The sequence below is a fragment of the Haliotis rubra genome, unplaced genomic scaffold (assembly GCF_003918875.1).
Source record: "Haliotis rubra isolate DU_JTF1 unplaced genomic scaffold, ASM391887v1 Scf40, whole genome shotgun sequence".
In the NCBI taxonomy this organism is placed as follows: domain Eukaryota; kingdom Metazoa; phylum Mollusca; class Gastropoda; order Lepetellida; family Haliotidae; genus Haliotis; species Haliotis rubra.
Genome location: NW_025767080.1, coordinates 143,917 through 288,095, shown reverse-complemented (window position 1 = coordinate 288,095; position 144,179 = coordinate 143,917). Strand labels below are relative to the sequence as shown.

General features: G+C 38.6%; 3 protein-coding genes and 1 long non-coding RNA gene across 4 annotated transcripts; 1 reads left to right on the top strand and 3 right to left on the bottom strand.

Annotated features, from left to right (window-relative positions):
- The first annotated feature begins 8,398 nt into the window (after window positions 1–8,398).
- LOC124287403 (visual system homeobox 2-like) lies at window positions 8,399–37,153 on the top strand. The gene is made up of 5 exons (XM_046723937.1): window positions 8,399–9,218; window positions 9,412–9,511; window positions 24,381–24,504; window positions 33,880–34,060; window positions 35,254–37,153. The coding sequence occupies exons 1-5, from the start codon at window positions 8,810–8,812 to the stop codon at window positions 35,532–35,534; spliced, it is 1,095 nt and encodes a 364-aa protein (XP_046579893.1). The 5' UTR covers window positions 8,399–8,809; the 3' UTR covers window positions 35,535–37,153.
- A 37,579-nt stretch (window positions 37,154–74,732) lies between these two features.
- LOC124287327 (visual system homeobox 2-like) lies at window positions 74,733–97,874 on the bottom strand. The gene is made up of 5 exons (XM_046723825.1): window positions 97,445–97,874; window positions 88,418–88,502; window positions 84,984–85,107; window positions 77,995–78,175; window positions 74,733–76,503 (listed from the first exon to the last, which is right to left on the bottom strand). Exons 1-5 carry the CDS (start codon window positions 97,872–97,874, stop codon window positions 76,220–76,222), a joined length of 1,104 nt encoding a protein of 367 aa, XP_046579781.1. The 3' UTR covers window positions 74,733–76,219.
- A 6,556-nt stretch (window positions 97,875–104,430) lies between these two features.
- LOC124287407 lies at window positions 104,431–115,573 on the bottom strand. Its single transcript, XR_006901261.1, has 3 exons — window positions 115,558–115,573; window positions 111,460–111,464; window positions 104,431–104,564 (listed from the first exon to the last, which is right to left on the bottom strand). It is a non-coding gene; the product is annotated as an uncharacterized LOC124287407 (long non-coding RNA).
- A 2,222-nt stretch (window positions 115,574–117,795) lies between these two features.
- On the bottom strand, window positions 117,796–132,485 carry LOC124287383 (visual system homeobox 2-like). Its single transcript, XM_046723908.1, has 5 exons — window positions 131,982–132,485; window positions 130,067–130,157; window positions 129,114–129,237; window positions 119,960–120,140; window positions 117,796–119,549 (listed from the first exon to the last, which is right to left on the bottom strand). The coding sequence occupies exons 1-5, from the start codon at window positions 132,313–132,315 to the stop codon at window positions 119,299–119,301; spliced, it is 981 nt and encodes a 326-aa protein (XP_046579864.1). The 5' UTR covers window positions 132,316–132,485; the 3' UTR covers window positions 117,796–119,298.
- Between the last annotated feature and the right edge of the window lie 11,694 nt (window positions 132,486–144,179).

Here is a 144,179-nt window from a genome sequence, read left to right as displayed (position 1 = left end):
AAGACGATGACAAAAATACAATGAGGAGGGGATACGTTTTCTTCTTCTTCGCGAACAGCACTGTTTGGGTGGGGGATCAGTATCGTCATATAGTCAGCTTCAGCCCAAAGCTGTGGCGATCAAGGGGATGAAACTGTAAGACCTTTATGGCAGTCATATATGTACATATGTACAAAATCAATGCATACATGCATGAAAACACTTACTGTTTCAGTGATGACACCAGGTGTTAGGTAAGACATGTCCTACCGGCAGCATCCACCGCGAGTAGATGTTCATGTTGCACTAGCTATCCGCGGGAAGGGCAGTCGAACACTATGATGATGCCATGGATCAACAAATATACTTTTTAAAACTTTCTTAGTCCACAGTAAAAAAATACTTTCATCTAAACAAGAGTTCGTCATTATCGCACCATTGATTCGATCATGTGAATAGAAAAATAGAAAGAAATATCATTGCCAGTGGAATACAGATATTCACTTTTTATGTCACATCATCTCAGAGTTTGTCGCCTCATATGATCGCCTCTTACGATAAGCATGTGTTACTGAAGATGGGTTCTAACCCGGATCTTCACGGGTCGAAGTTCATGTCGCATGCAGGGTTTGAAGCCGCATGTCCTGATTTGAAAACTTGGCTCCGGGTGGTATCACAGAGCGGGGTGATGTAGTAAATATGTTTAAGTATATGTATAATCCTTTAAGAGTACTACCCTGTATTGTAGATACTACCCTGTAAAATGAATACTATTCTGCATTATAGATACAGCCCTGTAATATGAACACAACCCTGTAATGTGAATACTACCCTATAATATAAATACAGCGCTATAATATAAATACTACCCTATAATATAAATACAGCCCTATAATATAAATACAGCCCTATAGTATAAATACAGCCCTATAATATAAATACTACCCTATAATATAAATACTACCCTATGATATGAATACAGAACTATAATATAAATACAACCCTATAATATAAATACAGCCACATAACATAATACAGTACTACCCTATAATATAAATACAGCCCTATAATATAAATACTACCCTATAATATAAATACAGCCCTATAATATAAATACAGCCCTATAGTATAAATACAGCCCTATAATATAAATACTACCCTATAATATAAATACTACCCTATGATATGAATACAGAACTATAATATAAATACAGCCCTATAATATAAATACAGCCCTCTAATATAAATACTACCCTATGATATGAATACATAACTATAATATAAATACAACCCTATAATATAAATACAGCCCTCTAATATAAATACTACCCTATTATATAAATACAGCCCTATAACATAAATACTACCCTATAATATAAACACAGCCCTATAATATGAATACTACCCTATAATATAAATACTACCCTATACTATAAATACAGCCCTCTAATATCAATACTACCCTATAATATAAATACTACCCTATGATATGAATACAGCCCTATAATATAAATACAGCCCTATAATATAAATACAGTCCTATAATATGAATACAGCCCTATAATATAAATACAGCCCTATACTATGAATACTACCCTATAATATGAATACCGTCCTGTAATATGTGTACTACATTGTATCCTGTAAAATAATTACTACTCTGCATTATAGATACAACTCTGTAATATGAATACTACCCAGTAATATGAATACTACCCTGTGATATGAATACTACCATTTAATATGAATACTACCATGTAATATGAATATCACCTTATATAATGAATATCACCTTATAAAATGAATACAACCCTGTAATATGAAACTATTCTGTAATATGAATATTGCTGCAATATCAATACAGCCCAATAATATGAATAGCACCCTATAATATGAATACTACCTTGTAATATGAATACTACCCTGTCATATGAATACTACCACGTACTATGAATACTACCATGTAATATGAATACTACCCTCTAATATGAATACTACCCTGTGATATGAATACTACCCTGTAATGCGAATACTACCCTGTAATATGAATACTACCCTGTCATATGAATACTACCCTGTCATATGAATACTACTCTGCAATATGAATACTACACTGTAATATGAATACTACCCTGTGATATGAATACTACCATGTAATATGAATACTACTCTGTAATATTAATACTACCCTGTAATATGAATACTACCCTGTGATATGAATACTATTCTGTAATATGAATATTGCTGTATATGAATACAGCCCTATAATATGAATACTACCCTGTAATATGAATACTACCCTGTGATATGAATACTACCATGTAATATGAAGACTACCATGTAATATGAATACTGTCCCGTAATATCTGTACTATCCTGTAAAATGAATACTACCAAGTAATATGAATATCACCCCTTTATGTGAATACTATCCTATAATATGAATACTACCATGTAATATGAATACTATCATGTAATATGAATACTACCATGTAATATGAATACTACTACTACCCTGTAATATGAATACTGTCCTGTAATATATGTACTATCCTGTAAAATGAATACTACCAAGTAATATGAATATCACCCTGTTATGTGAATACTCTCCTGTAATATGAATACTACCATGTAATATGAATACTGTCCTGTAATATCTGTACTATCCTGTAAAATGAATACTACTCTGCATTATAGATACAACCCTGTAATATGAATACTAACCTGTAATATCAATACTACCCTGTTATGTGAATACTATCCTGTAATATGAATACTACCAAGTAATATGAATACTACCCTTTTATGTGAATACTGTCATCTAATATAAATACTACCATGTAATATGAATGCTCCCCTGTAATATGAATACTATCCTGTAATATGAATACTACCATGTAATATGAATACTAGAAACTACCCTGTAATATGAATACTAGTACTACCCTGTAATATTAATACTGTCCTGTAACATATGTACTATCCTGTAATTTGAATACTTTCCTGTAATATGAATACTACCCTGTAATATGAATACTGTCCTGAAATATCTGTACTATCCTGTAATATGAATACTACCATGTAATATGAATACTACCCTGTAATATGAGTACTACCATGTAATATGAATACTACTATGTAATATGAATACTACCCTGTAATATGAATACTAGTACTACCCTGTAATATGAATACTGCCCTGTAATACCTGTACTATCCTGTAATATGAATACTACACTGTAATATGAATACTACCATGTACTATGAATACTACCATGTAATATGAATACTACCCTGTAATATGAATACTGCCCTGTAATACTTGTACTATCCTGTAATATGAATACTACACTGTAATATGAATACTACCATGTACTATGAATACTACCAAGTAATATGAATACTACCCTGTTATTTGAATACTATCCTGTAATTTGAATACTACCATGCAATATGAATACTACCCTGTTATGTGAATAGTATCATGCAATATGAATACTACCAAGTAATATGAATATCACCTTATAAAATGAATAAAACCCTACATTATGAATACTGCCCTGTAATATGAATATCACCTTATAATAGCAATATTACCCTGTAATATGAATACTACCAAGTAATATGAATATCACCTTATAAAATGAATAGAACCCTATAATATGAATACTACTCTGTAATATGAATACTACCAAGTAATATGAATACTACCCTGTAATATGAATATTACCCTGTAATATGAATACTACCAAGTAATATGAATACAACCCTATAATATGAATACTACTCTGTAATATGAATACTACCTTGTAATAATAATACTGTCCTGTAATAGCAATACTGTCCAGTAATACGAATACCACCTTGGTACATGAATACCATTCTGTAATAAGAATACCACCCTGTAATATGAATATAAACCTTATACAATGCGATACTATGTCGAGGTCTGGTGACATGTAACTGGTTAAAAATCTTGACTGACAAAGAACTTTACAGCCATGTTTGATGACAGCTAAACAATGAAACAAACAGGACATTGGCACTAGAGTTTTGTTGTGGATATTAGGTTTGTATTTTAAGTTTAGCCTGTTTCACCCTTATGGGTGTTTGATAACGGCTGGGGTCAAACAGTTTGTTCAAGTATAGATCTGTATTGTCCTACTGTCCAGGAAATGGCAACAAGAATGTGACCAAGCCACAGTTTCTGCTGTCTCATTGTCACATAGTTTACCATAATTTGTCCACACATTTATCGTTTTAGGATTCAGCCTGGTCCAGGACTCGTCTCGGGTGTCACAGAATGTCTCATGACAAGTCCCATGACAATACCATGACTGCATTTCAGTCACCCACCATCACCCACGTGGGCGATTGATTCGGCTTTTCTCCTCTCGCCGTGGACCTCTCAGACCAATTAATTCACTCTGGTGACCAAGATCCTCTTGTTCTACAAGGTGATTTCAGCCCGGATGTCGTATTTTGAAACCTTGTCATGTATATATTACTCAAAAGAAGCTAGAGAACACCGACTCTGTCCTATTACTCCAGGACTGTCATGCCACCACAGAATAATTATAGTAATATCTAAGATGGTGTTTGCCTATTTATTGTGTATAGTTATTTTCTCTCAAATTATTATTCTGCCAACTGTGTTAAACTAGACCAATATTTAACAATTTAACAGCCATGTATCACTTGCTATTTTATGGTGGACATGTGGAAGATATTTCGATATCAGACTCATCACTGACACAAAGAATGTAAAATGCAAATCCCTATTTCTTTGTACAGATATATTCTTGTATAATAAAGTCGGAATCAGATTTTGACACTTACATTTGCAGAATATCTTGGGTATCCTCAGTAGTTGAATATTACCTTGCAACCATCACAATAAAATTATTAGCTGAATAACGTCTTTGTGAATAAAAGTCACTAAACTATGAGAAATCATGGCACGGTTCCGACTATGTTATAAACATGTGTCAATGAATCACAATAAGATATTCACGATACCAGGTGAACACATCTTGCACAACCGGTGGCACCGATCACAAACACACGCAAAGACAAGTCTTGCTTTCGCCTCAAAAATATATTGTACACGTCACAACTGGGGAAGGAACATTTCAATTACCACCACATACGATACAACGTACATAGATATAACCCCCATTCAAACACATGTATATACAGAACTATGTAGAAGATAAGAGGCAGACTCCTGTGCAAAACACAATAATCATAACAGAATCATCACTACGGTAATCGGGTAAAACAACTATATCGATAACAGTCCTTCTGCAAATCACAGCTGACGCCCTGTCAAAATTCAACATAAATTGCTTTTTAAATAAAACTAACCAATGAGGAGAAACCAAAGCTGAAGGGGTTGCGTTTTGTGGACGTTGGATCTAATTCCATGAAGTTGATGCCAGAAGAACCGAAGGCTTACTGAAATAGTAAAATTAAACGATCAATATACCCACGGCTTACAGCCATTTCAGCATGCGTGAGTATTTTTATGGAATCACCTCTGTGTCAAAATAGCAACATAAATGATATTAAGTTTCGCCTTCTCAACTCAATCACAAGAAAATCAGTCAATTGGTTATGCACCCAAGTTTGGACAGAGGGCTGATGGCAAATCTGTATCTAACGTGCTTGGCTTGTGTTGTAGCTTAATAAGCCACTCGTCATAGAGCGTTAATTATATCATCTCGCAGACTATAGTCACACAAAGCGCTTTGATAAGCTTCACAATCGCAGGGTCAACAATCCCAGCCTTTGACAAGAGTTCAGCAATCTTGATTAAAAAGTCGCCGCACATGAGAACGAATCCTTTTAAGTCTTCTACTCGGGCTGAAAGTTTCTCTGCCGAGTCCACGGGACATTGAAATCAATTACATTGGCCAGCAATTGAAGGAAAAAAATGTTCCGAATCAATTGCCAAGGAATCCGAAAAAGTATATCTCCGTGATTGGGTAAACAATGGCGACCATCTCGTAGCGCCGAAACTACATTAGACCCATTGGACTTGCACGCGAGGGCCTTTCGTGTTGCTCGAAGGTAATGTTCCTTCGTTATTATAGGGTCTTCCTGGAAAATGAAATTCGATTTTAATATCTGCGAAATCGTGTAAAATGAAGTGAATGGGATTTAGATTAGGATTTCCTTGTTTACAATTCGTCAAATTGCCACCGCTTATTTAATTATAGGTAATTCTGGCGCCTTCGTTTGCGCATTAAGGCTTCAGGAGCTGGGTTAACCGGCTACTTCAGTCGGCTGCATTCTCTAGTGATGACTTGGCAGCAACTTAACCCTCGGGGTCAATGGAGGCAGGAATTATGGCGGTGGAGGTCACCTACCAACTTGTGCCCTGGTTCATGAACTTCTCTGAACTTTTTGTCATTAAAAGAAACTTGAAATCATATGACAAGAGGTCTGTTTGTTTGAGCCTTACTTTGAAAGAAAAGTGTTAAAGAAGGTGACATACCTCCTCTGTCATTAAAGAATTGCTCCAGCCATCGGATGCACAAAGCGTTCTTAGCGGTATGAACAAGTACCGTACTTGTGCAATTGATTGTGTTATGTGTAGGAGAAAGTATGACTTTGAATGTTCAACCGATGCTGACGTTATAGAACCTAGTTGAAACCTTGGTTTAACAATTGTGACGCCATTATGCAATCTGGATATGAAACGCATGTGGGGATTGAGCAACGATCTGTCAATAGAAGCCCTGGCTGTGGGGTTTTTTCACATTGTACAAAGCATGGCTGTGTCGAACCAGAAATGTGACTTCTGACATACATACAAACATATATGCTGCATATCCCACGTCAGTCAAAGCTGCAAACTTACTCACAGTAGGTCCAGGTTTGTTTGTTGATAAAACGCCGCGCTATTTGACAAACCAGTGATTGTCATCACAAGCAACGACCTACACAACTGGGATACGATGACACGCATAAACCGAATCAGCGAGCCTAACCATCCGATACACTTAGTTGCCTCTTACGAAACCTAAAGGCATAGGATACTGAAGATTGAAGACGGGATTGATCTATCCAGTATAGTGTGTATTTATTTAAATCGGTTTTGCGACACCCGGTGTCATTGTTGTTTTTGTTTTTGTTTATATGACATTTAACGACTTACTCAGCAATAGTCTCACCATGACGACAGCCTGTAAACAGGCATTAATAGCTGTTATGAACAACTGCGGGATACGATGATATGCAATCAATAATGTGACCGAGCTTGACCACCCGGTACATTCAGTCACCCCTAGTGACAAGCATATGTTACTGGGGGCAAACTCGAACCGGAATCATAAGTTTACGCGGTATTGGAATGCCTTTATGAATTTATCTTTGTTCTATACGATGTCTCTCCTATGTCACAGGTACATTGTGGATATACAATTCCTACTTTAATTTGCATAAACATTCTCTTAAGACCCTGAATATGTTTGTTTCAGGGCCACAATGACGCGCTTTGTGCTGGAGTGTGTCCAGGATCCCCCCCTCCCTCCCTAAACCCAACTCACTCCACCCCACCCTGATCCAGTATTATGGTTGGGTGGGCCAGGTGTATCAGTACATGGAGGTTCGGGGTTAGGGTAACATTAATACACTGATTTGGGCTGACTTGACGTTATCAGAGAGACTGTTTGTGTTCATTCCGCAAAAACATTAAAGTAATGTATTCCATTTTCAGCAAAAGCCCATAAATTGCTATTAAGCTTTCTAAACAGGCTATTATTGTAGTGAAGTTCGTTATAAATCAACGTACATATTCATTAACAAAAGATTGAGACGTCCATGATTGCAAACAACCACAATTAAACATTGTTTTTATATCAATGTGAATACTGTCAAATACACTAGTAAGGTCGTCAACAGTCTCAGTCACTACAAAACCGCTGTGAAATTGGAGTGAAATGAATCCGTCATAATTCAAATCCAATATACGTTAATATTTCTGCACTTCAAACAGTGTGTCAGTACCATATTCCAAACTCTCTTCAAAGTATGATAGTCATTTGGAAGTATCCACGACTCTCTAACTCCTTTACTCTCAAGACATTTCTGTACATCGCCATCTGCGGTTAGTTTTGACATTCTGAAATAATTATAACATTTCACAAGATTACCCGATATATTCTTCGTTAATTGATGCGTTGTGTTCAGCACACAAAGCTACGATTTAATAGCTCTCATCTTTAATATCTTCTTTGCTGACGGCGTATAACTTGCATTCTGTTAGACTGGTTGTCTCTCTCAAACGGCATCACAGCGGCTCCTGGCTAGTTAGTTCATACCATTACATCCTGATTGGGCAGAAACACTTCATCAATATCCTACAATTACGGCCACGCCGTCTAAGCCAGTTTTACTGCTATCAATCATACCCTGGCCAATTCCAACACATCTTGTTTTATTGGCGATACCTTGATAATCGCATACGCCTAATATTTGCCTGATTTGAGAAGAGATAAGGGGAAGCTGTGGCACTAGTTCTCTCAGCTACTTAATCATCAATATTGAAGAATCGTTGAGCCGAGAAATTTAACCAATGGCTGTATTGAAAGGGTTCCGACAATTGGCGATTACATTGAATGACACAGTGTTCAATATTCGCGATCAGGAGGGGCGGATACTTCTGCCGTTTTATCTGTCCAGAGTCGTTCTTGTTTTCACACTGTGGGATAAAATATGTGGCTCTGCTCCGTCTGAGTGAGTTGTGTTTCGCGTGTGACGGACAATCGCGGTGTCGTCTGCTCGAGCGGATGCCGTCTGTTCCTTGACGTTGATAGACCAGACGATGAAGTGCGGAGCCCATCAAACTCTGATGACCAGTCTGCACGAGCACGGACCTTTGGACAACAGGACTTTTGCCTCTGTATCCACTTCAGCTTCTTTTTTCATGGAACCCAGAAAGAAGACTGCTTTTTCTATCCGTGATTTGTTGGGTCTGAGACAAAACCAGGACCGAACACCGAATTCCGGGTCTCCCAACGAGCTGAGCCTAACGCACAAGTCAAGCCACCTACCCGACCCCCGGGCGTCTCTGTTCTCCTTGGGGGCACCCCCATCACGACAGGCCCATCACGGGGGCTATCCCTACCCACCATGGGGCTCTCCCCTCATTGACTCTCTGACCACTTCTGGACAAACTATCCTCAACTTTAACATTTTCCAGGCTGCGAATAACAGAGAGTATGGTAAAACAGGTAAGTAGAGTTTGTCGATTTTCGTCGACTACTGTAAAATAATGTTTAACAGTTTCTGTTTGAAAAATGCTTCTGGAAATATTTTAAATAACTTTTCAAACTTCTTTGTGGTAAATATGATATTTACAATTAATTGCCAACACAATATGAGAGGTTTCAGGTTTGATTTGAGAACTATTTCGTTGGATTTCAGATGTGGATGACAGAAAGTCATTGCCTCAACAATCGACATTTGAGGCACTACACCTTTCTCAGCCTTCTGGTAAAAAGAAGAAGAAGAAGAGGCGACACAGGTAGTTTTACAAGCAATCGTTTATCATAATTCAAATCTACATCGCTTAAGTTCAATCCGTTGATTTGAACTATATCAATCAGAAATTGATATATTGTTAAGAATCGAACATTACAAAATTTATATTAAATTAATATTTAACACTTAATATTAAAAAATATAATTGAAGTTGTTACATTATGACATCAATTCGCTCCTTGTTACTTTGCATGATAGGTAAATTCTAAACGGGCAATTTCATCGAACCAATACGATGTACATAATTCTTGTCACATGCCCCTCCCTCTCTCACAAAAAATGCAATGATGCATTTTCTTTTCTCATTTCTCTTTAGCAGTGGTTTGAAAGTTTCACCGAAAAACCTATTTAATTAAAAGACACTGCAACTCGGTTCACATTAAACGTGTGATTAGTTCAAACTAATCAAACCAAATTGTGTTAGCGTTATAGAAAACGATTAATTCCCTGTAACCTTCATTGCTGTCTATAGTTAATTCATTAATCTTGTTAATTTTTTTAGCCATGATCTACGAAAGATTGCCAATTACTCAGTGGACATCTTTTACGTGTAGTCAGCTTGTAATAACGAACAATGCCTCGCTGCTAATATCACCATTCAATAACCTTTGTTCACACGCGTGTATCCAGCAATCATTAAACAAAGTGTAATATCGATCAAAAATCGATTCCAGCTGGTCCGTCGTTCCCTCCGACTGATTGGAGTTGTGTGTTTAGATTACATGGTACAGACCTGTTTTGCATATGGTTTCAAATGATTAATTTCATTGATACCTTTAATTCACTCTGTTTGAGAATGTTTGATTAAAATAACGGTAATATGCAGTCACACTCATAAATATTAACAGGTTTCTGTTGATAATGCTTTCACATTTATTATCGGATCAAATATGTAAAAGTTCTATTTGGGATGTTTTAGAAGTTATTTTGTTTATGAATATTGAACACATTATTGATCGAAAACATTGAATATATCGTCTTTGTTTCTTTAGTAATTACACATTATATATTTCATAAATATTATATTCTAAGGATTATGAGAATAATTATTTTTTAAATAATGAACTATTTTGTACACTCGCTAATGGGTACTATTCTCGAAATTTTATCAGATAAACATAAATATATGAAACGAATATCAAGATGAAAAACCGACATACTATTCTGAAACAAAATCTTAACAAAATAATATTATTTCAACCGATTTAAACCTGTATCTATCATTGAAGACTAAATAAATATTTCATATGAGAGACATTGATAATATTTCTGAAATCTCGTATTATAGAGTTAACTCAAGGGTCAATTAAAATGTGATATTATCATACTAAACTTCAAATCTTGAAAGTATATGACTGTATATATGTGACTCCCAAAACGTTCTTCATGACGAGCGACTAACTATTAATGTTTTTGGACTGTCACGGGTAAATATGTTTTTAGATGAGCCCGTAATACCTATTTACTCAGGGATTCGTTCGTAGTTTATCTCGTGGTTACCGCATATTATTTTACCACACATATTTACCTAAACGTGTGATTAGATCCATTCATACTTGTGAGCAATGTTTAACACCGGACTGAATGAATGGGAAACCGTTGCGACTCTACGTTTTGTAGCACGGCATTATTCGGTGAAATTCTATCCCCTCCTCGTCGCCATCATTGTTGAATGACAATAACTGACATGGTGCTAATTACTGTAGATATCCGCTATCTGACCAAATAACGCTAAACATTTCAATATCAAACTAGCCTTCGTGGTTCAAAGTAAACACTCTGTTTGGGTACTTTTCATATAATATTTGCCCCTCAATTAGCTGATTGAACTGTTGGAATCCATTTTGTCCAGGGTTGGAAAGCTGGAGAATTGTACAGAAATTATATTATGTAAACGGTTGAACGCATGAACTGTCAAAATGTTCTTATAAATGTAACTGAGATAAATTATTCGTTTTCATAAAAAAATGATTTCACCGGATTTTACATTCATTTCAGAACGCATATTATAAATAGAACTTTGTGCTTAGATTTCTAATTAAATTATGATTTCGGTTAATATCACTTTTAGCATATATATCGATAATTTAGCTGAATTAGAAATGCTCAATTGTGTGTGTCACAATTTGTTATTCACTTGTTGTTGACTCATTTCATAACGATCGCTCTGTAAACTCAATTCTGCTTACTGATTGTATTGATTAGTGAACCAAGCATAATTTTGACATGTAATCGAACGATTATATCATCTAGTTGAAGAAAAAAAATTAAATTAAATATGCATTTTCTTCTTGCGTCAGATGCGTTAAATTAGCCGCATTACCTTCATGGAATACGCTCTCCCGCAAAATGACCGTCGTTACTTCATCCATGTATAATGCAGCTAATACCAGATAATTAAATAATTCAAATGACTAATTTAGATGTGCATTTTATATCAAATAGATTTAACCCGAAGATCTAGCCCCATGTGAAAGTGTCGAGACATGTTCAATTGCCTAAATCTTTTCCAAACGAAATGTGTGGATGTGAACATTTTATACCTCACTTTGGAATTAACTGGAATTATTCTTCTCTTGCACTGAGGATCCATGAGCAGGAATCCCGTAACGCGATCAAACCAAAAACCACATCGATCACTTTTATGGATAATCGATACAAATTCGCTGATTATCTGATTTTCTCGTCACCAGTTTAAGCGCCTGTCGAGATTTCTTCGCGCGAGTATTGGAATGTATGGGGGAAATGATTCATAGTCTTAATTTTGACGTAGTAGGCCTCGAAACGTCAGGCGTCCTCTTTAATTTGAAAAATAGCCTTCCAAAGTTGAAACTAGCTCGTTCCGTGGTATTTGGACACGAGTGGTTCTTGATTACTTATGTGTTGTATGTATGTTTTATACTTTACGTAATTAACTCCATCCATGCAGATAATGGTTACCATGTTCGATACTTTACAAACACTGGTGCCGCTTACATCGACAAACATTGAACGGTCCTCTTGTATTGTATGGTAAGGGAATGGCTGATCAAACAGTACGCCCTCATTAAAACAACGTGCTTTGGAGAAGTAAATGTATTATTTAGAAATATGATGCATATGTGTTACCTGGTTGTATTTAATATTGTATTAATAGATATATAGATATAAATTCAGTTCATAAGATAGCAAATTGGAAGAAATAATACTTGTAGAATTATAATACGATGTCAGATGACTTTGCGTATGACATATACAACTAAAAATATAATATATTTCATAAGATAATTGTGGCGAATATCAATTAATATGATAACGATATTTCAAAAGAGATTGGAAGGTAATAATGTAGAACATTTTTGAATATGTAAAACAATATATTTTATGAGGCAAGGTTTCCTTCGCCTTTAAATTATATAAATAACTGCATATTTTCAGATTATGTAAGGCATACGCCTTCACTTTAAAGTCAGCAGCACGGGGAACAGATGTGATACACATCGCAATCTGTACCATTGTCCAAAATAACACTCTTCGGATTATGCCAAAAACAAATAAGAACATACATGTGTAATTATTAGATCCCCGTCAAATTGACTTAGGACACGGCAAACTAAGAATATTGGAGAAGTAACTGACGAAGTGATCTATATACGTCCCTCTGTATGTCAGTGTAGTTTACAAGTCAACGTGTGCATGTCACAAGGCTTATCATGTAACATGCGACCGGTGAACATTAATGAACAGTGTCATTTGAATGTAAATTTCCTCTCATTAGTATTCATACGACACGCCGGTTGTGAAAGGATGTCATTCCGTAGCGTTACAACCGCTGCAAGATGATGTATATATGTATCAAACCCGGATATAGGGTACAACATTTTCATGATGCTATTTAAGAACGCCATTAAAGTGTTCATTTGCACAAAGCGATGTTATTACTGAAATTAATCTCATTGTATATTAAATTATGAGAGGCAACATGATCTCTATCATAATTCTATGCAAAGTAATGTGTTGTTATAGTAGAGGGCTGAGTGGTAGAGTCGTGGAAACGTCACATCTAGGTTCGATATCCAGCATCAGTACAATGTGTGGAGACCATTTCTGGCGACCCCCGTCATGGCATTTGTGGAATATTGATACCTCCTCCCTCGCTGCTCAGTAGGAATGTTTAGGTTAATCACAAACGAAATATGTGATTGTTTCACGAAATAGAGACAATGTATGAGTGTTCTGAGCACACCAAGACGTAACCACACGTCAGGTAGCCTCTACAGAGAGGAAGTATTCAATGTTGAGTATAGCTGGACTTGATAATGACCACTTCATTGTGTCTCTCGACCGCCTCGACTGATTGACCTGTTTTAAACGTCTTGTCCAAAATTTGGTTGCTGACCTCAGTACTTGTAACGTCGTATCGTGTGACTGAGCCAACTGCTCGAAGTGACGCTTTTGAGTCACGTCGTGACACTGGTAGAGCAGAACTCGGACACAACCATTGTGAGTTAGTATCATTGACAGATTTAGTTAGTATCATTGACAGATTATGCATTTCCAAATGGAGTTGGTATGCCAAAGATTGATTTAAATTAATAACAAATTACAATAATTAGGAAGCATAATAATTGACGACCCCGTGTCCAGTCTTAGTCTAGATGTTGTATATAAAATATGAAACATGTATTTTATCATCAGTATCTGAGTCAGCAGACAGTGTTTGAATGCCTTCACTCAAACCTGCTGCCTGTTGACCTGAGCTGTAACTGTAACTGTAAGTAGAGGCAGCAACGTAAACATATATTCGGGAAATGTACAGTTGTGACGCCAGATGTTCGTAGAACGGGCCGGACAGTACCAGTTGTGCGTCAGGGTCTTTGGCCAATTTACAGATGACCCTTGATACAGATCCGAGCAATCGTTTTCATTCAATGACATTCTCAATATGACAAGTTGACATTTGTATCTAAGGATCAGCGCGTATGACAGAACTCCAGACCACCAGCGCGTGCTTCTAAATGTCATTTAAACACTGTGGGGGTGTTCATGACAAAATTTGCAACGTCGTATGCAACTTTGGTGATGCTTGAACGAGTTTTCAGTCTTGTGGAACAATCAGTTTAATGGCATAATTAGAAGGTCATATTTATTCTTAATGGAATATCTCGTTCGAGAAGTCAAAGTGGTACAGACGGCAGATACTATGCAGACATGTGGACTGGATAGTCTCTCCTTTTAACGGACACCTGGTGTTATTGTCGGAATCGTACACTAGACTTAATATATTTCTACAGGAAATATTTCTTATGTTTATGGAAAAGATTCGTCGTTTTCATTGATTTCATTATCACTGATCAGAGGAGCTGTGTTTGTATACGTTACCATAAGCATTCTACGTCATTCAGATGTTGGTAACTTTAATACACACGGTTATAATACACGGCTGCATGACAATGGAGATTTTGTTTAGGACGAACTTGTGTGTTCCTAGATGCTTGTTTTGAAATTACGTCTGATGTATAAGTCATATGTTGAACGTTTGCTTTTTCATACCAATATCGGACACGCAATCATTATTACTGACTCGAAGTCTTCTACTAAGTAAGAAGGCAGTTTCTTTAAACCACATCTAACATTCCAGGTTTGAATTTGCCCCCGGATATCACTTTAGAGGTGATGAAATGAATTGAATAATCCGGTTCCGTAACATGTTTCAAACGTTTCATCGTACCCCGAAGGCGTATAACTGTGTTCACTATATCAATCACAGGTTTGTTTGACCCTAATGTAATTACTTATAATCCACCGTCACATATCCGGAACATTGCAGAGTGCTGCATAAACAAACAAACAAACAAACAAACAAACAAACTACTTGGTATATACACACCCGCTGACATTAAGCACCCCCTGACATATCTCACGATTGAATGAGCCCCACTCTTAACCCTTTGGAGCATATCTGGGACATGACTGGTCGTCGTGTGCAACAAAGGGATCCTCCTGTACAGAACCTGGTCCAATTGGAAGCTGCTTTACACGAGGAATGGCGTAGACTGCCCCTTCAGAGGACCAGGAGGCTGACAGGGGGTATGATTAGGAGAGTGCTGGCTGTCATACAGTCACATGGATGTTACGCTCGGTATTGACCTTGAAGCGTGTAAAATACGCAAAATGACATTTTGAATGTTCACATTCACCAATAAATTCAACATTAAACATTCCAGGGCCATACTTGTACAGACATGGTTTAGTATGAAAATCAGTGCTTTTCAAAATGAGCAATTATAATTAAAAAATCAACATGGATTCCAATCATTTTGTGGTTTAGTCAAAGGATCATAAGGGTCAGAAAAACTCATCTATTTCCATCGTGGTCACCACGAGAAGTTTTATGTACGTGTTGAAAACCTATCATTGCAAAGATACATGGGTGCTTAATTAAGTTCTTTGTGTATACATGTGATATTTATCAAAAATGTTATCTGGGCAGGATATGGCTGTGATGCTACAGCTGTATGCACAAAGAGATCCACAAAAGCAACAAACATATATTGTGTTATTGTGCATGTTGAGTGCAATACGGAAACGAAGTTTGTTCTACGTTCGTGTGAAAAGTAAATATTTTACGTAACTACGACAAAACGTTACTAGGAGCGAAAATACTGCTCCATCCACACAACATGGTTTCATGTTTGTTTCATTTGTAGCGAACGTCAAACATGGTTGCATACCTTCTACTGCTCGGGATCATTATCATCTATGTCTGTAGTTACATCCTGACAAATACAACACAACACATGCTTGTAAACGTCAACATGAAATACTCGGTTAGTGTTTTAAATAACAGAAATAACGATATGTATTCTCTTAGAGGTGTAAACACTTCATGCAATTATTGACATGACGACATATGTCGACTACAGTGACGGGTGTGAGTTGGTCGTGGTTGCATCAGGTGTGACTGACGACGGCATTCACGACGTGTTAACTACATAGCGATTTTACCACTTCACTCAGGAACATGTGTTCCGCATCACAATCACGTCCAATATAACAAGGGCTGTAACTAACTTCAGAGAGCTTGTTGCTGAGACAGTTTGACGAAGACGGAAACTGTATCCTGTTTGAAACATATTTATTTCAATGCATTTCGAAAATATTATTTAATTTTATATTATTTAAGAGTGTTGTGTTTATTCTAGAATCATTTAGCACAGTTAGCATTTTCTTGGAAATAAAGTGAATGAATTAAACTTTCGACTTAAAACAGCCGAGTTCCAAGTATCATGGAAATCTCGGGATCAGCGGACAGCAGTTTTAAGACTGACTACGTTTCAATATAAACGGGTTTGTCTATATTCAGAAGTTTATACACATGCATATTTCCATAGAATCGTATTTTGACAGTGCTAACTATTTCTTGAAATATCAATTGTTGGCGGTTCCTACAATTCTCTCACAGTTGAGCACAATACCACTGATGGGCGATAAATTCTTAATGCATAAAAACACAAATGCCAATACCAGAGAACAATCCCGATTATCTGAAGAAATATTTCAGTTGGGCGTTAAAGTCAATAGTGAATGAAGGGATAGCAGAAAATGGGTGAAGACACCGGGTGTTTTCGAAAAGGGTAAGGATGTCTTACTCTGTAAATGTAAATATATATAACATATAGGAACCTTATAGGACGTTATTATGCCAGCCACAAAACTCAGTTATGAAGACAAGAGAACATCATCAACTGTACAAGAAGTAATGTGAGACACAAGATGTTTGCAAGCAGACTATTCTTCATCGGGATGACACAGACGGTGCTCATCCAACTGCCAATATCATGTTATTGAAACAAATCTTGGTAAAATCATCAATCTTTTTACACATTGTCACTTTTGATAAATGCATCCTCATAATAGGTAATTGGATAATATAATAGCAACATTTAGAATCTTCATTATCCGGGTAATCAATAGCGAGTGCTTCCTATATTTGCTGTTTCAGATTCTATTATAAATCAACACGTGCCTATTATCGCACAGGCACAAATATACCTGGTAATGTATGACGCCCGGTACACGGTAAACTGGAGTCTGTCAGAGCGATCTTTGAAACGATTCCTTATACGTTGCTCCATCATTTGGTTTGAAGTTTCTTTATATTTTGAGTATATCAATCGTGGTACATTTTATCATTTTTCTTACGGCGTTTCATTTCACAAAAGCTTTTGATATAATTTTAACCACTAGTTTGTATTTTGAGCCCGATGGAATCTGCTCCGTCGGGCAGTCTCGACTGGTTCTCCGTCGAATACCTCTCCGTGTGAAGATCTAACCATACCTCAATAGCAGGTGAATGTTCTAATCATCTAGTCAGCGTCCAATTTGGTAAATTTCTGTACCTCGAAGACGAATATCATCGGAGTGTTTGCGAATGCAAATAAAAAGCCATGCTTGTATCTTGTTGTGGATAGTGTATACCATGTTTCTGAGCGCCATGTCATCGACACACATAAACATGCAGTATCGAGGTTATATTTGCGTTAAGCACAGAGTTTCTTTTGCAAAGTTCGACATTTCCAAATCGAGGCGGTAAATAATCGTGTTAGAAAGCTAGTATCTTACTTGGTGAAGAACATAAGTTTCATTTAGAATGGTTGGTTGAATTTAGGATAACTGTCATCACCATTGCTATTGAGAAGCATTATGCATACTGCTACCTTTTACCTGTACCTTACTGAACCCCTTTTTGCTGCATTTTACTTTATCTGCACCTTACTGCACCCTTTCCATGTACCTTACCGAATCACTTTACCTGTACCTTACCTGGTACTTTTACCTGTACCTTAATGAACCCTTTACCTGTACCTTACCTGGCATATTTACCTGTACCTTACTGTTACTGAACCCCTTTACCTGTACCTTACATGACCCCTTTACCTGTACCTTACTTATCCCCTTTACCTGTACCTTACCTGACACTTTTACCCGTATCTTACTGAACCCCTTTATCTGTACCTCACCTGACACTTTTATCTGTACCTTAACGAACCCCTTTACCTGTACCTTACATGACCCTTGTACCTGTATCTTACTGAACCCCTTTATATGTACCTCACCTGACACTTTTATCTGTACCTTAACGAACCCCTTTACCTGTACCTTACCTGACCCTTGTACCTGTATCTTACTGAACCCCTTTATCTGTACCTCACCTGACACTTTTATCTGTACCTTAACGAACCCCTTTACCTGTACCTTACCTGACCCTTTTACCCGTATCTTACTGAACCCCTTTATCTGTACCTCACCTGACACTTTTACCCGTACCTTAACGAACCCCTTTACCCGTACCTCACCTGACACTTTTCCTGTATCTTACTGAACCCCTTTACCTGTACCTTACCTGACCCTTGTACCTGTATCTTACTGTTACTGAACCCCTTTACCTGTACCTTACCTGACCCTTTTAACTGTACCTTACTGAGACCCTTAACCTGTACCTTACCTAACCCTTTTACCTGTATCTTACTGCACCCCTTTACCTGTACCTTAACGAAACCCTTTACCTGTACCTTACCTGACACTTTTACCTGTACCTTAACGAACCCCTTTACCTGTACCTGCCTATATTTTACTGAACACTTTACCCGCACCTTACCTGACTCTTTTACCTGCACCTTTTACCTGTACCTTACTGAACCCCTGTATTTGCCTGTTACTTAATCGGTACCTTACTGCACCCCTTTACCTGTACTTTACCTCACCCTTTCACTAGTACCTTACTGAACTCTTTTCCTTGTCTTACTGCACCCCTTTAGCTGTACCTTATTGAACCCTTTACCTGTAATTTACCTCACCCATTCACTAGTACCTTACTGAACACTTTTCCTTGCCTTACTGCACCCCTTTAGCTGTACCTTATTGAACCCTTTACCTGTACTTTACCTCACCCTTTCACTAGTACCTTACTGAGCACTTTTCCTTGCCTTAATGCACCCCTTTAGCTGTACCTTACTGCACCCCTTTACCTGTACTTTACCTCACCCTTTCACTAGTACCTTACTGAACACTTTTCCTTGCCTTACTGCACCCCTTTAACTGTACCTTATTGAACCCTTTACCTGTAATTTACCTCACCCTTTCACTAGTACCTTACTGCACCCCTTTAGCTGTTCCATACTTCGCCACTTTACTTTACCGTACACAAACCCTTTAATGCTATTTTCATGCACCTCCCTACCTGCACTTCACTGCACCCCTTTACCAACTCTTTTCTGCGCTCCTTTACCTCTGCTTTACTGCACCCTTCACCAGCATCGTACTGCCCCGTTTTACCTGTGCTTCACTACACCCTTTTACCTGTACTTTACTGCACCACGTTAGAAAAACCTTACTGCATCTTTTAAGAAAGTAAGATTGTTTATGGATAACAGCTTCTTTTATTATATATGATGCGACGTTTCAGTATGGATTCTTATACCGTTGTGAAGCAAGGGTGAAGTACAACAGCACAGAACAGACTTATATACATGAACAGGGATTAAGTAATAACAACATGTAGGTATGAATCAAGGGGATTAACAACAACAACAAGGCACGGTGGTAATAATGTAGTGACAATAGGAGGAAGCCAATGGTCCTAGAGGCAGAAACAAAATATACATGGCTGATGAGATCAATTAGCAATGATAGCTGGAGTGCTCTAATCTGTTGTTTTTATCAGTTCATTGTATGCAGAAGGGATGAGATATCCCTGGTCTCTGTTGATTGTGGGCTTGTGTCTCCGGATTTGAACTGCTTCTGCAAGTTTTCTTTTGGTGAAGTCCTGGTGGTTTTTCGATAATATCTCTACATTGTCCCAAATTATGTTGTGATTGGGAGAGTTGATGATGTGGTCTGATATTGCCGATTTTCTGTCAGAGTTAGTGGTAGATGATAAGTATTCTTTGATTCTGATATTTATGGGCCGGGAGGTTTCGCCCACATAGGCCTCGCCACAGTCACAGTTGATTTTGTAGACAACACCTTTGGGTTGATGTTGTCGTTTAGAAGTGTTCCTGCCATTAGCTTTCAGTAGGGTTTTCAGTGGTGTAGAGCTGGTAAAGTAGGTTTCGATGCATGCTTGTCGCTTCAGGAGACGGCTGATGTGGTGGGAGGTCTTCCCTATGAAGGGGAGGGAGATACGAATAGGTGCTGGTTCAGGTTTGTTGGAGGCCGGGTTTTCTTGTTGGGTGGAGTGAGGAGCTGATAATTTCATTGACTAGCTTTGACGGGTAGTGGTTGAACTTGGTGAAAACATGGCAGAGGTTCTGTATTTCCAGTGGGACTGGTGGAGGAGAGGTTGATGGCTCGTCTGGTGAGGGTGGAGATAATGCCAGTTTTGGTTCTCAAGGGGTGGTTGGAGTCAAAATGAATGTATTGGTCGGAGTGGGTTGGCTTCTATAGACACTGGTTTGGATCAAGGGGCATCCTTTACATGTACTTAATTCACCACTCTAACTGCACTTTACTGAACCACGTTGCATACATCTTACTGCACAGATTTGCCTTACTTTACTGTCGTCATTTACCTGACATTACTGAAAAAGGCAATAACGACACAGAAAGGGTGATGTAGTTAGGAATACCACACCAAGTACATTAAATCTATAAATCAGGTGTATGATAGACAGGAAGCTACGACTGTTTACGGTGCAAGTGTATCCTATTGTGATAATAATAACTAGCATACACGGTGCTCATTCAACAGGAAACATGACAAAATGCATTAGCTTATTTGTAACGAAATGCATGTACCGGAAAAGATTTATTCTGTTCAGTTTCTGGAAATCACGTGTTTCTCTGCGTGACTGTGCAAAACTCTCTTTACCTTGCAGCCATAACTTCCTTTTGAAACTAATATCAGAGCATATTTACAGAACTCACGGTTACCAATGTGACAGGACGAGAGTTTGGTTTCAAACGAATTCCCGCAACTGACCAATTATTACATTGTAATCATAATTGACTAATAATAAGTTGCTTCCTCATTGTAACACGAATCACACTCAGTATTCGTGGTCCTAAAACGTTCATTTGGTATGCAAGTTCAAAGCCAGATCAGTCCTAGGCACCTAGCACTTTGAAGATCAATCTGAACAGAGGGGACGGGAAAATAGACATCAAGTTTTAATCTTGTTAAAATGCAAATTGAAAGGAAATTTGTCAAACATTTATATGTCTATTCAACCATCTCTCATTCCTGCAAACAGTTTGGCCCGGTAATTTTGTATAAATAATTATATTCCAACCACCCGACTTATTTATACTGTAAACATGTGTCAAAAAAGAATATTTATTGATTTTCGAAGATAGTGTCATCTGGTTTGTATTGTGCTATTCCATTCTAATTTTTAAAATAATATTTTAATTCAAGGTATATTAGTTTTTAATTACACACATTAGAACTATTGTTTAGATATTTTGAAAAAGAACATGATAGTGTATTTTGGGGATATGATATCGCTGATTTCCATTGAAATTTGAACATGTGATCAAATTTGAGAGAGAATGTTGTTTGTTGTAAAAAAATATATGATATAATGAAAAGGAGCCCTGAGACTTTCTTCATTTTCAGAAGCTGAGGAAATCTAGACTTGCCACATTTTCTAGACTTGCGTGGGCTTTCTTGGATATATTTGCTTCAGGGTCTGTACGACAGACTACTGTCAATGTTACCACGCAAACTATAGAAACGACTGCATCATACTGAGACCACATCGTAATGTCGCTGTCAGTAACCCATCAATGCTATTAATGCACATGTTTAAAATATGAGACGGACATGTATATTTCTACTGTACCCCCAGCTGCCATGTAAGTCATATATGAACAGGGGCGTTATCAATGACGCCACTGTTGACATTTTTATATAAATAGTTAGTAGTTTGAAAATGACATGAAATGGAACTGGATCTATATTCGTCAACAACAGGTCGTGATACACTTTGGAACAATTCAGGGTGTTTGTTTTGATTTGCCATAGCCACCCCCAGCTACCTGCTATGTTGGGGTATTGATTCAAATACATTTGAAAGTTTTTACCCCAGTACAAACCGTGTCTTCTTTCATTTGTTGTTTTTGTCAATTCACAGATACCTTTCCTACTCATTGTAGCGTCGAACAATCGATTTAGTTTATTAAAAACCCTTTATAGTTCTTTTGTTGCTCGTAATACATCATTAGGTAATTAAGATAATTGGTGGTATGTGGTGTAGTATATTTTATGGTTGTATGGATCACTGAAGAGTGATGTGAACTGATCTATGTGCTGATCTATTGCTGCTGAGAACGAGTTTATTGATCAAGTCCATAATGAACGATTGCTGTCCGTGTTACAACTTTATCAATAAAATTTCTTTGCGGAAACACTCACTCTGTGCGTTTTCTATGTGTGATGTTTAATGACGTGGGCATTGCGCCCCCAAATTTACTTTTGTCATTTTCAACAAATCATTCTGTCTAACACAAACTAGTTCAATTCAAGTCTGTAGGAACAGAGGGAACCCACTAATCAAAGCTCAACCCTCTATGCTGAGTTGCGCCCCTTAGTTGTGCGGATTCGCTGATAGTAGGCTCTGATACAAATGTGTAATACTGATTCATGGTGCACAGGTAATTTGCACGGACATTGTATATTTACAGAACATTTTTACTGGCATGTTTTAACGATTTACAGTGTGTGACACGTTCATAAAATGATTAGGGGTAAGATATGAATTGATAAACTTTCATTTATACCTCATTATAAATATACTGATAATATAACCGTTTCCCTGAACATTTGGTAATCTGTTTAATCCGGTGAATTAATACCCACTGACATCGGGACTACTGACAGAGACATTCTGATGTTTTTCTTGACATTTCCTCCACATAAACGAAAGCATTACCATTAGAATTCTCTGCTAAGGTAGAGGCCACAGTTAATGGCACCAATCACATACACATGCAAAGGCAAGTCAATTGTTAACCTGATAAATCTCAGAAACATACGGTATAAGACAACATTGGGAATTGCATATAACATCATTATAGTCGCTGATGTGTCAAATTTAGAAATGTTCTTAACATGTCCACCATAAAATCTTCTGGAAGCTTTACTGAAGCCTCGAATCTTGTGACCCTCATGTAAAGCCGTGGGAACATGAATCATATGACGCTCGTCCGTTACCTATTGGTATACTTCCGACAATGTGTGACGTTGATGCAATATGCCTATGTTGAAGAGATCGTCATTTAACTATGACGCTGATGCAATATGCCTATGTTGAAGAGATCGTCATTTAACTATGACGTTGATGCAATATGCCTATGTTGAAGAGATCGTCATTTAGCTATGACGTTGATGCAATATGCCTATGTTGAAGAGATCGTCATTTAACTATGACGTTGATTCAATATGCCTATGTTGAAGAGATCGTCATTTAACTATGACGTTGATTCAATATTCCTATGTTGAAGAGATCGTCATTTAACTGTGACGTTGATGCAATATGCCTGTGTTGAAGAGATCGTCATTTAACTACCAATATCATCCTGTAGCAGTCTTACCACCCAGTTTTATAAATGATTATCTGCTTTAATCCCTGTTGCAAGATCACTATATACTAACCTTACCCTGTCATTATCCCTTTTATTTAACAGAGTGTAATATATGCACATACGTTTACTACCATTCCTTTTCACTTCTTTTACCTGTGGTAATATTAGTGTCGTATTTCCTTATGTTTCATATGTTGTCTATTTTCATATCAGAGTAGTTATGAAATGTGTTATATGAATTTTCTTTAGGATCGTGAAGTATTATCTTTACTAATATGTACTTCCAGGACTATCTTCACCAGTTATCAGCTTGAGGAGCTGGAGAAGGCATTCAAAGATGCCCACTATCCCGATGTACAGACCAGGGAGGTTTTAGCCATGAAGACTAGTCTACCTGAAGATAGAATACAGGTAACACCAGCTGATCTCATGTCCCTAGAGGTCGGGTAGCCTGGGACTGTGGTCTCGGACACTGACGTCTACATCTGGTTTGTGTGTACCAGATTAATAACAGGAATATTGCTGATTGCACAGGAAATATTAAATATCGTGGTAGACATGGTCTGCCGGTTTTATGCAACAAACTTAAAATGTGTGTGCAAATATTGTGTATGGAATTTGTATGTATTTTGGAAGGGATAGTGATCAGTTTTCCGGGATGAGTGATATCACGTGCTCGTCCTGTGTGAAGGTAGAAATCAGGTGCTCGTCCTGTGTGAAGGTAGATATCAGGTGTCCGTCCTGTGTGAAGGTAGATATCAGGTGCTCGTCCTGTGTGAAGGTAGATATCGGGTGCTCGTCCTGTGTAGCGATCAGGTGTCAGTCCTGTGTGAAGGTAGATATCAGGTGCTCGTCCTGTGTGAAGGTAGATATCAGGTGCTCGCCCTGTGTGAAGGTAGATATCAGGTGCTCGTCCTGTGTGAAGGTAGATATCAGGTGTCAGTCCTGTGTGGTAGATATCAGATGCTCGTCCTGTGTGAAGGTAGATATCGGGTGCTCGTCCTGTGTAGCGATCAGGTGTCCGTCCTGTGTGAAGGTAGATATCAGGTGTCCGTCCTGTGTGAAGGTAGATATCAGGTGCTCGTCCTGTGTGAAGGTAGATATCAGGTGCTCGTCCTGTGTGAAGGTAGATATCAGGTGTCAGTCCTGTGTGAAGGTAGATATCAGGTGTCCGTCCTGTGTGAAGGTAGATATCAGGTGCTCGTCCTGTGTGAAGGTAGATATCAGGTGCTCGTCCTGTGTGAAGGTAGATATCAGGTGCTCGTCCTGTGTGAAGGTAGATATCAGGTGCTCGTCCTGTGTGAAGGTAGATATCAGGTGCTCGTCCTGTGTGAAGGTAGATATCGGGTGCTCGTCCTGTGTAGCGATCAGGTGTCAGTCCTGTGTGAAGGTAGTGATCAGGTGTCCGTCCTGTGTGAAGGTAGTCATCAGGCGTCCGTCCTGTGTGAAGGTAGTGGTCAGGTGTCCGTCCTGTGTGAAGGTAGTCATCAGGCGTCCGTCCTGTGTGAAGGTAAATTATCAGGTGTCCGTCATGTGTGAAGATAGTGATCAGGTGCTCGTCCTGTGTGAAGGTAGATATCAGGTGCTCGTCCTGTGTGAGCGATATCAGGTGTCCGTCCTGTGTGAAGGTAGATATCAGGTGTCCGTCCTGTGTGAAGGTAGATATCAGGTGCTCGTCCTGTGTGAAGGTAGATATCAGGTGCTCGTCCTGTGTGAAGGTAGATATCAGATGCTCGTCCTGTGTAGCGATCAGGTGTCCGTCCTGTGTGAAGGTAGATATCAGGTGTCCGTCCTGTGTGAAGGTAGATATCAGGTGCTCGTCCTGTGTGAAGGTAGATATCAGGTGCTCGTCCTGTGTGAAGGTAGATATCAGGTGTCAGTCCTGTGTGAAGGTAGATATCAGGTGCTCGTCCTGTGTGAAGGTAGATATCAGGTGTCAGTCCTGTGTGAAGGTAGATATCAGGTGTCCGTCCTGTGTGAAGGTAGATATCAGGTGCTCGTCCTGTGTGAAGGTAGATATCAGGTGCTCGTCCTGTGTGAAGGTAGATATCAGGTGCTCGTCCTGTGTGAAGGTAGATATCGGGTGCTCGTCCTGTGTAGCGATCAGGTGTCCGTCCTGTGTGAAGGTAGATATCAGGTGTCCGTCCTGTGTGAAGGTAGTCATCAGGCGTCCGTCCTGTGTGAAGGTAGTGTTCAGGTGTCCGTCCTGTGTGAAGGTAGTCATCAGGCGTCCGTCCTGTGTGAAGGTAAATTATCAGGTGTCCGTCATGTGTGAAGGTAGTGATCAGACGTCCGTCCTGTGTGAAGGTAAATTATCAGGTGTCCGTCATGTGTGAAGGTAGTCATCAGGCGTCCGTCCTGTGTGAAGGTAAATTATCAGGTGTCCGTCATGTGTGAAGGTAGTGATCAGGTGCTCGTCCTGTGTGAAGGTAGATATCAGGTGTCAGTCCTGTGTGAAGGTAGATATCAGACGTCAGTCCTGTGTGAAGGTAGTCATCAGGTGTTCATGGTAAGTGAAGGTAGTGATCAGCCGTCCGTCCTGTGTGAAGGTAGTGATTAGCCGTCCGTCCTGTGTGAAGGTAGTCATCGGGTGTTCATGGTAAGTGAAGGTAGTGATCAGGTCGCCGTTCTGTGAAAAGGTGGTGATCAGTTACTGCTATTTCCCCACACAAATTCTGAAGCATTAGGTCTTTAATGTAATCATTCTAGTGTTGTGTTTGCTGTCAGTAGCATTAAACTAGTTTGAATGCTCCAGCAATTTGTGCGATTATTACTCAGTCATTGTTCAAAGATGCCCCGGGGTTTTGGTCAGGGTATTTATATATATTTTACCTATTAACATGTAAGGCTAACCTTGATAGAATATCTAGAAAGTCAAGGTTTATGTGACAATCATCTCCATTTGTCCAGTGTCTAGATATATGAAACAGCTATTTCTTCACGAAGACAGTCGCCACTGTGTAAACGCTGTGCGTATTGTATGCAGGCAGTGTGCGATGACTGCATGGCTTTTTACATCAAACAGACCTTCCCGACCGAAAAATATACCTCCATCAAAGCGATTGCCAATTCTAACGATATTTTTCACTGTGCAAACACTTAACACAAAAGCCCAATTTTCAGTTTATGCGATTTAGGATAGCAGGAGTTCTAATGGTTTATTATGTGCCCTGTTAGAGTAAAATAGTTCTCGATGAAAGATACTGTTATTCCTGTTAATAACCAATCAACTCTGGGCTGTGTAACTGGCCTGGCTTGTAATAAATGAGGGCAGTAATGAAAAATGTTGTTTTATATTCACGGTAGCGATAACAGTAAATGGATCACCGTTTAAGTCAATAACTTGATAGGCAATCCAGCTATCTCAGTGAATTACAGCTCGTTTAGAAATTAAAGGTGTGGTAATTGAATTTCATTGTGATTCGGGTTAGAGCTGGGAAGGACGAGCTTGGGGAATTGGACGGAATGAAAGTTGCTTCATATCGCCCCGCGCAGTTGGAAATTCACTTTCAAATTACTTCTTCCATTAAGCAATGATTTTATTGGCAATTCCATCGTGCTATTTCATATTTATAAGCTTTAGTTATGGGGATAGTTGTGAACTTATTTGACTTTTTCCCTTCGTAATGTAATCACATTATATGCCACAAGTAGTGGTGCACACGATCACGGTGTTTGGAATTTAATAGGCTAATGGCTGTCTTGGGATGTACGCCGCTTTTTCGTTTCATTTTGGAAATTTGTGTGTTAAGTGTAAAGTCACATATGGTTCGAAAATGATTCCAGGATTTGGGCAGAATGTTGGAATGCACAACATTATAATGTGTGGCATTCTCATGTGATTTTCGGCATCAAGAGTTCAATATCATTCACATCGTTTGGGTAACCAACGCCGAAATATAAATTGAATATATATTTATAGGTGTATTAATATACGCATTGATAATAATCCAACATAGATCTTGTGAATAAGATTCCAATACATAAATGTATGTCTATATACAAAAGAAAACAGTCAGGTCAAGTGTTATCATTTCCCATGCCAGTTTATTACAAGGAGACGATCCTCGGGCAAGTCGGCATCCTCAGCAAGTTTGTTAAACCCAGCAAGCCATAGGTTTCTCCGCTAGCTCTGGGATCACTTATCCATCAGTTAGGGATTACCTTAATACAGACAGACAGACAGATAGTTTATTTGAGTCTCACCTCATATATACAGTAAAAGTACACGTAAAATTGGGAAAATATAGCAGTATAAGGAATATATGAGCCACTCTATAAGAGTTACGAGAGACTTGTATATATGCTAAAGGTTTACACATACACATACATAAGTATACACCAAAAAAAAGGTAAAAATTAAATATAAAACAAAAACCATTAAAAAAATGCGTATACATATCATATGAAAATATATACATACAGAATACTTAAAAGGTAAAACAGGTATACTCAATTAAAACATAATTAATTTATACGATAAAAAGTATACACTCTGAAAGGAGTTTTAAGAATATAGAAGATTACGACGACGCTTAAGTATATTACACAGTGTGTCACGTATACTGACCTAGCCTGGAATCTGGTCACAGATAATCTCAACAGAACATTAATACTCTCAGGCAACTATCCATGGCATATAAAGTTCAATGTACAATATTATTATTATACAATGTACATGTATGTTGGTAGGACAATTGGCTATATTTATGTACATACTAACCCAAATATTTGACAAACACAATAAAGATGTATAAGATGTTCAGTCTCTGACGTGAAGGTTGTTTAAGACTAGGTTAGGTCTACCAATGAATTTGTGTAAATGACGAGAGAGGTTTTATTTTTATTGTTCCCAGGTCAAAACATTTAAGTTCCATAGATTGTGTTCAACAATACAAGAACTATTATTGTTTTAAATATATCAACGCTGTGAAAAAACATACAAGCGTGGTTGATGTTGATGTGGTTGAGCGTATGTGACCAATATAATAGGGTTATGAATTAAGGTCACAAAATGAAATATTCACATACTGGCAGCAGTGATACATATATTAGTTAACACCACTATCTTAGGATCATACACAAACGTACATTCACATAATTAGAGTCATAATTAGAACTTAAAACATATACAAACAACGATGTTACACAATGAGCTTTCCATAAAGAACGTTCCGTACGCTAATTCCTCTTTGATTATATATGGAATATAAATTTTTGAAACTGAATAATGTAAGTGATACTATTGCGCCTAAATAACACAATTAATGGCAAATATTTGTTTCGGCGTCAAGCAACAAAAATATACTTTTTTATTCAAATTGCGAGGAGGGGGAATCGGTAGGCAGGACATGCTCCCCCCCAACACACACACACACACCCGCCCCACCCAAAGTACACGAATTTCAACTTTACTGAGAATCTATATGCGAATCATTTGAATGGCATTGTGTATGCATACTACCTTGCAAAATACAAATCTTTAGAAAATCTATTTGTCGTTCAGTTGGCTGCTTAGACAAAATGTGTTATGAATCTGAAAAAAAGCCCATTGTCCTCCTGGCAAATAACAAATTACTGTATGTCTTAAATTGAGTAATTGCCACCAAATGTCCCCCTCCCTCTCACAGACGGAAACACACACCCCCCCCACACACGTATCCGTCACCTCCCCCCACTTAACCATCACCACGTCCACATAACTATCACCTCCCTCCACTTTACCATCACCTCCCCCACGTACCATCACCTCTACAACACAGGCACGGAATATTAATTGGTCTGTCGCGAAGTAACCCCTTTATGATAGCGAGCCATCAGAAGAATAAACTCTGATAACCATGTAATTTATTAATTCATGTTTTAATTTACATTACCGAGAATTTTATCAGTGCCAACTTTCTGGTTTTAACATTACAAACCCTGCTATCTCCTCAAACCATTTGAATCCCAGAGAGGGCATTTTATGAACGTTATTACATTAGAGGTCAGTGATACAGAGAAGGCCATCTTCTAACATGTTCTGGTATCAAAGTCTGCCAAGCGATGGAACGAACCGAATATCACTCAGTTCATATTACCCATCATTCAATTTTAACCATATCTTTTATATGGAATGTTAATGAAATTGATATTTGCTGAAAACTTAACTCTCTAAAGCGAATTTAATCATTTTAATAGCGCGATAGAGGAGAAGTCGCACCGTAGCACTGATCGTATGTGGTGAGTGAAAATAGTTTTCTCATTCATAATTAAGAATGACTATAAAAAGTCAAAAAATTACTTTTCGATCGCTTCATTAACTATGTTTAATCTTGTTAAAGCAGTTTTTAAGTAGTTGAATCAAATAACCATTACGAAATTGGAACAGAAACATCCAAGTCCATATCACATAAATAAATCTGTAGTCAAACTAGCGATACGTTCCCCAAACGCGTGATGTATTCCCCGAACGCCCTCAAAAGCCTAATTGTTTTCAATTATTGTCGATTTAGGAATTGAAACGAGATTTCGGGAGCTGTAGACGACACGCAAATGTATTGAGAGAAATGATTGGATGAGCTGGTCCCGCGAGAGGGCGCTCGTGATGCGGTTACGGTCGAGTCACTTTCGACAAGCCTTCTTTCATTCCGACAATTGCTTTAGCATTGATTCCCTGTGAAAATCATTTATCTGCTGCGCCAAACGGTTGATACAGAAACATTTGCGCCCACTGTCATTTAATTTTCTATCTACGAGAGAGATTAGCTGTATTCCTGCGTGAATACAGAGGAGTGTGTCTAATCTGAGAATCTAGTCGCGCTTCACGGCTGTCGGCGAGCGTCATGGGCCCGTCGGAGCGCGAACTTTCCAATTACCTGGTAATTGCTGGGACTAGTTTTCGGAACATTGTTTGTCGATTAAAAAGGATTTGACTCGATTAATGGGCATTAACAAAAACTGCGGGACTGTACTCTGGATGGAAAACCCTGTGTACTAAGGCCGACACGTCAAAGCTTCTCAAAGGGGTTTTTCCTCCTATTTATTCTGTGTGATTGTATTTCATTAGGTTTCGTCCACTTAGGTTAGGTTGGTCCGGAAAGCAGAGTTTTCTTTATCAACAAACCCGGCATTTGGGTAAAGACAAAGACTCGCTATAAACCGTATTACCCTCGAGTCACTAATGACTGTCCTCTACCAGAAGGTCAATGTTTAGGTATGTGGCTGCAGGGGAGGAAACACAAAGTTAATCCACATACTCACGGGTAAATGCACATATTTGCGCTGCAATGTCACAGGTAAATAGTCAAGTTTTCTCTGCAACGCTGCAGGTGAATCCTAATAAGCTCGGCAAAAATCCACATATTTGTGCTGTAACGTCTCAGGTAAAGACACGTACTTGCGTTGTAACGTTGTAAGTAAATGCACATATTTATATTGCAAAATCTTACGTAAATCAATATGCAAATACACACATATTTGCACTGCATCATCTCAGTAAATTCTCTATTTGCACTGCATCATTTCAGGTAAATTTTCTTTGCACTGCATCATCTCAGGTAAAATCTCTACTTTGCAATCATCTCAGGTAAAATCTCTATTTGCATTGCAACATTTCAGGTAAATTTTTCTATTTGCACTGCATCATCTCAGGTAAATCCTCTATTTGCACTGTATCATCTCAGGTAACTTCACTATTGCTCTGCAATATCTCGGGCAGATCACAAACCTGTTCTTGTCTCACGTGTAAAGTGTCAGTTAAAAGCTGTACAACTCCACGCATCAGTGATATTTATGTGGTGCTTCTATTTTTCGCTGACACATTATAAGTATATATTAGAGGGTACTTGCCCCAAACTATAAAAATTCGCAGTGTATCACTATGCAGGCAGATGCCAGACATATGCAGTCTGGGGATATTTATTCTGTGGTGTCACTTTTCAATACACTCATCTTAGTTGTAAACAGCTTACAACTTCTGTGTATGTCTTGTGTCTGTCAATCAAATTTCTTCACACAACTAAAGTTCATTACTTATGTTAATCAGACATCTCTACACATGAGCACCGTGACTGCTGTTCATGGTGAACACGTCACACCCACACGTCTCCTCACGTTGGTTAACAATATGCTTCAATCAAAGTTAAATAACAAGACAAAATACACACGTCATTTCATTTTCTATTGTATTTAATTACACAACGAAGCCATTCTACTACGCTTAACAAATAGCCCAGTTAAGACCATTATAATGACTAGACAAGGACCCCTTTGGGATGGTCATCAGTTCGAGTTTCAGCATCCAAAGGGCGTAGCATGCATCGACCTCACAACGAAGAGACCTGTATTATTTTCCCAGGATATTGGGTTAATTTACCACTACTAAAGCCTTTATTATGTGACTCTACTCACGTTTCCTTGACGTTATATTGTGATTAGCTGCAATTCAAATTCGACTATTTATGATAAATAATGAGATCTTATAAGCTACTAGTATATGTATGGTAAATAATGTGAAATATCTTTCCTTTGCTCGGAACGTACTTTAGTTTCTGATTTAACTGAATTATGTTCTCTGCTATGTGCCATTTGAGACGATAGGTCTGGAAACAGAGACATGCTGAATGGATACTTGTTGAACAAATTAATATGAACACAACTATACAATAAACTATACAATAAACTAATTTATAAAGTTGACAAACAAAGTGACAAACTATAATGTATTTCACATTAAGGAGTCATATTGCGTGTTGGATAGTTGGAATTTATAGGTTATGAAAACGTTACGATCCAGTGTTTCTAATTTATGTTTGCGGAAAAGCATTCATATAACGTTCATATGCTTTCTTGAATACAAATCTAGTTTGTTAAGCTATAAGCTTCAGAAACATTCATTTAAAATTATATATAATAGCACAAAATACAATTTGCACAACATTTCTAACACATACCATGCAAGGACAAACATGTTGAATTCACTTACAGTAAAGAAGCTAGGTTTGACGGGGAATGTCGGACCTGTGGCAGGTTAGTACCGTGGTGTAAATAGAAGGGACAAAACGCTTTCCACATTCATAAGAAATCTCTGCTAAAAGCAGAGTTGATTGTACAGTTGTGGCTATATCATGAGCAGATATTTGTTTCAGCAGTATTACAGCTGTATGATGCTGTTTGTAAGCAAATCGGGTCTGAACCAGACAATCTAGTGATTGTTACCATGCGATACGATGACAGAGCATGTGTTTATGACTCACTATGAAATAGTGATGATACCAGGTGTTCGCGAAAAGGTGAGCGTATTCTGCCCCACCGGTGGCACCCGTCATAGACATATGCTGAACAACGACAGCTGGCACACCGGGGATCTTAATCGAGACGGACCTGGGATTCGAACCAAAGATCCATGGGTCAGGTTTGACCACACATAATAATAAATCTTAAGCATGTATTCATAGACCTGGTGTTCACGACCCTGCCCCACAGATGACACTCGTTATAAACACATTCAAATGCTATTCCAGTCCAAAAAAGGATTTGGAAATCATATTGCAAGAACCGTCTTGTCAAAGTTACGCTGAAGTTTTGAATGTTGGAACCCTTTTATGCAAGAGTTTTATGAATATCTTTAAAGTCATAGTAGATTGTATTCAAAACGATTGTAAAATGCACACACAAAAAGAGCTTCTGCTGATATGACATCGTTTGGCATGAAAGAAGAAATCGTTGGCTGGTGGAAAGATGAATCTATCCCTCTTGTCATACCGGCATGTGGATATTCCTTAACTAAAATATTGTTTTTTTCAGGTATGGTTTCAAAACAGACGAGCTAAGTGGCGGAAGACGGAGAAGACGTGGGGACGAAGCAGTATAATGGCAGAGTACGGGCTCTATGGAGCGATGGTCAGACACTCACTTCCGCTTCCGGAAACCATATTAAAAAGCGGAAAAGAAGGAGTTCTTGATTCCTCTGCGCCATGGTTACTCAGTGAGTAACACTTAACTTTATCTATGGTAACTATGTGTATAATTCTATATTGCACCAGTAAAACTAAGCGATATAGCTATTTTGCTAACTCTTGAAAAATAATGGAAAAAAAACCCCAAACAACCCACAAACGGTCGTCCAAGGGCCATTTTTTAATATTACATGTATTATCTGTTATCAATGACTGCTGTAAAAACCTAATTATGAATTTAGATACCATGTTTAATTTCAACTGGATTTCTCAACAATGGAGATTTTGACGAGAAACTCCATCATATTAGATTTCGTTGCCTCACGACTACGTCACTACGGACGTTCTGTATGAATTATTTGACACTCGTTTGCGGTTATCTCACACACTTCATGAAAATTGTGTTAATTATGATCAGTTCTGTTAGTGAACGCAATTACTCATCAAGTCAAATGCAATGGTTTTATGGTACTCGTGGGGGCAGGGGGATTGTCAAGTTTATTGCGTGCAGGACATGATATGCCTTCTATCATTGATCGTTACAGTGATATATGAATCCTTTATCAAGCAACTGATTTATTATTAATGCCAGACGTGTATATGTATACTATTACCCGCATATTATTATTACCCCACGTCGGCATGGGGGGACAAGGGGGACCCAGTTTCGCTGGACAGAATTGTCTCCCTTTCTTATGTTAAGATCCTCTGACTGTGGGTTCCAGATTCTTCCGAATATTTTCCATGAACACCATCAACTTTCCCTAAAAATTAAACTTACACGGCATGATATATATAGTTGGAATACTTTTATTGCTGCATGACATCCATCCCACTAACACTCTCACAAATTGATCAGTGTACATTTTTTTGGATTATATTTAGCATAAAAATATCGGTAACGCACTTGTTCAAAAAACATTATCTTTTAATGAAATTGTATTTGTGACACTGAAATATACTCATTCCAATAATGGTTGTCACCCCCCTCCCCACACCAACCCCACCCCACACCCCCTCTCCAATTAAAAAAATTGAAGGGGGTGACAACCATTATTGGCATGAGTATAGAAACTTTGTTGGTAATAAATTAGAAAAGTTGAAAATACTCTTTCGTTCACAGTGTGATGTAATGTTTCATAGTAAATATGTATTTCTGTATGTTAATGTTTCTGTATGTTAATGTTTCTGTATGTTAATGTTTATTTCTGCCGCTGTGTAGGTATGTATCGTAAGTCCAGTGACCCTCAGACAAGGCTGAAAAGTGATGATGAAGAAAGCCGCGACTGTAACCCGGAAGTGAAAGATAAAGAAGAGCTTCGGTCGGAAAGTATCGCCGCACTTCGTGCGCGTGCACAGGAGCACACTGCCAGAATCCATCAGAAAGGAGACAGGGAAGACGAGAAAGGCAAAGGCGACATTTCAGAAGAGAGCGCCGATGAAGAGAGTCACGACGCCGCCGTGAGACTGCAGGCGACGGAGTTAGCCGAGATGCCTGACTGATAATACTAGGCAGTACTGCTTGTCGTTTGTCTATATCCTGTGTTATTCAGAGACTTTAATTGTGTTAATGTTTCTTGTGTGTTTGAACGATATGAAATTTTACATTCGTACAGTACAGGTTTAGGTACATCTACTCTTCGCATTAAGAGATCTATCATTTTAGGAAAATCTCTGTGTTCATATTCATCATTACCCAGATCACCATATATTGTCTGTATGGTAAACTGCAGTTAACACAAAGGCATTTGAACAGTCGTAGTTCAAGATATCCCTAACTCCATATCAGCACGATGAGGAGTTTGCCAGAATACACCCTACTAATCGATCTGTGGAGTTTGATCTCATTACACATTTTAGTAAACCCGGTAATCTATTTAATCATAATTTATTCGTGTGATTTAAGTTGAAGAATTGTACTGGATGGTGCATTAGTTTCAACTTTGCAGATTTTTTCACAGTTTTCATTTCCATAGGAAAAATTTAACGCATTAAACTCGCTTAAAATCGAGTAATTCGTATTACTCTACGATTCATATTGTTGCAGCCTTCTAGCTTACCACAACTTCTGTACGTGAAACCTTGCTAGCACGTTTGGAACATGAGTCGAGTCGACCGTAGTGCGTGACAAAAGAAGCACCCATATTACACAATAGTGATAAAGTCTAAAGTAAACGTTCCTGAGATTCGGGATTTATAGTTAACCATGTTACATTGTAACCAGGGAAAGAAAGTGTGTGATTATGTTGACTTTCACACCAGAAACGAATTATTTATCAACAATGTATAAAACAAAAAACAGTCACATCACTGTAAAGCGTGCTTTGGACTTGACATGCGTGGCAGGAGGACTGCGTTCTTGCAAGCTTAGAGCACCATGCGCTGATTTGTCGAGTACAAGTCTGGCTTATGTGTCCCTTGTGTAGATTGTGTAGATTGTTGCATTAATTTGAAAATATCCAGATAATATTACTTAAATACTATAAATTATTATGATTATTATCATGGCTTGCGTATTTTACTCTGGTTATCTCGAGATGTGAGTCAATTTTCGAGTAAGACTGAAAGATATGATTCAGTTTGGAGTACTTTCTCGAATTGCCCATTTAGACCAGCTGTATTGACGAGTTTTGTGAGAGAATACGGTAGCGGCTAGTCCAGCGTTATAGTTTCAGATGGGACGCTGGAGAAGAGTAAAATCAGTTGCCCCTTTGTACACTCCTAGTACAATGAAACCTCGTTAGCACAGAACCTGTTAATCCGGAAACATAACCTTCCAAAGAAATACTACCAGGAATCTATATGTTATCGAAGGATTGTATTGTATAGTCAAGGTAATGCGGCAAATTTGTATCTAACCAATTTCGATAGGATTATCACCGTCTGGATTAACGAAGTTTCACTGTATATGACAACATCAGTCATTGCTATACATTGTTTAAAGTGTAGTATGTTTTGGTTTTTTGTTGATTTGTTAAATATATCATTTGAAGTCTAATGCAAATTAAGTTACTCTATTTATTTTCATACACACAGCATTATTACTGTGTCTGTTGAATACACGGTCATTTCTTAAACTGATAAATGAAATATGTTGAACCAAATAAACAAGTGAATGTGAAGGCGTGCTTTTTGTGGTTCCTGGAGCCCATGTTCTCTGTGTTCTCCTTAACGTACATAGAGAAACACACACGTGACAGCGTAAAATACGGCGTATACGTGCTCCTTGCTGCCACGTATAATGGACATATTCTAACATCATTATCTTATTCAGTTGAAAGATACAACAATATAATTAAAAATGACTGACTTATTCTTTCATTTGTCTGCCTGACCTAGCATTTGCTGTTATCGACATTTGCCCAGTATTCGTAGAGGAAAATGTGTGGTTGTTATATTACATTTACTGCTTAAACAGTTCAGATCTGTAATTGTTTTCAAAGATGTTTGTCAGAACTGAGTTGGTTCTATTCACACTTTTAGAAGATAAGGACATTAACAACAATTACACCGGCAAAGAGTCTCTAGTTTACTGTACTTGCAATCAGTGCGTTGATGTTTCACAATTTCATCACTTTACGCTTCACCATTTCGCCCTTTACTTTTCACCATTTCATCCCTTAACTGTTCACCATTTCATCATTTTTACGTTTCACCATTTAATCCCTTGCGTCTCAACACTTCATCATGTTACGTTTCACCACTTCATCTCTTTTACGTTTCACCTTTTCATTATTTTACTTTTCACCATTTCATCATTTTACGTTTCACTATTTCATCATTTTACGTTTCACAATTTCATCAATTGCTTCTCATATTCTGCATTCCATAACATGCTGAAAGGTTGTAAATAACAGAACAACATGGCATTAAGTAATGTTATATGGAATACCCAGCCACCGAAATAAAAATAGCGGTGAAGATTATAATCCCTGAAAATCAAAAGCCTTTGTTGGCGATAACGGTCCATCATTCCTGCTTCACCGGTGGCACCCGCCACTCACTCACACAGTTTGTATAAACAGTATGTATTTGGTGCCTGCATATGACGGTGGCCTGTAAACCAGGCAATGGATGGGTAGTCAAGGAAATACTGTAGTTTTTGCGTATTTACTAATGTTACAGAGATTAAAAGCGACACGTTAGTTTGGTATCACGTCTGAAACGTAAAGTGCAGAGGTTCTTCTACTTGTCGAGAGAAAAATATGTTTGTTTTACAACACAGTGTGAGGCAACCCAGGTCTTCAGCATAACTGATCGATATGTGTACACAGATTTTAGCGACGGATTAGGTACAACATTTGTGCAATCCTGGAGGAGGGTGGAGGGGGCATTGAAAATATTAAATATTGAAACGTTATTTACTTTTCTCAAGAAGATAAGAAAGACTAAGTTCTTCCTCCTTCCAACTTCAGCATCTCAGAATGCGGATTCGTTGGTCACGTTACACTGGTATAATGTGTATTGACAACTGAAACGGATACGAGTATGGTGAAATAGGATGTATTTCCCTATGATGGATTTTTTATTGTATCTATAACTGTGTACACAATGAACGCAACTTGATTTCCTTTTCACACTGAGTAATACAGTCTGTATCTGTAATGCATGTACCAGAGTATGACCGTAGTGATCTTAACTGCAATTCGCTTGCAAGTCACAATGCTTCTCAGTGTAGCCCTACCTTGATGTATCTATTAGTGTTATGTAATCACTGTCCTGATATAATATTATGTAAATATCATATTATGTATTGTATTGTGTTGTTACTTTATTACTCTGTGTGCACTTACATATTATAGCAATCACTGCCAAAACAGTTTCATTCTAAAATTACCCTGATGCACGACTATCATATGCAGTGCATGAATTTTCATTAATTATGCATATACCTTTAATGGTTACCAGGTGTGAAGAGGTCACCTCTCCTTAGTTCCCCGGGCAGTGAAATTGTTCAATGAGGTCGTCATAGAGCCTTTATCAATGCTTTGATTGACACATGTCATAATTAGTCAGGTGAGTGGAATAGACACGACGTCGACACGAACAAAGCAAGGTACATATCGTCGATAATGTATAATTACCAGAATCACAGAGTTCTTCCTTTTCATTTTAATTTGTAATGCATCTCTACAAATTAGTCCGGCGTGACGCTATCATGATCCGCTGAAAAGATTCCATTTTTTTCTGATCAAAAATTGACATTGGATCTTGGCGCCTTGTGCGATTTCCTAACGAAGAAGGTCGCTCCAGATTCTTCGAGTTTATTAGGAAAAAGGAGTAAATTTGAGAACAATTATGAACTTGATGCACTTTACTCGTGCCTTTTTCGACTGATAATAATACAGCATTTTGTCTCCCGGTTCTTCGAGATTTGATTACAATTTCCCTGCTTATTAGCCGTTAATATGGCAGCCCGCTGAGCAGCGTGGTACGATTAGGGAATGAAGCTTATTATCTCCCCTCATTAGCTCTTCAGTCTGTAACAGATAGTGCAGCACGTGTTGGAAACCAGCCTTCATCAACTGCCTTTAATGTCATTCAGTACTTTTGGCGTTTTTAAAGGGCCCTTTCGGCAGAAGAAATGACATCCACGTTCCTATAACACCCCAAACAAATCGTCACACGTGAACTGCTCTCCGGATGCCCGCCGAAGTCCTTTGTAAGCGGCCATTACTGTATGCACTTGGCCATTGCGCATGCGTAGAGGGATTTGCGCTAATCCTCCCGTACACCTGGCTGCTAATCAAGAGAAACATGGTTCTTTTTTGGTTCAGATCAAATAACGCTATACCATTCAAAGTACCACTTTTTCAATGTTTGAGCATTTTATCATAACACCTTTTTTGCTTTCCTACTAATTACGAGTTGTTTTACTTAGAATCGCGTGCTTTACGAAGACACCACAAGCGGCTAATAAGTACAATGTTTAAATCTGCTGTCATTGCCTTCTTAAAAGTTTACCTAAATACTTTCCACAATAATCCTAATAACGTCTTGTTTTGTTAAACTACCCGTCTCAAAGCCAATTTAAATAGCTATTATCTCACATTTTCCTTGCTAATGATCACTTATTCAATAGAGGATCAACAATTGGGTTATAGAAGGATATTTGAAATATAATTCGCGATATAGGTTTCATGCCATCGAGATCGCATCAAGCATCAAACATCAAACATAAACCATCGCTGTACAGAGTCGACATAAACAATAACGATCCGCTGAAGATTCCTTGTTTGACATGCACCCTTGTCAGCCTGATCTAGTCAACAACGTGGCACAGTAGTAACCTGACACCTGATCAGGAGCGAGCTCCTTAATGCTGCATAAGCACTTTCCAGCCTATTCCCAGAGTACATTTTTAGGGGATACTTTTTGCCAATAATGTGTTTTTGTTATCGAGTGTGGTGCATTTGGAATAAACATATTCAGCCTTTAATTTTCAAGAGTTCTTTATTACTACCAGAAATCACAAAAATCTTCGATAATTTACCAATTCAATTCGTTTGTTATGATGCCTATACTAACTACGAGCGGCAAAACCCTTTTAAGAACTCTCTGCTGAAAGTAGCGTCGATTGCACAATACTGACTATATAATGGTCATGTGTTCGTGAATCACTATCAGCAAGTGATGATACTATAGGTATTCGCGAAAAGGTGAGCATGTTCTGTCCTACCGGCGGCACATGTCACAGACAAATGCAAAAGTAATTCACAAGATATAGGAACTTCGGAACATACAGTACATGTCAAACTAGTGACTTGCATCAGTCATCATGCAAATATGGAAAAGTCCTCCACAAAACTTCAGAAAGCTTCACTGAGGCCTGATGGTGGTAACCTTTGTAGAAGGTAATCTGGTATTGAGGTTAGGGTTTTACATACTAACTGTTACAAATACTTTTGTATTTGTGCATGTCGATAGAGACATTGTCATTATATTAATTGTTTGATCGGCATTCTAGAAGTTGGTAAGTCAAAAATGAAACATACAACTTTATGGTTGACAACTTCTTGTTTATTGCATTAAGCGACGTTTCGATGTAGATTCTTACATCGTTACCAAGCTAAAAGCTTCACCATTGTCACCAGTTAGAACAGTATTCCACACCTTACAACAGTGGCAATTCAACAGAAATGTGATGGTGTTTGGCCGCCTACAGGAACAGCATCCTTAACAACATGAACATACCATGTATAAATTGCTGTTAATTTTCTATGAATGAGAACTAGACTCTATTCAATTCAACAAATGCATGGCTTGGACTACTACTGCAACTACCCCTACTACTACTATTACTACTACTACTACTACTTTTCGTCTTGTTCTTCAACGACAACTGCTGCTGCTGCCACTAATGTGGCCAAACCATACCCAAAATTTAGCCAAAACCTTATTTGAGAGGTTTTCAGAAAATATTTGAACAAGAGTTAATCACTGAATCAGACACAGAACGTGAACTGTTCAAACAACTAGTCTCTGAAATGAACATATTTTACAGATAAAATAGTTCATATTAAAAAAATAGGATAAAATGAAAAGGAGCCCTGGGACTTTCTTCGTTTTCAGACTAGACTTGCCATATATTCTAGATTTTCATGGGCTTTCTTTGATATATTTGTTCAGGGTCTGTATGACTACAGATATCATGGTGTACAGGGGATTCTAGCCCCGTATAATGTCGCTCTCATGTCGATCCGATTCTGGGTTCATTAAGTGCAAACATACATCAATAAAATATATAAGAATATGTAATTAATACAATAGTCGGTATAAATCTTGGAATATTTGAATTTAAACACGCAACCCATTACATACGATGAAGCCAATTACTTTTAGAAAATGTGCATTAAATTCTTGATGTCGTACTTGATCTAAAGACACTTGACAAAAACGCACTCCATGAATAATTCGCAGATATAATTCATAATAAAAATTAACTTCACGTGATATCGAAATATACTCATGCCAATAATGGTTGTCACGACCCTCCCCACCCCCACCCCCCACACACCCCACCCCTCTCCAATTAAAAAATTTGAAGGGGGTGACAACCATTATTGGCATGAGTATATCTTAGTCCTTAAGAAACGTAATACATGTTTAAAAATATGACCGTAAAATGAATGTACATGTATGTCCACGTGCAATAAGAATGTAAACGAACTTTGATGCGTGTGTGGTCTTCAGTGATGATGAGCTTCTAATCCTTTTCCTGTATAGATAGTCGTTAGTGATCGCTAGCAGGAGTTTTAAGGTGGATATAAGGATTCATTTACTTTTGTTAAATCTCAGATCTATACAGTCGCGACCGAGAAGCTGTACGATATCAGTAAATTTAAAACAATAATACCCCAAACATGAAGGCACATACCATTGTACCATTCCTACGATACCATAAATATACTATTGCACATGTACATGTTGAGGACACCGGGTGTCCCATCAGTGGCGCCCTAAACACATGTGTGGCCGCTGTCTCCCCGTCACTGTATTCTTACTGCAGCGGGCGAGGTATGATTCGGACCGCTGTAGACTAACATCTAGTCTCTGAAATGAACAGATTTTAAAGAAACAAATTGTTCATAAAATATAGTCATGAAATACGATGAAAAAGGAGCCCAGAAACATTATTCATTTTCAGAAACGGTGGAAATCTAGACTTGCCACATATTCTAGACTTACTTGGGATTTCTTGGATATATTTGTTTCAGAGTTTGTAAGCCAGACTGGAAACGCTCAGTGAATGAAACTAGACATGTTTTCGAATTGTTTCATCAAACGTTTGTACTATAATCTACGTTCCTCATCAATCAGTCTTGATCAACTCCTCATCTTCAAATATTAATAACAAAACCAAAAAACAAAACAACAAACAAAAGTTACAAAGTAATGCAATCCAAACTGGCTGTTAATCTTTCAAATATGTATTTAGCGGCCGTTTCATCGCTATGAATTATTGTTATCAAATATATATGTATGCCATCAGAGAAGTAAGAAAGTCCAATTCAAAAGCTTTCTAAAAGCCAAACTATTTATATACTAGTAATCTTAAACTTTACAGCCCCATTATGCAATAAGGTCCCTCGTGATAATGGTTCCCTTATTAGCATAATTTTCACATGGTTAAATACTAATATATTCAAATATGAAAATTCTTTTCATTACAATAGAATACATTATTTTGTTTCAAGGATGCATATAATATCCAGCAAAGGCTTTCAAAGTACTGCATGGTTTCATTTTGTCAATAATTTACAAATCCTTTAGATATGGGAGGCATGCAATTAACATCATGTAACATACAATAAGCGTGGCATATAAAACACATTATATGGAGATAATGCTTGGATAATTCCAGTTTGGTAAAAACTCCTGCGTGTTATTTCGCGTGCGTTTAATTCATCATAAGGACAAAAACTCCCATTATTTGAAAGGAAGTCGATGTTACTTTAATGTTACAACCTAATTTGTCAAATTAACTATACTGTGAATGTGAATGTTATTCTCAAATTCACATTTACCATGATACAGGGAGAGATAATCTATTTCATGGACGGTTACAAAATGGCGCGGATTTCTACATGGTAGCGTTTTATGGGCTGGACGGAGGGACAACAAAAGCGAAATGTACATTTGTCGATAACAACACACATATTGCATGTCTCGCATCATTCTGCGCAACAAAGGCGGATAAAGGTATGTCAATTTCAAATTGGCATCTAAAACACATAATTATAGAGCTTCCCGCAAATTACGGTGGTGTCGATGAAGCGTTGTATTGGGAAGGCGATTTTCAATTAGCTTGCGTGTGTGATTAATTCCATTTAAACTGATAATGGTATTGGTCTGATAGAAGAAAGACAAACGGATATTTGAAAACTGAAAATGACCAAAACCATATCATATACACAACTTTGTTATCTTCCGCAATTATCACCTAGGCGGTATTCGTTAGCTCAACTTCCGCTTTTGCGCGTGTCGTCTTCGGCTGGCTGATTTTAAATATCTGAGCTAATTAGCGAGGAACGCGCATGAGTAGGCTGACACTCGGGTTAAGTGAAGTGTCTGTTTCGAAGGCTGGTTTTCGAGGCCCCTGTGTAGCTTGCAAGCTGTGTCGATTTAAACGTGAGTCGATTTTTAGATTAATGTTCGACATGTTGACAGGTGGTATTCAGGTAACTTGTACTCAGGTGCGATAACTCTCCCGGCAGGGGGCGTAAACATCGCTTTCACTATTGACTGTGGTATCACTTAGGAAACGAGGTGTGTTGTCCTTTAGTTATGGAAATGGAAATCTGTGTTGATACTAGATTTGCTTTGAAACGTCACAACAAGACTATTTAATAAGATTTATTAATTTATTTAAAACCCTTGTTACATTTTCTAACAAATCAAATCCTTTCAAGCACCCCAAATATGGGGAAAGCAACCGTGTTTTGATTCTGATCGCATTTGGGTATTCTGTGTTGTTTAGTTTAAGAGTATGATGTATTCAGTTTGGTAGTATTGGGTGTTTCATTTGGCAACAGCGGGTGTTTTATTTTTGCTGTCTTTGGTGTTTTATTTGGTACTATTTCGGTGTTCAATTTGGGTGTTTGGTTTGGCAGTTTTGGGTGTTTGTTTTTACAGTCTTTAATGTTTAATTTGGGTGTTAGATTTGTCAGTATTGGGTGTTTAGTTTGGTAGCATTAAGGTGTTTAGTTTGGCAGTATTTGTCAGTATTGGGTGTTTACTTTGTCAGTATTGGGTGCCTAGTTTGTCAGTATTGGACGTTTAGTTTGTCAGTATTGGGTGTCTAGTTTGTCAGTATTGGGTGTTTAGTTTGTCAGTATTGGGTGTCTAGTTTGGCAGTAATGGGTGTTTAGTTTGGCACTATTGGGTGTTTAGTTTGTCAGTATTGGGTGCCTAGTTTGTCAGTATTGGGTGTTTAGTTAGTCAGTATTGGGTGCCTAGTTTGTCAGTATTGAGTGTTTAGTTTGTCAGTATTGGGTGTCTAGTTTGTCAGTATTGGGTGTGTAGTTTGTCAGTATTGGGTGTTTAGTTTGTCAGTATTGGGTGTCTAGTTTGGCAGTATTGGGTGTTTAGTTTGTCAGTATTGGGTGTTTAGTTTGTCAGTATTGGGTGTGTAGTTTGTCAGTATTGGGTGTCTAGTTTGTCAGTATTGAGTGTTTAGTTTGTCAGTATTGGGTGTCTAGTTTGTCAGTATTGGGTGTCTAGTTTGGCAGTATTGGGTGTTTATTTTGTCAGTATTGGGTGTTTAGTTTGTCAGTATTGGGTGTGTAGTTTGTCAGTATTGGGTGTCTAGTTTGTCAGCATTGAGTGTTTAGTTTGGCAGTATTGGGTGTGTAGATTGTCAGTATTGGGTGTGTAGTTTGTCAGTATTGGGTGTTTAGTTTGTCAGTATTGGGTGTTTAGTTTGTCAGTATTGGGTGTGTAGTTTGTCAGTATTGAGTGTATAGTTTGTCAGTATTGGGTGTGTAGATTGTCAGTATTGGGTGTGTAGATTGTCAGTATTGGGTGTTTAGTTTGTCAGTATTGGGTGTTTAGTTTGTCAGTATTGGGTGTGTAGATTGTCAGTATTGGGTGTGTAGTTTGTCAGTATTGAGTGTTTAGTTTGTCAGTATTGGGTGTGTAGATTGTCAGTATTGGGTGTGTAGTTTGTCAGTATTGGGTGTTTAATTTGTCAGTATTGGGTGTCTAGTTTGTCAGTATTGGGTGTGTAGTTTGTCAGTATTGGGTGTTTAGTTTGTCAGTATTGGGTGTTTAGTTTGTCAGTATTGGGTGTCTAGTTTGCCAGTATTGGGTGTATAGTTTGTCAGTATTGGGTGTTTAGTTTGTCAGTATTGGGTGTCTAGTTTGTCAGTATTGGGTGTTTAGTTTGTCAGTATGGGTGTGTAGTTTGTCAGTATTGGGTGTCTAGTTTGTCAGCATTGAGTGTTTAGTTTGGCAGTATTGGGTGTTGAGTTAGTCAGTACTGGGTGTTTAGTTTGTCAGTATTGGGCGTTTAGTTTGGTAGTATTGGGTGTTTATAGTTTGTCAGTATTGGGGGTTTAGTTTGACAGTATTGGGTGTTTAGTTTGTCAGTATTGGGTGTTTAGTTTGTCAGTATTGGGTGTGTAGTTTGGCAGTATTGGGTGTTTATAGTTTGGCAGTATTGAGTGTTGAGCTAGTCAGTACTGGGTGTTTAGTTTGTCAGTATTGGGTGTTTAGTTTGTCAGTATTGGGTGTGTAGTTTGGCAGTATTGGGGGTTTAGTTTGACAGTATTGGGTGTCTAGTTTGGCAGCATTAGCATATTAGTTTTGTAGCACCGGGTGTTTGGTAGTGTTGGCTGTTTAGGTTGGCAGTACCATTTGTAATGTTATTATCAGCATCTAAATATTGCCTTGAGCGGGTTTTGTGTATGTGATTACAATTAAATATCAGGGTTATTCACAGGGTTATTATTATTTTGAAAAAAGCCATACTTCTATTTATGTCATGTCGCGACGTGGATTGACCTATCCTCTCGGCCCGACTGGACATTACCTTATGACATGCCTAACTGGACATTACCATATGACATGCCTAACCGGACATTACCTTATGACATGCCTAACCGGACATGATGACATCACTTGTCTTTGCATGTGTTATGCCAGGCGCCGCCTGTGGAGCAGGATACTCTCATCCTTTCCGCGAACACCTGGTGTCATCACTATGTGTCAGTGATTCACAAACACGTGCTTGTGGAATAGTCGGAATCCTACAATGAACTCTGCATTTAGAAGAGAATTCTATTCCAGCATTCTCACAACGTTCGAAATGCAATCGAGAATTCTTTCTCCACGAAGATTTTCAAATTCGACCTATGGTGCTTACCTGAACGTTTATACAGAGTTACAACACTGAAGGCTTCAGTAAAGTTTACACCCCTCCCAAATATGTGGTAGACATGAAGCAGATATTGCCAACTCGTTCACATGAGTGACAAAGTAAGGCATGAATGGTAACTAATGCTGCTGATACTGCTGCTTCTGAGGAGGAGGAGGACTTCCATGTAGACAGGACGAATTCGTCACGGCACATCTGGGATGGAAGGGGGGGGGGGGGGGGGTAGTTGTCGTGCGGTGCATTACTGATACCTACAGACTGTAATGGCGACAACATTCCTGGAAGTCACATGACTTGCCCAATACACTGATATTTTATGATAAAAAATACAAACACTTTTGTTTGAATAAAAAACAACAAATTAGCACTCTTACATTATTTAGATTTTAAAACCAGTGTTAGTGTTCCAGCAGTAATTTCCCAGTTTCCCACGTTTTGCTTTGATTCTGGTACGAATGTAACGAACCGAACCCGAACTTTTAGTGAGACTGAAGAAAGCAGTAACCATTTACTTTACAGCCCATACATAACATTGTGTTTTACGGGGCCAGAGAACATTTCTATTTCTCTCGAAATATGTTTAATATGTTTCTCAAGGACCCCAAACCTCTCATTTTTAACAGGCCGTCGGGTAGAGTTGCAAGCACCCTCCCACCACCCCCACCCTCCTTCCGATGCTGGTTGAGTCTGATTCTGAGGTGAATTGAGTTAAAGGTCGTGTCTACATAACGCTGAACTGATACATAGGATAAAAGTTGTAACTATTTACATTTTCTACCTTTACATCAGCTGCCAACATTCACCAATATAAAGCCAACTTTGTGTGTGACGTAAGAAATGCCTGATTCCATTTGGGAAAGCATATTCCTTCGTTATTTATTTATTTTGATAAATGCTCTACAACGGAACAACAGTATCAGTACAACTCCTGATTAAAAATAAGAAAACTTGAAGCTCTCAACGCCACAACAGTTCGTCGTTTGTTTTCTGTTACCTTTTTGTCCGCAAATCTTGATGCTTTTCGTGGTGATTTACGATTCTACATTCACGTCGTATAATGAAAAAGGTCAGAACCTAGTTGTGTGTTAGTGTTTATTTGTAACAACTGACACACTGTGTCGAAAAAATAAGTGATTTGTATTCCGAACATGTTTCATCGGCTTGTCCCGGGTGCCGAAAATCCGGAAGAAGACAAAGATCGTGAAATCTCGCGAGTCTTGGCCTATCTTCTTTATCATTAGCCGGTGTCACTACAACTCCTCGTAACTTGATGAATTAGCACCAGCGGGACACCAAACAAGGGACCGGCTCCGAAAACTTGCAATATTACACGCGCTGATGTCATACGCTCTTCACATCCGACTCCCGATGTCATGAAACACAGAACCGGGTCCCACTTGAACGAAACGATACAATTAGCTATTAGCTGACAAATAGTCTTGCTTCTCACAGCGACACACAGAAAACAATCTATTAATTGGAAACTAGAATTAATCCCGACCAATCCTTCGGGACCCAGCTAATAGTTCTAATGGAGGGCCGTGTTGGTTCTAATTCCCTGACCGTTTAGCTCTGGTTATCGTTGTGATAAGATTCCACCGCGATCAACGTTCCCAGGGGAGTGATTTTAAGCTCGAGAACAGAGAAGTTGTACGCGCTTCGCAAAATGTGTTTAGAATGCCTATGATCCGAATTTAATATTGATCGCGGCGAAGGACGTTAAGTTGATTAATTGATGAAAGATTGATGAGATCTGATGGCGAATCACGTGACCTGACTCTGATTGGCTAAACCTCCTCGTCTCGAGCCTGCTCGTGATCTCGCGGGATTTGTTCAAGCAGCTCATGAAGGTTTTTTCCCTGCTATCTGATTTATGATAATTGCCTGTTATTATAGATATTTCACTGTGGTAAATGACACCTTTTCGTGATCTATTTCCATCTTCAAAGCCGCTGATATTTTGCCGTAAATGAGAATGCACAAATTGATTATTTTTCTTCGTTTTTCAGTTCTAGTCCTGTGAAACTATTGGCTCATCCCAACAATGATTCCTTGTCCTTAGTTCCAGATTGCAACAGCTTTAATAGGCAGAAAAGAATTGCCGTTAATTATCACGCATAAGTCACCACGCTGGGAACAATGCACTGAAATCAGCTAAACATACACATATTTTTGTTGTATATATTAATGTATTAATGTGAATAAGTTGTTTAATAGTTAAAATGATTTTTGTTTTTGCACTAAGAGCTCTATGTGTTTCGTATATGTCGACATATTTAAAAATTTAAAAAGCCTGTTTTAACTTAAGAATTTCCTATGTATAAATATGTATTGTATCAAATCTACTCTGTTTCGTAAATCTTTCCATATTTTGTTCATAAAACTAAACAAACCAAAAATTAATGCACTGTCAATATGAAATTCACGCTAGGTTCTCATTAGTTTGAAGTTTACTGCTGATGGGAATATTTTCCGCCAAATTCAAGGACCTGCTTGGTGGTCATATTACCATGTATGGAACCTATTTCTTGTATCCAGGGTTTCTATATTACTGGAATATTGGTACGGGTGGCCTTGCTGGCGTTGTACTCTGTGAAGGGCTGCGGTTGTTAGCTTCACCTTTAACAAGCAATTCAGTTCTACGCTTTAGTTATGGCTAACATGTTAAAACTCTACAATTTTTTGGTTGTTGTTTAACGCTGCACTCAGCAATATTCCAGGTATATGACGGGGTTCTCTAAATCATCGAGTCAAGACTAGACAATCCAGTGATTGACATCATGCGACATATTTCCAATACAATATCATGCATCAACTTAGTCGGCGAACCTGACCACACGATCCGTTAGTCCGTCTGTTATGAAAAGGATGGACTGCTGAAGACAAATTCTTGCCCGGATCTGAACAACAAGACTAATGTTAAAGATAATTTGTCAAAGTCCAGAGGTAGTAATGTATTGAATGGTTCAGAAAGTAAGAGTTAAATTATGTTAGAGAATAAACGAGTAATTGTGGTATGCTGCAAAGTATTGACTTCAACGGTATTTGCAAGGTTAAGCTGCAACGTTATTACATGTCATCTGATTCTAATATCACACGACAATGGGATTATTAAGATACACTTGTGAATAAAAGAGACCAAACCATGTCATAGTCAAGCGACTGAATCGCGCAATCGATACAGGACGGTTCAAAATAACTTACTATATTTTATCAATATTCTCAATTATCATTAAATTGTACTTCGTTGTGTTACATTGTCTTACCTACAACGGCGTTAATTAGATAAGTATTTAGTTGACACTTTGATGATACCACCCCTACCCCTACTCCCTACCCCCAAAACACACCATCCTCACCAAAATCCTCCAAATTAAACAAGAAAGGTACTTAAGAAAATTTTGTCAAAGTCAATAGCCTAAAGCCTAAAGCTTCATTCACATGGACTCCTTCACTCACGTGTGTATTTTTCTTACATAAGTAAATTTACATACAGGGGCATGTGAACGCCTTTGGAGTAAATGGACATAAGTGACAGTATATTTGCTACACCTAAGGATGTCTAGTAAAAGTATATTTACTGATATACATGCTCCTGGAGTATTCTGGTCGTGTGAACAGTTTGCTTCTGTAAGCATTTTATATCATTGATACCAGAGAATCACAAAAGCAATTCTAAATGATCATGCCTACTCAGAGTATAGAGAAGCACTGATTAAATAACTGATCACATGAACAAACCGGCTTCAAAATTATTTTCCAAAGATTATGACATCTGCATAACTGTTAAATTACTTTGCACACAAAAGAGCATCCCTCACACCGCACACACCATTCTTGGCAAATTTTGCATATGTTGTGCAGAATGACACAGATGGTGATGATGATACTGAAAAATTCAACGTCAACACCTAGACATCGACATCGGCCTTTCAAGCAACCAATTGGAATTCCCAATAGTCTGTCATATGCATATACACCTAAAAGGATAATGCAAGACAATTGCAATAATTTGCTGGGTGAAAGATAAAGTAATCAGAAACATGTACCCCATTTTTATTTAAAAAATATGCTTTATTATGTTTTAATCGCAAAAACAGAATGTGTTATCTGAGCTTCAGCCATTATGCATATTCCACTGGAACTCACGTGGCCTTTCCGCTCGTGACGTCATATGTGACTAGAGTCCGCCATATTGCCAAAGAACAAGCGCTACAGTGATACAAATCGTGTTGTTTCTGTCGTTTTGTAAATGGTACGATGGTGTATTCCGTTGCCTGGGGATGCACGGCATCATCGAACATGGCTTCAAAGAGTATCCTGCATCAACCAAAATCACTACTGGCATTGACACTTGCTTGTCTGGGAACAATTTGTTTGTCTCCCCCTTGTTCTGAGCTGCGAAAAAGCATTGCATCGTGGATTTTACCTGGCCAGCCTACTTTACAGTCAGTGGTACTTACTGGTGGTCACACACTGCTTGCAGCAGAATGGAGGTCCAGTCCTTACTGTTCAGGGAGACACCGTGGCCCTATGATGGCGCTGTTATGGGTACATGGCTGGGATCAGTTGCACCTGAACAGTATGGGAATCCTCATGTTTACAGGAAGCGGTCAGCGACATATTTCACCTCATCCTTTGGAAATTTCACATATATTGCTAACAATATTTCTGTGATTGCAGACATCTTGAATCTATTTCTAAAATATGAAATGACTCCAACACGGAAGAAGTTGCCAATAGCACTCAGTCCTTAGTGTAAGCAAGCCAACAGATTGTGATGACCAGTCTATGATCAAACTCAAGAAGATCCATCACATATCATAATCATTCTGTACGAAAACATTATTGTAGTTCTTCGCAAAAAAATACAACCCATAATTTTTTATCTTGTGATGCCAAACGTTTCCATCTAGAATTTATTTAATTAATATAATAAATAAATATGCTTGGATATCATTACAAAAAATATGCTTATGTTCACATGAGTATATATACCCCATGAGTAAATTTACTTACATAAGTATATTTTGTCCATATGAATGAGGCTTAAATTAGTCTACGGATTCCGTCCCATGGAATTCTTCTCCATTTTCCCCGCAAAGCGTTGGCCAGTGGTGCCACTGTAGGTAGCGTAATAATTATGATGACGTTGACGTCCAGTTCATCACATACATGGTAAAACGGATTGAGATCTGGAAGGACAGGGCGAGACATTGACGTTAGAATTATGAAGGAAGTCAACAGCGACAAGGTGAGCTGTGTGTGGTGAAGGGTTGTCGTGTTGGGACAACTCTCTCCGTCGGAAGAAAGTGGCATTGCAGAATTTGATAGATGTACACACTTGCTGTCAGATTTTCCTGAACCACCAACAAGTCATATATTCGTGAAGAATATGGCTTACCACAGCATCAAACATCCGCCATACACGTACGGTGTTGCATCGTTCCATACATGGTCGTCGATGTATGTAAACGTCTCAAGACAGGAACAGCTACCGATCTACTGGGTTTGTATCCCAATCTTCGTGGATGACGTGCATTCTGCTTTTATTTGCCATTCCGTGACATTTTCATGCAGTCTTACACAACTTGTTGTTTAAGCTCCAAACATTTCAAACGGTTACGTTTTGGCAGTACATTAATAAGTTAACGAACATTGACTTACTTCGTTCAATAAGAACGTAATAATTTAAGTGTTTAATTTAAGTGTTGTGAAGAAGGCTGCACATGTAGGGCCGGGCAAGAAATGGAGAGGACGGATGTGTAGTACTGACCGAATGCTGACAATCCCTGTTGTCAAATTGAGTATCATGGCATATGATTGTGATTCCTACAACTCAGCAACACAAGCCACACAATGGCACCTAGCAGCTATTCATATGATATATTATAAAAGTCTCATTCAGTCACATTGACGTTGCTATGGGGGTGAAAACCGACCTGTAACATGCAAACATACGAGTGATAGTTTATTGGTATATCGTTAAAACGATTCCCTAAATATGGTTAGAAGTAACAAATGTGTTTTATGATGTCAAGAATATATTCATGATTCAGGTATGCACGTGCATCGTCCTCAGCTCGTGTAGCTCACATGGCTTAATTCCATATATAAATCGTTAAACCGGCATCACAAACATTATTTCATAACATTCATTTTAATATTACAAACATTTCTAAAAGTTTTGTACATATGCAGCATTTCGATCAATTTCTATTGTATGGTCCAGACTCGATTAGTTACAGAACGACGCCATGTAGAGGAATATTGCTGAGCGCGGCGTTAAATAACAAACAAACATACACACAGAACCTCTACCTCATCCTATTGAGAGGCGTAGGCATAAACATACTACTAGAGATGAAGGACATCGGACGTTTTGTCGAATTCCATTTTCATGTCGATGCCAAAATTTATGAAAAGAAACGGCTCTCAGATATTGCCTAACAGTGTCTTTTGGGGCTTATATATCAACTGTTAGGTATGAATTTTTATTTTTAGAATTATGCGTAAAGGATAATTGTGTTGACAGTGATGAAAAGTGAATAGTTTGTTTGGTGGCAAATGCCCCCATGGAGACTGCTGTATGGCAAATAAACAAATGATTTTGGTACAGCTGGGAAAATCCCAATGCAAACAGATGCTGCTTTACAACGAATACATCTTTCACCATTCCTGACTTAAGTACTCTGGGGGCGTGTTTCTTGAACTTAGATTGAGCACTCATGTCCCTATCGCAATGCATGTTTAGGATTTGTTGGGAATCGAATCCGGGTTTACCAACACTGACGGACACAACCATGACCACTGAACTACTCCACTGTGTTAGAGGTCCTGCGAACTCCATTGGTTCAGTGTAGTGTAGACCGGCTCTCGTTCCGGGAACTGATCTGAGCTCTACGACACGGGTTAGTCTATGACCACTAAGTATACGCTTTACATACAGATACCTGTGCATGTTACTTCTAGCAAGAGATTCTTAAAGGCATTTCTTTTATAAATTATTAAAATAGCGCTTACGTTTTGAAGTCCTCTCGGAGACTTAATATATAAAGTCATAATGCCATTTGTAGAGATCAGTGCAAGTGTTCCCCGTAGAGTTATTAGATCGTATAGAGACAGAAGACGGTTCGACAATCCCGGTCGCCTGATTTAGGCCACACTAAGTATGGCAAGATAACATTCTTCCCGATAGTAGGATACCAAACGTGAATAATTATGCAAAGTTTACCCTGACGCAAAAGGGAAGTTCACTGTGCTTAGCTTTGTCCCTTAGTCGAGTCACTCACTCAAACCCACCCACCCACCCACTTTCTCGTACCACATCAACTAGATGTCGAACAAAACGTAACGTCAAACCAGTAGATCGTTAATTGACTGTTAATTATGCCAAGTGTCTGCTATTATTGCACATACAATAAACGCAAAACATCAATCATTTTATCTCCATTTCATTTATCAGTTTGACACCTTGGTTAATTAGAACAAACACATCATTGATTAAATTACGATTGACGGCAGCTCGGGGTTAACAGTATCTATCAAGTAGATTAATTTGACCTATTCTAATTGTGTTACTAAACTAATGAAGTCTGTCAGATTGAATTAAGGTAGTCTCTCGCTAGGCAAGCTTTGTTTGCACTCATTCACATCTTCCGCAAATAGCCGGAAAAATCCGGGCACTTACCGGAACAGGCCGAGTTCATCTTAGTGATTATACTTTCACGTATTATCTAGTTACTTTCAATGTTATTATTCCAAGTTCCTAAAATATTTGGATGTTTACCACTATTGGCACTCTTACTTCTAAATGCCTCGGTAAAGCGTTGCAGATGTGAGTGAGATTGTGTTGGACTAACGGATCTTTATTTACACATGTGACCACCCACCATCGTCCAAGACGTTTATCGACCGGATTGGGATGAGACCGCCCTGTATGAGTGCTGGACGCCTAATGGCTGATCGTTGGGAGAGCAGATTGACTCGTCGGGGAGGATAGCCCTCTGTTAGTGGCTAATTATATTAGGCGGGAGTCAATATTTATCTAAGAATGTGTACAGTTACATTTGGAGTGTAATCGTGCCCTCCGGGAGGCAGGGCGACCAGGCCCATCTGGTCGGAGTCGAGGAAGTGTGCGAATGGGATAAAGTTTGGAATTTGTCATTGCTCCAATACGAGATCTTTGAACTATGAACATGTGGAGAGTTTGACGGAGAGAGGGAGAGAGAAAGAAAGAGAGACACAGAGAGAGAACACGATTTCGAGTAAAAGGAAGGTTGCGTTTAAGCTTTAATCCCCCCCCCCTTAATTGGCAGCCTAGAACCCTTCTAATATCATGTCGGTGACGTTAGTGGGGTACGATACACTCAGCTCTTAGCGTTTGATAGGGGTACAGTTAGACTAAGGCTTAGTCTCTGAATATATATTATTTTGATAGTAACAAACAAGCCCATTTATATTGAAAAGGAGCCCAAGGGAGACCAGAGATTCAGAACCTGAGGAAATCTAGACTTGCTTTATTTAGGGCTTTAGCAGTGCAGAGAGGGCTTAGCAGTAGAGAAAATAATGTGGTTCAGAGACTGTGAGACAGACTAGGGTACAGTCGGAACTGTGCAGTGGGTAGATATATCTTAGGATTACGAAAAGGTTTTGAGGTTTTCTTTACGAGTTACACTTAAAGTGTATGTAGTTTATGGCCACACTGAACAGCCATCCATGCATGAAATCACAACAGACTTGATACAAATATTGTCAACAACAACTTTGTTTAAACTGCAGGTTTAATGGCGCTAACAAGATCTGTAACACCATGCATCATAAATGATATCAAGTAGATCCCAGGACCACGCTTAATACATTGTATTTGATCTAAGGAGTCCATGTATGGTCATGCAGACAGACTGTCAGTTCCGGTACCCTTAGACTCAAAGCGTGATATTCAGAAACATGCAGCACGGATCGAACACTGTTCCAGGTTACGTGCGTTCAAGAAGCGCAACGTCCTCGTTTTTTAACGATTTAATTTGACACTGAGCGAACAGAACATTCTCCATCACGCGTTTGATCTTCAACACCTCGATGATCAATCATTCTCGGCCCATTGGTCTAACGGCTTTTATGAGAAGCGATCCCTCCACAACTACCTTTCTAAACATACACACCGAAATTAGGAGGTCTAAGCTAACTAATCGGGCGAAGTTTACTTAATTAATACTCCAATACATATTTTAAACAATAGCTATAATTGCCTTCATTGGTTCCTGCAATAACCAATTTCCCGTCCATAGAAAAAAAGACACACTGGTTTTTTTTCGCCTAATACAACTAAGAAACAAAATCGAACTATTCAAATAGAGCGGCCGAATCACATTCAAGATCAAAAAACGCTTTTCCTGTTTGAAGATGCGGGTTGTTTGTCCTTGATAAATAGGCTAATCTCGTGTTAAAACCAATCAAGACTTCAGCACTTAATTAATTTAATCCATCCGTGAACTGAATAAATGAAATTTCCTCTTTTCAAATTCCCCAGTCGCAGCTGACGAGCGGTGTGCTGAAACTATAGGTTGCTATGGCCCCGTGTCCAGACGTGGTAGTTGATGGTCCCATGGGTGGCGCCGTTCATCACAACTGACGGACGCCATATTTCGGGTAGAGATAAAAACTGGATATATCGAACTGGTCTCCATCACAGATGTGGACCGAGATACTAGGGCACAAAACAGCATTAATGCTCAGTGTCTGTTGTTTCGATTCGTTGTCACGTCGATACACAAATCGACCTGTCCTCCGGATCGAGAATATGTAAAACAATCACTCGAGGATCAGACCAGGAAGTACTGGCTTGAAGTGTAATAGACACATCTCTGAAACCCCCTTTTGTTCTTGCGGTTCGATATGCGAGGATATTATTTCTTAATACGTCCACTTTTAGCTATACAAGATCAAATTCATACTTCCATACCTGGGTCTACCTCTGTTCTGTACTTCCTGGAAATTCCGTAGAAACAACAAATGCTTATCAAACAATTTTGGCATCCGTTCATGTTTAAAAAGACCAAACGATGTATATTGATCACAATAAAGGTGATATAGCAAGTTACACACACTTCCGTCATAAACATTGGTTTTATATACAATATCGTTCTACCTAGACTGTATTTTCATTTGTGATGTATTACTGGAGTGGTATTTACATGAGCCACAAGACTTGTCCACCGACCCTTCATGTGTAGAATGTACGGACATAACTATGTTTAAGTCATGTTTAAACGATCATGAACGTGTGTCTATCAATATAATACTGACCAACCTATACTTGCAGTATTGGTGAACCAGAACTGGGCAGGAGTATATTACTGCTATATCGACGTATTGCTACACGGTGAGACACAACCACTTTCGTCATTTGCGAGTATCTGTAATGTTTTGATGTGGGAGGGAAAGCTTGTTGTTACGAACTTCGGTTGTATCGAATTCCAAGAATCTTTACAGACAGTTGCTTCTATCCTTCATCGTTCGTTCTGTACGTGGATACGACAGCTCTGCGGAGGGACTAGTCTGTCATACAGACCCTGAAACAAACATATCCAAGAAAGCCCATGGAAGGCTATAATATGTGGCAAGTCTAGATTTCTACAGTTTTCTGAAAATGAAGAAAGTCTCATGGCTCCTTTTCATTATATTATATTTTTTTTATTATGAACTTTTTTTATGTAAAATATTTTCATTTCAGAGACTAGTTGTTAGTCTAATTTGGCATGTAGTGACTTGTCAACAAATTATTTCTGTCCAAATCCTATTTATAACTTCGAAACAACTAAGAGGGATGAAAGGCTCATCTTACTTCCCCAGAAACTAGTTATATGAATATGACATAGGACCTTATTGATAACAAGTTCGTGTTTATTGCATAGAGCGACATCTGTGTAGATTCTTACACCGTTACCAAGCTAAGAGCTCAGGGTTATCCATAAAGTCAATGCTTTATTATTGACTCACAAACTTCAAGAATGCCGATAAAATAATTACATGAATGGATATATCGCAACGAAGAGTCTTTGTAGCTTATTGCCTTCTTGTTACTAACCTCTCTACCTTGGTCTCTGATCTGTCTGCGAAGTGTTTAACAATGGACATTATTTTCACCCTTCCTAGCTGGTCTTTTAACTCTGTTATGTGTGACCTCTTCTCCCCTGCTGGTATACGACTCCGGACTGTCTGAAGAGGTGGATCTCTTGTCCACAAGACCCACGAGGTGAGGGACTTGAGCTGTCCAGGATGTCATATGTCTCATCCCATCATGCCACGCGCCATATGCCAATCGAGCTCTTGTATTAGTGGAGTGGTGCCTGGTCTGTTACCATTTGATATGTGTGAGCGAGTGCGTGTGCATGTGCGTGTATTGTGGTTGGGTGGGTGTTTCGCTGGGGATAAAAGATCTTTCTATTTTGTACCCCGACCTTCACATGTGTATCATGTAACGATCGCTGAAACAGTTGAATAACATTTTTCCGAAAAGAATTATGTCATACCTTCAATAATCCCGCCTGTCATATTGCTTGTCATTTATCTGAACATACACCATGTCGATTTCAATATGTTACAGAGAGGCACACTGATTAGAACATATACACTATGTCAATATGTTACAGAGAGAGACACATTGATTAGAACATATACACTATGTCGATTTCAATATGTTACAGAGAGGCACACTGATTAGAACATATACACCATGTCGATGTCAATATGTTACAGAGAGACACACTGATTAGAACATGTACACCATGTCGATTTCAATATGTTACAGAGAGGCACACTGATTAGAACATATACACTATGTCGATTTCAATATGTTACAGAGAGGCACACTGATTAGAACATATACACTATGTCGATTTCAATATGTTACAGAGAGGCACACTGATTAGAACATATACACCATGTCGATTTCAATATGTTACAGAGAGACACACTGATTAGAACATATACACCATGTCGATTTCAATATGTTACAGAGAGACACACTGATTAGAACATATACACCATGTCAATATGTTACAGAGAGACACACTGATTAGAACATATACACCATGTCGATTTCAATATCTTACAGAGAGGCACACTGATGAGAACATGTACACCATGTCGATTTCAATATCTTACAGAGAGACACATTGATTAGAACATATACACCATGTCGATTTCAATATGTTACAGAGAGACACACTGATTAGAACATAGACACCATGTCAATATGTTACAGAGAGGCACACTGATTAGAACATATACATCATGTCAATATCTTACAGAGAGGCACACTGATTAGAACATGTACACCATGTCGATGTCAATATGTTACAGAGAGGCACACTGATTAGAACATGTACACCATGTCGATGTCAATATGTTACAGAGAGACACACTGATTAGAACATATACACCATGTCGATTTCAATATGTTACAGAGAGACACACTGATTAGAACATAGACACCATGTCAATATGTTACAGAGAGACACACTGATTAGAACATATACACCATGTCGATTTCAATATCTTACAGAGAGGCACACTGATTAGAACATGTACACCATGTCGATTTCAATATCTTACAGAGAGACACACTGATTAGAACATATACACCATGTCGATTTCAATATGTTACAGAGAGACACACTGATTAGAACATAGACACCATGTCAATATGTTACAGAGAGGCACACTGATTAGAACATATACATCATGTCAATATCTTACAGAGAGGCACACTGATTAGAACATGTACACCATGTCGATGTCAATATGTTACAGAGAGGCACACTGATTAGAACATATACACCATGTCGATGTCAGTATGTTACAGAGAGGCACACTGATTAGAACATGTACACCATGTCGATGTCAATATGTTACAGAGAGGCACACTGATTAGAACATATACAAGCAAACCTCATGTCACTGTGTACAGAAACCTCGCGACTCCGCTCCGTAGCGTTTACCGTGAAACTGTCCATATTAATATGAACCTGGATCTATGATTCAGTGGTACTGAGAAATATTTTTGTTTATGTTCAGAGATCCCCAACAGTAACTGCTCAGAAAGAGGGTATGTGGTTTAACAGGGTCCAGTATAAAAGTGTGTGTTGATACTGCTGCAAGGTGGTATCGCCTCGTCTCAATATTAAGGGGACAGAACAAGCACCTGCCAGTTGGGAGTCAGTGTATTGTATGTTTATAAGTACAATAATATGATAGGCGACGCCAAAGCCCACCTCACCCATATTGTACAAGGATACACTATCTCCTCCCCCTTCCTGCTACCAGTACACAGTGTCACAACGATCGGTTGACATTAGCATCGTTAACCATACATCAAACCAGCCGGCAGCGTCCAACATAATATCCCTGTTTCATGTCCTACACGCAATTTATTTGTATCACACACGCCAGTAATGTTTTACTCCCTTCAGTTCCACCCCTTTCCCCCGGGAGCACCGCGATCTTGTCCTCACTCCCACTCCCCCAACGCGCGGGACTCGGGGCCCCGTCGTAGCACCAAGTCAATCTTGTTAAAGGCAATAGGCAACAAAGGGCCGTTACTCCGGGCTTGTCAGTAGCTTTGGTCGATGTCTCTCGGAATATGACACGGTGGATACTTGCGCCGTTACTGTTGGTCCAAGGAGAGTTGAGACTGCTAAGATGAAGGCCGCCAACGCGAGATGCCTAAATGCTGGAAGACCAGAAGGAACATCTGACCTTAGTACGTCACCGCCGTGTTCCCTTTAAGCACAAAGGTTTATACTGATTATAGCACCGTATCACTGATTAAAGCACCATAATAATGTACACTTTGGGATGATGCAACACTTCCAATGAGCACTAGTTGTCTAACAATAACGAACACTTATTTTAACGAACTCCACATCGCATGTGGGGCACTGGCGTAGCCTAGTGGTCACAGCGTTCGCTTGTCACGCCGAAGACCCGTGTTCGATTCCCTATAGTTACGGCGTTAAAGCATAATCACTCACTCACCCATATCCACTGTTTGTTAAAGTGTGTTTACGGGGTAGAACAGACCGAAGTCTTGTCTGTGCGTTAGTATGATGATTAATATTGGCCTTGGAATTGGAACAGTGTTTGCTTAGATTATCATGCTTGTCGACAGAACGGATTAAGTTGAATACAATGTCTTATACGTGAAGCAACGTCTGTCAACCTTTGGACAATATGGCGGTACTATAACACACCACCATACATGGATTCCCGGAATGAGAAACCCGGGATTTTTCAATAGGTTAATAGGTCTTCCTTTGAGTTTGAAGTTTGAGATTTCGGGGACAGCACCGATGTCCATTGAACCACTCTCACCGTAACGATACACTGAAATGAATGGTGTGTGGACGACTGGATTAGGGACAATCCAGCATTACCACCGAAACTCACACCTGGCAAGGGTAACACCGTATCCATCTTACTACCCAAGGGTGGATTTGAGGGGATTGAGGGTTGGCTGTATACCTTCTCTTTAAGACATAATAATCCGTCTTCCATTAACTGGACTTAATGGTACACTATATCTGGATTCAAGCGATTCACAGTGAATTCATGTACTCCACTGCTGTACGAAGTATTAAGAAATTGGCGGAATAAGTCGAGTAGACCTGGGTAGGTCTGCTGATTCGTACTGATTATATGACCCTTTGTTTGTCAACGCCATACAAGTGTTCGTATGCTTACCAAGACGGTAAGCTCCTACCACATGTAACACTTACCAAGACGGTAAGCTCCCACCACATGTATCACTTACCAAGACGGTAAGCTCCTACCACATGTATCACTTACCAAGACGGTAAGCTCCCACCACATGTATCACTTACCAAGACGGTAAGCTGCTACCACATGTATCACTTACCAAGACTGTAAGCTCCCACCACATGTATCACTTACCAAGACGGTAAGCTCCTACCACATGTATCACTTACCAAGACGGTATCTCCTACCACATGTATCACTTACCAAGACGGTAAGCTCCTACCACATGTATCACTTACCAAGACGGTAAGCTCCTACCACATGTATCACTTACCAAGACGGTAAGCTCCTACCACATGTATCACTTACCAAAACGGTAAGCTCCTACCACATGTATCACTTACCAAGACGGTAAGCTCCTACCACATGTATCACTTACCAAGACGGTAAGCTGCTACCACATGTATCACTTACCAAGACTGTAAGCTCCTACCACATGTATCACTTACCAAGACGGTAAGCTCCTACCACATGTATCACTTACCAAGACTGTAAGCCCCTACCACATGTATCACTTACCAAGACGGTAAGCTCCTACCACATGTATCACTTACCAAGACGGTAAGCTCCTACCACGTGTATCACTTACCAAGACGGTAAGCTCCTACGACATGTATCACTAACCAAGACGGTATCTCCTACCACATGTATCCCTTACCAAAACGGTAAGCTCCTACCACATGTATCACTTACCAAGACGGTAAGCTGCTACCACATGTATCACTTACCAAGACGGTAAGCTCCCACCACATGTATCACTTACCAAGACGGTAAGCTGCTACCACATGTATCACTTACCAAGACGGTAAGCTCCTACCACATGTATCACCTACCAAAACGGTAAGCTCCTACCACATGTATCACTAACCAAGACGGTATCTCCTACCACATGTATCACTTACCAAGGCGGTATCTCCGACCACATGTATCACTTACCAAGACTGTAAGCTCCTACCACATGTATCACTTACCAAGACGGTAAGCTCCTACCACATGTATCACTTACCAAGACGGTATCTCCTACCACATGTATCACTTACCAAGACGGTAAGCTCCTACCACATGTATCACTTACCAAGACGGTAAGCTCCTACCACATGTATCACTTACCAAGACGGTAAGCTCCCACCACATGTATCACTTACCAAGACGGTAAGCTCCTACCACATGTATCACTTACCAAGACGGTAAGCTCCTACCACATGTATCACTTACCAAGACGGTAAGCTCCTACCACATGTATCACTTACCAAGACGGTAAGCTCCTACCACATGTATCACTTACCAAGACTGTAAGCTTCTACCACATGTATCACTTACCAAGACGGTATCTCCTACCACATGTATCACTTACCAAGACGGTAAGCTCCTACCACATGTATCACTTACCAAGACGGTAAGCTCCTACCACATGTATCACTTACCAAGACTGTAAGCTCCCACCACATGTATCACTTACCAAGACGGTAAGCTCCTACCACATGTATCACTTACCAAGACGGTAAGCTCCTACCACATGTATCACTTACCAAGACGGTAAGCTCCCACCACATGTATCACTTACCAAGACGGTAAGCTCCTACCACATGTATCACTTACCAAGACGGTAAGCTCCTACCACATGTATCACTTACCAAGACGGTATCTCCTACCACATGTATCACTTACCAAGACGGTAAGCTGCTACCACATGTATCACTTTCCAAGACAGTAAGCTCCTACCACATGCATAACTTACCAAGACGGTATCTCCTACCACATGTATCACTTACCAAGACGGTAAGCTGCTACCACGTGTATCACTTACCAAGACGGTAAGCTCCTACCACGTGTATCACTTTTCCTCATACCGCCATCTGAGTGGCTGTGGGATGACCGACATACTGCTAAGTTTAAAAATTGAACTCATTCTCATATTTCACGTTTTATTCATGTGTTTCTTGCTTTAATCACACTTCCTTGCTTTAATCCGCTTCAAATACTTGTAAATAATTAAGTGATGCAACATTGACTTTGTGTATGTGTGACTGACAGGTATGATTCATGAGGTGGTTGAACTGGTCGCATCCATTGCATGTAACAGTGACGCGACTATGGATACCCAGGGGGCTTTGGCGTTATCGAACACGTAATTGTTTATTGATATGTTTCACATTTACAAATGATATATGTAGTTTCATTCACTGAGAACTTTCCTTAAAACACACTATTGCCATTTGACCCATCCTGGCGTGCTTCGATCAAAACTGACATAGCCATGTGTTGTTGAGTCAATGCACTCTGAGAAGAAAAATACACGAGGCATTTTATGCATCACCACCGGGTACATCTTTAAACTGAAATATTGTGGTTGTGTTCCGTGTGTGTGTGTGTTCCGCGCGCGCGCGTGTGTGTACGTACGCGTGTGTGCGTGTGTGTGCGCGTGTGCGCGCGTGTGCGCGCGTGTGCGTGCGTGCTCACTGGTACCATGGCTTTAACAAGAAATAAATTCTTAAGTATTTTCTCGGCAAGGTGATTCTTCAGAAGATTGACTTGTTTTGCAATGTATATAGAACTAGGTTACCTACTGAAACTTTAACTGAATAGATGAAGCATACCCTCAACGACAGTTTCTAAATTATATTTCTTGTGGTCCCTTAACCTCGAATTACACTCTCTCAGTTGTCGAGTTTTGTCGTGATTTCTTCCAAACATTTAGTGTCACGTATACTTTTGATGTTATGGGAACTTTACGTTTTGTAACCTATGACTGGACTTTGTTACAAGATGCTTATTGACAAGGATGTTCATGTTCTATAGCAGATTTCACAGTGGTTCAGTTTCAGACAGAGGTGGTTACTGTGATTTGAAACATCTGACTGACCGGCCAAACTCGGATATTTTCCATAATTTAAAGGTTGGCCAAAGGGTAATACATGTGGAAGTAGTCCATCCAAGGAAATCATCTTTCAGAGCTTATATACTTCAAGCCAATAAATAACAGCTTTAGACCTTGTAATTGGACTGTCAAGATGAAAATCGTCACTATCGTTATTTATACGAGATATACTTACGTTATTTATTGACTACCAGTTCAAAATGAATTGTGTGTTATTGTTTATTGTGTTATTTTTGCTCCCTCCAAACTGCGCCGTGTTTATATAATGTTTACAGCTATTTAAACTTTTAAGCGCAATGCAGGCTGTTTCGTCAGAATATGGAGACTGGGTAGTCTCTGGTGCTGACAGATATAGTAGATGCAGTGAGCAATCTTACGTTGTGTTTCCTGTGTAAACCTTTCAATGACGTATATCCTCATGTCAAAAGTGACTTTTTACTTTATTATTGTATAGATCTGCCAAACTCGATACTATCTTCCAGCGACATTGGTACAATGTTTTACATGTGGCTAAGAAAAGTTATATAAAGCACTAATGTGCTGTCGCTCTACCGCTCTTCTGCCCTTACGATCGGTCGTTTAAACGTTCTGTCGCTCTTCTGTTCTGGCGCCCTGTCATTCTAATGTCCTCCCACTCTGTCGTTCTAACATTCTGTTTTTTTTCCGCTCGGAATTCATCTTCAGTAACCTACGCTTGTCGTACGAGGCGACTAACAAGATCGGGTGGTCAGGCTCGCTGACTTGGTTGACACATGTCATCGTATCCCAAAAGTGTAGATCGATGCTCATGCTGTTGATCACTGGACTGTCTGGTCGAGACTCGATTATTTAAAGACCGCCGCCATACAGCTGGAATATTGCTGAGTGCGGCGTAAAACTTAACTCACTCGCTCACTCACTCTTTTTCCGCTACGTTCGTATAGGGACATATAAAAATGAAATTCCTCTCAAGTTAATTGTGAATTACGCTCACTATCTGGTCCTATGGGAGGCTCAGCAATACTCCAGTTTCTACTCGCACACCCTTATTACTTGTTCTGCAGTAAAGGACAGGCTTGAAAATATCTTATTGAAAAGGAAATACTTTATGACTCGGTGATGTATGCATTAAGATTTCACACCACTTATTGAAGAAACTTTCAACGTTAATTCAACTACGGTGATAATCTAAGTTTGGGTATAAATATGACGCTTTTCAAATACTTTAAGTAAACAGTATTTAAAAGGAATATGTTTTACCCGATTCAGACAAGGAAATGTGTGACATTCTTTTCAGCATTGAGTTATAATCAAGTATAGAAGATTCAAGGTGTGTATTAACACCAATAGGTTGTTAAATGTATAGACAAGTTAAGCTGAATGGGTTCTCTATCAGCTGAAAATAATAAAACTCGGTGGGCTATGTCTTCATCCAGAGGCTAGTTTAAGAAACTTTAGGTGTATACGTTTTACCACGTCACCTCTCATAACCCCAATATTTCACACCAGTGTGAATATATTTCACACATTTTCTAAACGTATCTAGTACCTCCATTTTAAGATGAATGAAATATGAAGGTGTACTAATACCTAACTGCAGCCACATGTCCAAGGGCAGTAAGTTTAGTTTTATTAATGTCAGTGTAACAATGTCAGCCTTGAATCTGTATGTCTTGTAACAAATGGTAACTGGTCCATCATACGTTGTAAATCTTCATGGGATTCATTCATTCATCGTCCGCGGTCTAGATGTTTTAAGAGAAACAGAAATTTTACAATATTAGGTTGTCAGAGTCAGAGTCAAGCTGGACGCTACCACATGGCCTTTCTGTCTTTGATCAGAAGTTACTACATATTGACAACAGAATTGTAGAATTTGTTTTTCACTTTTCCTAACCCAAGACAAACATGGGAAAAAATGTGACTCTTGCATCAGCTGTTGACGTTCTGTTTTCACCTTCATTTTCAGATATCGATTTGGGAGTTTGTTGCTCATTAAGGTGAGGTGAAATGGGGTTTAACGTCGTGCTTGAGAATATTTCGCTCATATGACGACGTGCATGCATGCGTGTGTGTATGTGCGGCTGCTTGTACTTGCCCAGATGAAGCTGGTTTTATAGTGCTAGCCCACTGAGAAGCATGAATACCCCACTCAGACACATTATACTGACTCCGAGCCGACCAGTCCGTGTTGTACCCATTAATGCCGAGCGCCAGGCAGGGACCTACAAGTACCATATTTTAACGTCTTTTGGTATGACGCGGTCGGGGATCGAACCCGCGACCTTCGGCTCTCCGGGCGGACGCTCTAACCACTACACCACGGAGGCGGTCTGCTCATTAAGGAGTGTAACTCTACATATACTGTCAATGGCAGGACATCATGAATATCGATGACAAAGCACTGCAGTATCATTTGATTGATAAGGTAGCATGTATTGAAGGTGAATAAAACCATATATTTTATTAACAAGAGACGTTCATTACATGTATCTTCAGAAGAACAAGAAACTCCGATTGTTCTCGCATCAAAATTCGAAAAATGTAAAATCTTTGAAATAGTGTTTGACACACGCATGGACACTGCTATTTCTATTGAACATGCGGTTTTACTCTGAAGCTTGATTTATATTTATGTACATGTGGCACAAATTATCAATTTATAGTTGAGAAAGTCGTGGCTGATGTGTATGCACCAACATACAAATGCACAGTTACATATCACATACTAATACATGTACATATTAACAGAATGGTTGGAATACAAGATATCAGTTATATATCTAATATTAACACGTCTAACCAGCTACATAATTAAAGAGCCTATATCCATAAAGGATGTAACGTTGAGATCCAGGAAATACAGCTTGAGTAAGGGCGTTTTCCCATGTGACTGACTCAGATATTTAGGTAACAAAACAATTGTAGACACCTAGTAATAAATATATAGAAATGGGCGGAAAGAGAACTCATTATTGACAGGTTCTTTTTAAAGATACCCAGTATAATATATTTCCAGTATATGCATATATTCTCATTCGAACAATGCACGAAAAATGCCACAAAGGATGTGTGTTTGTTTCTCATTTTATTAACGTATATATTTATTTGTAAATTCTTGTAAACGTTTCAAGTATTTGTGGAAAGTGCATTTGTTTGGAATATCATTCTTGGTACTTGGGAACCGTTTAATTGTATGCCGATATAGCGGTGGAACTGCCTGCCTGATTCCTATAAACCTGATCACTGCCTGACTGATTCCTATAAACCTGATCACTGCCTACCTGATTCCTATAAACCTGATCAATGCCTGCCCGATTCCTATAAACCTGATCACTGCCTGACTGATTCCTATAAACCTGATCAATGCCTGCCCGATTCCTATAAACCTGATCACTGCCTGACTGATTCCTATAAACCTGATCACTGCCTGACTGATTCCTATAAACCTGATCACTGCCTGACTGATTCCTATAAACCTGATCACTGCCTGACTGATTCCTATAAACCTGATCACTGCCTGCCTGATTCCTATAAACCTGATCATATCAATACTCTACTTCGGCCCTTATGTTTGTTGTACACAACACGTGTGAATTTCCCAAATCGAAAACGTACTACTAATTGTTTTGTTTTCATCGTACTTGTTTAAAAAATAAAATTCCTCTGCTAAAATAAGTTAATAAATATTAAACGTAATCGCCAGAAAATAACCAGTCTCAATTTTCCGGTGAAACATATTCAGTTGGGCCTAAAATACAAACAGTTGTGAAAATAATATGACCGAATCACAACTTGGCGTTCGCGTGGATAAACATGTCAATGTCCTGGCCTACCCGCACGCCATTTGCATAAATTAGTAAGTGAATTAATTATTTTTTTAAAATAATGAACAATTATAGATGCGTGAGGAAATTGTTTGTGGATTAAATCGTTTTAGCGAAGGTTCCATTTTGAATGTACCGCCAAAAGAACGCATGGTTTACCTGATCGAAACTTACTTTGGGTCTGCAGTAACGGACTATTCTCAAGGGACGGGCCGGGAGGCGGGTTCGGCATTAATTACACAAATCAGGGGCATGCGCTGCATGCGAAGGACTTGGTTTGAATAAATATCAAGGCTTCGTATGAATAGGATAATTAAAGAGCCTATATCCATAAAGGATGTAACGTTGAGATCCAGGAAATACAGCTTGAGTAAGGGCGTTTTCCCATGTGACTGACTCAGATATTTAGGTAACAAAACAATTGTAGACACCTAGTAATAAATATATAGAAATGGGCGGAAAGAGAACTCATTATTGACAGGTTCTTTTTAAAGATACCCAGTATAATATATTTCCAGTATATGCATATATTCTCTCTAAATCGAAATGCATAATTTGATTCGGATTTCGAAGTAGATGTGAGTTGAATGATGAATAAATGAGAAACATACATAGTAGAGGATAACATGCGTGACTGCATTTTACTATAAATTAAAGACATGAAATTAATGTCAAATTCTTCGGGGTTACAGTGTAAATTAATTGTATGTATACGAAACAAACGAAATATTCTTTTGGATACTTGAAAATATCATGAAAATCTTCATATTCATTTGGATATTTAAAAATATAATAATGAAAAACATCCCTTGCAACGCAACAATCACAAAGCAAAGCGTGCACCTCGGAAGCGTGCCCTGAATACATTTAGCCGAGAAATAGTCTAAACGCTCATCCTCCCTGTCGAGGTATCAAATCTTATTAATAATCATACCGTGCACAGCCATCACGAAGCTGGTGCTACAACTTGGTTAGACGTGAGGAACATTAATCAATACCAGCAGTTACAGCTAATATCTAGAAATCCATAAATTTCAAATGACACGGACTGATCAGTGAACAGCAAACTGCAGTATTCTTTAGACTTACATTTCACCGGCTAATGGGCAAATATGAGCAGGAATCGCTTAAAATATCTTCTATTATGTTTTAACGATATTAATTTGAGTTATTTATTTCATTACGGAGGGGAATGAAAAAATAATGAAATAATATTATTCTATTATGTTGTCTGTGCTTATAGATAGACATCAGTCAATATTCCAGCGGCGGAATTATTAAACTTATTAGTGTCCAAGTTACGGGGAATTGCCATCATTTTACAGCCTAATTTATATGTTTTGTTGGATATATACATTGATGAGTCTCAAATACAAAGGTATTTGTTTGCTTTCCCCTCATTAAGGCGGGAATGCTAACTGATACGTACTTAATCTCGTTCTCGTTCTGGGCCAGGTGTTGAACACTGGATAATAGATTTATATGATAAATCCAGTTATTTGAAAGACGCTTAACTGCGATTTGATACATAATCGCCACGTGCATTGTTTGTAGACAACGGATCCGCGATATTTAATTCAGTATTATATTTACTTATAGACATAGGGAATTAATTTTTGAAACTAGAAGCTTTATTGTTGATCACGAAATCTTGAAACCTGATAAATGAACAAACAAACAAACTAAATAACTAAATAACTAAATAAATAGATAAATAAATAAATAAATAAATAAATAAATAAATAAATAAATAAATAAATAAATAAATAAATAAATAAATAAATAAATAAATAAATACAGTTTATTTAGCTAATCAAAACAAATTCGAAATCAATACATTAAACCCAGGAAATGAACCTATTACACAGCAATATGGATATGCTGACTAAGCAGATATTGGTCCTTCAACCTAATAGCCACATATCTATAAAAGTGTAAAGGCAACGTACACAAAAACCTCTTTCACATGTACTTCTGATTCTTGACGCGGACACTTTCTATAGGGTGAGGGTGGAGCCAAGTACGCATTTCGCTGAACATTCGGGTACCCCAAAATTGTGTTGTGAAAAAGAGAATGGTATACGTCTTCCTCTCAGAGAAAACTAAATGCGACAATGAGGGAAGAAATATCTGTCTCTAATAAAACACTAAAAATACCAACTGTCCGCATCTCAGAATATACATACAGCGGTTGGTCGAGTAACACGTGTTTACAAAAGTAGCCACAAAAGTACACAATATCAACAGTGTACAACGCAATGCCAAGGAATAACATGTCTCAATTATCCGCAGAAGATAGTTCGTAAAAGGCAAAACAGGGATGAAAAATATTTGAATGGGTCAGTGATGATACCAGATGTTCACGAAAAGAATAAAGCATGTCCTCCAGCCAATCACTGATTAGTTGAAATATGTTTATTTTCAACTCTATCCAAAAGGTATAATTATTGCTGAACATGCCTGCTTATCTGATATATATATACTGCTCCATGTAATGTAAAATTTGGCAGATTTGAGTGGACATCAAAACCTTAGAATCAAGAAACAATGGAATTTATACAGTAAGAATATCATATATTTACTTCGACACCTACTGGACCAGACGTTAAGGAACCTATATGGTCCAACTGTAGAGAATGCTTGAAGTGATCACTTCAATGTACATGTCTATTGATAGCCTGTGAGATAGACACATGCTTGTCACGTGGTGCTGATGTGTGTTCGTAATCTCTGCAACACCGCCATTGACTACAACCACCGCCATCAGCACTGACATACTGACATCATACACTTCACCTTCACCTTCATAACGAACAAGGAACAAGAGTATCAAATGTTCCCTCCAAAGATTAATTGCTGTCATTTGAACCATGTTTTATGTCACTGATTGATCAGGGAAACACACTGTTCGTCCACAGACAAACAGGAATCGCTAGTATGTTATTAAGTCCGCAGTTTGGGCAGTGAAAGTGACTCCTGTGTGACTGATGGTCTCGATGACATATGAGTATACCTCGCATCCACGTCACTGACGACGGTAGAAAGTCTCTTGTTGAACATACATTGCGTTTTAATTAATGTGACCTATCCAGTTCGACACTGTCTCTCACGGTAAACATTATTCTTTATAGATTCTAATGCATGAAAATATGATTCAACAGATAGCATATATGAAGAATATTTTAATGGCTTAAACGTGGAATGTTTTCAGCGCCCGTCTGTATCTTGACCTTGACCTTGACCTCCATCGGTGGGGCAGGGCATGCTAACCTGTTTCGAGAATAACTGGTGTCACTGTAACGTAGCAATATGAATTGTTTTGATGTATATTGGACTTCCATTATTCAGTGTATTATATGATAATTTACTTTGATATGAACACTTGACACCCTCCCTACACCGTACCATTAAGAAGTCTCCATCTATCTTATCAGTGAGTTCTCACAGAATTTCTCTCGCTCATGAGAGTCGATGATTGGATGGCTTTTTAAAATAATATATGTTACTCTGGATTTATTGAGAATGAATTGGAACGTATTATTCGTGAGTTGAGGTGGGGCGATTTTGGATTTAGAGACGTGTTGTTCATGGACATATAAGAATTAAATCCTACAAAACACCGAATCTGGGCATATGTGTTAGACGGTCTGTGATACTCATGTTACTGGTAGTAGAAGCACGAGTACTTCACACCTCATTAAGGTACTGACCACATGTTTATATCTAAACGTGTTAACGATTATGTGTATAGTCCTCCAGGCGTGTGTGAAAGACCTAAACATGTCATGACCAAGGGAAGTGTTCCGGTTTGTGTTTAAGAGCTAAAGACATTTAACAAAGTACTGCAATGGACATCTTTCGATCATTGCAAGACGGTGTAGCTTCTCCAACGGATCCGATCCATTGGACCACATATAACATTAACAATTGGAATTCTCAGTCCATCCCATTCTCATCCCATTTCACGTTTTAGCTGTAGTGGTCCACTGTAATCCCCTTTTCGGCACTGGCATCCCATTTTCAGCTCTAGCATCCCACTCACATCCTTTTGTCTCCTCTAGGATGACCAGAGGAGTTCCTCATGCCATGTATTTATGACATATTGTTCATAATATCGTTCCGGTTGATAATGTTAGCATATCATTTTCGAATGTGGCGATTGATTCAACATTGTATTTTATGGTATTGTCAGGAGGCAATCTCTTCCTATAATTCGTAATGTAAATATTTACACTGAAAGGGTTTCATTGTGGCAATGTTTTTTCTTATTGACGCTGAGGAAATACTGATGATATATGGGTCTCACTGTCCAGATCCGCCATTGTAATTGATATTATGGCCATAATATATATGTATATATTCAACTATTTACACAACAATAATTCATGTTCATATTTCATACATGGCTATTGTGGGTGTCGCCATAATGCTTACCTATAGTATGAATCTTCACTGTGACAAGTCTAAGGTATACATTTGTCTCCGTGTATGTGTGTCAGTATGGAAATGGCAATGGATGTACGTTTAGTTACACACATCCGCCGTGTGTGTGTGTGTCAGTATGGATGGCAATGTACGGTTAGTTACACACATCCGCCGTGTGTGTGTGTCAGCATGGATGGCAATGTACGGTCAGTTACACACATCCGCCGTGTGTGTGTGTCAGTATGGATGGCAATGTACGGTCAGTTACACACATCCGCCGTGTGTGTGTGTCAGCATGGATGGCAATGTACGGTCAGTTACACACATCCGCCGTGTGTGTGTGTCAGCATGGATGGCAATGTACGGTCAGTTACACACATCCGCCGTGTGTGTGTGCCCTTGTGATAATAGTTTATATTAGGCAAAGTCCTCATCCGCTGTCGTTAGTAACAAGAAGCACGGAAAAGAACAGCTTTTAAAACAACATTCAACTGTACATGATGACTCCACCAAGCGGTCTGTAACACAGCAGCTGGTGACACACAGTTGGGCCCATGTATATGGTGAGCCTGCTTCACAGCAACAGCTATTACAGCCGTCCTAGCCTAAAACACTAACGTGTGCTGTTGAAATGTTAGTATACAGTTGAAAAACATCTTACAACAAGCCAGAAGAAGTTTAGGGTAATTATCACTCCAGGTAGCTCATAATCATGTCATGTTGTTAAACGACTCTCAAAAACATACCCTAACAACAATACAAACATTTTAATTACACAGCTCAAGTACACATGAAAGAGAGGTACGACAGCCATGGCACTTCGCGATTAGTACAAGGGGAGGGGTTCGCCCTTAGGTAGCGTCCTGCCCACGAACATTACAACCGAGGTGTTCTTTGCCTAGACCGTCACGTCCGCCATGTCACTTTCGTCACGTAAAAAGGTTTTTGAGGGCTACCATCCCATTACCCTATACACCTGTGTCAGAATGTGGTCAGATAGGGTCAGAACGTGCTTGACCACGAGTTTACATGGTATAGAAATGCCGTTGGCTTTCCACATTCTGCTATTGTGTCCGGTTGGCCGGGTGGATCAAGTGGCCTACTTTGCTTCAAGTCATATTTGTTGACGTTGATAAAGCGGATTAACACACGTGTTTGTTGACCATCCTTTACCCGGAACTACTTTCTGTCATAATGTTCTATTTGGCAATTAATGCTCCTTTAAACAAAGTAGGGTGGGGATCTTATAAGGGTTTCCAGTTTCCGGTGTGATATTGCCAGAATATAAGGTACCTGCAAAGGTTCACACACAAATACAGAGATAATACACACATACACACGCACACACACACACTCACAAACTTCTAGGTCTTACAGAGGTTGTGTCTGCATCCAAGGGTTTCATAACAAAAAATCTTTTTCTGTATTGTTTAAGATTTCACTTTTTTATTAGTAACATTTGGGCGTATATTCGGGTGCAAATGTCTTTTTAAATACAATATTTCTATATACATAGGCGCATTCCCCTCCATCAAGCTATGATAATGGACAAGACATAATGATATATATAAAATATGAGTGTATCATTTTGGCGAGACTAATGTGATATTATCTTCATTGTGGAACAAAGACCGATCCATGACGTAGATCCACGACCTAGAGGTACGTTCACACACAGTGGACCCTCGTGTTTCCTATCTAGCATGGAACTGAAGACCTGTTCTCCCCTTAATACAACAGCAAGCCTGAGAAGTAAGGCCAATGTAGAAATGTTAACGGGTGGTTATTTACACTGCATCTCACTCACTGGCTTCCATAACAAAGATCAACAAATGACATCTTTTCAAATAAATAATAAAGCAAACACAAATAAACTACATTGTACTTCAAAATAGTTTACTTTCTGATATACATGTTACATAGCACCAACATTACACAGTATGACAGCCTCAACTATCAACCACGAGATTCAGTGCAGATATTTGCTACACCAAGAAGTACAAAACAGTGATAGAATACACGTACGTGTTGAGGAACGTTAGCTGAGTGCTTACTCTCACCAGTGCTCACAGTCTAGTAAAGAACTATTTCATGAGCAAAGACAAATGCTAACTTAAAGCTTGATTGCTTGACAAGAGTATCGATTCTCATCAACATTGGCATGTAGAGACGCACAATGATGCATAGCCGGAACTATAATGGTTCTACAAACCTCATGTACATGCGATGACATCAAGGTCACATACACAACATACTTGTTTAATACTTGTTTCTATACGTCGAAGTTGATACGTGCTTACAGGCAGGTGTATGTCTAAGTTTGATGTAGATATTTATTTATCATTTAACTTGAAATTTATGGTTCTTTTGGTGACTAAACCAGTCCTGGTAAAGTGGAAAGTCTTTAAGTAATTCAGTTACTTAATAAGACCACACGGAAGGGTTGTGTAGGCAAACGGTTTAAGGATTCACTGGTCACGCAAGAGACTCTGGTTTATTTCAAACACGGGTACAATGTCTGACTCCCATTATGGTGTCCTGATATTGCTGTCATATTGCTATATGCGACGTAAAATACAACCCACTTGCTCAAGAAAGGGAATAGATCGTAAAGCATGAACACATTGCATGTACACATCGCTAAACTATACCAGATCTGTTACTTGACACACTGTGAATCATTCACGTAATAAATATATCATCATAGGGCCATAGTGGGTGTACATAAATATGTTTTGGAATAATTATCACCCTTTACTTTGATATGACGTACAAGTTCCGTAACTTTCTGGGGCCATCTGACCTCTAGGGTAGCCACTGTTTATACTGTTTGCTTGTAACGCCGGAGGTCAGGGTTCAATTACCAATATTTGCCATGATTGGTATCTGCAGGAGTGATCCTTCTGAAATATGACTGAAACTGTCTACTTTGTCAAACCTACTCAGAGACGCATGCATATTTGTCTTCAAACATTACATGATGGCAGGGAAATAATGTTGAAACAGCCCCAACATCATGTGGTATAACATTCTTAATGGCACATGCCTATGAAATTGAATGGTACAGATAACATCTTGTGAAATGACAAGATTGAGCAATTTTTTATCATTTCACTTATCTTGATAGGTTCATCTTTAACACACAACATACGTCTATAATAAGATTACAATCAATAAACAACACAACATTTTCTCATTCACACAACAACTGAGCCTCATTCGACCTTGCTAAAATTGCTAGTTAGCATAGTTCGTAAAAATGAGTCTGGGCGGATATACGAGAGATCACCGCAAGCACTGCTTACGTCACCACTTTGAGTGCACCGATTCGTCAACATTAATGTGCACAAGTTGTTAAGTAGTCATCACTCTTGTGCACAAGTCACTGACTCGGTCGTGTAAGGTCATTTGAGTTCGACACGTTATTTTGAAAATTATTTTTATTTTCGTTTGTGGCATTTTTTTTGTCCGTTTTTGGCGTTCCATCCTTATTGATGGCTTGAAGCATTCTAGCACTATGTTCTTGCGCCTTCGCCCGCAGAGCTGCTATACTTTCAGACTTGAGTTCATCCTTGTCCTTTGGTTTTCCGTCACTGCTGTCCATCGTTGTGTCGTCTTCCGCTTCCTTCATCTTCTGGGCAGCTTCCAGAGACTTCTTGTGCATGCCTGCAAGAAGGAAACGTCAAATAAACATCAAAGTCTTTGGGGTATTCATATCCGTGCACCTCACACATGAAACGATTGAACAAACTGGAAGGGACAAATTCAAGCTGACCTGCATTCACGTCATTGTGAATTACAATGATGGTACCGGGTGTCCGGGAAATGGCCATTGTTATGAATAAATCTTTATGATTGTGTATTCTTAAACAATTGTAAACGAATACGTCAGTATTACCCCAGCTATACGAAAGCGGCATAACTACCAGACAATCCAGTGACTACTCTGTGAATGGTCAAACCCGTCTTGCCAAAGGTGATAATTTTCATATGTGCACTTTATTTTATAGGGCGGTTTACCGCATTAGTACCGAACGAGACTGAACGAACAAATAAAAATAGTTTCTTGGACAAACCCGCGTGGGCACGTGTAAAGTTGACAGTTTTCTACTGATGAGTACATATGATATTTTCCATTTAAGTAATGACAAATATAGCCATCGGTAACAAATTTAGATTCCTTAATTATATCATATGTGTAGGTTTAACGGCCAGTTATCTCCGTCAGAGACAGATCTGCAAAAATCGTGAGATTGTTATGAGGATTTGTAACAATTATCTCGAACACCTTATCGGAATCTCAATCCTATTTACCAAATGCAGAATCAAAGGATGTTGCAACCGGATGTGCATTCAGATTTCATACGGTTAAATCCTGTCCTTTCAAAGAGAAGAACATCCTTAAGATTGATAACATATTTATATAACATGTCAATTTCATATGATAATAATCGATTATCATAGTTGGTGTATGTGGCAAAGTAGCGATGAGTAGGTGGCTAAAAGAGTAGGCATCGCCTCCCCTGGTGGTTGCACCATCACTTACACAATTTAAATAAACCGTAATGACTATTAGTTGTATATTGTTAGAAGCCGCAAAGCAAACAGCTGCTATATGGCGGTGGCCTATAGTGAGTGAGTGAGTGAGTTAAGTTTTACGCCGCACTCAGCAATATTCCAGCTATATGGCGGCGGTCTGTAAATAATCGAGTCTGGACCAGACAATCCAGTGATCAACAGCATGAGCATCGATCTGCGCAATTGGGAACCGATGGCATGTGTCAACCAAGTCAGCGAAACTGACCACCCGATCCCGTTAGTCGCCTCTTACGACAAGATAGTCGCCTTTTTTATGGCAAGCACATGGGTTGCTGAAGACCTATTCTACCCCGGATCTTCACGGGTCCGGTGGCCTATAGACTATCAAGACAATCAGTGTCCAGACACTCTGGTTCTGACTCGAAAAATTGGTTTTGCAACAAAGGATGGCAGGCTAATGTCTCGGGCCACACTTTTCCTCTACTGTTCTGGCGCCCTTTTTGTATTCGTGTAGACGTGGTTACAGTAATAGTCCAGAATAACGGGGTCCAGATTAGAGATCATTAAAGTTACAGTCAGGTCAACGCTGCCGCTTCACCATGGTGGGTGTGTACTCACCAAGAAGCCAAGGGGCACACGATTTATCAATCCCGTCCTCTGCTGAATCAACAATGGATTCCGGAAGCGGAAGTGCATGTCGGACCATAGCTCCGTACAGCCCGTACTCCGCCATGATGCTGCTTTTGCCCCACGTCTTCTCCGTTTTGCGCCACTTAGCCCGTCGATTTTGAAACCATACCTGAAAAGGATTTCTGAAGATATAATATCTGACCGTAAAATTGTATTCTAAAATGCCATCTTGGCTGCATGGAACTGTGACTAAGTTCCGCGAGTCGATGCCAAGTTACATGTCCAAATCAGAGGCCATATAATATGGTCTCTGTCCAAATGTAGGCTAAGGGTCTAAAGTCATGTGTGAAGCTGAGACGCTGAATCTGTATGTTAATTGGGTGGTCATTTGTTTTTACATTCATGAAGCATGATAAATATTTTCTTGACTGAACGCACCGCTTAATGACTGACTGACTAACTAAACGCCGAACTGTTGGACTGACCTAACTGAACGATTTGACGTTAAACTATTCATCGATTGGGATAAGATTGCCCATAGTTCCCATCGTCCATTCATCCCAAAATATCAAAGAGTTGCAGAAAACATAATTTTAGACATCTTAAAATTGAAAGTGTCAATTCTACCAGGGATTCTTTAACCCAGTGATTGAAATCATGAGCATTGATCTATACAAACAGGATACCATGACATATGTCAACCGAGTCGAGCAATTGGCGACAAGCATGACTTGCTGAAGATCAGCTCCAACCAGGATCTTTACGGGTATTATAATAGCAACAACATCAACAACAACAACAGCAGCAGCAGCAGTAGTAATAGGAGTTGTAGTTAGAGCAGCAGTAGTATGAGGTCAGAACAGGCCGCGTTGTTTGGATCAAATTAGAAATTCGATCATGTTATTCTAATTCATTGTAGCGTCATATACATTTTGCAATAATTTTTCAAGCAGACAAACCGTATACCATCAACACATGACAACAGCACTCTCCTACAGGTACAATCGCCATGCTCATCTACAGCTTGTATTGAGTTTCCTTCCTTGTGTGTTTCCGTATTAGTCGACAACGTTAGTGCAAATAATCTTGTAATCAATGTCAATGGTCGAGGATTATCTCTAATTAGGAACCTAAACTATTACATTAGCCAAGAAAATGCCATTAAATCTGAAGACCAACCGCTATCCTAGCGGCGTCGACACGGTACAGACTAGCGGCGATGCTGGTGCCGGGTGTAAAATTTCAAATTAATATGGTTGTGACGAGAGTAAAATCAATATGCCAACATGGCCGCCGAGAATTGGGCGAGATATCGTCATTGGATGCTCTAGCTGATGAACAAAGACATTGTCGTGATTTAATTAGGATAAGCGATGGCCACATATCTAATTTAGAAAATTACCTCGGTATTGGTGGCGGTTCGGGCAATCTCTCTACCAGTAATAGGGTCTAAAGGCCGAGGTTGGACGCTTCGGTGGTCCCGCTTGATCGGGATAATTGTTCCTAACGGGTTACAAGGTCAGACGTTTGCCGTAATGTTTCGCTAGCGCGGTCGAGTCAATGGGAGAAAAGTTTTATCAAAGCCAGCTGACTGAATCATGCGATTATCATTTGTGACGGAATACGCCATAATTGCAATTTGAGGATAATGTTTAACACTATAGACGCTTGACGATAGAGCATTAGCACAGGAGGGGCGCTAGACTTGATAAGTTTATTACGAAAGGCCCCCTTGCTTTGACAGGGTTAAGTGTGTGTAACCTGACCGCCTTGTAAGCATACTAACACTATAATAGAAGAGAACGCTGTGTGGTAGTAGGCCTATAGTGAACCGTTATGTAGCCAAGTTAAGGAACAAAGAAACGGCACCTCGATATTAACAATAACGCCCTAATATCAACATGATCATTGACTCGGGTGTACATTTTTAACACTTCAGTTTATAATTACATAAAAAGATCACTCAACAAGTGCATTCAAACAATAAGATAAATGGAAGGTTTAGATTTGGTACATCAATATATAATGCATGTAATATACATATTACTCACTCCCATGTCAGACATATACTCATGCCAATAATGGTTGTCACCCCCTTCAATTTTTTTAATTGGAGAGGGGATGTGGGTGGGGTGTGAGGTGTGTGGGGGTTGGGGTGGGGAAGGGGTGACAACCATTATTGGCATGAGTATATTACAAAAAACGGATTTGTAGCACTTTCTTAAATTTCTGACATCTAATTCTTATGATTCGAAGGAACTTTGCTGGGGACAGCACCCAGTGTGTTTAAGAAAAAGATAATTCATTCACGAATGAAAAGTGTTTCAATTTCTCTGAAAACTGTGCTGAATATATCTGCACTTTAGGTTCATTGACTGACACAGGGCTATTGAGGCGGACTGACTGACACTGGTCTTACGTGTCAGACTTCAAACGAACAAACCATTTCGGTTAAAGGGACATGTAATATTTTCCGACAACATAACTTCCATGTCGATGGGTTTATGTTCCTTAATGAAAGTAAATGGCTCGTGTTGTCTGTGTCGGAAAATGTTGCTATTCTTAGGTACCATGTTTATCCAAAGTGATGTGTCTGTTAGCAGTACATGTATTAATAATTTCAGTTATATGATAAATAAAACGAATATCGTACCGTCAATCTTGATTACGACACATCAGTAACTAATACTTACATGCAAACACTTATATCAACAAAAACTTTTGGTTGTTTACGAGCAGGAATAGACACATTTCTTTCTGAAAATACTTTTTTATATACAAGAGACACGCTCAGATTGCAATGGATGTAAAGTCGTATAATTTGATTATGTTAAATATTATTGAAATACTATAACTTTGTTCCGTTATACAAAAATGGCCTGTATGATCGAATATAACATAGGCGCCAACTGCAGCAGACAATCGCTTTACTCAAATATTAAAGGTGATATGATGTAACAAATCGTTCTTTGCAGTTACTTTGGAACAACATATATAATATTCCGACTTACATTATTAACGTACTTAGAAATGGACAGTGTAGGTCTATCAGTATTACACTATTAGTATGAATCCCTGGTGTTGAGTTGGTTTCATACAAAACATATGCGTGTATTACTATTCTGTACTAAATGGGGTTTAACGTCGTCAATAATTATACATAACATATATAGGATATTGCGACGTGCATGCATGTGTGTGTGTGCGTATGTGCTTACGAGTCCGACCAATGCCGGTTTTGTCGTGCCAGCTCACTGAAATACAAATATGATATACCCCACAAAGGACACCTACTGACAGCGAGCCGACTAATTCTTGTTTTATCCCTTTATGCTAAACATCAGTCAGAGTGACAACAAGTACCCTAGTTTATCGTCTTTACGTCTGAAGGATCGAACTTCAGACCTACAGTCTCCGGGCAGACGCTCTATCCACTCGACCACGGTGGCCGTCTTCCATCTATTACCAACCTTTATATGAATTCTCATGATGTTACATGAACGCTGATGCGTCAAATAGTATGGTGTTGAATTGATGAAATAAACACACGTCATCTCTTATATCACTTATCGTTTTACTGAATACACGTTAATGATCTAATGTCGACTATACGTCTTTCTGTAGAACCCGACATCCCATATGTGTGCAGTGGTTGATGTTTAATCAAAAGGAAATATTGTTGAATATTTACGGGATGTGATTTAAAACTATAGATGTAGTATATTGCCTTACGTACCAAATGTAACATAGTGCATGCTGTTGTATGTAGATAATGCATTACATAGTAGCTATAATATAGTTAGTGCTTGTTGTAGTACGTAGTTAATGCATTATATAGTCACTTTAAGATAGTTAGTGCATGTAGTGATATGTTATTATAATATAGTTATGCATAGTGATATGTAATACATAGTACCTATAATATAGTTAGTGCTTGTTGTAGTACGTAGTTAATGCATTACATAGCAACTATAATATAGTTTAGTACATGTAGTTAATGCATTACATAGCAACTATAATATAGTTTAGTACATGTAGTTAATGCATTACATAGTAACTATAATATAGTTTAGTACATGTAGTTAATGCATTACATAGCAACTATAATATAGTTTAGTACATGTAGTTAATGCATTACATAGCAACTATAATATAGTTTAGTACATGTAGTTAATGCATTACATAGCAACTATAATATAGTTTAGTACATGTAACATGTAGTTAATGCATTACATAGTAACTATAATATAGTTTAGTACATGTAACATGTAATTTATGTAATACATAGTAGATATAATATAGTTAGTGCATGTAACATATGTAGTTAATGCATTACATAGTAACTATAATATAGTTTAGTACATGTAACATGTAGTTAATGCATTACATAGTGACTATATTAAAATTAGTGTAAGTTTTTAGTGCGTATTTAATGCATTTCATAGTAACTATAATATAGTTAGTGCATGTACTATTCCATAGTAACTATAATAAAATTAGTGCAAGTTGTAGTATGTAGTTCATGCATGATTTAATATCTAACAGTTGTGTGAATTGGTTCCGTGATGGGAAAGATGCTGGACCAAGCCCTAGGAAGCTGTGTTTCGAATGACTTGAACAATAACAGTTGTGAAAACATGTGTCGTTTTCGTATATCAAATTATGAGTGTTTTATAAACTCGGTGCCCCCCGACATTCCAGCCCACTTAGAACCCAATAAAAAGCCAATAAAATCAACCCCGACTGAGAACCATCTTTCCTAACATCTCTAGCAAAACGCTCCTCCAAATTGGCTGTTATGTGCAAGAAAAATATATTCAGTGGCACAAAAAACAAAGTCCCTTAGCATCGCGCCCCCCTTTGCCTTGAGAGAGAGCGGCAACATTTTGAGAGAAAACAGAGGAAAACACGTGCTTCGGATAACTACTGGGGATTCGGAATCTTGACTGGGATAGGATTAATGTTATAAAAGAAATCTTTGATGTGTGTAGCCCGTGCAAGACGTTCCGTGCTGACCAGGCGAGCCCCACGCGGGTTCGTTTATTTTGATATGGCAAATAAAGCGATTAGCTGATGTGCTTTCTAGACGCTTAAACGTCTAGTGTGTCGACTAGACGGGATCCAGTTGGTGGATTGAGATTTAAGGCACACCCGAGAAGATGCCGGTTAGAAATGAACCCGCGCCTCTTCTTCCCGCCATCTTTTACACCTCTCGTTATCGTGTATTAATTTGTTTTGATTTCCCCCGCCTCAGCTTGCTGTTTTTTGTGAGAGCTTTATGGAAAATACTGAGTACGTTATTGTTGATTCCCAACAGGGTATGCTCAATGAGAGAGTGATGATACCGGGGCGTTCATCCCCGTGGTTGGGGGCTTATATTACGAAACTAGCTGGGAATATGTGCTTAAGATGACCGATAAATTCATCTGGAACTGAAATACGCGACACCTAACTCAACACTACAGCAATTAACGTCCATATCCCTATTATCTGATAAATAATGACAGTTATTGTTAATATCCATCCCTAAATGGTTTCTTCCGGAATTCCTTGCATGAGGTATATTCTACCCTGAGAGTCATGGAACCAGTTTGTATGAAGATCGATTCACTTAAAGGGGTAATGTGTCCCCTTTGTGTGTTGCACCATGTAAGGTACATATTTTTGTTATCAGTATCGGTGCTTACCATATGCATAGGAGGAGACACAAAACTATTTGATGTCAGTGGAATGGAACTAATGTCTTCGAGCGAAAGAATCGATCTCTAAAAACGGTACATACTTGAAACACTGCATTGTAATAGAACTGAATTAGGTTCCATTTAATTATGAAGGATTTTATGATACAGTTTGAAACTGGGTTCGTTAAAGATGTATGCTACTGTTATGTCGACTAAAGACAAACGACAAATATGTTTGACTCTGTGGGCTTATTCTTGTTTGTTTTTGAAGGTAAATTACCTCTCGGTAAACTTCATCTATATTGACATGGTTCGTGAAAAATACTCGCCAGGTGGCTCTTCGTGTAACCGGAAGTACATGTCATAAAGGCTGCAGATGTGAGAACGAGGCCTCCTGCAGGGTCAACGAGCCTCAGTAGTATTACACAACATAAATAAACATAGGCAATAAGCTCTCCTAATTTCATAACGGTTTTGTCCTACTCCTAAATGTCCACACAGGTGCTTACATGTTGTGCCCCGTAGCTCAAATCACAAGAAACTATAGTTGTATTTTCTATATAAAAAACCACCACAAAACACCAATCATCGCTGCACAGCCGACTTTAGACATGTTTGTAAATATTTATTCTTAAATAAGTCGGATATTTTCATGTTTGATAAGAAAACATTCCGTTATAAAAATATATTGCACTAAGGATGCATGCAAATACACTATCAATAATGCCTGACGTCATAATTACGTCACAATTCGTGCCAGCGATGCCCCCACACCTGTGATTGACATGTATGTTAATAGCACTATCTTAATTCCACGTAGACAATTCTGCCAATATCCACCAGCTGTGCTGTGTTTTGATAAGTCACGTGAGTGCGCTACTGCCACGACTACCCCATGGGGATTCCCCGACTTCCAGACAATAGCAAGCAACATGTCCGTAATCGCGTACAACTTAAACATCATATCAAAGCAATTCCAATCATAAACGATTCTGAAATTAATAATCATTATATTATTCTTTTCTATTTCAAATTAGTGTTACATTTAGCAAATTAAAGCATTGGATTGATAATTTTCGGTGGCCCTACACGCAATCATCCTTGTCACATTAATGTTTCAACATTCGAATGTTTCTTTAATAACACTGACAATAGAGGTCGTAGACAGGTTAAACATTTTATCACAATTTGGTTCCAAGCTGAAACAATTAATCAATAAATACTATATTTGCGTGAATTGAATTCCCACGGCGCTTCCATATGTTTGACGAAAATCATTGAAAAACTGAGACTTACCTGTATTCTATCCTCAGGTAGATCTATCTTGAGTGCAAGTAACTCTCGAGCGTACAGGTCGGGGTAGTGAGCGTCTTTGAATGCTTTCTCGAGCTCCTCCAGTTGATAGCTGGTGAATATTGTCCTGAACGAAAACAACGAAGATTTAATTAATATTGAAATATACTCGCAAAGCCGACATATTAAAAAAACACCCAGTGTAGCACTACCAGTAGATTAGACTATAACTTACTTCCTCCTTGGGCCATAATTACACGTAAATAACATTGGCAATAGCCTTAAAATACTATCTGTGAAACTGGAATTTATACCATTATTAAATATGTTAATAACACCAGACATAAGCATTACATTATAATTGTACGCTAAAAATAACTAAAACATTTTACACCAATTCTAGAAATTACATCGACACTAATATTTACTGTATAGCTGCTTTACACATACGGATACAAAATCAGGACATCAAAGTTTTTATCTGATGTAAATGCTCAAGATATATTGCGACTCTTTGGTATTTATCATTTTGTCCAAAGACTGCTCCATCGAAGAAACTATCTGAATGGCAAGTCGCACGTTACGTTCTTGTATGACGTTTCCATAATCCACATAATTGACTGCTAATGGCGGTCTCTACAACAACCATATGTCACCGAACAGGAAACACGTGATCAACACCTAAGGCTTCCTCGGACAAGAGTCAAACAACGCCTTAGCTGACCACACGTGTCACTCGGACACCCTCACGTGCCACAAGGGTGATAATCGCTGCTAACATGCAGCTAATCTCCAAACTTGGGGTTTTATTGTCAATAATTTGTTCTCACAGCGGAAGTTACCTTTGTCACGTGATATGATTCGGCGCAGTGGGGATTCTGACAGTTTGACTTAGTCAATAAACGAATTGTTAACAAAGTCTATAAACACAAACTAGGTGGCTTTAACTGGGATATTTAAGCGTCGAATCTTTCACACAGTTTTAAAACAACATTGTGGCTTGTTTCTAATTGTATACCTGTATGCTTTGTTCTCTTTAGACAATTATCGTTTTTTCGGACATGACAATAATTCGTAAAATTATTGAGGATTTGTCTTTTCAAGGTTTTCATTTGATTTCATATAGCAACTCAACCAAGCTAGAAATGAATTGTTAGGTTTTGAAGCTTTAGGTTCTCACTTAGTCTGTCTCACAGTCCCTGAACCACATTAATTTCCCTACTGCCAAGCCTCTCTGCAGTGCTAAAGCCCTAAATAAAGCAAGTCTAGATTTCCCCAGGTTCTGAATCTCTGGTCTCCCTGGGGCTCCTTTTCAATATAAATGGGCTTGTTTGTTACTATCAAAATTATATATATTCAGAGACTAAGCCTTAGTCTACTTCTCACTGAGCGCTCACATTTCACACACAAAACCTAAATTTGATCAAAACCTTACTCATTAGTACAAGCATAGTTTCATAACTGCAACGTAAGTCAGTTTAACTTGTATATACAAATACTAAGTCATATTTGTTTGCCTAGTGCTGACACAAATATATCTAATACCACGAGTTCCGGAATAAACATCTCAAAGTAAATCTGTACAGAATTTCTTTTACATTACATTGCAGATTAGGGTTATGCATTTCTTGCCAACAGTTCCAAGGTACCAAATCCATTTCCCAGATCATTTACAAAGAGGACACAAAATATGCATATGGAACAAAAGGCCTAAAACAAAATCTTTTCAAGAATATCATGTTTTCATTAAAATTTCTTTCCGGTAACGCCTGCCAACCCTGTGCAGTGCTTCCTAGTTAACAGAGGTCGCCCGTGTGACCTTACGCTTACGTCACTCGCCCCCCAGCAAAGACGCCTTGCTCAGTGTGGAAATACACTATTTTTTCCTGTCCAATAGCGAGTATATGTCAATTACAGAAGCAAGGCTAAGTGCACGGAGGCCTTGGAAACCCAGCGGTAAATTCGGCTAATTTGAACGTCAGATACTGCCGGAGACATCTTTGATCATTCTGGCATGCTGCCAACGTCGAAGTCGGCGTAGGGCCGACTATACACTCGCGGGCGTAGGGAGCCGAGTCGGTCGTCGAAGAACAACTAATTAGGGAGCGCCCGGTCAAACGAGCGGAACTTGATATCATTAATTAAAGTTTGGACAATAAGGACTTCCAGTAATCACAAGTCAAAAAGACTAATTGTCTTCCATGAAACGTCCGTGATCGCTAATATTTGTCTTTTAATTTGACGGGAAATCGATCCCCTCCCCGGAAACTGTTTATTTCCTAAGAAACGTTGATGAAGCATAAAGACGTTTTGGGGTGTACATTATCCTATTAGCGAGGACATCTCCACTGGGGCCGGTGACAGTGACAGATACAACGTCGTTGCAATTAGTGACGTCACGTCATCGGTCACGTGTCTTCATTGCCTGCGACGTCACGTGACGTCGTTGTCAGACAAGATGGCGTGCGAGATAAGAAATCAGTGTGAGGAGACATAGGTCAAATTATCTCATTTGTTATAAGATTATTGGTTGACAGTTGTGAGTGACAGGGGATTTTAATTAACTTGTAATTGGTTGTTTAAGCGAATTAATGTGATGGGGGATCAGAGGCTTTTTCACAAACATATTGCACTGGGTATCGTTTTTGGAAATAATGGAATAGCGTTTCAACGATATGGAATATCAGCTCTAGGTTCTTTTCAAGGTTATCAGTTGGATAGATTCAAGCAGCTTAACAGAAAACGTCAACTTCGCACATCGACGGAGCGGCGTCAGTTAATTCATTAAGAAACATGCATCGATTATTAACTGGCAAACTCTTTTTGTTCTGTCAAGGATAGAGATGGATCTTGTCTTATGTCACAGAAGTGGTGCAGATGATCAAGGTTGGTCTGTAAGTAATAGTCTGGGTTAAACGAGGGGTTGAAGGCATGAACACTAGACCAATCTTTGGGCGAGCAATACGTTCGTAGCAGGATGACATGGAAATAATTTCTGTTGAACGTTTTCCCCTCTACGCGTACCAAATATTAAACTTTCAAACAACATTGTTATCTTTTCATTAAAACCATTTCTAAAATTCGTAACATTATCTATTTCGAGTTTTTAAAATTTTTGAATGCCTTCAGACTTATCACCATATCATATAAAGACATGCTATCTATTTTCCTATTTCGATATATGCTCTCTTGTGTCCATGTATTCATTTGTATATATGCCGTGTTGAGTCTCACAAGCTATATGGTCTGACAGTGTATAATTCTTCAGAATCATTTTTTTTATTGTGTAACAATTTTATACAAACCCTTTCTTCTACTTCTTCTTTTATTTCTTTTGTTCATCTCCGCCCTATTTAACCCTCAATCCAAACCCCTAACCCTGTTCCAAACTGAACCCCTGAACGTAATAAATTTTATTGTATGGTCTCTGCACTCACCTGTGCCTCCGACGTTTCTTTTGTTTTTTGCCACACATGCTGACTTCTTGTGCTTTCTCCTGTTGTACGCATGCCTGACGGGATACTACAAATAAACAAAAATATAAATATTTATTTAGCCCACGTGCCAAGACCAAATTAGACAAATATGTCATGCACCCGCTGTGAAAACTTTACTAGCAGTTGACCCCCTGTGCGCCTGCGTGATAAGGTCATATCCGGGTCATCAAGGTCGATAGCCATTGTTTTTAAATGAGCTGTTCCTCGCAGGCGCTGCACAATCTGGGCGATGCATGGTGTTTAATCTGGTTGAAGATGTATTGAGTACATTGCTGGACTATTGCGCTCAACAGTATTATGGAGCATCCCGATGGCGATAGTCATTTAGGAATAATTGATTGTTTTCAATGACTGTTCATAGGAGGGGGAATGTTCATAGATAAGGTGTCTAAGTTATCATGAGAGTTATTAAATAATTGGTGACTACTGAAAGCTTTTGATTTCTAAGATTGATCGAATCAGAACTTGGTGTAAAGTTTCAATACAACATGTGTATATTGTGTTTGGACTTTAAAACCACTTGATTATCCGTGTTTTAAATACAAGCGTGGAGGTGGTTGGACGAAATATGAATGTTTAGAAATATTTGAATATTTCGGTTTCATGTCGTGTGAAAATAAAGAAATTTGCTGCGGTGAAAGAATTGAAATCAAGTTGTGTTCCGTACAAACCTTACACTCAGTGGAGGAAAATATGTTTATTCGACGTTATTCGTCCACTGTCCTTCAGTGATAGATGCAATTATATATGAAGTCAATTGTTTGGAACCCGTCACGATAACGCTACACAAAGTGACGTAAATCTAACCCCTTGCAATATCATTAGTCTCCAAGAACATCATGGTGATTTGAATGTAGAATTGAAAAATGTGCCATTAGTCATGCTACAACTTCGATCAAGTGTTTGTATGTAGGAAATGATAAGTATCATCCTACTTGAAAGTCATTCAACATGCGTATGAAAACAGGATGCAGAATGACAAAAACAGACTCTGCTATAACAAAAATATGGAAATGGGTCTGTGGCATTAAATTATACTTATTGTTCTTTTAAAACTAACTGGACAATCATGGGAGTAAATAATTCCCTATAATACTGAAACTTTACCATTCACTATTTTTTAATAATTTACTATGCTTGCATTAATTAACTGCCCGGCACAAGAACACAGGCCAATGTTGGTTGGTGGTTAACAATAAAACAAACAGGAAATTGTTAGTCGAAGTATTATTTGGGAAGTATTATCCGGGTAGCATAGTTTTGAACCTGACGTTTGCAGGATTTGGCAACTGTTCTCAGTCTGGTGACATTTTCATAACGTTGGTCATTTTATTGTAACATAATGCATATACTTTCTTTTGACCCACTGTTTATTGTTAAAATATAATCCATGTGCATCTTGTAACACACACTGTTTAACATAATCATCCCATCATTATGCAACACAGCGCAAGTAACGGTACATGTCCACTACACAGTTAAATAACACAGACAATAAAATAACAATTGCACTTTGGATTTAAAAGGGGCGCTTCCTAAATGATTGATTAGTTTTACGCAATTATCAATTAAAAATGCAGACATCCCTAAAACCAATACAACTGCAAAATACAAAAATATCCCTGAATCCAAAAACTTTATCAGCAGTCCTCATTAAAACCAAATCTGAAATCTCAATCCATGTCAAAGGCGTCAGTACAGGTGGCCTAGTACCTGTCTAAATTGACTAACAAAATGTCAGATTGTTCATCAAAGCTCCGTGCCCCCCGGTCGCCCCCCTTGCCCCTCCCACACCCTCCTGTTCCTCGGGAGCTGACTTTCATTGTGACGGATGACATGCCGTCCCTAACGAACACGGTTTTCAACATTCAACGAGGTGTCGGCTCCCCTTTCGTAGTCCTTAAGAAGCTCTTAAAAGCTTTTCAAGGTCTCTAGCAGCTTTCTTAAGAGACCCCGAAGTTTGCTCCCTTAATTACGCTGTTTCATTGTCCATGCATCCGTCGTTGTCAACGCTTTTCTTGTTGTATTAACTGTAGCAGTACCGTGTCCCGTGGAGTTAATTAAGGGCCGCTGCAAACCGTTTGCCACCCCTGAATGTCTTCCGCTTGGGCTACTGTCTTCTTGTACCGCCTGAGAATGGTCTGGTTTGGCTAATGATGGTATCTTAACCCATAATTGGAGTCGTGGGTAGTACAGCATCAGATCTATACACGAATTGGTTTAAATCGCTATGCTTGAACTGAATAGTAAACGATTACAGAGAAGATCTGCTGTAAACGTTTTTCTTTGATTGGTAATGTGTAATGTTCGTTATTGGTTCGGTTTACTTAAAGTGGGGTGTCATTTACTCCAACTGCAAGTGGTTGTATTACAATCACTTGGTTGTATAGGCACACACCCGGAGAGAGGAATCACCCTTTTAACAACTGGAATACATTAAGGTGCCAGTATATTTCATACTTCATTAAGTTTAAAATGCAAAATATTAAATAGATGTGAGCTTATGTAGAATATGTAAATATTATCCTTTATAGTCAGATAATAAATACAAAAATGATTTGTATTTGGACATGGTTTGTTGTGGAAATCATTGGATCAGACACAAGTTGTAAAAGTCAATGGTCTTCTCCAAGATGTTTATGTATTGGTTATTTATCGCCACTTCTCCAATATACACACGTTGTTTGCAATTTTTCAATTGCATGATAGTAAATAAACAAAAACAGAAAATTATTCTTCAAGCTCACAATAAGTCGAATAAACTTGAATAGAACGTTTTAATTACAGTGGCTGAATTCAGGAGAGCACACATTGACATGTGTTTATAAACTACATAGTACACAACTCCGTGTGCAAATATTCAAATTTCATGAAAACGTATTATGTTTACTACCTACGTGTTCTTATTTCCGCTTCACAAATAATTTGTGTTTAACTTTCAGTGGCTACTGTATCATTAAATGCTCGACTTTCAGTTATTTCTATGTGTTAACTCCAGCCTAATGTATTCTTAATAAAGCCACCACGCTCCACGCATTTCAAACTTCCCAACACAAGTGTGTGTACACGTTTTCCAAATGAATGAACGGAGATGTCCTTGGATTATCGACTTCGCCTAAAAAGCTAATTTACCTGCCACTTACACAATAGGAAACACACCTCTGTTTTGTGAGGAAAACACCCCCGGCTACGCAGCTGAAAGCTTCTATACTGTCTATTATGACTGGGTTTCGCCTATACAGTGATACAACTGCTAATAAACGTGCGTAATATGTGCACACTCTGTATACATTCTCACAGCTAAGGCGAGAAGATTTGGCAGGAAGCTAATTGAAGGAGTTCCTGTCCTGATTGTGTTGGCACTGATTGTGAATACGAACATCTATGGTTCTGACAGGCTCAAATGGTTTCAATATGGCAAATGTGAGGAGTCAAGCGTAAACATGGTGATATAATAATTCGTAATATGGCAGCGTGTAACCCATGAAAACAATGAGAGAATCAGTATGCTTCTCACAGTTTCAGGGAACAGAATACGTTTTATTCACGTGAAATATGGAACCTACAACAAGCTTGCTAATTTCGTTACTATCAGCTAAGAGATTCTTTTGTATGATTCCGAGTATAGCGCAAGCATGTGTTTATGAATCCCAACCAAATAATTACGATAATAGCAGTTTGTGAATTGTAATGTGAAGAACTTAACAAAATATGCCAAGCTTTCCTTTAAGCATATCCACACTTTAAATTAAGATTAAACATACTGATTCGGAGAGAGTCATTTCTAATTCGTTAATACAAACGGTATATCTTGTAGCTTATATAACATTTGAAATGTTTCTTCCCATTAGTAAACAGGACTGACATTAAATATGACTGACATTAAATATGACTGACATTAAGTCAAATGAAGACCTGCATTATAGAAGAGAAATCAATCTTCATTTCATAACGGAATCATTAGAGAAGTCTCAAGCAAGAAATATAAATTCTTACTCAATATTGGATGTAGCTTGTTGAAACACTGTTATCTTAATATTTTCTCTGTGTTATTCTGTAAATACACACTGCTTAGTTCGTGTGCACTGTGCCTTGATAAACAGTTATAAGGACATTTTGAAGTAAGTTGTGTTTGATTGCAAATAATCAAGACAATTAGGAACATATTTCGTTAGGAAGAATGTCTTATTTTGTAGAAGGTAAGAGGTGCAAGCAACTTTTCGTATCCATTTTGTCTGATAGAAAGTAGAGTCGATTTACGATTCCGACCATGCGTATTTGAACCACTTTCAAATAGTGATGATACTAGATATTCACATTTATGAATAAAAATGCACAGTGCTCCTCACCGATCGTCAAAATCACATTCAAAGACAAGTTATTTGTTCGCCTTGAAAACATAGAAAACCCGTCAAATTTGGGAATTGTATCGGATGCCATTTTAGTCACCGATGTGTCAAATGTGTAAATGTCCTCCACGGGATGAATGAATGATGGAATAAATGAATGTGAGCATGCATGGCCAAGACATTCAACGGAGAAATAGGGAAGTGTACAATTCACAACAATGTAATCACAGTTGTATGATGTCGAAACATGTAAAAGGTAACTCTTCTGCCATGCACAATTGATGGCAACCAAGAACACATAACTTGAAACAAAAATCTATTTATGTCTATTTATTCATAAGTAAATGCGTGTAATTACTATTGTTATTCCAACAAATTATTCACTTAAACTTCTTAAATGTGACAGTGACGCATCGTTATACCTGGGATCATTCTTGTTGAAAGAAATGCAATTATGTAACTACACATAATGTAATTATAACTTTTACGGCAGCGGAGAATTCGTGAAACAACCGACACATTAGATGAAAAAGCGGAAAATGTTTAAACACAAAGTTTCTGGGGAAAGAGCACCTGTTGGGACACAATAAACTAACATACTGAACAATACTCAGCATTTAATGTTGACAAAGAAAAATCGAAACCATTCACGACACCTTAGCGACACCGCTTTACGGCACACGAACCGGCCTCGGTCATGCGCGGACGAGGGTATTTGTTCAGTGGATTATTTGATAAAGATTGACAAGGTTCTTCATAAACTAATCACATTTAAGTCACTAGTCGAGTGACACTAAAGAGGGATGTTGACATAAAGGGAGACAATTGGCCAAATATTTATCTTAACGATTAGAGAAGGCTCGTGACTGGGGCAATATGGATGTCATCAAAGAACGTTCAATGAAGGAATGTAGATTTATCTTGATACCTCGTGCTTTGCGTGCGGTATTTGGTGTCATTATTTAATCACTTGTGAGTAAATGTGACTTTGCATTCTTCTTACCTAACGACGATCTTTTATAAATACCGTGTACATAACTCTATATTTGTTCGACGAATTTTAAGTGCAAGTTAAACAATATATGGCGGCTTTCGCAGCAGCAGGTGTTCGGTTCAAACAATTTAACGATAATTGTTCAAGCTCTCCTGTTTCCCGGTATAATTTCAACAAACATATGTATACTTTAGGTTAAACACATGTAAATAAGTTGTAATGTCCTTCATAAATTAATAAATCTTTGACTAGTAAAAACGAGAAACGGTATAAGAATATTATGATTACTGTACAAAATAAAACAAGATATTCGTATACCTTTCCGCAAACAAAACCCGTAATGATATAAGTCTGATTCTAGAAAGAATGAGACCCGTGAAGAACTTGCCCCGGACTGACACAGTATCTGTTAACGTTTACATGTACATGTATATTTATCAATTGTGCATAAATAATGTTTCCTAATTCTCCATATCAATTTGTCAATCAAACTAAAAAACAATCTGTATTTAACTACGTTACCACTTTATTAGGAAGATATATTTCTCCCATTCTGAAATGGACAAGACCTATTGGTGGCTGTAACACTACCTCTCCACTCCTCTAGTGTTATCGACAAGTCAAGTTGATGCCTCATTTCTCGTACTCGCATCAACAGCTGATCGTGTTTATTTTCTTCACTTGACTTTTTACCCTGTTTTATTTATTTTGCACACTTGTTAAATTGAAGTAGGAAAATAAATTAGCAAAAATGTAAACCCTCCCTTTACCCGTTGCCGATATGATGAGACACACAAGAAGCGTGTTTGAACGTCAAATGTTTTGGGGAACGAGGAATGTACAAATTCCATAACTTTAATTCTTATGGATTATGATATTTATGCGGAATGTACAAGGTTTGTGGAAATACATTCAAGGCTTGAAATGGACATGTGAAATTAACATCTGCGTGGGATTACTGGCATCAACCATGCGGAAGTCTTGTTGTAATTAGTGCGAATGGAAAATTGCTGCTTATTTGTAAAAATATAAGTTTTCCAAATACTGCAATTACCAAAAGCTTGGTAAATTTGTTGAAAGTTTCGAACGTTGAAAGGAAATATGTGATGGTCATTGTGTTGATTTCTGTAGGGATATAACATGTTTTACAATGCTTGGACATGTGTTCTATATCACTCGCCTGTATATGACATTCAGTTAGATATATGAAGCTTGAAACTACAAGAAAAAGGTAGCTCTTTGGTATAGGAAATGACAAATTAATTATGGGGAAAATTAACGATCTGTTATTTTAAAATAAAGTAACAATGGTATTCAATAGCCATCCATTGCACGCGATCACAGAAATAAACACGCTATGAATATATATCCATACCAAGCGATAGCCCCGTATAATTTCTCTCACGATTTGAAGAAATAAAACAAGAAAACATGGGGTTTTTTTCAAACAAGATTTACTGAGTTTCAAACTTGGCGAAATTCTCACGAAGTTGGATCCCACTTGTTGTGTGAGACGCTGGTTTAGGGGGATACTAAGCCTAGTTTTGACATGATTTTCTCAATATTGTGAAACACGAGCCATCTCGGGGGAATATTTCAACCTTGTCCTAAGCTTGCCAAAATACATACCACCTCCACTCTACTGAGGGGTCTTAGGAACGGGCCGTATACATGGTCAATGTGTTTGTTTTGACATTTCACGGTTCATTCCCGTGGGACTCGCAGATATTTTATTATGAAAATTATGAAAAACAGTGCGACGGAACAGTTTATTTAATTCAGTTTTAGTTTATGTTATGAAGATATATGATATCTGATATTTTAGGAATATTTAAATCAGGAGGGAAATATTGTCATATTATAGAAATTGCCTTGCCTGTGTTATCAAAGTCAAGAGCAGCGACTAAGACTGATAATATAACTGAAAATATTATCCTCCTCTCCTGGTATCTGCTACCCATGTATAGTAATTGAAACACATGCTTATGATCCAGTCGGAATCATACAACGGACTCTGCTTTCAGCACAGGTTTCTTATGAGTATGGAGAAGATTCTGTGGGTGATATTTAATTTACAAATGCTAAGATAATCCTAATATAATCATACTGTAAATAGCAAAACTAACCACAATATAATAAATAAGAATAAATAGTTTCTTCGAAAAGTAAATGGGTTATCATACGTTAGAGCAGAACCTCTACTGTCGCGTTGCGTCAGTTAATACTGAAATAACATAATTATGGATGACTTCATTTGAAAATGAGGTAAATATATACGCAACATGTTAGTGGCTACATTAAGGGTACATATATAATTTGATTTAAACCAATAATCCGTGACTGAACAATACAGCCCAATAGAAATGCAGATACATCATTGCCCTATTAGTCCTATTTATATAACGAAACAATTGGGACTCTATGGAGATCATATATCTGTTGAAAAATATTTTGTACAAATCAGTTCAGTTTATCGAATTCTTCTTTCACTTCTCATCATACTGTGTGCTGAAGAAAGAGGGTATATATGAATAGCCACGTTTACAAATATGCTTGTTAAAAGAACATTTCGGGGATATTTGATCACTTCACGCCCATATTGAAGTGATGGTCGGTGGATTTACCGTGATATTGTAAAATGATATCCCCAAAATGTTTTCAGACAAAATATGGGTATCTTGGATTATTTTGAGAAGAAATTTGCAAGTGTGATGGGAGAGATATTTCAGGGGCGTTATGATAGGCGAGATGGGTTTCAGTAAGGAAGAGGAAATGTTGGGACCTTAGTCTCAAGACAAACATACGTGGCCTATCCCGAATGATTTAAGTTCAAAATACATGAGAAAAAGTGGAAGTATTTATGTGTTGAATTATCACTGCAACAGTGTGCTGGAAGTCGACAGTACACTGTTATATGCCATGTAGCATTATATTCAGGTGAGACTGTTTGGATGGTCTTTAAGTTTTCTGGGTACTATTTCCACATACCTGTCCAATAAATATTTTCATGACTACTAATTATTTGATACCTGTAAAGCAGACACAATAATCATTCTAACAGAGATATATGTATATTTCCCTTTTGATGCAATGTAAAAATTTAAACATGTTGTTTATGAAAGTTTAGTTGTGAAGAGAATTAGTAGTATCTACCAGAGTTATTTACTCCAATAACGCCTTGGAACACTGTCGTTTTCAAAAACAACACTACATGTCCAACTTTACATTGAGATTAGACAGCATTAAGTACAGAAACGTTTTTACGTAGAATATCAGGATATCTAATATGGGTTTGCTCTTCTCGATTTTACAACCATTTTACAGGTTTTTCAACCTGGACACTGATGTTATTAATAATATTACAAAGAAACCTCTTTGCGAAGAAGTGAAAATGACATAAATACCTGCTCGTTTTGGATTCAATATTCAATTACTATTTGTTACCTACACTCAACAAACAAACCAATTTTCTAAACGTTTCCCGGTTCCCTAACGGTGCAATAACCACCAGAGATTCTAGCCCACTCGTTCAGACTTTAGTTTTTAAGTAACAACAACAAGTCATGTTGTGAAAATATATATGGTAAACTTAGCTTTTTCTGGTCCAAGATTTTGATTTCTTACCTTCTTCTTGTTGGTTTTGCTTGAATGGAAAGTCATCGTTCACCCGAGAAACCCCCGAAAACCGAGATGATGTTATGTTAGGAGGTGGGGGACCCTGAGAAAGATCAAACCGCCAAGGACAAAACGTGGACGTCGCCGGCTGCTGTTGTTCCCTGAAAAATTGCGCCGTCGAGTTGTCCGTCGGCATTGACGTCGAGGAATTAAGACTAGAAAAGTACATTCCTGCAAGTCCAGATGGACCCATAGATGTATGGTCCACAAGATCCGGACTCGAATTTTGGCGACAAGAAGGGTTTAGTCCAAGGATTTCCTGGATGGCAAAGGAGGGTCTTTGCTGAGAGTACATCGGACTAAAATGTCCACCGGTGGAATAATGGTTCTGGAACGTCGGCATTTGTGCTGGCCCGGAGTTGAGAAGCCCGTTCATCATGGTTGGGAACAGTTCCTTCTTATCCAAAGTTATTTATTTTTCCAGACTACCTTCACGTCCTTGGAACGGAGGTTCAGTCAGAGTGATATATGGGGTTGTCGTCTGCTGCAACTTTTCTTCCAATCCAAAAGTACGACAGACGACAACTGTTCCTCTTCACAATGGAAATATACCGACTGTCGCTGTTGATGAAACTTTTTCCTTGATAAATTCCATACATCCAGGAAGCTGATTCAAAATCGGAGACCAATCATTCATGAAAAAATATTGGATTTTCTTTAAGAAGCAGACGACTCGCAGACGACAGTTTGTGTATGATACAGTGTAGGTTTGACAGCGCCTGTTGACACTCCCGACCCTACGACATACGAGACGATTATTAGTTGCTAATCCGCGTCAATCGGAGAATACCCACGGGAGAGTCGTCGCTTCATTAACTGCTGACGTAATGGTTTCTCAGACTCCCAACAACCTATCATAGAGAGACTTAGACTAACAGGGTCCGCCTTGCAGAGGTCTATTCCTTGCACACGTCTAAAATACTCATGTCAATAGGGTAATTGGCCATTGTCTCCCTTGGAGCCCCCTCCCACCTTGATGACAGAAGATACGACCTGGACCGGTGTACCAATCACATTGCGGAACGCATGCCTCGGTCCCTCAGGAAAGAGGTAGATGGCTGAACGGCGTCTCGTCTCTCAAGACCTGGAGGGGAGGGGTCGAGTTGTCGATGAGCACGTGTGCCTGTCGATTATCAGAGTCGGTCAAGCTTTGTTCAGTCCTCATTAACCTGTCTTACGTAGAGTTTCAATAGTCTTCAAAGTTGTATATGTCCTGACCAGAATCATATCCATACTCATAAGCTGGACCAGACTTCTTGGAATCATCCTGATACGTTTTTAATTGACTCTTGAGCTTCCGAGTTCATAAAAAGATCCCCAGTGTCAAAAGGAAGCGGCAAGATCGTTCGCACAATCCCTCAAGGCGTTCAACAGCGCGTTTGCTTTGTTGAATACAATAAGGGCTTTCCTAAACGCTTCTTGGAAAGTCCTTGTCTTTTGAAAGAGTCGCAGATATGCTGAGAATGTCATGTTTTCACGTTAAGGCACTGTTCCTAGTGGTTATTATGAGTAACGGTGGGGGATAAGATCAGGTTTCAGCTGTTCCAAAGTTGCCTTAACCAAAGTTTCCAACTTTTCGAATTTCACATTTTCGAGGAAAAAATGAAATATGGAAACTTTCCAAAGCTGCTTTGAATTATTTTACTTTTAGTTTTTATGCTGTGTTCCTGACATTAAAGAAATATTTACTTCGTTGAAAGATTGAAAAAAACACACTGACGTTTCTGATAAGAAGGCACAAGAGTACTCAGAAATGTCTGCTTTACATTCAGTTTGATAAAAAAAAAAATGTTCTGTTCCAATACCCTTGTTCTAAGAATACATTGATTAAATGAAACTGAATACCTTTGCACTGACGTTTCTGATGTCAGTTGTAAGCGCATTTACAGAATGAGTCGACAGAAACATTAAATCAACGCAAATAGTTTCATTGGTAAAGTGCTATAGTATATGTAAAAACACTTCAATATAAAACATTTTTGAATATTTAGACATTTACATTGTTTACTTGTCTTAGAATCATTAAGGGAAACAAATGAATACTATTGAAAGTATGACGTTTGACTTATTCAAATAGGTTTGGCAAGTATCCATTTGCATAGTAACATAACACCTTCTTAATATATTTAAATATCTATTAAATCACATGGAATGCAATCCTATTTTATGTTAGGTGATTTGTTATACAGATGGTTTGGGTTATTTAAACGCTAAAAGTATAACAAACGTACCAAAGAACAATTATATTTACGAGCCCTCTAGAATACACAAATTGTCCTTCCTTAATAAAATTCCTTCTTTACCGGAAAAAGTATATTTATTTAAGCCGAGTGTGGTTCGAAGAGCGGGCTACTTTCTGCTAATGTAAGCAGATACGATAGCAGAGTTCTCGAAAAACATTGCTAAATCCAATCAAGTAAACAAAAATATTTTGATATCTTCGTAAACTGATTTTTTGACTCTATGACAATCGTAAAGGGTTCAGTTGCTGTGAACATCTGGCGTTACACCTGCGAGACGGGGACCGAGAGAAGGTTTAATGTACAGAGAAACGTTCAGATGGAACGAGAACAAATTAGATGGCGTTTTTTTGTGTGGGTCGGACGTTTGGGCGTTTCTGCAAGCAGGATGGAAAGATTACGGTACCTTGTATGTAGGATAATTGGGAGGTTTTTTCAAACAACTGACATAATAAAATGATAGTTGTTTTAAACTTTTCAATCACGGGATTTTGGCATCGTTTACTGTTATCGGAGTTGTATATTTAAGTTTCCAAGTAAACCCCCAATTACTATATTTAAAAAAGTTGTAACTTTTTATGTGTGTTTTTAAGTTAATTTTGTCGACTAATTTTCAGTGCAATTGAAATATGACTTAGGTGAAGCAAACACAGTGTAAAATATGATAAATTATAATTGGAGAAAATGATAGCTGATTGACATGTTATTGATAGACATGCAATTCAACCTCGCAATAGCCAAATATACTTTAGTGAATATTTTATACATTTACATTAATTTGATTTTAAAGTATATTAACTATTACTGTTTTCTTATTATGCAATTATCATAATACGTTTACGATACATATTTTACCATTTAATTTTGTTTTGCGATAAAATTGCCATAGTTTGGTTCCATCAATATACGAATGCTAGCATAGACAATATATCCATCATATGAGAACATTTCGTTTTGAAAGGGCTGATGTGAAATAGTTCTTTCCTTAATCCCTTCCCAATGTACACAAACAAACACACCAACGTTAAAGATTAGTGATATTTGTTATCAACCACAGTAAATAACATAATTGATTTAATTACAAAGTTATATGGAAACAAACAGCACTACATGTGGAAAACAAATGCTCGCCTCGGAATTGCCTATCACAGCCCGGGCCAATTTGACACTGGTGAGGTTTGGGTAACGAAATACGAATCTCGTGTTTTAGCCAGGGTCTTATATCGCGACCTCCGTTAGGTCCAATTAGACTTGCGATTCTCACCTCCCACCCGCTTGGATCGTGAGCATCATGTAAAGCACGATGGGAAATTCTCGTGCTCGGTTCGTGCGTTCGGAAGATGTCAATCATTCCCCGTTGTATATAGTCTCATACGCCAATCACGAGAGAAAATTGAGCCACTTAGAGTTGACAAGTTCTCCGATCGTCATTTGAATGAACCCAACCTCGCTCCATTATTTTCATATCTCCAGCTTACAAGTTTTCATAATTAGAAGGCGAGCTTGTTTAATTACATGTCAGATCTTGGCTTCGTGTTTGAACCACATGGGGTAAAATGCCGACCAGCTTCTTCGCGCACTCTCTGACTTTTTTCAACAAAAAGTATAGTATTATATTTCTTATATTCAACTTTGTGATAAACTGTAAAATGGGTTCAATTGGTTTCCGCGTGGATGAGATACACGTATAAATACGCGCATTCATTTACATGTTAGACTGACGAAGGATTAAATGTGTCAAGTCAAATAGAATGTATACTGTTTTCTTTTTCCAAACCATGAACTTTCTGTAAAAAACACTCCTTAAAAATCCTGTTTTCATTCACCTGTTCAGTATCATATGTTCCGCGTTTGTATTAGATGTAAAGAGCAATGCTGGTTCTCTTCAAAGTCTGCAAGAAGGTTCAGCTTGCAACATCAATCAAATACCCGAACAATCAATACATTCATAAAAATAAGATCAAAACCGTCTTGCTTTTATGTATTTGTTTTGTGCAAACTAAATAATAAATACAAAAACATAAACAATATATATACCAAGCACTAAGGACATTTAAAATAAGAGCAAGAAAACTCTTTCTATAATTGTAAGATGTGTCTGCCAAAAGCAGGGTCCGATGTGCGACTCCCACATTGTTTATGGATCCTTAATAGTAATAGTGTTCTAGAAAATTCGAGCGTATCCTTTCCAACCTGTGTCAAGGTCACAAACAAATGCAAAGGCTCGTCAAGTGTTCAGTTGAAATCACACGGCGATATGTGATCAATCAAACTGAATACAATCATCTTTGATGGGACGGGCAACTAAACACCAAACATAGAAGCAATATTACATGAAACAGTATCTTACAAGAATGAACACAAGTGTAGGGATTTGTATTCATAAATATGTTGCACTTCATCTTTTATTTTAAAACAATAAATACAAATGGGGCAGATTTATCCAACAAATATACGGCATCTTGACACTGACACCCGATGACGTCATAAACTTATCCACTTATGACGTCATTGAATAAAGTAACAGTTAGCACTTGTAATACAACATAAAAGAAAAATTACCTCTATTTCAGAAGCAAACGTCAGTAGTGAGAATAGATGTGCATTATTTTCTTAATAATTATTTTGTTTATATCTGGAAATATATTATCGGTATTTCATTCCCGTGAAAAGAGCACCTTAAGTAAGAACTATAGTTTCAATTTGTGTAATGACTACTGTTCTCAGTGAACTTAGGTAAGAAAACAATACTATAGATAATCTATTCCTGTTTTCAGATACCATACTGTGACTTGAAAATAAAAGGTACAGTTCTGCATGTCACTGATGAGAAATAAACTATTTTACACAATTTTCGTTAGTTTGTTGTTGAACGCCGCGCTTATGACAATTTCGCGCCATATGACAGTGGAGTGTAAATTAATCGAGTTTGCACCAGACAACCCGGTGACTGAAATCATGAACACTGACCGTCGCAGTTGGGATACCATGACATTTAAACACCAAGTCAACGAGCCTGATCACTCAGTCCCGTAAATCGCCTCTTGCACACATCTGCTGCTGAAGACCAATTCTTCATACAAATGCCATTCATACAAAGACTATTCGGTTTGCAGAAACAAGCACAGTGACCTTACGTTGCTTTGAGATTTACCATACTGGTACTAAACTTTAAAACTGAATAACACATTCATTTGGTATTAATATAATAATCATATTTGCGATTTTAACTGATGGAATGGATATAGTATCTCTATTTTCACAACAGGAAGTGTTACAACGATCCCTGTAGTGATACAGCCATCATCACTTATCAACACACAATCTTGCCAATTTCTTAATAATATCATCTAAGAGCCTGAAGTGCGAAAGTTCGTGCCAGGTTGCTGATCCTGCAATGCACATTGTTAGTTTATTAGCAGCTAACTGTAGCGATGTTGCCTCATGGGCACACCAGCAGATTGTCAGCTTGCTTTAGTACCTTACTCCTGAAGAACGATATGGTGTTGGAACAAACTGCCTGCAAGCTGGGGAAAGGTCTGGGGTCATCTGGCACAGTGCGTGTTGGTTGTGGAATCGCGGTGCTTTGTCTTCTGTAATTGCGAGTGAAAATGTACGTGGAAAACACTTGGGAGGGGATATGTGGACTGTTAAGCAATGTAAGTGGTCTTTCGCCAGGTATCGTCACTATTTGACAGTAAGTGGTCTATCGCCAGGTATCGTCACTATTTCCCAGTGATTCCCCGACACATTGTTTGGCTGTAGTTGGACTCGTACAGTGGAGATGTCTTAAGATTATGGGAAAAGTTTTGTCGCATTTTTATATTTTTCAGCATGAGTAATTTCTGTTTCGACTGTACTGAACAGGTATTCTGAAATATAAATTTATCTGGATTTCGGAAAATCTAATAGTATTAATACCATCTGTCTTGTCACCTTACGTTTCTGATGATTACGGGATTTGTTGTTGATTGTAATTATACTTGGTGTAAAGGGCAATGTTAGTCGTAACTATCAACTGACCCCTATGGTCTGATCACCGTGCACGTGAAATATAGTGGATTCATACTCATGGCTGGACGGGAGATTATGGCATACTGACCACCATGAAGGTTGCTGGACAAGGTGTCAGCTGTGTGACGTGCGGTAATTTGAGGATTATGTACGTTACTGATTTGCTCAGACCTGCTACACGGAGACATCGACCTTTCCTCTGGACGGATGCTGATGGTTGGTCACGACAAGCCTAATCCTTTTGACAAACACCTGGTGTTATCACATTGTTGCTGGCGGTGTCATACGTTTCGATGTGTGTTTGTGCGTTTGTCCCTACATGGGTCTCAAACTGTGTCACGCTGCATGTCTGATGTTTATTACATGCCTGCCAACTGCGTGTTTCGATGGCTGTCTCGAGGTGTTTGTGTGTCGCACGTTCTGTCAGGATGTGTCCTGCTGAATGTATGTTTGCCGTACATGATACAAATCTGTGGCAATGTGTCTTGATAAATGTCCCGTTGTATATTATAAGTTGTTCACTGGTCACGAGGGGGACATGGGTTGATATACCCTCTATGTTTGTTTATGTTCCCTGAGCCCGAAGGGAACGTAAACAAACGGAGGGTACATCAACCCATGGGCCCCGAGGGGCCAGTGAACAACGTATTTATCTTACCGAACACATCAATTTTAATTTTGAACTGTTTGAAGCACGGATATTGGATCATTATAAGGAGTACCGGAGTTAGGCCACATCCCAAATACTACTAACACCAAGTACCAAACGAATTTCCACAGTTCGGCATTTCCAGCGGGTAACATAGGAAATGTTACTAAAAGCAAGGATAATCTACAACAGGGATAGATCACTCGCTTGCTTTCTTTACCATTTTACTAATTAAAGTGTGCCTCGTCATGCTCCAACGCACACAGTGACTTGGTTAGTTCCCAGCGCAACTTCGGCTGCGTTTAACAGTACTTCAGCCAGTTTATTGTATCAGTCGGTATTTTACAATGAATGAATGAATGAATGAATGAAGAGCAAGAATTATATGTGAATGAATGAAATAAATAAAGAAAAAGAACAAAAGAAAGAGATACATATGTGAATGAATGAAAGAATAAATGATACACCACGGCCATCCCTTCCCAAACATGTTAAAGAACGCAAAACTATCGCTAGGACACACGTGTTAACATCAGCTGTCCTTTTTTTTAAAAATCTACTTTGAGACATTTTTTACATTAGTAATTAATTCAGATATCGTATTGCATGTGTGGAATGGCCTGGACATTGACAGAATGTTAACTGACACTGTCCCACACCCCTCAAAAAAAGAAAGTTTAGAATTATCCCAAAGCGTTGTAAACACCTTTCCAGTTTTGTAAAATACTAAGATCAACAAAAAAGAAAGAGGTTTTAGAACTATAACACTCAAGCATCACAAGCATCAATGGCGGATCAGAAGAGATCGGCGATATGTCATATTTTTCACACACCTCAAATACACCCTAACAATTTTTTTAAATTATAAAACTATCACTATTACTTGCAAACACCTTTCACCTGATGGTATATTCTCCTCATAAAATTAAAGGTGTATGTGAAAGATGTTTTAGAACAATAACTTAAAACACTCAAACAACGCCCTGCAGTATTTCAATGGCAGATCGGCGATATGTCATATTTTTCACACACCTCAAATACACCCTAACAAATGTTTTTAGTTATAAAACTATCACTATTACTTGCAAACATGAGTCTCACTGTGTACCTTTATATTTCAGCAACCCATGCTTGTCGTAAGATACGACTTACGGGATCGGGTGGTCAGGCTCGCTGACTTTGTTGACACGCGTCATCGTATCCCAATTACGTAGATCGATGCTTATGCTGTTCATCACTGGATTGTCTGGTCCAGACACGATTATTTTACAAACCGCCGCCATATAGCTGGAATATTGTTGAGTTCGACGTCAAACAACCAGCCAACCAATATTTCAAAGTTTGACAGTGTGTCTGTAGATGTGTACTTTGATGTGTCTTGCAGTGTGTCCCTCTGTGTCTCGAAATGTGTCCTTGTTTATCAACATATATCACACTGCTTCTCAAAGTGTGTCTCAGTGTGGGTGTCTCAAAGTCAATCTTGAACTGTCAGTGTGTGTCTCACTCTGTCCCCAAAGTGACTGTGTCGATGTGTGTTTCAGTGTTTGTGTCTCGAAGTCAATTTTGGACTGTCAGTGTGTGTCTCACTCTGTCCCCGAAGTGACTGTGTCGATGTGTGTTTCAGTGTTTGTGTCTCGAAGTCAATTTTGGACTGTCAGTGTGTGTCTCACTCTGTCCCCGAAGTGACTGTGTCGATGTGTGTTTCAGTGTTTGTGTCTCGAAGTCAATCCTGAACTGTCAGTGTGTGCCTCACTCTGTCCCCGAAGTGACTGTGTCGATGTGTGTTTCAGTGTTTGTCACTCTGGTAGCAAATGTGTATTAATGTTTTCATTGTGATCCCAACTAATAAGATGCTTAACATCCATGCGTATTTACACGGAGTAACTGATATGAGATGTCAGTAAGATAAGGGAGCTATGCCTCGGTAAGTGGCGTCTGTAGATGTAGGCACAGCATTGTGGAACTTCTTTGTGGATAACAATAGAAAATTATTTCTCACTTAAAATGTGTTTTTACAAGAGGTTTTAAAAACGACGAGAGCATAGGGAACAATACAACAACCGTCTAGAGCCGTTGTTCCTAAACATTTAGCGACTTGTCCGGTGTATCATTAAGCTCATGCAAATAATAGCTTATTCATGTCTCTAACAACCAGTATTAGCCTCAGGGAAATACATCCAAACTTCACCCGGGAGTAAATTGCGCACAGGAGAAAAGTACGGAAGGGGTTTAAATCGTTCATCTTTTGTTTGACAAACTTTAGACTTTTGAAAGCCTGTTGACCCGCTCTTCTGCCTTGTGACCCCAACTTGGGAGCAATTGGACCCCCACGTGATACCCACAGGCTACGATTTTCCGACATAGCGGGTTTGAAAGCAGTTGAGAGACGGAGTTGGGGACGGTGGCGCTTTGTGCGTGACGTTTCCCCGCGAGGTGTACGGCAGGGCGCTGGTCTTGAACAAACTTTATTTTGTTCCCCACGGAATCAACCGTACGAACAGTTGTCGACTAATTCACTAACTGCTACCTTTCGTCTCACCAATCTCGTTAATTCTTCACACCTCGTTAATTTTTCACAACATTTCCAGCCGTGTCCAAACTAACAGCATTGCATGGGGTCTCCAATAACGTAGACAAATCAGCGTTAATTTGGCGGAGGTGTAAATCCCACACAACGAAAGTAAGATCCTCAGATGCTTCGTAACATCTCAAGCATATTTTCGTGTAAAACAAATACATGGCAAACCGTTCCTGTTTCTTCTCCAACCAGAGGGGTAAGCAAGAAAGCGACAACCGGAGACCCTCTGAGGTAATTAAGAGTTTTTATATTAGCGGGATGCTCCCACTTTCCTGGAGGGAAGATTTCAATTAGAAAGACCCATCGGCACGGAAGATACACGATAAAATTTTATTTTTCACCGGGGTCTAATAGTTTTAATTGGGCCCGCGCGTCTCTTTGAACGTTGTCGGAAACGTGCTCGACCCAGGAACGGCTTAACAGCAGTCGTCAATTATGAGCACAGAACCTTTGCCTCGTCATTAACAGACTGTTTCGATGTCGTGTTTCTTCCTTAATGATCGGTGGTTCGGGATGGAGCAACAACCCCGACACATAACAACCAGTCATTAGGGGCAAGTTTTTTTATTGTAGGGAAATAGGCACTGTACTTTTCTTCCTATGCACTGTGACTAATATCTGTAAAACCATCGCGTAAAAAAAACGAAAAAAATCGAACATCTCTTTTTTTATCTTAACTTAGACACAAGAACATTTAAACGAATCAGAACTTTCCGCTGATTCTTTCAAAATGCCACACTTCCATGGTATTATTAAGGTAATTTTAATTTTTTTGCTTTGTAAATTGTGTTTTTTCAGTGTTACGCTAATGGTAATTTGAACGAATCGCCACTTCTTATTCATTCTCTCATTTCTCCCAATTGGCACCCTCTAATGCTAATTGTCCAGTATTGTGTATCTAATGGCGATCTGATTTCTTATTTCACATATCATTATCTTATTATTAATTAACGATCGATGTTGCTTTCCTTTCAGAGCCATTTACAAACCATGATATTCTAATACCGCTGAAATGATTTGTATCAATTTTCACAACGTTGGCGAAATGCCACGAAATTTGAACACTGTAATGCATAATTTAGCTATTTTACTAGTTGATTTTGTCAAAACCTTGTCGTTTAAATACATTTACAGGTAAAGTAGTAAGTTATATGTTGGCAAAATCACGAAGTCCGTGAAAATAAATCTATATATTATCTTATGTGAATTCTTAATAAAACTTACAGGAAAGTACCGAGAATTAATTGCAATGGTTGAAATGAAAACATATTTTGTTTGCATATGAAACAGTCTGTTTTCAAAGTAATGTTTCACCAACTTTGGTTGTAGATTGGATGTTAAATAATCTTACTCAATCATGTTATTCAATTTCATAATTCATTATATTGTTTATATATAACGTTTTTGGTATTTGTTATTTAATACTATGCTAGTAATTACTGATAAAAGAAACAACAGTAGTAAATACTAGCACGAGCCTCAATGACAATATTTATGAACAGCTGGATCTCGTTGGGTTGCTGAAGGGTCATTTAGGCAGACGTTTTTGTCAGGAAAGAGTATCAATGGCATTGAGAGGCGCATATTGTCATTTTGTAGCACCGACAGGCTAATACCCTGCTGCTAATAGGAACACTGCCCGTGGAAATAATTCACGTTTGGACAGTAGTCAAGTATTATGATCTTCAATGGCCGCTGAAGCTACATAATTGGCGAGAATCTCATTAACATGTGACGTGGAGGATTGACATAATGTACAGACCGATTGTTTTATTCTAAAAAGCGAAGGAATTAACTAAGATAGACAAAAAGAGTTATTTTAAAACAAATAGAACACACGCCTTATCTATTCCAATAACCGCTTTTTGCAGCATAAATACATCCTCATGTGATAGTTGTTTTAACCTTCAAAGTCATTTTCCCTATTTTTTCTATTTGTGTCTTCTAAAAAACTCAAAGGCATAGAATAAGATTTTGTTTTAATCAAGCCTATTTCAGCATTATGTTGAGGGGTTACGATTACAATGATTTAGGAAGCAATTTGAACTTTTAAACGAATGATTATTCCAATTGAAACCATTTTACAGCATTGTTTTCTATTTTTGGAAATAGAGTTGGTATAATTTATATGCTATTAGCCTGGAGAATTTCACTTAAGTATGCCAATGAGAAGCCTTTGACGTCGTACGGCCTCCCGGAGATAGCCCTACACGATATTTGTCAATGGTCGGATGGGCATGTAATTAATCTGGAGTTTGAATCAAAGTAGTGTGTTTTGCCTTGAGTAACACCATGGACAGTTTGGAATTTCGAGGAAAACCCTAAAATATATCAGGGAGTGAGTATTGTTATATGCCGCTTTGAGCAAAATGCCAGCAATACCACGGTATCAAACAAAGGGGATGAGCTTCACACACAGCTCATCGCCGTGACGAACAAACGCGGCGGTCTGCATCGCACCCTATATATATATATTATAGTCAGGTAGAACTTCCATTTGGTAAACCTGTTTCATCTGATGGTACTCTTTACAGTGGAGAAAATTGTCAAACACATGTGTCATCTCTTTCGTACTCATTTCAATGAAGAAATTCCCAAACACATGTTATCACTTCGAACTCATTTCAATGGAGAAAATTCCCAAACACAAGTGTGGTCCCTTCGTACTCTTTTAAATGGAGAAAATTCCCACTCACATGTGTCATCTCTTGTGACTCTTTTCAATGGACACTCCGTTCAAACTACAACTCTTGGTGAATGCTGCGATGTGACAGTATAAAGACATCAGCTTTGCCTGTGTCATTCATTCTAATTGTAATCTTTCTAAAAGGAAAAGTCCCTAAACACCCTGCATCGTTGGCATACCACAATGGTTCGCCAGTGTTAGCTGTCTCAATTATTGGTTCCCGGTTTGTTTAGCTTGGGTTTAGGAGTGTATATAATTATTTGCTTCCATAATAAATCTTTATACTCGCCTGCCCACTCACGCACGAGACAGATATGTGAAAATCTCCGCTATACATATTAGTTAGTATATCTTCAGGCAGTTAAACCTGTTTGTGTTGTTTGTTGTTCAGATATACATATAATTATTCAGTCTAATTTCCTGTATTATGAACATGTTGAGCACAATCATGTCACAGAGATTACAACCATCGGCAACAAACTGACTAATGATTGAATAATGTACATAACGTCAATACTGATTTGACATAACACCACGAGATAATTGGCGCACCAAGAGTTAACTGGTGCATATTAAGATAGTTAATCTGTTCAGAATGAATTAGTCACACCATAACCAGAGCCATAATTAGACTGCTTCTAACCGATATGAGATTACCGATTGAATGTTCTATAACAGTCTATAACACACAGGCCATCGCGTGGACAATAGGCAGGCTCTACATGAAATGAAAGTTTATTATTGTATCTTAGGCAACGTATACAAAGTTCCAGTTTATAGTGATTCCAAAAACACATGCCTCTGATAACTAGAAGTCGGAATCGTACAATGGACAGACATATTATGATTATGGAAATGGTTATATCCCTTTTATTAAAATAAGATATATAAAGTTTAAGACATTTTAAGATCATAACTCGTTCTCATAATTTCTTAACTTGGAAAATAGAAAAGCTCCAGAGAATTGGACTTTCTAACGTGTTTATATACCTTCATAGTCCCTGTTACAAATCAACACACCGTGGAATTCGTCTTCAAAGGTTGTGAAACACACGGGGCGTTTTAGTAACGTTTACTGAGGGGGAGGGAGTGGTGGGGTTAAACCGTTAGCTCTACACAGCTTCGGGAAGACTTCCCACATGGGTACGGGGAGGTGGGGTAGCCTAGTACTTAAAGCGTTCGCTCGTCACGCCGAAGACCCGGGTTCGATTCCTCACATGGGTACAAGGTGTAAAGCCAATTTCTAGTGTCGCCCACAGTGATATGGCTGGAATATTGCTAAAAGCGGCGTAAAACTAAACTCACTCACTCACTCCCATATGGGTACAATGTGTGTGGCCCATTTCTGGGCGTGTTACTTGCGTGATATTGAAAGCGGTAACATCTCATTCACTCAGTAATTGTATTAACCGTCAGATTCGAAACGTCTTGCCTTTCAGTATTTACTGGTGGTTAAGTGAAAACATTTCCTGGCAAAACATTTCTCGAACAGTTTGTACCCAAACATATTAAACGCAAATCTTCGTTACCAACAGCCAAACATATCCACGGTTATTTAGCAACCTTTACACCCTACCCAACTGGATGAAGCTGGCATTCAACCAACACTCAACCCTTGAATGTCCGGTTTAGAATGGTCCTTCAGCAAGCCTAACGGGATCGGGAGGTCAGACTCGGTTAATTGGTTGAAGCATGTCATCGTATCCCAGTATTGCGTAGATCGATGCTCATGATGGTAGCCATTGGATTGTTTGGTCCAGACTCAACTATTTACAGATCACCGTCATATAGCTGGACGATTGCTGAGTGTGGCGTTGGCGAAGAAGTAAACAAAAAAAACGAATCAATATTAGCAAATCCTGAAGGGTTGATTTTCTGTTCAAAGCGGCATTACATGACGTCAGTCACGATTCACCAAAACAACTAGCACTGGCACTGGCACTGTTTAATTTCTAATTTGAATTCGATGTAATATATTTATTCAGATATATTTGATCGAAATCATGCAAAGTTTGAAGCTCAATGTCCAGTAGATTTACAACGTTCGATTGACAAAGGATTTAAACCAAAGGAAGATAGTGCTAAAGTACCGGATCACCTTGATCTATTTTCTGCCTCACTACGAACGGACATATTTTCACGCATAACACATGTTTGCATTTTTTCACTCCCTTTTTTCTCCTCCTGATATTTCAATCAATGTACACTTCATACACCATCAGAATCTGGGTGGGGAAGAAATTCCTCAAGTTGATATTGCAAAAAACACCAGCGACCACCAACATGTTATGGAGAGGGTGGCAAGTCTTTATCAAAGGTGTCGCTCAACAACTACTCGTGTAAACACTGGGTGTGTAAATGAAATGACCCTAAAGTGTAAGATTATACTCCTCAGAGGTAATAATTGTGTATTCTTATCGCATGACGTCTCAGTCGCGCTACTTTTACAGGTTAAATTTGTACAACGTTTTGTTTCACATGTCGTTTGGACGTTGTTTTAGTGATTAGTGGTGAATTGACTTAAGGTATTTTGGACGTTTTGCCCCAGCAGATTCGATGTAATCGCTGGCGTACATGTGTTAGACATCTGTGCATGTGTTGAAGCTAAAAAGTGTCTTTATTCCTTGTAATGAAATACACCACAATCTGAATACTAGTATAACTAGCATATGTCTCCAACAGTTGGAGCTGTTATAGTGGACAATATACAGCAGATTGTGTTATTGTATTGGTACCATATGTACATATTGGCATCAGGTTAGGTTGCGTTATTGTATTGGTACCATATGTACATATTGGCACCAGGTTAGGTTGTGTTATTGTATTGGTACCATATGTACATATTGGCATCAGGTTAGGTTGTGTTATTGTATTGGTACCATATGTACATATTGGCATCAGGTTAGGTTGTGTTATTGTATTGGTACCATATGTACATATTGGCATCAGGTTAGGTTGTGTTATTGTATTGGTACCATATGTACATATTGGCATCAGGTTAGGTTGTGTTATTGTATGTGTACCATATGTGCATACTGGCATCAGGTTAGGTTGTGTTATTGTATGTGTACCATATGTGCATCTTGGCATCAGGTTAGGTTGTGTTATTGTATTGGTACCATATGTGCATATTGGCATCAGGTTAGGTTGTGTTATTGTATTGGTACCATATGTACATATTGGCATCAGGTTAGGTTGTGTTATTGTATTGGTACCATATGTGCATATTTGCATCAGGTTAGGTTGTGTTATTGTATTGGTACCATATGTACATATTGGCATCAGGTTAGGTTGTGTTATTGTTTTGGTACCATATGTACATATTGGCATCAGGTTAGGTTGTGTTTTTGTATTGGTACCATATGTACATATTGGCATCAGGTTAGGTTGTGTTATTGTATTGGTACCATATGTACATATTAGCATCAGGTTAGGTTGTGTTATTGTATTGGTACCATATGTACATAGTGGCATCAGGTTAGATTGTGTTATTGTATTGGTACCATATGTACATATTGGCATCAGGTTAGGTTGTGTTATTGTATTGGTACCTTATGCACATATTGGCATCAGGTTAGGTTGTGTTATTGTATTGGTACCATATGCACATATTGGCATCAGGTTAGGTTGTGTTATTGTATTGGTACCATATGTACATATTGGCATCAGGTTAGGTTGTGTTATTGTATTGGTACCATATGTACATATTGGCATCAGGTTAGGTTGTGTTATTGTATGTGTACCATATGTGCATCTTGGCATCAGGTTAGGTTGTGTTATTGTATTCATTTCAGTTGCAAATGCATGAATAGTTTGCGTTGTATGGGTATGGACGGCTTTGGTAGAATGTGTCACAATATTTGAAGAACGGTTTGTGCTATTTTATTGTCAAAGATGTAACATTTTATGTTATTATGTTGGTACCAAATATATACAACGTTTTATGTTATTATATTGTCAAGATGTATACAATAGTTTGTGTTATTATCATACTTACGCTATATGTATGCAACAGGCTGTATTGGTATATTTGTACTGAATGTATTCTAAAATTTGTGTTATTATATTGGTCGCAGATTTATAGAACTGTTTGGGTTACTGGTAATATATGTTGGCAACAGTTTGGGTTACTGGTAATACATGTTGGTAACAGTTTGGGTTACTGGTAATATATGTTGGCAACAGTTTGGGTTACTGGTAATATATGTTGGCAACAGTTTGGGTTACTGGTAATATATGTTGGCAACAGTTTGGGTTACTGGTAATATATGTTGGCAACAGTTTGGGCTACTGGTAATATATGTTGGCAACAGTTTGGGCTACTGGTAATATATGTTGGCAACAGTTTCACTTTGTGTTAGTATATTGTGTGCTACAGTTTTTGATATTCATGGTGGCAGATGTATACGACAGATTATGTGAATGTACTACTGCGAAGAAGGTAAGGACTGTCCGATACTTTCATAACACTAAACACACATGGAACAATAGTGGTGGACGTATATGCATTATGGTTACAGTGCACAAAAACATACTGAACTACATTGTGAAGGTTACAAAATTATACCTTTGAATTAAGCTTAGGTTGAAATAACCTTATAAACATTTGTTCTCTTTCCATCCGTATTTGTTTATCATTGTTAAACAATTGATAAAACAGAAAGATAGTTAACTAGCCATTCCCGTATTCATCAATGTGTTTGCTTACATTCATACATCGCACATTAGGATCTTGCTGTCTGTGTACAGTCACTCGGTCCTTTAGTTGCATTCTAGTTTCTCCAGTATAATGTTCACCACATCCCGCACATGTTAAAACATATATAACATTTTTGCTGCGGCATATCATGTTGGTCTTGATAGTAAATGGTTTGTCTTCACAAAATGTAAATTTGCAGTCTTCAGTTTTGTTTGAACAAGTTCCACAGCGAGTGTGTGACATTTTGTTCCACTGACAGTGTTTGTATCTTGTGAATATGCAGATGGACAAAGGATTTGTTTTAGATTTTTAGGCTGCCTAGTGCTACGTATAAATTTACTCTTAGATAAACCTTTTTTCAGAGATTCACTTTTATACAAAATTGGAAGATTTGCTTTCATAATGGGCATAATTGTACAGTTATTAGGATTGTAGGTACAAACAAATGGAAGAATGTCCATCTCTGTATTTGTTTCTTTTGTTTTCATAAGTGTCTCTCTTGGGACTTTTACTGCTTTATGAACAGCATGTTCAACTACCCCACGTGGATATCCTTGTAGTTGAAGATATGTCTTCAATTCTTCTAATCTTACTTGTGTCTACATCCGAAACAATAACACACACTCTTCTTTCCACTGCATATGGAATACTTATTTTTGCGTGCCGCGGGGGACACGAATTGAATTGCAGGTATTGAGCGTGTCCGTCGGCTTGTAATAAATATCCGTTTTCAGTTGGTCTCCTTGCTTTATAATTTTCACGTCAAAAAGAAATCTCATTATGGTCGAATATAGATATTAGACAGATATTTCTTCTTGTCAAAACGTTATCTGCACGAGATCACGAGATACACGACGCATAACGGTAGTATCTATGTCATCATCATGCGTATGACGGTACAGTAAGCGACAATAGTGGGAGACGTGTTGACAAATCGTTTGTATATTTATTGCCTATAACCTGCAAAAATCACTTGTGTATGTATGTGTGTATGTGTGTATGTGTGTATGTATGTATGTATGTATGTATGTATGTATGTATGTATGTATGTATGTATGTATGTATGTATGTATGTATGTATGTGTATGTATGTATGTATGTATGTTAGTTAGAGTTTGTGTCATATACAATATGTGTTATTCCAGATACTACCCAATTATCTCAATGAACCCGCCGTACATGCAGAGGCACGTCACATTGGCTCACCCAATTACCTTACCCTTATTTGATGAACATTTTCTGTGGACGTCCATTATTTCACATGGAACTGTGTCTTCTCAGATACATTTTTGTATACTTTTCCTTGATAATACACTTGGTATAACATAAGGTATAACACGCATATTTACACTGAAAAAAATGACCACATCTTTCACATTCGTTTTAAATCACAAATGATTAATTTGATTGAAATTTCTACCAAAAGGTGAGGTGAGGTGAAATTGGGTTTAACGTCGTGCTTGAGAATATTTCGCTCATATGACGACGTGCATGCGTGTGTATGTGTATGTGCGGCTGCTTGTACTAGCCCAGACAGAAGCTGGTTTTATAGTGCTAGCCCACTGAGATACCATGCCGCAGTGAAGCATGAATAACCCACTCAGACACATTATACTGAATCCCAGCCGACCAGTCCTTGTTGTACCCATTAATGCCGAGCGTCAGGCAGGGACCAACAAGTACCATATTTTAACGTCTTTTGGTATGACGCGGTCGGGGATCGAACCCGCGACCTTCCGCTCTCCGGGCGGACGCTCTAACCACTACACCACGGAGGCGGTCGAAAAGGTGTGTTGGGACAGGTGTATAGATAAATAAGCTATATAATGAAAACACACCAATGATGATGAGTATTCGTTTATTAACCAAATCAATATTTACATCAACCAAGTGTATAATCACATAAATATCACAATGTATTTACATACAACTATGTAATAGTCAGCATACAGAAGGAATCATTTTGACTAAGGTAGAGAAAGATTTTGAAGGATCCCGTAACTGTCACATTGCATTCTCTGTCAATCGATTTAACCAGCGTCAGTGAAAGAAATGTACACTGTCATTTCCATGTAGATGTAATATAGATTTACAAAACCCGTTCCTAATGAAAATCTTGCTATAAGGGGCTTAACAAATGTGGAAGGTATTTACAGTACAAAACAAGCGTAATAAGACAGTTTGAAGTCTAACTCAAAAAGGTTGTGGTATGAAAAAAGCTTGGGGCCACTAGAAATATCAAAACTTCAAAATTCGTAATTATGGTATGAAACTGATCGAACATGTTTGCATCTTTTCAGTCTGGTATATGGTGAGATGAACAGAGACTAGTTCTCATTGATTTGATCATATCTGATATCTTGCATACCACTTATTTCTTACAATATGGGTCCTGTAGTCTAAATATTTATAAACCGAATCTAATCCTTCCACTTCTGCTGACGATAGTGGAGTGCCTGGATTCCACTGGTGTTATGATCAATTATCATTATTTGCATAATGCCTGACAGACAAATTACGACAGTGGTGGAAATCTGATGATAGCAAGTTTGGTGAATACAGAGGATGTTCAATGAGTTCCAAGCTAACCATGCAGTGCAACCATGGCGACAACAGACGGTTGCACAAAAATGTCCTTTTGGAATGGAAAGTGCTCTTCTTGATACATGCCATCTATTGCAGATGCACAATACACCATATCATTTGTACTCACATACCTCGCTCATAATTTTGCAGCCACCTCTCGCAACTCGCCTAATTTTCAAACATTTACATACATTTATGTCTGCCTTTAGAAACTTAGGTAATGTTTTTATTGAGCGTATTTCAGTCATTTACTACAGAAAAGGTAATAATATATTTTGAATAACATGCATACCGTGACAGAACATGATAGTTTTATGTGATTCAACCAACATATAAGTCGTACGATCACGTTGTTGTGAGCACTGGCGGTATGTACAATTAGCTCACATAGGGTATAAGCAATAGAAGTATACATGAATAGGCTTTCATAAAATGTATTATATATACATACGTCTTCATAAAATGTAAGTACTATACATACATGATCCTTAAAAAAATGTAAGTACTACATATATACATACACCTTCATTCAGTTTAAGTGTTATATGTACATAAGCCTTCATAAAAAAGTAAGAACTGTATGAACTGGGGTTTATATGAGTTAACATACAGGTGCTGACCCGATACCTACACCGAGAAATATGTATTTCCTCTGATAGGCTGACCCATAATATATAGAGGATATTTTGTTATTGTTGTCAAATAACATGTATATTTCATCGAGTGGTCTGACAAAGTTGATGTGTTCACGAGTGACAACATTAACAAAATATTCTATTTATTATATTTTGATCATTGTTTATGAATGATCGAGACATCGAGTAAGAAAGTTTTATTACGCAACCCAACTACAGTCTAGCCCTTGAGCAGAAAGCAGTTCCAGGCAAAAGTTATATTCCACTCATTGAAATAACATGTTATTCTACTCAGTGAAAATACCATTTTTATTTTCACCAATATTTAGAGTATTTCAGCCTTAAGAATATAATAAAAAGCATGCTTTACCAGTAGGTGCACTATTTAGGACTAATCCATACGGTAAGTAACAGCAAAATCCCATACAAACATGTGCATGTAATGGGTATGACATATCTTCATATCCGGCCTATGTGTATGACTTATGAATGTCTGTATTGAAACGTTGTTATAAACGCAACCCAGTTCAAACGGACTTTCATAACTAATCTAAACTTCTCCCCGTCCTGGTAAACGAAATCTGTGGACATATTGCATATAATTGCATTCATTCAATGTTTCAATTTACGGCAGTTAACTAAGATGCTGACGAAGCACATTTGTAGTAATGACGTATGCCCCAGGTCTGACGCAGTACACACGTCAAGTGAAATGACGTCAAACAGAGAATTTGCTTGTTGACGAAAGGATTTCAAAACAATCTTCAATAAACAAAACCTTATTTTTTCGCTGCAAAACACACGTCCGTATTTACGTTCAGATATGGAAACTTAAGAAATATAATATGAGTGGTTCCGCTTGGTTGTGCCATGTTTGTGTGAAGTCGTGACACATGCATATGGTGAATACATATATTGGTATATACACCATTACCCTGACTATAAGCAATGATATATACTATTACACCCAAGTAGTCTCTATGTAGTAACAGTATGCACAATCCACTTGGTCTGGTATCTCTGTGTTGGACTTTTAAGGTTTGGGAAAGGGACAGCACATCGTTCAACCTCACAGGTGACCAGCAGAATGGTTCTATTTACAGGTACACACATGCATTAACATCACCAATAGCATGTCACACTTCATTCCATCAAAATGGGTTTACATTATGCCGATAACAACGAGTTACCTCGTCGCATAATTTCATTTTATCACATATAGAACTAAGTCCAAAATCAAGTTCATTCATCTATCTCGATGCTAATCACTTGCAACGACTGCATAATGACACTGGCAGGAACAACGTCTTAAATATTTGAGAATGTCTACCGCTTTAACGAATCCTTGTAAGATTTCTCTGATTGTGTGTCTCTCTTTTGAAGTACCTGTCAATACCCTGTACCAAGGTATGTGCCATTCACTCTGTATCTTTATAACAACGTACATGGAGTATGTTTTGTCTCAGTCAAGATAAGCACAGGAATCTACATGGAATGTTCTTCAACCATATGCAATTTTTCTCAGCATAAATAAAGTGACACACAACCTATAATAATGTGACACACACACTGTTTATCAGCAAAACACTCGACAGTTCTTCCTATTTATCGATTCTTGTCTAATGCTCCAACTGCTCATGCCCGCGACAAGGTATCTTCTAAAACACTGGACCACCAACAAGAAACGGCAGAGAACTGTTTTCTTTTGGTATAAAATCATTTCTCCGTATCAGTGCCTGTCGAGAAAGTTCTGAGCAGCTTTGCACTATGTTCCTGTGCCTTGGCCCTTAAAGCGTTGATGCTGTCCGTACGGGGGTCGGGATTCAAACCTAGCTCCACGATCTCGACCCGTGGGTCAGGGCTGTGCCTCGCCTTTATAGTGTCTGTAGAATCTGGAGTCTCTTCGTTGACATCCCTCTCTTCTGAATGAAAGCTCCTTGCAGCGTCATTGCATTTCCGATGCATACCTGGAAGATGTCATGTTGTTACTGGTTGTCTTATTGGAACGTGAAAAATGACAGCTTTGTTTACTGCATGGATCAATACTAAAACAGTTTTGTAAATAGCCATCAGAAAGGAATCATTAGATCCGAGGCAAAACAGGTTTCCTGTAAGAACTGAGTAGTGAGGCTTGTGACATCGCTGATTGAGTGTCATCCCAAGGGCGTGGATGTCATGCCATGTCATCTCATGGTTGCTATGTCCTAGACGTATAACTTACAGACCTCCATGATAGAGCAGGAATAATGCTGAATGAGGCGTAAACAACATTCACTCACTCATTGTATATGCACAAAACATGTAGTACAGTACCTATTTTATTATCTTTGTCAAGCATTCATTCTGTATGAAAAAGACATTTTCCACGGTTACTCACTTATAAGCCAAGGAGCACACGTGTCCAGTGTTCCGTCATCAGCAGCTTTTGCAATAGTTTCCGGAAGAGGAAGTGAGTGTCTGACCATGGCTCCGTACAGCCCATACTCCGCCATTATACTGCTTCGTCCCCACGTCTTCTCCGCTTTGCGCCATTTTGCACGACGGTTTTGAAACCAGACCTAAAACAAAAGTAATTAATAAAAATTAAAAAATACACAAACATGATTGTCCAAATAAATTAGTGCAATAACTTATTCAGCCAGTATTTTCACTCTTGTCCATTTACTACTATTCTAAACTATCAAAGACTGTGAATGTGTGAGCACGGCTTAATCCACTTTCAGCAATATTCTAGAAATGTTATGTCAGCAAAACAAAAGACAAAACAGGCTGTCTTAAATCGACCCAAGGTAAGTGACGTAATCTCCCAGGCGATTTTGACAATTTTTATAATGGTCTGGACCTTATTGTAAGTAAAACTGAGACATTCCAGTTAGTGTCTTATCTAAAACTGAGACATTCCAGCTAGCGTCTTGTGTGTAAACTGAGATATTGTAGCTAGTGCCTTGTGTAAAACTGAGACATTCCAGCTAGTGTCCTGTGTAAAACTGAGACATTGTAGGTAGTGTTTTGTGTAAAACTGAGACACTCCAGCTAGTGTCTTGTGTAAAACTGAGACATTGTAGGTAGTGTTTTGTGTAAAATTGAGACATTCCAGCTAGTGTCTTGTGTAAAACTGAGACATTGTAGCTAGTGTCTTCTGTAAAACTGAGACACTCCAACTAGTGTCTTGTGTAAAACTGAGACATTGTAGCTAGTGTCTTGTGTAAAACTGAGACATTCCAGCTAGTGTCTTGTGTAAAACTGAGACATTGTAAGTAGTGTTTTGGATAAAACTAAGATATTCCAGCTAGTGTCTTCTGTAAAACTGAGACATTGTAGCTAGTGTCTTGTGTAAAACTGAGATATTCCAGCTAGTGTCTTGTGTAAAACTGAGACATTGTAGCTAGTGTTTTGTGTAAAACTGAGGCATTCCAGCTAGTGTCTTGTGTAAAACTGAGACATTCCAGCTAGTGTCTTCTGTAAAACGGAGACATTGTAGCTAGTGTCTTGTGTAAAACTGAGACATTCCAGCTAGTGTGTTGTGTAAACATGAGACATTGTAAGTAGTGTTTTGTATAAAACTGAGATATTCAAGCTAGTGTCTTGTGTGAAACTGAGACATTGTAGCTAGTGTCTTGTGTAAAACTGAGACATTCCAGCTAGTGTCTTCTGTAAAACTGAGACATTGTAGCTAGTGTTTTGTGTAAAACTGAGGCATTCCAGCTAATGTCTTCTGTAAAACTGAGACATTGTAGCTAGTGTTTTGTGTAAAACTGAGATATTCCAGCTAGTGTTTTGTGTAAAACTGAGATATTCCAGCTAGTGTCTTGTGTAAAACTGAGACATTGTAGCTAGTGTCTTGTGTAAAACTGAGATATTCCAGCTAGTGTCTTGTGTAAAACTGAGACATTGTAGCTAGTGTCTTCTGTAAAACTGAGACATTGTAGCTAGTGTTTTGTGTAAAACTGAGGCATTCCAGCTAGTGTCTTCTGTAAAACTGAGATATTGTAGCTAGTGTCTTGTGTAAAACTGAGACATTCCAGCTAGTGTCTTCTGTAAAACTGAGACATTGTAGGTAGTGTTTTGTGTAAAACTGAGGCATTCCAGCTAGTGTCTTGTGTAAAACTGAGATATTGTAGCTAGTGTCTTGTGTAAAACTGAGACACTCCAGCTAATGTCTTCTGTAAAACTGAGGCATTGTAGCTAGTGTCTTGTGTAAAACTGAGACATTCCAGCTAGTGTCTTCTGTAAAACTGAGACATTGTAGCTAGTGTCTTGTGTAAAACTGAGACATACTGAGATATTCCAGCTAGTGTCTTGTGTAAAACTGAGACATTGTAGCTAGTGTCTTGTGTAAAACTGAGACATTCCAGCTAGTGTCTTCTGTAAAACTGAGACATTGTAGCTAGTTTTTTGTGTAAAACTGAGGCATTCCAGCTAATGTCTTCTGTAAAACTGAGACATTGTAGCTAGTGTTTTCTGTAAAACTGAGACATTGTAGCTAGTGTTTTGTGTAAAACTGAGATATTCCAGCTAGTGTCTTGTGTAAAACTGAGATATTCCAGCTAGTGTCTTGTGTAAAACTGAGACATTGTAGCTAGTGTCTTGTGTAAAACTGAGATATTCCAGCTAGTGTCTTGTGTAAAACTGAGACATTGTAGCTAGTGTCTTCTGTAAAACTGAGACATTGTAGCTAGTGTTTTGTGTAAAACTGAGGCATTCCAGCTAGTGTCTTCTGTAAAACTGAGACATTGTAGGTAGTGTTTTGTGTAAAACTGAGGCATTCCAGCTAGTGTCTTGTGTAAAACTGAGATATTGTAGCTAGTGTCTTGTGTAAAACTGAGACACTCCAGCTAATGTCTTCTGTAAAACTGAGACATTGTAGCTAGTGTCTGGTGTAAAACTGAGACAATCCAGCTAGTGTCTTCTGTAAAACTGAGACATTGTAGCTAGTGTTTTGTGTAAAACTGAGACATTCCAGTTAGTGTATTCTGTAAACCTGAGACATTGTAGCTAGTGTCTGGTGTAAAACTGAGACAATCCAGCTAGTGTCTTCTGTAAAACTGAGACATTGTAGCTAGTGTTTTGTGTAAAACTGAGACATTCCAGTTAGTGTATTCTGTAAACCTGAGACATTGTAGCTAGTGTATCGTGTAAGACTGAGACATTCCAGCTAGTGCCTTGTGTAAAACTGAGACATTGTAGCTAGTGTATCGTGTAAAACTGAGACATTGTAGCTAGTGTCTTCTGTAAAACTGAGACATTGTAGCTAGTGTATCGTGTAAAACAGACATTCCAGCTAGTGTCTTGTGTAAAACTGAGACATTCCAGCTAGTGTCTTGTGTAAAACTGAGACATTGTAGCTAGTGTCTTGTGTAAAACTGAGACATTGTAGCTAGTGTCTTGTGTAAAACTGAGACATTCCAGATAGTGTCTTGTGTAAAACTGAGACATTGTAGCTAGTGTATCGTGTAAAACAGAGACATTGCAGCTAGTGTGTTCGTACAGTGGTGTCCTACTCTACCGGCAGCATCCGCGGCCTGTAAACACATGTACGACTTGAGCAGACAATCCAGCGATCAGTATCATGAGCAATGATCCACGTCGTGAACGTAGACGACGCGCTGTCAACCACGTCACCAAGCCTCAACAACCGATAGGGTAACTAACTGCCAGTGAATTAACAGTCTGGAAAGGTCATAGTATGGGGGAGCACGACGAATCATGCTGACAGCTAACGATTGGTTCATTCCTAAAGACATTGGATATACGTTAAACATCCAACTTTCCATGTTGTAAGGACATGAACATGATGATTCCTGCCAGGATTGCCCTACACTGAACCTCCTTCCACGTCTCCGTAATGGGTAGTATTGTCTATAGAACCTAATAGACGATGTATAACTATGTATTCACACCAAAAACAGAAACTATAAGCTTCGTTTATTTGCACAAGGAACACGAACCCGTACGAATGGATTTAAAGAGAATTGTCAAATGTAAGTATGTTTTGTCATATAGTACTGGAATACTGATGTAGTATGCTTTGTAACCATTCGACATGGATCGAGTTTAAGTATGTTAATTCCAGTTCACAAAATCTGGATTAAAAATTAAGATCAATGACAACATACTCCTAATAACTGGTAACTGACAATGACGACACAGAACTAGAATATACCGCTATTACTAATATATAGGATAATTGCCATGGAAATCAGATAACGAAACAAACAGGAGAAAAACACGTCGTGCAACTGACACATGTACATTTCAGTGATGGCTGTAATTACCATTATTTACCAGATGTCTATTTCACTGATGATTTATATGGCTGTCTCTTAGCAGGTAACTCTACCACTACACGGGCCGGACAGATGGGGAGAGGAGGAAGAGATCAGTTTCGCGGACTAGTTTATAATGTAAGAGTGTCTCGCCCAACTTCATTAGCAGGTAATCGAAGGACTCACGATACACGGCTGACATATGACATCGGTATCCATCAGTCCATTTGAAACCTATAGGATGTTGAACAGCTACACTCGGAGATGACCAGTCCTTGTGGAAGAGACCGAGTTAAGCGATTTTGTTAATGGACTTCTGATTTGATATTTGTTTTAAAAAGAGATAGCCTTTCTATATTAATGTTTTAAAACTTTCAGTGAACATAGAGTTCATAATGTATTTACTTGTAAATAGAAAATATATAATTGTATTATGCTTTTAATTAGTCCTTGCAAGGTGGGTCGTGTTGGGCTTCTTGAGATGTTCTAGTTTCTATGACTCTCTTCACCAACAGTCAGTGGGTACCCGACAGGATGAGATGGGGTGATGTGTTAATGATGGCGATATGTTAACCTTCTGGAGTCTCACAGACAGCATTTTCAGCTCCCTGGAGAATGCCAATCGAGTGCACATTGATCCATTGACAGGGATAAGGATTCTGGCAATGTCTTCAGAAAGATGTCCATTAAGTAAACGCGCCATACAGTTGAACCATGACTGTTGTTCTTGTTGTAGATATAGTGTTTTGTTCTATATTAAAGTTTACACGGGGGAATCATGTACAAGGGAATCGGTAAACCAGCTGTGAATCCAACATTCAATTTAATCAGTATATGTTTCGAAAGAGGTATATATAGTCTGATATAAAAATGTTTCATCATACGAATACAATCACTTACGAATACAATCTTCATACGAATACTATACAATGCAGGAGGAACACTTTATTCAAATTAACTCATGAAACTAATCTGAACTAGTTTGGACAGGAATCGTCTCCCATTTCCCTATCTGTGATACTGGTAAGTTGACATTACCACATTCATAATCTTCTTTCTATCAATTTCAAATCTTTTCATATATAACAGCCTATGGGGTGTAGTGGTTAGAACGAAAGGTCCCCGGTCGCGGTAGGCCAACATACATTTATTGGTGATACTTATTACCCTGCCTGGCGCTCGGCATTAAGTGCATGACTGGTGGGAATGTATTGTACCTGAGTGGGGTATACACTGACGAATTGTTCACACAGGGCTGTCACTGTAACATCGGTATACGTCCTGACTAGTACCAGCAGACACAGACACAGACACACACACACACAGACACAGACACACACACACGTGCAGGAGTGAAATACAGTCTTGAAAGCGACTGGACCGGGTATTCATACAATGACCTCTCCGACTACGCACTCGGAAACGTCATACTTGACATCCAATTCACCCGAAACAATAGGGGATGGGTGTGATAGCTCATACAACTGTACAGACAAACATTTTGAAGGACTTTGCGCCCAGTGGCCAGGAGAATAGAAGAAACCGAGCTCACAAATTGGGCATGTAATCCGCCCTTTCGAAACATATGATAAAAAATTCTGACTCCATATTTCCTATCCAACCAAGATTCCCCATGCCAACATCAATCAGTAGGAAGAGAGGGAACTTCAAAAAACTCTTAAAAACTCAAAGAAACATCTACTTATATTAATATAGCTAATACTGGTGAAGTACTGCTGGTCGAGAGGGTAAAGCGGCAGTATTGCTCACTGCAGTAGTATAATGGGGATTTGTTCATCGGGCTGATAAAAAGTCAGTAAAACCGACTGCGTTTATACAACTGCAGTTTTGTCAAAAATTTACATACCTGCTGTCTTGCCGGTAGCACTAGTACCACTAAAGCATTGCCCATCAAGGTATTAAAACTGTAGTACTGCGAACCGTGCTACCTGTACTATTGCTGAGCGGGATAATATAGCTGTAGTATTACTGAGCGGGCTAATACAGCTGTAGTATTGCTGAGCGGGCTAATATAGCTGTAGTATTGCTGAGCGGGCTAATATAGTTGTAGTATTGCCGAGCGGGCTAATATAGGTGTAATATTGCTGAGCGGGCAAATATAGCTGTAGTATTGCTGAGCGGGCGAATATAGGTGTAGTATTGCCGAGCGGCCTAATATAGCTGTAGTACTGCGAACCGTGCTAATATAGCTGTAGTATTGCTGAGCGGGCGAATATAACTGTAGTATTGTCGAGCGGGCTAATATAGCTATAGTTATGCTGAGCGGGCTAATATAGCTGTAGTATTGCGAACCGTGCTAATATAGCTTTAGTATTGCCGAGCGGGATAATATAACTATAGTATTGCTGAGCGGGATAATATATCTGTAGTTTTGCTGAGCGGCCTAATATAGCTGTAGTATTGCGAACCGTGCTAATATAGCTGTAGTATTGCCAAGCGGGCGAATACAACTGTAGTATTGTCGAGCGGGCTAATATAGCTATAGTTTTGCTGAGCGGGCTAATATAGCTGTAGTATTGCGAACCGTGCTAATACAGCTGTAGTATTGTCGAGCGGGCTAATATAGCTGTAGTATTGCCGAGCGGGCTAATATAGCTGTAATATTGCTGAGCGGGCTAATATAGCTGTACTATTGCTGAGCGGGCCAATATAGCTCTAGTATTGCTGAGCGGGCTAATACAGCTGTAGTATTGCTGAGAGGGCTAATATAGCCGTAGTATTGCCGAGCGGGCTAACACAGCTGTCGTATTGCCGAGCAGGCTAATACAGCTGTAGTATTGCCGAGCGGGCTAATATAGTTGTAGTATAGCCGAGCGGGCTAATACAGCTGTAGTTTTGCTGAGCAGGCTAATATGGCTGTAGTATTGCTGAGCGGGCTAATATAGCTGTAGCATTGCCGAGCGGGCTAATATAGCTGTAGCATTGCCGAGCGGGCTAATATAGCTGTAGTATTGCCGAGCGGGCTAATATAGCAGTAGCATTACCGAGCGGGCTAATATAGCTGTAGTATTGCTGAGCAGGCTAATATAGCTGTAGCAATGGACGTGTTTCCTGGTCCTTGAGTTGGGGTAATTTCAACAGATACGTAGGAGTCTATTTTGCCGATGAATTAAGACACTGAATAATTAACCAGAGATCACCGTTGTTACATGTCATGTAATTCATGAACGTCAACAAGTGAAATTGGAGAGACGTTGTTCGGTCGTAATACTTCCTTACTATTACTTTATCCAATCAAGTTCCTCTTTTTGATATACACAACAGCCTTAACAGATTCTAAGGTGGCTCAATGACGTCATCACGCTCGTGCCTGTCGCTCCCATATTGGCAGGTGATGGTGGTGAGCACGAGATTCAGATGACATTTGAATAACAAATCTATTAATTGAAATCACATTAGCGTGCGTAAAATCGCGCGAGAATACAGCTAATCTCGTTCCCAAATTGAAATTTGTAAACACGTTTCTCACTGTGGTCTGATTCGGAATCCGTCCGCCCGTGCTCACCGTGCGTTCCGTCTCCAGAGACTACTTCGCGAATCAATGAAGTATAATTGACAAAACGAATATTTCTTTGGAAGCGTTTGATCTGAAATTAATCAATCTCACACAATAGTCACTCTGAGTGATTAACTCATCTAATATTGAGGCCTAAATCGCTCACGTGCCGGTCTAAGCGCCTGAAATATGTTTCCGCAATTGCTTTATTTGCGTCGTTGGCTTAATCGTGCCTCAGAGACTGCCATGGGGCCCGTTCTCGCTCAATCATTTAGTAAATGTGAGAAAAATCTTGCTATCATTTTCCCGTGTTTGAATAAGTAATGCGAACTTCCATCTGTAAAATTACCCTTGTCCCTCTCAGGGCCGATGAATGTTTTAAACTTGATTAAGAGATGTCGTTATCTCATTTAAAAACGACCCTGTTAAAGGGGGGACTTTCAAAGGTATGGCAAATACAAGTTGCTATTAGAGTGATTAGGAAAGAACGATAGTTATGGCTAATACCTGGCCTCCGGTTGATGTAACCTCCCATACTCCATGTACGGGCTTTTGGGGATACGGAGTACAGGGGGAGATTGGAACAAAACAGGCGTTGGTGGGTGGGGACACAAACAGGCGTTGGAGGGTTAGGACAGACGGGCGTTGGTGGGTTGGGACGAGAAAGGCTTTGGTGGGTCGGGACACAACAGGCGTTGGTGGGTGGGGACACAACAGGCGTTGGCGGGTGGGGACACAAAAAGCGTTGGCGGGTGGGGACAAAACAGGCGTTGGTGGGTTAGGACAGACGTGCATTGGTGGGTGGGGACAAAACAGGCGTTGGTGGGTGGGAAATAAACAGGCGTTGGAGGGTTAGGACAGACTCAGAAAGAGCTCTAAGAAATATAAGAGGCGAACACGAAACCGGTGCAATCAACGAAACATTAATTCCACATCCTAAATACTTGTACGATGTGTACCGTAAGTACAGTCTAAAGACCGATTGTGTCTTTCAAAAGCAACCGGGTACAGATTATCTAGCCTACTGAGCACAAATAAGTGAACCTTCCAAATCACCAGTTACACGTGTACTTCGTGTTTCATAAGAGGCGATGGGGTAGCCTAGTGGTTTAAGCCTTGGTTCGTCACGCTGAAGACCCGGGTTCGATTACCCACATGGGTAAAATGGGTGAAGCCCATTTCTGGCGTCCCCCGCCGTGATATTGCTGAATATTGCTAAAAGCGGCGTAAAAGCCACACTCACTCACTCACGTTGCAAAAAGATGCGACTATGTTCATCGGGGTAATCCTCCAAGACATCTCACGTCGATCGATGCTCATGATATCGGTTACAGGATTGTCTAGCACACACTCTATTACTTACCGACCGTCGCCATATAGACGCAATACGGCTTATAGCAATGTTAAACAAAAGGCAAAGAAACTAAACGTGTGTAATCTTGTCCCGCAAAGTATGTATTTTCCCTATCGGAGCAAACTGACACCCACGTAAACAATAAAAACTGAAACTCACTGATATGGTGTAAAATCCTAGCTTGTAAATCACTAACAAGCAAAACCAAACTGGATATATAGATATTTTCATGTGTGACAAAGCTCTTCTTTCAGCAGCATTCTTTCACTTATTGAGAGTGTAAGGATCATACATATATAAATATATTTAAATATATATATATATGAATTAAGAGGTGAAGTTCAGCAATGTATTTATACATCACAATGATTGAACCGAGAATATCCGAAGTTACCTGTATCCGATCTTCCGGGAGATCTGTCTTCATGGCAATGACTTCTCGTGCGTACACGTCCGGATAATGAGCATCTTTAAATGCCTTCTCTAATTCATCAAGCTGCTGACTTGTGAAGATGGTTCTAGACGTGTAATAAAAAGTGTTATGTGAAAGTTGGGCATAGTTTACACAGTGGATGCTTATTTAGGCTATCACAATTCAAGCTTTTAAAAACATACATTATGAAAAAATTCATTTTCTCAAACATATGTGCAATGATCTCCAGGCATCATGAATATTTGTCCAGTAAGTCATCTGATCATAATATGTAATGTCTGATTATAATACTATTTAAAGTCCTGTTTGAAGCTAGGATTGAGCATGTAACCCCCATACTGGTTAGGCTTATACACTATGAATTAATATCATTCTAGTCCTGAAAAATACGTGTATTTAATTACGACTGTTAGAAAAAAGTACGTATTGCACATTCATCAATGATATAATTATTCATTATTTACTGAGTCTTGACGTCTATCCTTCTGAATAATATATTTGTTTGCGACAAAACGCTTTCTAATATAATAAGAACTATTTGCCAAAAACTGAATTTTAATATGATTCATAAGCCTGTGTTTATGATAACTGGCGTATCCAGAGAAACCGTCATAAACACACGAAAAGGCGAGCCATTTGTTCACCTCAAAAACATGTGAAAAAATGGGGAATTTAATCAGATATAGTTTTCGTTAATGATGTGTCAAATGTGGAAATGTCCTCCACCTCTTCCATAACACGTCTGAAAGCTTTACTGAGGTCTTTAATGTTGCAAGGAAAATCTATCATAACTTCATTACTGATGGCAGTATGTGAGGATGTGAGGTATCTGTATGCTGGCTGGCCTGCCTGAAGGGAAGTGAACGGATGAACGCGGTTGTATCTTGGAATGGACAGATCACAGTGGCAATTACCTGTGCCGTCGCTTTTTCTTCTTCCTGTTGGCAAGAAGAGAGGAATTGTCCAGTTTATCAACAGTGCTGTCCACTTCACAGTCGGAGGTTTCTGCAAGAAATCTTCTACGCATAAGAAAATTACATTATAAGCTCATTAAATCATTTTTGCTGTTCACACAACCTAACAATTAAGGATAAATTTGTTTCAAATAAGATCTTATTATAACCTGCAAAATATGATTTAAAAACACAATGCATTAATGAGATGACAAAAAAAACACAGATAGCTTTAGAAGACTGATAATCGTATTTGCATTCTTATCTAGACAATTTTAAAATTCACCTTTGCCTCGGTAGCTGCTGTCCTGGTAGTGCAGTGGTATTTATTATATCATATTCACATATTTGCTCGTGTATCGACCTGTAGATTCGTCAATACATGTTTCTGACCAATATATCGCTGTTATTGTTCACAACGGTTACACGAGCAATTAACAGATATCAAACGTTTGAGATTTATCAAAAATAATATTTTCATTTCCACACCAAAACCTAAACATAATATTCAAGATTCATTATCCTCTGGCGCTGATGCTGTATATTTACATCACATTCGTTTCCCTTAAATTCATTCACCACTATTGAATATTAATCGAACATATTTTTTCCAAAGGACTATATTTTCAGAGCAAAATGATCTACACGTTCACGTCGACAACACGACAAAAAGAGGTAGCGATTTTTAAATAATCTGTCTAAATAAATAAAATACTTTTCCTCATTTTTTACAGAATTCAACATATTATCAGTTTATTTAGCTTTACTAGCTTTGCATGCATGCCCCACAGCACCAATACATGAACAAATCATCTAGTCCATCTGAATAAAAGATAACAAAAACGGTATCAAATTTCCTTCTTCAGGTAAAACAATAGTGATGGCAGGAAGAAGAGTGGGAACATTTCTACTGCTGCTGCCGCAGGTTCTTCCTCCATTTCGTTGCTATAGCAACGGAGACATAAACAAAGACAAAACGCTCATTTCCAAACGTTCTGGTGCCATGGGGAAATACGTGTCTACAGGCTGACTTGATGCTTTCATCACTGTGATATATAATGTGGCATTTGGAGAGATATTCATTCCATTATAATTGTGTGATTAAATATACAATTAATTTAGATCATATTATCTTCAATGTCAATGTTTGAGAAACGACCTCCACACCACTATATCAGACAAATAGACAAAGAAACAAATGCACATCGGGTTAAGATGAGAGGAAGAGAGCACTACTATCAGAAGTATGGTTAATGTTTTCCTGTTAATCGTGCAATACTTATTATCAACATGTTCTGGAGCCACAGCGATCGGTTGTTCTGACTTAGGAACTTACATATAATTTTTTCTGACATTCTGATAAAACCAGATCTTCATGATACATGTTTGTGAAGAAACCATGGTCATATATAACTTTCATTCTCGAGTAATATTCATAATTTTGATTAAATTCTATTACGCTGTGGACATAACGATACACTTTTAAAATGCCTTGTTCTAAGTATAAAACGATTAACTGTATATCTTTTAAATTAAAATTCACAGATACATGAGCAAATTTACATAAGCATTAATTTTGTTTGATTGTTTTGAACACATTATGTTACATTTGACAGATTTAACCACATCAGCCATTACTGAGGACTTTCACCTACTCATACTTTCAGCTGCATCAAAAAATAATAATAAACAATATGTTTTATTCAATCACTAAAAACAAATCAGCCCGCTCTTTGAATTAATAATCTCGGAAATGTATCAATACAATATATTCCATGTCTAATTCGGCTCTGAGATCCAACAACGGCTCTCATCGTTAACCCGTATGGCTAAAAGTATTACAAGATTAAGGGTTAAAGAGATAATCGTAGCTCACCTGTCTTATCGCTTCGACTCGGCGCCAATTTATCCCGCTCATTGTCGTCTGTTGATGATAAATGGGGTTTCCAAGATGGAGCAGACGACACATCTTTGAAGCTCGTGTTAAAAGTCGAAGGTAAAAATGGCGACAGGTAGAGTGACACCGGCGATGGAAGATGTCCTTGGAGAGAATTGTCACGTAAATCAAAATCCTTTCCGTGAAGGAACTGTTTAAAAGAAAAATTACTACCGCACATTCCAAATCCAGGCTTAAAAACCGGAGCTGGGAAACCGGACGCAAAAGACCGGGTCCCGTTTAGGGTAAGAAACGGTGAAGGTACAAAATTCATGTCCAGCTCTTGTCAAAACGCCCTCTTCATTCACAGAATGATCGTGGAGAGGCTACAGCCTTTAGATAGTGTCTCTCGCGATAGATTTGAGCGACGGTTCAACTAATGGAATGGTTGTCGCGGGATAATTGTCCCCGCCTCGGTTTCCCGGTCTAAGCATTGTTCCACTAATCAATTCCAACCCCCGATTCTACGATGTGCTCGCGAAAACTGTCACTCATTCAGTTTCCAATAGCCCGTCTGCCATCTGCAATTAGCCATTATAATCACAGCGCTATAATGTGCCTTATTGGGCATGGAGGCTTATATAAATTTTTGTTCGCGAGCTTGATTTAATTTGCGTTAGGCTATGATATTGAAATGCTTTACAAGGGCTCACAATGCTATGAGAACCACAGATTCCATTCATGCCTAAATTGCTAATAATTATTTTTCGCCCGTGTCTTTTTTCTACATATTGGCTCTAATTAAGTTATGCATATTGCCCGTTCGCTCGCCAGGCGCTTTGTTATGACCCGTGCATTATCTTACAAATTATATCTTGTATTGGATTAATGAAAATTATTTTTCTGTTCTAGTGGAGGTGAGGGAAATGTGAAAAAGGCGGAAATTCATCGAGAGGAAAATATTAGTTGGATCCAATAAATCCTTGTTAACATGAAGGTTATTGTAGCAAGAGTAAGACTAATATATAGCGTGATCGGAGTTAACACGAGAGCAGCCACTCGCGCGGATTAACACATTATCTTGACAGCCTTCCGATATATCTTTAGAAGCAATATGCTATGAAACATATCAACAATTTGTAAAAGATATCTGAAACTCTACGTTAAGCTGATGAAAATATGTTACCAAACAAAATGTCATTCGAAAATAGTAATTAATGAAATATATCAGTAATTACTAATAATTATACCAATGACAACACTACCACCAGACTACTACTGCTGATGCTACTACTATTGTTAAATATTAACTCACTCACTCACTGATCCTGGTGCTGCTAGTACTACTACTACTACCTCTACTACTACTACTACTACTACTACTACTACTAGTACTACTACTACTACTACTACTACTATACTACTACTACTATCTTTATCTTTACAATGAGACTTATAGTAAGACGAATAATAATATCGAAAATGTAATAAGTAACTAGAAATAAAGCTCCTTCGACTATTTACTAGCACTAAGTATATTCATGATATCATCTACTGTGTGAGGACGGTAGGCTATTCTATATCATGTCTTGACCAGGGCATCTAAAATATAATATTTTAATTTCAGAAGGCATATAATGAAAAAGCATTTACAGGGAACGTAATCCAAGATGTTCACAATGAACAGTGTAACTGTATACCCTTGATAGTCGTATCATCTGGTAAGGGTTTATTGTGTATCGAAATAAAGGCCAGCAAGATAATATGTTCGACTATAAGTATCGGGTCACGACAACAGGACACGTCCTTCTTGTCAGTGGTAGATGAAAGTCTGAGATATCTTCTCGTTCATATATATATTCATCACGCATTTTGAAAGTTACTGTATATAACTGAACGATAAGACCGTACTCAGCGTTACCATGGCAATCACATCCTCTGTGAGTTGTGTTTGTGTACTGACAAAATGTGATGTCTTGCGTCTGATAGTTCACGCTATTAGGCAAATAGAAGCGACAAAACCCTTTCCACATTCATAAGAAATATCTGCCAAAACACTGTCGATTGTACAGTTGTGGCTATATCATGAGTATATATTTGTTTCAGCAGTATTACAGCTGTGCGATGTTGTTTGTAAACAAATCGAGTCACCAAATTTCTTTTCGCTTCCTTATGAAATAATATAAAATAAATCGATTTTGAAATTAAGACTATATTACGAACGCGTTTCTATGAATCATGGTCATATAGTGATGAGACCTGGTTGTAGCAAAACACTGTAATATACAAGCAGGGCATACATATTAGATCCTGTTCTATTCCGTCAACAGATTTGTAGTAAAGGAAAGACAAAGTTTTGTGTCAGGGGTGCACCGGATTACCATCAAAAAGTTACTTCAGATGTGTAATCCATAGGAAAACGAGAAGATAAATTGGGGGTTTGGAATATGTTCGGGTTGGATACTAACAGAGAGAGAGATTGAGTGAGTGAGTTTTGTTTTACGCCGCTTTTAGCAAATTGCTATTCCAGCAATATCACGGCCGGGGACACCAGAAATGGGCTTCACACTTTGTACCCATGTGGGGAATCGAACCCGGGTCTTCGGCGTGAAGAGCGAACACCTTAACCACCAGGCTACCCCACCGCCCCACTAACAGCGAGATGAAAACAAACTGTTCTAAATAAGACTGGATACTTACAGAGGTGCAGATTCTTCAAACTAAGGGATCTGGTTGTCTACTAACAGAGATATGCCACACCTCGATTCTTTAAGACAAGAGGTTCAGGTAAGAAACAAACATAGGTGAGCTGAACGCAATTTTGAACACAAAGGGTCGTGTTGGAAACAAACATAATGATGACATACGGGATTCTTAAGAAAAAGGGTCGTGGTGGAAACAAACAATGATGACATACGGGATTCTTAAGAAAAAGGGTCGTGTTGGAAACAAACAATGAAGACATACGGGATTCTTAAGAAAAAGGGTCGTGTTGGAAACAAGCATAATGATGGCATACAGGATTATTAACACAAAGGGTCGTGTTGGAAACAAACATAATGATGGTAAACAGGATTCTTAAGACAAAGGTTCTTTTTGGAAAAAAATCATAGGGATGCTGAACATGATTCTGAAGACAAAGGGTTCAGGTGGGAAACAAAAAGGGATGCTATACATCATATAAGGGTTCAAGTTGGAAACAAACATATATCGATACCATACACGACTCATAAGACAAAGGATTCTCGTTGTAAACAAACATAATGATGGTATAAACAATTCTTAAGACAAAGGAATCAGACTGGAAACAAACATAGGGATGCTATGTACGATTCTCTGGTCTACGAGTGCATGTTGGATACTAACGGACATATATTGTACGGGATTAGCGTCGTATTTTAATGTTTCCATCACACGTTGAGATATTGTGGTACAGCCTAACTCGGTAATGCTTTGACAGGACCATCGGACCATTTGTCCCGTTTGAATTCAAACATGCAAACATTATACTGAACACCTCAAACTAACGGTTTCAGAAACAAACAGGAGAAACAAACAAGACGGATCAAGCAGGGTGAGATATGTTGTTGTGGAGACACAATTAGAGCTCTCTCCACCTCGAACACAACAAGGTGTAAGTACAATAAAGACAGACGAGGGTTTCTGCTGCGAGACAAAAGGATAACCATTGCTTATATTTAACCTGTTCAGAATGCTACACGTTAGAGTCACGTGTATGACCTATCTTGACTGTGTAAATATAAAAATGTAAATCTCAGTTACAACGATATTTTATGAACACCGTGTTTATAAAAATCGAACTGAGAGAAAGTGCAATTGATACATTCTGATAGTGGCCACTGATCACTCGTGGAACCGTCTTCTCCATTTTGGGGTAAGCAAGACCGATATTAATGTGTTTAGCATCACGTATGTATGTATCAACAAAATCTAACAGCTCCAAAGTAATGTGATGTTAAGGAAGTGAAAGATTCGCCCGTCTAGAAACAACAACTGACACAGTGATAAGACTTAGGAATACGTCATGGTATTGTTTCCCGATGAAACGTCATTAATATACGTAACACACGTAAGTGTAACATGAAACTCATTTCCCCAGGTTAGCAAATGCATGGGTTAACTACTCGAGGGTAGGTAGCTATAGGTTTCGCTGTGCAAGGAGCTTTCACGATATAACGAAGTCCTGCTGTTTACAGGAATCTCTCGTTTGTTACATAAATATAAATATTAGCGTCAAAATCCAAAACTTAACGCAAGAAAATAACCAGTAAACTACCAAAACCTATTTCATCTTGATGTCCAAGATATTTTTATGGATTAAACTTCTTTTTAATTTCTCTCACAACGTTTCGAGACCATTCCAGGTCCCTTCATCAGGTGAACTCATTAAACTTCTTTTTAATTTCTCTCACGACGTTTCGAGACCATTTCGAGTTCACCTGATGAAGGGACCTGGAATGGTTTCGAAAGGTCGTGAGAGAAATTAAAAAGAAGTTTAATCCATAAAAATATCTTGGACATCAATGTACAACTTCTAAATGCCACTGACAGACACTATTTCATCTTGTTCTGAAGGCAAAATAACGGTGACGGATAGATCACTGAAAATCAGTGATAACACGAGGTCTTTCCGAAATAGTATGTCCAGTAGGAAAATCTTAATCAGAAATCGGGGGCGGTGGAGTAGCCTAGTGGTTAAAGCGTTCGCTTGTCACACCGAAGACTGGGGTTCGATTCCCAACATTGGTACAATGTGTGAAGCCCATTTCTGGTGTCCCCCCGCCGTGATATTGCTGGAATATTGCTAAAAAACATACTAACTCACTCACACACCAGAAATCCCATGGATGGAAAATTATAGTATAAGTCTGAGAAATATTTCACACTATAGGTTAGAATATGTCCACTTGAAAAACGGCAGACAAGTATTGACTCCGCCACAACTGTCCGTTATCTGTAACTATAAGGTAGGTAAACGTGTGAGATGTTGCTCCAGTTCAAATAACATGACGTATAGTGCAGTATTATGCCTTTAAGTCTAATATCTGGCCCTAGGTTCCAGGAACGTTGATTGTGTGACTTTGTGACGGTGCAGATGGTAGGGAAGGGTAGGCTCAGTATTTCATTAACACCTGGTGTCATCTAGTTGAGTGCGATCCATAAACATATGCTTATTATATAGTCAGAATCGTACAGCGGGCTCTGCTTTTAGCTGAGGATCCTTTCGATTAAATAGCGGGTTAACCGTCAACCCTCAATGTTTTAGTCTGAAACCATAGCACGGTGGCTACCCTACTGTATCCTACCTTGGGATATAGAATGAAAGACACAGAATGCATTTAAAATGTAACGAAACCTTGCAGTCTTAGTGAGATCGAAATTCAGTACATTCTTGTAAAGTTATATGCCCTGTTTAGTGAATAGTGGTTACTTCATCACACACTTTGTACATGGACTCGTGAATGCTTCTCTGTAACGGTTGTTTATTCCATTTGGACTTCATTTCATATTATTGAGATGCATGACCTGAATGATGCGGGATATTTACTACCTAATGGTCCCATTCCCTTTATCCAACACGCTATGAGGATACATTGATAGATATAATCGAACATTATGGGAATATGTGACGTCACTGACATTATTTGTACAAGGCATTGTGAACACCGGGTGTCTTTAAACCGACATTGTACTGGATACCCATGGCAATGTGCTCTCACATTTAACACCTTGCCTCCTCCAAGGGGTTTATATAAAAGCTGTTTACAAATTTAAAAAGTACATTATTACACAAACTCCGCCAGTCGTCATTACTACAGTTCAATTCAGAGAGTGTCACAATTTGTTAGCTGCCTTCGTTACATATGACCTTGAACATGATACTGGTTTCAATGTGCATTGTCCTCTTCAACAGGGCAGGACAGGGCATCTGTCATATTATGCTTAGAAATGAGCACACTGTTTATTCAATGTAATTGCGAATTAGGGGTGTTTACATAGCAATGTACACTAATACATTAATACATATACGTATTATTCATAAAAACATTTTCTACCGAAAATCAAAACACCAATCTGAAACAACTTTAGTTAGTCTCGAACACTTGTGACAAGGCCCAACTCGAAAATTATCTGTATAAATACACAAGGTCTTTGTCCTGTCAATTTCTCGGATCGTTCAATCAAACATATGCACACAAATAATTATCTGACAAAAGAAATGATTCTCTTTGAAATGGAAGAACATTTTCAATGCGACACAGGAAAAAAAAGAATACTGCCTAAAGGACATAGTTAAGACAACAGTAATAACTCTTTGAACTTTTAAAAAATAAATATAAATTCTTTATTTCTAACTCGTCAACATTTCTTGCATCCTCGGGCTCTGCGCTTCAGCACAAACGTTAGCCAGCTTCAATATTCAAGAGGTCCGAGACAGTTTTCTTTGGCCTTTCATTTGTCAAATTATTCCAGAAAAGGATCGTACTTTTTCTTTTTCTTGGAACAGATTTTACTGTCTTTTTAACCGCTAAAATGGGTGTAGAATCCAATTTGTCCGGCCGATCGAGGAGACTATATAATGGCTTCTTTATTACATTGGATCGAAATGAAATCAAGACCAAGCTTGTGCCGCACAGTCGATGGTAATAGAATTAGGCGGTGTCAAAAACGGGGCACATGAGACGCTTAAACTACAGCTAATGTGTAAATGAATAAGCTCTAATCTAATACAAGGCTAAAACAGAATGGATTGTAAACATACAAATCCCTCTCATAGCTCGGTACAGCTCATTTGAGCAAGGAATCGACTCCGGATCGTCCGGATTTCATTTGAAAACGTCTACACGGAAAATGACCTAATCTTTCAAACTACGCCTCATCGAGTTGAGTGAGATTCGTTGATTGTTTCGCCTGAAGCATGGTCTTGAAGCAAGGGACGTTGCTACAGTTTATTTGTTGTTTTGATAATTTTCACAAGTTTGCGCAAAGAAGGACACTCAATGAAATGCATTTCTAGAGCCTCGTTTGAGCTCATGGCTACGCCAGCATGTTGGCACCAATGAAGACACCTCGGCTGTTGGAATCCATGTTTACAGAAGGGACTCTGCTGTTTGGGCAGATCTAATTTATTTTGATTGAAAAATCGAATTATATTTCATAATATGACTTCTATGAGTGATGACAGCATTCATTTGTGAGTGCATCTTGCCATTCAAGTCAGCGAATAGTAACCTGATAATCAAATAAAAATACAGTTCCCAGCATGCGTTTCTTTGAGTATGTCCAGGCATTGCCTCTCGGCAAGACATAGTTAAATCAGACACCGGCTTTCTAACATATGAAAATAGATGCACTCTCTTGTCCCGAACAAAAGGGAGGCTTCGATATATACAGCGTTATTTAAACATGTGTAATTCTTGCTAATCGAACTCCTGGACCGGTTAGCAAAGAATCTTGCAGTAACCCCTTAGACACCATATAAGCGTGTATTAGGTGAGAGTGAGTTCACCTCATCTACAAGCGTGGAAGTGTTAACTTCAGGATAACCGTATATGAGATTTCATGTGATTAGTAGATAGTTCGAAATGAAACCTGCCTTCTTCATATGGTGTGGTAGGTCATTATGCATTTTTCGCTAATGTTGCAAAATCTCACTGCTGTTTGTACAAGTATATATTGTTTGAAGTTAAAACAAATAATTCACGATCTTCGACATAGTTATATATGAACAACGAGGAAACAAAGCGATGGTATGACCGATAATATTTTGAGAAAATGAGATGATGCAATTTTAGCCTGTCCTGTTTAAATATTTTGATTTTAGATGTATGTGCCTTGCCGTAAGGGAGTGACTATCACACCTCATTAAGGAATCAAAACCCAATAGGAACACCACATGTAGGCATATTTGCCTTGTAAAAACGGAAACCAAAAGCAGGTTCCGTTGCCCCTTGGGGACACAAAATAGAGGCATCGATGCCCTGTATGAACACCACATGTAGGCATACAAGTACTGATGGAACACCAGGTGTAGGCATCCTTGTACCGTAGGAACGTCAAGTGTAGGCATGCTTCTGTATGAACACTACATGTAGGCATCCTTCGTCTATAGGAACACTACATGAAGGAATCCTTTTTCAGTAGGAACATCACATGTATACATCCTTGTTTTGTAGGAACGCCTCATGTAGGCATCCTTGTTTTGTAGGAAAAAGCATGTAGGGATTCTTGTTTTGTAGGAAAATAACATGTAGGCATTCTTCTGTAGGAACGCCACATGTAGGCGTCCTTTTATAGGAACGCTACAAGTAGGTATCCTTCTTCTGTAGGAACACCACATGTAGGCATTCTTGTAAAAAGGAACGCTACAAGTAGGCATCTTTCTTCTGTAGGTACACCATATGTAGGCGTTATTCTTCTGTAGAAACACCACATGTAGGCATCCTTCTTCTGCAGGAACGCCACATACATGTAGGCATCCTTGTTTTGTATGAACAACACATGGTGGCATCGTCGCCCTATAGGTACACTACACATTGACACCAAACATATTTGAGAACAATCATAAACCGATTGATGTTTCAAACTGAACAACACGAATCAACATGTCTTTTCTTGCTTTCATATAAGTGCTGTATTTCTTTCTTGTATATGTTTTCACTCCTCCGAATGATGATTTGACGTTTCAATAGAAGTAATGGCAGATTTAGGATTTATAAAGAGCACAAGATGACTTTCCCTGGTTCGGACTCTCAGTTGAAATATACCAAGCCTCAAAAGGGTAGCAGGATGTTTCCCTAGAAAATCTATTTCGATAACCTTGAAGAAATTTCAGATCCCTCCTATAATTCATTCTGTTGCGATATATTAGATTTCTGTTTCAGATAAACGAATGTTATCAGTGTACGAGTACTCGAGACAATATCATCTGTGTGTTGGAAATTGAAATTTATGACAATGTGTGTACAAAGTACTCGTTTATTAGTTTCCGATTTATCCGAATTAATTAGTCTCTTAAACAAAAGTTATAATAACAGCGTTTATTGTATGACATACTGTGAATCGAGATAAAGGGTAAAAAATATACGTACTGTTTTCTACAAATATGTGAATACACTTTTGTTAAAGACCCAACTAAGTGTCAATCCATAACTATTATTAGTTACGTTTTGTCCTTATTCATACAATAGAGAATGACATTAAATTCTGTAACGTTCACATAAAGTTCACTTTGTTTCAAAGGTTATGTATCTGCTTATGATACACATTTCTTACTTATGTTGTCAAAAGGACAAAGGTCTAAAACTTTGTATTAAATGTGTAAAGGCTACAACAGTTATGTTGTGAATTATTATTTTGTCTCCCTGTAAGGATTCTTTAAAAAATGCATTACTCGTATGCGGGCTATGCCCCACGCTAAAGTACTAGAGACGAAGTGCATGTGTTATCGTGCAGACATGTTAGGCCTCTTTGTTCTTGTCGGGAGGTTTTTCTTACCAAACCTTCATTGACTTCAGGCCGAGGGGCGGTATTCTTACAATGAATAATTAATCAAATATGTCTTCAATGTGTTCATGGTACATTAACAATACCCCTCCCGGCAATGGTCTCTTCTATATTAGATTCTATCATTATTTGTTGCAATGAATACCCGCACACGAAGACCAGCCGACTCTTTTAGAAGGCAGCACAGTTCCAAGCCGGCTTGTTTCCTCAGGGAAGTGCATGCAAGGCTTGTCAAAACCCTTCTTGATCCGTTTGTATCTGTTCACCTTATAAATTGACTAAGTCACAATGTAATAATTTGCAAAAATTGTTAAGAAATGATATTCTGCAAATCAAATTTCGTGTTTGGATCTATATTATTTTCAACTTTTAGTAAATTCCGTGCAATTAAAATTGATTCAGATTCACATGAGAACTTGGCCCCGACTTCCAGCCATAACGGCGTTTTCAACATATATATTTCAATCAGGTTTTCTTTTTTAATATAGATTCCTAACTTTTTTTTAACTGTTCCAATATGAACTCAACTTTAACAAGATTCAACAAACTATACATTATACGATTTCAACAGATTGATTTCTTGTCAGATGTCTTTGTTCATAATCCATGTAGATTCAGCTGAAATAATTAATTACTCATTGGCTGAGTCTATAGTAAAGCAACTGCTTCAATTTCACGTGGTATTATGCTCAACTCGCTTCTTCCAAGGTTTAATGTTGGATGTCTATATTACTATCTACTTACTCAACCAGTTACTTCTGGGGCGGGGCTAAGTATAACATGTACAGCTGGTTTGCGTTTGTGAATTTGACACGTTTTATGCATACATTGTCAGAATATTTTCAGAGTAAACTTTCACGGTCAGAATTGCTAGCTATTGACAAGGCTTGTATACTTTTCAGGAATTTGAGTGCGCACTGACCCAATAGCCGTTGTAATAATAATGAAGCGCGTTGGGCTTTCATTGGTGAAATGAATGTTGCATTATTAACGGATGGTCACTGGGATTATGACGCTCGGCTAATGCATATACGTGAGTGGAAGGTATGTCTGCAGAAATACACCTGTGAGGGGTAACTCTGTCAGAACCACAGGTTACCATGGTGTGTCAGGTACACAAGAATAATTCAGACAATACGCCTCTGAAGCGGGGGCTAGCTATTGTATGTTTTCTTTATTTTCATAATAACAAGATACATGTTTATAGACCACGCATGTTTTGTTGTATCAGTTTGGTAATTATATGTAAATATGCCAACGTCAAAGTCACAACCCATGACAAAGCTACTAGACTCGATGGGGTAACATGGTGGTGGTGAAAGTGGTGGTTCGTCCAAGAACAGATGTTCAATTCTCTATTCACAGTGATCACAGACTTCCATTTTCACGCTAGTCCGCTGGCCTGAAGCTAGTCAACTATGCTGAGTACAAGTCAAAGTGTAACCATGGTGCTCCTCACTGACCGGTGGCATTTACTGGCAACCAATACCGAGCCACTGCTTCGATAATGGTACAGGTTTGTAAGTAAAACTGAAAGGATATAACACAGGGAGATATATTTTCTCTTTCCAGCAGGAATAGCTTCAGACTATGTAGACTAGTAAAACAGGCTTACACTAATAATTAATTTCTAGAACATGTGTCCTAATTACATATGACTGAACTTCACACTGTATCCTGCCCATCAACAAACAAAGCGAGTGTTATAGACAGACACACATGTTAAACCATGAGACTTGAGACAGTGTCAGCGATACGATCGCTAGTGAAGTGCGACCAGGTGCTACTGGATCACGGGCTCTTTTCCGTTATATTGCAGCTTCAAAATTAATATGCGAATGTGACTAAGGTAGTATTTCGTATTCTCGTACAACCGTATGCAACAGGAACTATTAGCTATGAGACATCAAGGTAGATTCAAGGAAACACACCCATGGTTTAACTAAACCAACCTGGACACGCTATTTTCATTATTGGAACCAGTATGGTTTCCCCCCTGAGCGTGCTTGGAGGGGGATTCAGCCTCAAACGTGTGCTGGTTGATGAGCTCGCTGACAGAAGGGAGATAACTCCAGCAATGCGTATTCTATTGGCGTGGATGGTAGTCGATCAATAACCGGCAGCTGAGAGGAACCTGTGTACAAACTGAGAATATACAGTGGGGCGATACACTGTACTGCAGCAGTGCAGGCACATGCTCATATACAGGGACACGGAAACTGATCCACAGCTTAAGGTGAAGGTCCTTTATAGTGTTGTTGTTAACCCAAGAAACTTATTGTTACACTGTCTGTCTGTCGGTCGATGGGGATACAACAAGCACTGATCTGATCGGAGTCAGTACACCGTGTGTTACTGTAGTGTCCACGTTACAGTGCGACATGGTATCTTAGCAGGCTAGGAAACCCACATCATGGACTAGTACAAGACACACGCACACACACACGTGCACGCACACACACAGGTGCACGGACGGCGCTTTATTAGTGTAATAATCGTGTTGGCCACATTAACCCCATTCCACATGAAGTCCAGGTTATTTCGTGTGTGTGTGTGTGTTTAAATACATGATTGTCTATTTCTATGCTTGTGACTATTAATGGGTGAGTGAGTGTAACTGGTTTAACCTCTTTGAGATCAGTGCTTCAGCCTTCAGGTAGATCACGGAAT

Coding starts and splice junctions, on each gene's coding strand:
- LOC124287403 (XM_046723937.1), top strand. CDS start 8,810: ATGAAGTGCGGAGCCCATCAAACTCTGATGACCAGTCTGCACGAGCAC. Junction 9,219..9,411: donor CAGAGAGTATGGTAAAACAG/GTAAGTAGAGTT, acceptor GTTGGATTTCAG/ATGTGGATGACAGAAAGTCA. Junction 34,061..35,253: donor CTCTGCGCCATGGTTACTCA/GTGAGTAACACT, acceptor GCCGCTGTGTAG/GTATGTATCGTAAGTCCAGT.
- LOC124287327 (XM_046723825.1), bottom strand. CDS start 97,874: ATGATGAACGGGCTTCTCAACTCCGGGCCAGCACAAATGCCGACGTTC. Junction 85,108..88,417: donor AAGAAACGTCGGAGGCACAG/GTGAGTGCAGAG, acceptor GTTTTCGTTCAG/GACAATATTCACCAGCTATC. Junction 78,176..84,983: donor TACCTGAGGATAGAATACAG/GTAAGTCTCAGT, acceptor AATCCTTTTCAG/GTATGGTTTCAAAATCGACG.
- LOC124287383 (XM_046723908.1), bottom strand. CDS start 132,315: ATGAATTTTGTACCTTCACCGTTTCTTACCCTAAACGGGACCCGGTCT. Junction 129,238..130,066: donor AAGAAAAAGCGACGGCACAG/GTAATTGCCACT, acceptor TTACACGTCTAG/AACCATCTTCACAAGTCAGC. Junction 120,141..129,113: donor TCCCGGAAGATCGGATACAG/GTAACTTCGGAT, acceptor CTTTTGTTTTAG/GTCTGGTTTCAAAACCGTCG.